Source organism: Sparus aurata, chromosome 10, assembly GCF_900880675.1.
Source record: "Sparus aurata chromosome 10, fSpaAur1.1, whole genome shotgun sequence".
In the NCBI taxonomy this organism is placed as follows: Eukaryota; Metazoa; Chordata; class Actinopteri; order Spariformes; family Sparidae; genus Sparus; species Sparus aurata.
Window position 1 is genome coordinate 5317085 of NC_044196.1, and position 143259 is coordinate 5460343.

At 38.3% G+C, this 143259-nt stretch overlaps 12 protein-coding genes and 2 long non-coding RNA genes across 20 annotated transcripts in view; 10 read left to right on the forward strand and 4 right to left on the reverse strand.

Annotated features, from left to right (window-relative positions):
* Nucleotides 1–467, reverse strand: part of LOC115590211 (low affinity immunoglobulin gamma Fc region receptor II-like) — a 4108-nt gene extending 3641 nt beyond the window's left edge. For 3 of the 5 annotated variants that reach the window (XR_003985709.1, XM_030431489.1, XM_030431488.1), the window contains exons 1-2: nucleotides 361–467; nucleotides 89–148 (exon numbers count right to left, since the gene is read on the reverse strand). Coding sequence is in view for 3 of the 5 variants with exons in the window: in XM_030431489.1 (XP_030287349.1) it covers nucleotides 89–148; nucleotides 361–391 (91 nt within the window). In the remaining 2 variants the exon portion in view is untranslated. The remainder of the gene's footprint in view (nucleotides 1–88; nucleotides 149–360) is intronic. The other 2 variants (XR_003985710.1, XM_030431490.1) reach the window with 1 other exon arrangement.
* Nucleotides 468–15393: 14926 nt separating this feature from the next.
* Nucleotides 15394–23694, forward strand: LOC115590210 (butyrophilin subfamily 1 member A1-like). Of its 2 annotated transcripts, none has more exons than XM_030431486.1 (7): nucleotides 15394–15527; nucleotides 15623–15747; nucleotides 18399–18510; nucleotides 19365–19694; nucleotides 19849–20127; nucleotides 20217–20339; nucleotides 22730–23694. In XM_030431486.1, exons 2-7 carry the CDS (start codon nucleotides 15739–15741, stop codon nucleotides 23338–23340), a joined length of 1464 nt encoding a protein of 487 aa, XP_030287346.1. In that variant the 5' UTR covers nucleotides 15394–15527; nucleotides 15623–15738; the 3' UTR covers nucleotides 23341–23694. The 2 variants fall into 2 exon arrangements, with proteins under 2 accessions (XP_030287346.1, XP_030287347.1); XM_030431487.1 differs by having other exon boundaries at nucleotides 15641–15747.
* A 1447-nt stretch (nucleotides 23695–25141) lies between these two features.
* On the forward strand, nucleotides 25142–26471 carry LOC115590423 (butyrophilin-like protein 2). Its single transcript, XM_030431778.1, has 4 exons — nucleotides 25142–25244; nucleotides 25405–25746; nucleotides 26050–26328; nucleotides 26422–26471. Exons 1-4 carry the CDS (start codon nucleotides 25142–25144, stop codon nucleotides 26457–26459), a joined length of 762 nt encoding a protein of 253 aa, XP_030287638.1. The 3' UTR covers nucleotides 26460–26471.
* Nucleotides 26472–28342: 1871 nt separating this feature from the next.
* LOC115590212 (low affinity immunoglobulin gamma Fc region receptor II-like) lies at nucleotides 28343–32083 on the reverse strand. Of its 2 annotated transcripts, none has more exons than XM_030431492.1 (5): nucleotides 31996–32083; nucleotides 31724–31783; nucleotides 31334–31600; nucleotides 30318–30563; nucleotides 28343–29931 (listed from the first exon to the last, which is right to left on the reverse strand). In XM_030431492.1, the coding sequence occupies exons 1-5, from the start codon at nucleotides 32024–32026 to the stop codon at nucleotides 29708–29710; spliced, it is 828 nt and encodes a 275-aa protein (XP_030287352.1). In that variant the 5' UTR covers nucleotides 32027–32083; the 3' UTR covers nucleotides 28343–29707. The 2 variants fall into 2 exon arrangements, with proteins under 2 accessions (XP_030287352.1, XP_030287351.1); XM_030431491.1 differs by having other exon boundaries at nucleotides 31724–31832; nucleotides 31996–32020.
* A 1943-nt stretch (nucleotides 32084–34026) lies between these two features.
* LOC115590208 (butyrophilin subfamily 2 member A2-like) lies at nucleotides 34027–39566 on the forward strand. The gene is made up of 7 exons (XM_030431483.1): nucleotides 34027–34152; nucleotides 34236–34339; nucleotides 34876–34987; nucleotides 36980–37312; nucleotides 37474–37752; nucleotides 37847–37966; nucleotides 38256–39566. The coding sequence occupies exons 2-7, from the start codon at nucleotides 34319–34321 to the stop codon at nucleotides 38897–38899; spliced, it is 1509 nt and encodes a 502-aa protein (XP_030287343.1). The 5' UTR covers nucleotides 34027–34152; nucleotides 34236–34318; the 3' UTR covers nucleotides 38900–39566.
* Nucleotides 39567–40646: 1080 nt separating this feature from the next.
* LOC115590209 (butyrophilin subfamily 3 member A2-like) lies at nucleotides 40647–44039 on the forward strand. Its single transcript, XM_030431484.1, has 6 exons — nucleotides 40647–40679; nucleotides 40864–40974; nucleotides 41139–41480; nucleotides 41754–42029; nucleotides 42113–42232; nucleotides 42605–44039. The coding sequence occupies exons 2-6, from the start codon at nucleotides 40872–40874 to the stop codon at nucleotides 43246–43248; spliced, it is 1485 nt and encodes a 494-aa protein (XP_030287344.1). The 5' UTR covers nucleotides 40647–40679; nucleotides 40864–40871; the 3' UTR covers nucleotides 43249–44039.
* An 11275-nt stretch (nucleotides 44040–55314) lies between these two features.
* Nucleotides 55315–58554, reverse strand: LOC115589826 (low affinity immunoglobulin gamma Fc region receptor II-a-like). The gene is made up of 5 exons (XM_030430995.1): nucleotides 58433–58554; nucleotides 58197–58253; nucleotides 57737–57994; nucleotides 56848–57093; nucleotides 55315–56444 (listed from the first exon to the last, which is right to left on the reverse strand). Exons 1-5 carry the CDS (start codon nucleotides 58461–58463, stop codon nucleotides 56197–56199), a joined length of 840 nt encoding a protein of 279 aa, XP_030286855.1. The 5' UTR covers nucleotides 58464–58554; the 3' UTR covers nucleotides 55315–56196.
* A 1914-nt stretch (nucleotides 58555–60468) lies between these two features.
* On the forward strand, nucleotides 60469–61561 carry LOC115590424 (butyrophilin subfamily 3 member A2-like; the record flags this gene model as incomplete). Its single annotated transcript, XM_030431779.1, has 3 exons — nucleotides 60469–60556; nucleotides 60824–61165; nucleotides 61278–61561. Coding segments are annotated over exons 1-3 (714 nt in total), but the record flags the coding sequence as incomplete, so codon positions are not given.
* A 9-nt stretch (nucleotides 61562–61570) lies between these two features.
* Nucleotides 61571–63032, reverse strand: LOC115589883 (uncharacterized). Its single transcript, XR_003985621.1, has 2 exons — nucleotides 62833–63032; nucleotides 61571–61750 (listed from the first exon to the last, which is right to left on the reverse strand). It is a non-coding gene; the product is annotated as an uncharacterized LOC115589883 (long non-coding RNA).
* Nucleotides 63033–63899: 867 nt separating this feature from the next.
* LOC115589798 (butyrophilin subfamily 1 member A1-like) lies at nucleotides 63900–70074 on the forward strand. Its single transcript, XM_030430956.1, has 6 exons — nucleotides 63900–64221; nucleotides 65369–65490; nucleotides 67788–68132; nucleotides 68351–68644; nucleotides 68718–68840; nucleotides 69038–70074. The coding sequence occupies exons 2-6, from the start codon at nucleotides 65385–65387 to the stop codon at nucleotides 69616–69618; spliced, it is 1449 nt and encodes a 482-aa protein (XP_030286816.1). The 5' UTR covers nucleotides 63900–64221; nucleotides 65369–65384; the 3' UTR covers nucleotides 69619–70074.
* Nucleotides 70075–72995: 2921 nt separating this feature from the next.
* On the forward strand, nucleotides 72996–74614 carry LOC115589879 (uncharacterized). The gene is made up of 4 exons (XR_003985617.1): nucleotides 72996–73174; nucleotides 73617–73655; nucleotides 73774–73846; nucleotides 74177–74614. It is a non-coding gene; the product is annotated as an uncharacterized LOC115589879 (long non-coding RNA).
* Nucleotides 74615–89637: 15023 nt separating this feature from the next.
* On the forward strand, nucleotides 89638–92821 carry LOC115590425 (uncharacterized). Its single transcript, XM_030431780.1, has 8 exons — nucleotides 89638–89776; nucleotides 90032–90094; nucleotides 90297–90563; nucleotides 91001–91261; nucleotides 91590–91703; nucleotides 92193–92231; nucleotides 92338–92410; nucleotides 92741–92821. The coding sequence occupies exons 1-8, from the start codon at nucleotides 89746–89748 to the stop codon at nucleotides 92757–92759; spliced, it is 867 nt and encodes a 288-aa protein (XP_030287640.1). The 5' UTR covers nucleotides 89638–89745; the 3' UTR covers nucleotides 92760–92821.
* Nucleotides 92822–113135: 20314 nt separating this feature from the next.
* On the forward strand, nucleotides 113136–123064 carry LOC115590426 (trichohyalin-like; the record flags this gene model as incomplete). Its single annotated transcript, XM_030431781.1, has 3 exons — nucleotides 113136–113829; nucleotides 120507–121856; nucleotides 122135–123064. Coding segments are annotated over 3 exons (2415 nt in total), but the record flags the coding sequence as incomplete, so codon positions are not given.
* A 13642-nt stretch (nucleotides 123065–136706) lies between these two features.
* On the forward strand, nucleotides 136707–142481 carry LOC115589793 (butyrophilin subfamily 2 member A1-like). The gene is made up of 6 exons (XM_030430950.1): nucleotides 136707–136725; nucleotides 137854–137974; nucleotides 139117–139461; nucleotides 140986–141282; nucleotides 141368–141484; nucleotides 141673–142481. The coding sequence occupies exons 1-6, from the start codon at nucleotides 136717–136719 to the stop codon at nucleotides 142341–142343; spliced, it is 1560 nt and encodes a 519-aa protein (XP_030286810.1). The 5' UTR covers nucleotides 136707–136716; the 3' UTR covers nucleotides 142344–142481.
* The last annotated feature ends 778 nt before the right edge of the window (nucleotides 142482–143259 follow it).

Genomic DNA, 143259 nt, shown 5'->3' on the forward strand with positions numbered 1-143259 from the left:
TTATGGGACTAAATTGTCAAAAGTTTGAAATTAATTTATTTTCCTTGAACAACATTAATACAGCAATCCAAATCTGACTGCTATTTACCAGCTGTTTGAGAGCAGCTGAAGTCAACTTGTACGATGAGCAGCAACAACACCATCATCACTGGAGAGACAACATCATCATCAAACCTGCTATTTAGCATGTAACCACACTTTAACACAATTAATGTCTGTTGTATTTTCTGCATCGTTGGTAAAGAGTTGTGAGTTTAGCGAGCACATTAACGAGTTTTCCTTCAAATTTGGACGATTCGTAATTGTTTTTGCATTAGAAATCAAGAATCTCTTCAGTTCTACATTAGAGTCAGTACTCACACAGTCTGATGCAGAGAGCTGCGACCTCCATGCTGCCTCACTTCTGACGGTCTGAACCTCAAACTGAAGCAAATATATCATCAAAACAGAATCTGCTCCTCCTCTTCCTGTTTCTGGTGTGACGAGTGAGGAAGCAGAAAGGTTCCTGGTCTCTGACAGACAGAGTTTAAATACAGCACAGTGTCAACAGGTGGTGCCAGAGCACCTGATTTTAATCACTGGATGTCCTTCTCTGAATGGGTGTCGTATCTGGGCAGATTCTTGTTTTAGGGGTTTTCCATCAAGAACAAACACAAAAAACTACAACAAAACATACAAACAAAAGGAAGTAAATATAAAAAGGAAATATGTTTTATAAAGGTAACATCACTGAGGGGTGAGGACATACAGTAAGGGCTCAGTTAACAACAGTTCTTATCGGTCGACAGGAATCAGTTACAGCAGTAGCAACAATGCAACAATCAGCTATAACAAAAGGTTCTTGCCTTAAATATGACAAAATAAAAAACTGAAGGAATAATGTTAACAACAGTGACTTAAGGAAGCAAATTAATCTTGTCTTTGATGTTAAGTTGAGTCTGTCCTCATCAATTTTAGTTTATTTCGTCCAATATTCATGTCCATTGTTAGGTGACAGCCTCCAGCAGCTGTAGTAATTATTGCAGCTATAAAGAAGGAACAGAGGAGTCTGTATAGGGAGGAGGTCGGTGACGGATGGTTGGGTTAAAGAAGCGATGGACGTTCATTCAGGAGAGAGCAGTTCATCAAGTACGTAACATAAGGAAAGTTACTGAAGTTAAATCAGTGTGTTTGTACCAGAAGTTACAGAAGCAATGTAATGAGCACACAACCACACTCAGATATGTCACTGTTACAGTGAAACAATCATGCTGTTTTGGGAATCATGAAATATGTCTTTGTTTTGGGAGACGCTGACTATCGACCCATTCCGTTGTTTGGGTGTGAGGGTGCGTTGTTCCTTTTACAGTCACCCAATATCAAAAATCACCAATGTCAATTTCAACCAATCAAGGATGCAAGAGGACAATCAGAGAAAGGTACAATATCTGGCTACAAAGTTTAAAAAGTGTAGTCTAATTAATACCAACCCAAACCACAAGATGTCCAAGAGAAGCAGCAGCACCATATTATAAGTACTAGTCGAGCTATTCTAGTTTATTTGAGAATGTGCTCAAACGATTATCTAGTGATTATCTAATAACATAAGTCATGCAGGTGTTATGAGCTGTGGCTTACCCAAAGTTTATTACAGTCTTGGGTTCATATGAATAAGAATGTTAGTTACTGCAGCAGGTGCCAATGAAGAGCAAAGTGTTTTAATGTGTTAGTTAGTGTAAATGACACCAGTGAGCATCACTGTCTCACCCCTTTTCCAGGATTACTTCAGTTTTCAATATAACTGTTTGTTGTAAGTGTGTAGTTACAGTTTAAAGGGGAAGGAAACACAAAATGTAATTGGATTTCAGAGGTTTTTAGTGAAGGAGAAACTGTAACTGCACATAGAGTAAATGTTACACATGTTCAATTTGAAATTCTCACTGGATCTCTGTGATCTGCCCTGCCCATTGTTTGCGGGGACGGGGAAGTGGTCAAGACTGGTCCTTCTCTCTGTGTGCTTCTTGTCTCTTCGTGGACACAGCAGAGTGTTACCTTCATAACACCACAGTCTCTACATTCAGGATCCGATAGCACAAATGGTCTAGGAATTACATTAAAGGGAATAACTCATGTAAAATCCTGTTCGTGATGACGACAGTGTTGTCAAAGGGTTAACCAAGTGGAGACTCTGACCTTTGACCTTCTATTGTTATCACTCACATTTCAACTGAAGCAGCTCCCTGGTTACAGCCCCATCTGCTGTTGACTCAGTGCTACTGCAGTGAAGAAGGAGAGTACAACAAGGAGTTAACAAAAAAGACCTTTTTCTCAGCCAATAGTGGCCATGATAGGTGCTGACATAGTTTTGCCATGTCAAATGGAACGTGCTGTGGATGCCAGCGGGCTGACTGTGGAGTGGTCAAGACCTGTCCTGGACCCCAAATTTGTCCATTTGAGGCGAGACAGTGAGGAGCTGGTGCTTGAGGAGAATCCATTGTACAAGGGAAGAACCTCACTGTCCACCAACAGACTGAAGCGTTGAGATGTTTCACTGAAACTCTCCAAAGTGAAAGTGTCTGATGAGGGAACATACAGAGGCTTTGTTCCCAGTGGTACGCCGACAGACTGTGTGGTTCAGCTCACCGTAGGTAAGTTGAACTATAATCATCCTGCAGAGGTATAAATGTATTGCATAGTCCCATGAACTTTACCACTTGAAATGTAAAAAAAAAAAAATCTTAAAGAACAGGTAACTCTTTAAACTCTAAACTCTTTTCTAGGTTCTGTTTCCTTCCCTGACATAAAGATCTCTAAAGTCAGCAATGGAGTGTTGTTAGTATGTAAATCCACCGGCTGGTATCCAGAACCTGAGGTGTTCTGGCTGGACGGTGAGGGAAACCTCCTCCCTGCTGAAGATAGAGAGACAGTCAGAGGTCCTGATGACCTCTATACTGTCAGCAGCAGAGTGACTGTGGAGAAGAGACACAGCAACAGCTTCACCTGTAGAGTCCAACAGAACCACATCAACCAGACCAGAGAAGCACAGATACATGTTCCAGGTAATGAATGGTATTATTAATGTCATCACTTCATTAGTTCCATACAGTCTCATCCTAACAACATATATGGGTTTCTCTTTTTGGTCCAGTCCTGTTCTGCTGTTCGGATCTCCATCTGCCTCGTTGTGTGCATCTTGTCTATTTCTGCAGTTGTGTTCATTGTGTGGAAAGGGCGACAAAACACAATCAGTAAGTCACAACTTGAATGTACGCAATTTTTCCAATCTTGAAGTTACTTTCACATAGAGCTGGGTATTATATTGAGAATATATGGTGATCATAATATATAAATATATATTGTTTGTTCAGATTATGGTATTATATCATGATATGTCATAAGTGGTGTCTTTACATCTGCGTTACAGTTTAGTAATATGATTTCCAAACTGTTCTACTTCTAATCCTTCTGTGTGACTTGTCTGTACCCACTTCATCATCATTACAACATTGTTGCCTTATGTTCAAAAATATCAAATATTTTTTTTTTCCACATAGAAACAACAACCAGCAGCAATGAACTTCAGCCACTGATGGACAGAGAGGAGCTCATGACAGTAAGAGACAAAATACATTATCTGGACAACACAAAGGCTAAACTTGATGAGGACTTACAGAAGACTGACAGAGAACTGGAATATGTAAAAAGTCTGATTACAATCCTGAAAGAGCAGAAGGAGAATCTGAACAAGCAGAAAGAGAAACTCATCGCACTGCAGCAGGAGGAGAAGACACTGATAGAGGAGAAGACAGAAAAAAGATGAAGTGGGAAAAAACCAAACACTATCTGGAGAACACAAAGAAAGAAGATGAGAATCTGTTGCTGCAAACAAACACTCTACTGTAGTGTTTTGTCGGTCGCAAACGTGTTGTTCGAACGAACAAATCTTTTGAGTGAACGAAGTGAACAAATCACTTCATGAACTGATTCGTTCCTTTCTCAGTTCTGTTGAGCTCAGCCGCGAGCATGCCGGTCGCGTCGCTGAGGACGTGATTCTCGTTCACGTACTGTGCTGAAAGTGGCGCTGTGTCACCCACTCAGGGCAGAGGAGTTTATTCACATTCAGTAACCATGCTGCTAAAATTAGCGCTGTGTTGCTAACATCCGTGTAGCATCATGTTAAGTAATTTTACTGCACAGTAAAAGTCACTCACGTTAGCGAACGTGATTCTCAGCAGGACGTGAATCACGTTCGCGCCATCACTCACGTTCGTGAACGTGATTCACACATAACAGAAAACCCTATTAACACATTTAAAGGCCCCCACACACCGCCCAGACGTCCAACTGCCTTATCCGACCACTCTCCGACCACTCCGTTGCCTCTTGTCTGACCCGTTCAGCAGAAAAGTTGCATTGAACACACCGCTTCGACGTGCTGCCTACTCCAAAGTAGCGTGTACATTCTGTCGATTAAAAAGGAAACTTAACTATTTCTGATAAAAACAGCTGCATACTTAACATGGAGCAAGGCATTACCAAACTAACACAAATTAATTTGTCCTGAACGGACATAACAACTAGTCTGGTGCCAGTACTCCATAACATGAAAACAAGAAATGACGGAACGGAGTCAATAGAAAAACAAAGCGCACACAGTATTCCGTCCCTCCCACACACCGCGCTGATTCGCTAGCACACCGCCAATCAGAACTGCCATTCAGCTGGCACACAACCAATCAGAGAATCCAATGGCTCAGACGTCCGACGGCCCTCCTCCTCAGACTTCGCATGCTCAGTCGGATCCGACAACGTCCGCGCGGCTCCGAAAGCTTCCAACAGAGCTGAACGCACCAACCATATTTGTTCCCAACCTCGTCCGAGCCTCTCCAAACGCTTCAGACGTCCAACGGTTGGGCCGGTGTGTGGGGGCCTTAAGATCCCTGCATAGCTTCCAGCTTTTTTATACTCACCAATCCCCATAACTTCACCACTTCCGCAGAGCAAAATGTTAACCTTATAGCACAAACAGTGCGACAATAACGGAGAAATGTTTAGGTGCCTCTCCTGTTGTGAGGCCCAGAATCAAACTACACATGAACACACACCCGTCGCTATGGGCGGGACATAGGGGGCCTGGCCCGCCCCCAAAAATGCTTGTGCCCACCCCACAGATCTCTTAAAAAAAAAATAATAATTATTATTATTTTATATTATCATAGTAGCTAATTTTATGTTGAGAGATACTACTCCCTAAAAAATGCTGGGTTATTTCATCAACCCAACTGCTGGGTCATGAAATGTGTAACCCATTTTGGGTCATTATATGGGTTTTGGGTTATTATTTGGGTTATTTTTGTGCAGCCCATGCACTGGGTTAAATGCAGTTGGGTTATATACAGTCTATGGTTAAAATCCATCAACCCAACAAACATCAGTTGACCCAGCACTTGGGATGTTTATGCTTTGAACGTCAACACGTCATCATGCCGACTTCTCCCGTCATCCACCACGAAGCACCGAGCGCAACCCGACAGATCATCCTCGCCGCTGCGAGCCAAGTTGAAGGTTTGTGCACACTACATAAGTAATTCACATTGTCCGTCTTGCGTTACGTATTAAAGTAGTATCTTTATATTGTCGTTATCATGGAAGCATACACGGATGCAGTTCATCTGTTTAAAGAATGCAACATTATAATGTTGCATTCTTTATCATTATAACATTAAAAATATAAGGAAACAATGGTGTGAGTTTATTTGATGGGAATCTACACTGCAACAGCCTATCATGGCCTTACTGAAAAGAAAGTTACATCGAATGTATGGATGAGTTTTCGTCGGCTTACTATTTAATCTCCAGGCTCCGGGGCTGCCTCGTGCCATTACGCAGCACAGTTTTCTTTTCATTGCGCGCAGTGTTATTTATGTTGTTTGAAACGGTCAAGCCAGCCTACAACTAGAAACACTTGGTCAAGCCAGCCTACACGTTGTTTTGCGGTGCCCGCGTATACTACACATTACGGTAATAGCGAGAAAAGAGCCGTTTCAAATTAAAAGCAGCCTTCCACAATGATCTCAGGGCGTAACAAAAACTCACGTCAATTTGATGTGGCATTTCAAAATAAAAGCCCGTTACAGGTTCACATTTCCTTTACATTAAGGTTAACGTAAAAATAAATGAATAGAAAATACCTGTTATTACTCGACCATTCCACTCCAAACTTATACTACTAGACCTCAGGATAATGCAGAGAAAAAAATCAGGCCAATCTGATGTGGCATTTCAGAATAAAAGCCCTCTGAACTTGGATATTTCACTGCATTATAGGTATATTAGGATTCATATTTCTTAAAAACGACCTGTTATAACTCGACCGTCTACTCCAGACTTTATTAGGATTAATATTCTTACAAACTACCTGTTATTACTCGACCATTCCACTCCAGACTTATAGTACTAGACCTCAGGATGACACCCACAAAGAATCAGTTCCATCTGATGTGGCATTTCAAAATAAAAGCCCTCTGTATTTGGATATTTCTCTGCATTATAAGTATATTAGGATTAATATTTCTTACAAACTACCTGTTATTACTCGACCATTCCACTCCAGACTAATACTACTAGACCTCAGGATGACACCCTGAACAAATCAGGCCAATCTGATGTGGCTTTGCAGAATAAAAGCCCTCTGAAGTTTTCAATTTGACTGTACTGTATGTACAGTAGATAACTTGTGTTTTTTTTAACTACCTGTTATTACTTGACCATTCCACTCCAGACTTATACTACTAGACCTCAGGATAACGCCGAGAAAAGAATCAGTTCCATCTGATGTGGCATTTCAAAATAAAAGCCGTCTGAACTTGGATATCTCACTGCATTATAAGTATATTAGGATTCATATTTCTTAAAAACTACCTGTTATTACTTGACCATTGCACTCCAGACTTATACTACTAGACCTCAGGATGACATCCAGAAAAAAATCAGCCTGATTTTTTTCTGGATGTCATCCTGAGGTGCAATGGTCCCAGTAGTGCAATGGTCAAGTAATAACAGGTCGTTTTTAAGAAATATGAATCCTAATATACTTATAAGGCAGTGAAATATGCAAGTTCAGAGTGCTTTTATTCTGAAAAGCCACATCAGATTGGCCTGATTCTTTGTGGGTGTCATCCTGAGGTCTAGTAGTATAAGTCTGGAGTGGAAGGGTCCAGTAATGACAGGTAGTTTGTAAGAAATATGAATCTTAATAAACATATGCAGTGAAATATGCAAGTTCAGAGGGCTTTTATTCTGAAAAGCCACATCAGATTGGCCTGATTTTTTCTGGGTGTCATCCTGAGGTCTAGTATTCTAAATCTGGAGTGGAATGGTCAAGTAATAACAGGCAGTTTTAAAGAAATATGAATCTTAATTTACACATAATGCAGTGAAATATGCAAGTTCAGAGGGCTTTTATTTTGAAATGCCAGATCAGATTGGCCTGATGTTTTCTGTGTCTCATCCTGAGGTCGAGTACTGTAAGTCTGGAGAGGGAATGGTCGAGTAATTACGGGCAGTTTTCCAAAAAATTGAATTCTAGTGTACATAGAGAAAACTTCAGAGGCCTTTTATTTTGAAATGCCACATCAAATTGACGTGTGTTTTTGTTACACTCCGAGATCGTTTTGGAAGGCTGCTCTTAATTTGAAACGGCTCTTTTCTCGCTATTACCGTAATGAGTAGTATACGCGCGCACCGCAAAACAACGTGTAGGCTGGCTTGACCAAGTGTTTCTAGTTGTAGGCTGGCTTGCAGCTGCCTAATAGTCTACAATCCGAGGATATGGACTTGTTCGCTGCGATGACACTTGTGAACAGCGCTTCTGTGTATCGCACTGTGGGATCTCTGCGCTCCTCCATCCAGCCACCGAGGCTGTGCCAGTGACCGACCCCGATCCAAGCAAGAGAAGACGCACAATTAACATGAACCTCCACGGATTTGCTGTCAAAGAAACAGTTGGTCAGCCACAAAGTGACATAGACGAAAAGACTGAGTTAAAGAGATTCTTTTACAGTGTTATAGATGCTGTGCACGGAGAGATGGATGCGCGTTTTGGTGAGCGCAGTAGCTCATTGGCGCACCGGCTGCTTTGATCCCAGCTTGCTTTTGAAAAGTACCCCACTCACAAGTTTAAGTCCGAGTGGAAGGATGCGTTGATGAGGAAGTTCAGCTCGAAAAAAAGCCGCCTCCTGCTATACTGACAGGAGGGATTGGACTCGAGAGAGGACAAAGTCAAAGTCAAAGTGCGTGTGTGTGTGTGTGTGTGTGTGTGTGTGTGTGTGTGCGTGCATGTGTGCCAAGTGGCATTACATATCCCTCTTTGACTGCTTTAAAATGCAATGTTTGAGAGATGCTTCTGGTGTTACATCTAATATGTTGTATAGTGTTTTATAGATATTCATAACATTGCCTCTATTTAATCTATTGCTTTAAATTATGAGGACTGATGTCTTGGCTATACCTGGTCATGTTGCGGTTGGTTATGTTTAACGTGATGATTACGTGCTGCACCAATAGAGAATAGGATTATTAAAAATATAGGTACTGTAGATTAATAATAATTGTGCCCTCCCATGCATTTCAAATGCCCCCTTTAAGAATGAGGTCTGGCGACAGGTCTGCATGAATATAAGCATAAACGTTGCAGTAAACAGTCACTATGGACACATTCCCCCTGAGGATTTTCTTTTTTTTTTTGAAAAATAAGGAACAGTGCAAGTTTTCCCGTTCAACTCAACCCCTTTTTTTTTAAAAAAAAAAAATATATATATATTAATAATAAAAAAAAGGGATTACAAAAGAAAGACAGGGGGATTTATCCAACGGATAGAAACCAAAGACATAAGTAAAGAGACTGCTTCTCCACACAACATAAAAAGAAAAAGAAGGAACAATTGTCATCACTCTCACTGCGGTGCAGTTTAGCTGAGATTAACTTTACCCCTAATGAAAAATAAGAACTGGTCAGGGGTCAGAGTACCGGGTTCAGGGGTCAAACTGGCACATGTGACACAGTAGAGCAAGATAAACAGACTCCATACACGACATCGGTTCAGCAAGTCCATTCAGAGTTTTACAAAAACTAAGAGAGTCCCAGTGTTCAAAAAGCATCTTATGATACAAATACTGTAAAAAAGTTTACAGCCAGTGTGTGTTAAATGTTATCATGTCCAGACACTCTCACCGGCCAGGCGAGTCATCCTGCAGTCCGCACCGACAACAGCACTAGCCTTAGCCGATAATAGATTAGCCCGTGCACCGACTGCAGAGTCTGGGCACTGAAGTAACATCATGGGGCAAGCAAAGGCCCCACGAAGGCAGCGGCTTCTTTGTCTGAGGAAAAAGGTTTCTTGTTGCCATCTTTCTTGGTGATTTGCAGCTTTGCTGGATAGAGTAGAGCCAGCCGGAGCCCCAGGTTGTACAGCTTAGCCATGACTTCATGGTAGGTTGCACGCTGCTCCAAGATGTCGGGACAATGATCCTTGTAGATGCAGACCGGCGAGTCACGGTATTTCAGGTCGTTCTAAAAATTATTTTTCTGTATGTTTTGCATAAGCATGGATATCATTTAAAATAATTTAATTGTAATGAGCAAACAAAGATACCTTCAGGTTTTATGAAATGTAGCCTAACAGATCAAAATTGTTAGTCACACAAAAGGAAACCCAAAAGCAGACCCAGAGGCAGGAAGATTTGTAAACAACAGTGAGCTTTAATGAAAGATGATCGTTAGAATACAAAAATATGAAATCCAAAATACACGCAAAAAAAGGAAAGCAAAGTAAAATCCGTAAAGGCAAAGGCAGGGGGTCCAAACTCAGGCAACCAAACTGAAATCCATGAGCAAGAACACAGGACTGGTGGACAGGTGAGGAGAAAACAGGCTTAGAAACACAGGGAGTGATTCACTAATGTAGCACAGGTAAAGAGTACATGTGGCAGGAAAAAAAAAAAAAGTAAGTGTTAGGTAAAACGTGACACATGAGGATATAAAAATCCCAAACCATGCCAAAAATAGCTTAAGGTACAACATGTCCATTAAAGGCATTTATTTTAACAGATGTGTGTGGTCATGACCTCTGCCATGTACTCTTTAAAGTGCCTTGAATGGTTTCTGTTCCTGTATTCAGTCAGGTGTCTCTGCTCTCAGTAACCTACAAAGTACCATCACATTGGGTAAAACATTAACACTCTTGTTTGTTAACTCCACTTATAAAAATCTAAACTATGGGACAGGTTACCCCCTCTCTACCACCTCTCTGTATAACAAGACAGAGAGTAAAAAGATACTTGAGACCAGTTTTACACTCAGTTCTGCCTCATCCAATGTAAAACAGACGTGATCCTTTGTGGGGTAGTACCTGCAAAGGGAACTGGCATCACTGAGTAGCTGGATCCTCCTGGTTCTGTTGGGAAGACACATTTCATTATTTTTATTTATTTTTTTCTTCATTTACCCAAAAAACAAAAAAGTGTATGACCCGAAATAAAATTGAAGTAAGATCTGTTGTATTACCTTTTCATGGTGGACTTGTCAATCCATCCCCAGACTTAACGTGTGGTAAACAGGGTAATGGAAGGATTCATCATCTGACAGAAAGACAATTTGCAGAGCCTGAAGTCTAAATCTTGGTTTTAATGCCATATTTATTTAACAAGTTTGCCCCATTACATCTTTTCACAGTTTGTACTGATACACGTCATGTTATTTGGATCTAGGACAAAGTGTATCTGTGAGAAAAATAGGGGTCCAAAACTGCTACACTATACGAGTCTGCTGATTGTTATTTATATAAATACTGACCACCTACTCAGTTGAAGCCTTCGTATGGCTGAAAGTACTTGGTGTCTTGACCAAAATAAATATAGCGTGTGCATTGTCGTGTGGTACTTTCATGGCGGCTACTTGACAGCAAACAGCTTCTATAAATAACAGTGACTATAACAACAACAAGAGCAGCTACTCAGTGCACCGAGGGGCCAATCTACGTTTTGACGGTATGTCAGTTTCTCGCGTGGTTTTTGTCTACGCTCTGAAAGAAGATGCGCTGACTTTTGCTAACATTCCTTAAATAGACACACGCTTACGAAGTGGTTTTCACCATATAACCAAAACAAAAAGTGATACTGCAAACTTTACCCTAAAGGAAGGTTGCCTTTAACACATATTTTCATTAGCTAGCCTTTTACAATAACGGTGTTATATATTGCATTCCTCTGTGTCAACTTGTTACTTTACCCTCTTCCTGGGTTTGGTGACAAGAGCATATGTCGCCTCAGTATAGCTCGGAGCAGATTCACTCGCCTCTTCAGACACTGAAACATAATGAAAACTCAACTACTTACATACAGGGAGCAGATAGTATGAAGGCACACAATGATTTACAAAATTCAACACTGGCACAAAATAAATATAATTTAAAGAATTTGTGTTATTCCTGAGACGTTCTTAGCTATCATTTGCTCTGGCTGATGTGTTGTATAATTTTCATATTGACAATCCCCACATATACATTTATGTTGAGAAGAGACTGGTGTGTGTTGGTGTGTGTTGGTTCACCTGTTTGTGGTGAAGAGGAAGACTGGTGGGAGTAAGAAGCAGTTGTGGTTTCTGTTTGACACAAAGAAAATGTGTTAACATGTGACAGACGATCAGTGCTCACTCGAAAGTTTTAACACGCAGAACAAGCAGCTTTTAGTGTGTTCAGCGTCAGTTATTTTTCATCTCTGTACCTCGGACGTTTGGTTGACGTTTCCGGCACACCAGTGATCCCACCAACAGCAGCAGCAGAGCCAGAACACCTAGGCCAATCCAGTGCAGCAGAGAGAGCTGAGGGGCATGATGGGAGGACGGAGCTGCTGGAGAGATAATGGCCAGTTCTGCTTAACAGACTTGATGCTAATGCTATAAAAGACATGCCTTTTGATTTCATTACTTTACATCAGATACAGCCATTCTCCTGAAGTAACTTTAAACATATCCTCTGAAAAATATACGTTTGTGATCATCCACAGACCTCAGCGTACAGCAGGTAAGGTAAGAACAACTTAACACAGTAAAACAAATGTATGTTGAACCAGTGGTATGACTCACCTCTGACAGTCAGCCAGCTCCCTGGTGATTCAACCCCAGAGATTTTGCAAGTGTAGAGTCCTTCGTTAGACGTAGAAACGCTCTCGATGGTCAGGTTTCCTGTAGATCTGCTCTCCATGACGTGGCCATTTTTGGAGAATTCAGCAGTGATGTTGGAGGAAGTCAGCTTGCTTATACAATACAGAGAGACAGCATCTCCTTGCTTCACGGGATGGACAGGACTCTCCAGGATCACAGAACCAGCTAATAAAACACATCGCATTACATAAAACTTGAAAGATTGTGAGGAAAGTAATACTTGTTCACAAAGAACAAAAAAATAATCTTTCTTTCATGCAGAGTGCAAATTATCACAATTTAAAGAATGCCCAATCATTTATTATCTGTTCCTTTTCACAGATGGTTACTTTTGTTCTGAAGAAAACTTTTTCAAGCAATTTGGGTTCTTAAGTGTTTGTTCCTGATTGTTTCTAAGCAGATTTATGGATGTTTGTTTGCATGATAACGATGACAGTGTGAGTCAAACTGAATCAAATATGTGTTTCATGACTCCGTGTTCACACTTTCTTTTTCACTGAAAATACGTTTTACTGTTTGCATACTAGTCACATGTGATGTTGACAGCGTTGCTTTTCTTTCCTCCCATTTCGCACCAGTATTCTCCACTGTCTGATGTCTGAAAGGCGTTTGTAATTTTGCAGGGTCCAGTTGACTTCGTACCAGTCAGGAGAACATGGTTAGAGCATCTTTTTCTTTGACTTTTCTCATCACTCTCCATCCAGTCAGTCCCCTCCAGTCCCTCACAGCTGACCTCAATGGGATCATATTCAAAGTGCTGCTGCCTGTCTTGAACAACCTGAGGGAAAGCTTCATCTACAACATATACACAGAGAAACAAATATTGATTATTATGGGACTAAATTGTCAAAAGTTTGAAATTAATTTTTTTTTTCTGGAACAACATTAATACAGCAATCCAAATCTGACTGCTACTTACCAGCTGTTTGAGAGCAGCTGAAGTCAACTTGTACGATGAGCAGCAACAACACCATCATCACTGGAGAGACAACATCATCATCAAACCTGCCATTTAGAATATAACCAAACTGTAACACGTAAATGTCTGTAGTATTTTATCCGTCATTCATAAAGAGTTCTGAGTTTAGCGAGCACATTATTTATATAACCTTCAAATTTGGACGATTCATATTTTTTTGCGTTAGAAATCAAGAATCTCTTCAGTTCCACATTAGAGTCAGTACTCACACAGTCTGATGCAGAGAGCTGCGACCTCCATGCTGCCTCACTTCTGACAGTCTGAACCGCAAACTGAAGCAAATATATCATGAAATCAGAAGCTGCTCCTCCTCTTCCTGTTTCTGGTGTGACGACTGAGGAAGCAGAAAGGTTCCTGGTCTCTGACAGACAGAGTTTAAATACAGCACATTGTCACAGGTGGTGCCAGAGCATCTGATTTTAATCACTGGATGTTCCTCTCTGAATGGGTGTTGTATCTGGGCAGATTCTTGTTTAAGGGGTTTTCCATCAAGAACAAACAAACAAACAAAAAAAGAAATAAGTTATATAAAGGTAACACCACCAAGGGGTTGACTTTGTGTTGTTACCTGGTGAGAACATACAGTAAGGGCTCAGTTAACAACAGTTCTTATAGGACTTCAGCAATCAGTTACAGCAGTAGCAACAATGCCAATGTCACATATCAGCTATAAAAAAAACGTTTTTGATTTAAATATGACAAAATAGAAACAACTAAAGGAATAATGTTAACAACAGTGACGTAAGAAGTAAATACATTTTTCTATGATGTTGAGTTGAGTCTGTCCTCGTCAATTTAAGCTAATTTCGACCGATATTCATGGCAACTTCCAGCAGCTATAGTAATTTTTACAGCTATGAAGAAGGAAGAGACGAGTGGACGTTCATTCAGAAGAGAGCAGTTCATCAAGTACATAATGTAAACAATCATGCTGTTTTGGGAATGATGAAATATGTCTTTGTTAGGGGGGAGACACTGACTATTTACCTATTCTGTTGTTTAGGTGTGAGGGTGCGTTGTTCCTTTTACAGTCACCAAATCCAAAATCACCAGTGTCAATTTCCACCAATAAAGGATGCAACAGGACAATCAGAGAAAAGAACAATATTTGGCTACAAAGTTTAAAAAGTGTAGTCTAATTTATACCAACCCAAACTGCAAGACATCTGATAATAGGAAGAGACCTTTGAAACTATACCAAGCAGCACCGTATTATATATATATATATATATATATATATATATATATATATATATGTATATATATATATATATATGTATATCTATACACATACATTATGTTACAGGGTGTGGCTTACCCTGAGTTTATTACAGTCTACACATCGGGTCTTAGATTCACATTACATCAGAATGTTAGTTACTGCAGCAGTTGCCAATGACGAGCAAAGTGTTTTACTGTGTAAGTTAGTTTAAAAGACAACAGCGAGCATCACTCTCTCACCCCTTTTCCAGGATTACTTCAACTTTCAATATCTGGCAGTTATTTGACATTACTGTATGTTATGAGTGTGTAATTACAGTTCAAACCGGAAGAAAACACAAAATGTAGTTGGATTTACAGGTTTACAGTGAAGTAGAAACTGTAACTGCGCATAGACTAAATGTTACACATGTTCAATTCTCACTATAAAACATCTGTCCAAGAGAGTTTGTGAGCCTCTGCCTCATAGTTTTGATTGTTTGGCCTGTTTTCCTGAAGAATGTCAGGGCGTTTCTTGGCCTTTGTGGAACTCTCTGGGGCAGTTCCTCTTCAGCTGCAGAACCAGGCTCACATTACACTCCTCCTCCTTGCTGGCTCTCTGGGATTTGCCCTGTTCACTGTTTGTGGGGAGAGGGAAGTGGTCGTGACTGGTCCTTCTCTCTGTGTGCTTCTTGTCTCTTCGTGCACACAGTAAAGTGTTACTTTAATAAAGCCAGAGTCTCTACTAGTACTTTCAGGAACCATTAGAATTAGAATTCGATAGCACAAACGATCTAGGAATTACATTAAATGGAACAACACATGTAAAATCCTGTCTGCGACGACGACAGTGTTGTTTAAGGGTTAACCAAGTGGAGACTCTGACCTTTGACCTTCTAATGTTATCACTCGCATTTCTACTGAAGCAGCTTCTTGGTTACAGCCCCATCTGCTGTTGACTCAGTGCTACTGCAGTATGTTGTTCACAGCTGTCAGTTGGAGGAAGGTCCACCATTCATTGCAGCTGTAAAAACAGGTTATAAATATTAACAGTGGGAGAAAACGAAAGTAAAGCTGGAGGACAAACAGAACACGTGACCATTTCCAGTAAACTCGACTAACAGTGGTCTGTGATATGAGACAGTCGGGGTAAGTCACTGTGGATTCATGCATTTGATTTTGCTTTGTTTTCTGTGTTTTGACTGATTCATTGAACTCTTTGTTTTAACTTTATCTATTAACAGATCTTATCTGAATTACAGAGGTTGTGGTGAAAGTACTCGTGATTTTATCTGAGGCTGTTAGTCTGGACTTTGACCGTGCAGCCTGCTCTTTGAGTCGAGACGACTTGGTGACACATATGAAACAGGTATGTAGCCTTTTTTACTGAACTCAATATCTTTAAGAAGTTTAAGATTTGTGGCAGATAAACAGCCGACACAGACAGCTGTTATATTATACTATTAACTCTAATTAACAAGCAGTTAGCTTAACAAGCACAAATGGACACTTTTCTGTAATATGACTCATATTAAAGCATGTTGAATAAGTGGAAGGTGACTTGTTGCCCCCACAAGGAAGTTATGTTCATGGTCTATAACTCACAAAGGTTCAAGTCGCTCCACTGTCACATCTCATCTACGTGCATGGTGGAGTTCTCTCTCTCTCTTTGTATTCAAAATAAGAGCTTTACATTGCACCCCATTGGTGTTTAGAACTGGGTTCTTAGCAGGGGGCTTTTAAATTGAAAGTAGCGACCGTTCTTAGAGAGAGAGACAGAGCGGAGCCGCAGCAGACAGAGAACACACACACACACATGACACCATATTATGAGGAAATAGAGATGGGATTTATGGCTCTTTTAGGGGAGCCGGATCTTGGTGAGCCGTTCCTTTCAAAGAGCCGTTCAAAAAACTGGCTCATTTGACTGATTTTTATATTTATTAAGTTTTAAGAAGCCAGTGGTCATTTTGTCTTGGAAATAATCCCTGGGAGGTATGATGGGGTGAGATTTGGAACAAAATAATACAAAATTAGACATCCCACCAATATCTGAGTTTGAATTATTCTGAAATATTGATTATAACCTCATTTGACATGTGTGGATTAGATTTTAAAGTCTGATCTGGATTCATTGTAAATATTCCACAAGGTTGCGCCATATCACTCTGCTTTGACAGTGACATCACTATTTTGGATTTACCCTTTGTACAAATTGTTTGTATGTGTGTAAAGCTGCAATGACTTGTTATTCATGCAACACTGTGACCATCAATTATTCGGAAAATGGGATATGGTAATGGCATAAAATAATGATAATAATGACTATTCAGGATGTATAATGTACATGAACTATTATTTATTATGATTGTTTTTGTTGTTCGTGGCCCTCCTCCTAGTCAGGCCATCCTCCTCCCGTGATTAAGGAGAGAGGACAGCTGGTGTGGCTTTTGGTCTGCCTTTTGTGTTGAAGGAGTGAGGAGCAAAACAGTTTATCAACCGCTAAATTACGTGTTGTATTTGCTTATGGTTTGAAGTCAACCGGAGGATATTTCTGTTTATGTAAATACATTCGAAACCTTTTTTGTTGAAACAAGAAACATCTCCGCGAGTGCTTATTATTTAGTGAGTCGTAGACCTCCTCCTCAGAAACTACTCTGATGATTTTTGAACTTTTTTGTATGCAAGAGTAGCCATAACAACTTACAAATAAACATTAAAAAACAAAGCAGGCTACAATGAATTTCCGTGCAAAACATCTTTTAGTGCAAACATTTCCACACAAGTTTACACTACTGTAATAAAGGCCTATTATAAGATTAAACATTTCACACAAGAATATTTTGATAGAAAAACAAAACACATTTAAAAAAAATAATATTTCAAGTATTAGAAAAATAGATACAATTAGAACAAATAAGACGAAAATATTTACATACAGCCCACTATTACTACTAATATAAAATCTGCATATACTGGTGGACAGTCCTGGGGTGCATTTTACTGCTTTGTAAAAAAAAAAAAGTTAACCCTGAGGAGGACTCCTGAACTGTCCTTGGGTGAGTAGCAGCCTATACCTGAGCATCAGTGCAAATTCTATACAGTTATTATTTCTGTTCGAAAAATGTAGAAAACAACTTGCAACATGGTACTTCAGTTACAAAGAATATTTCAAGTATTAGAAAAATAGATAAAACTAGAATAAATAAAAGGAAAATATATACATGAAGCCCACTATTACTACTAATATAAACTCTGCAATGGACTGGTGGACTGTGCACAACTCAGGTGGCATCATGCTACATTTGCCTATCTTATAAGCACCCATGTAACTTCTCTGTCCCACAGGGGAGGAGCAAAGGAAGAGCACGCAGTGATATATAAAAAAGAAAAAAAAGAAAAAAAAAGAGGAACGGTTCCCATCGTTCATGTTAACGAGCCTTTCAATAGAATCGGTTCGTTCGTGAACGTCACAACACTGCGAGGAAATACGTCTGGTAGATAACCGTGGCATTTTTATACCACCGTTTTTTTGACATCCCTTTGCACAACAGGAATTTATGTATTCGTTTAAAAACACACAAAAAGGGCACTTTATAATACGAGGCAAAAAGGGCCCTTGGCCTTATGTGTGCACATGCCTGCTTATAACACGCAATGGATTATTTTGGAGATATTTGGAGATATACAAGTTGTTGTGATTATTTATAGCCCTGTTCTAGATCTACCTTCATCTGCAAACTTATTTCATAGCTCTCTGTGGATTTTGATCCACCGAACAGCTGCATAAAGAATAACTTATGAATTGAGGCGTGTTGTAACTTTGGATCACATGAAAAATGAAAGTGATTTGCCAAAAATGTAAAGTGTTTAGGTTATAAAAACAGCTCAACCAGCAGTGTGGTCACTGAATGGCTGAAGGTAGTTTACACAGATTCAGTTTTATGACACTGCACAGAGGCGTAGTCTCTTCAACTGATATCACATATTTGATAGTTGACTCATTGTTTTTTTTTTCAGAACTCCAGGATGTTTCACATGAAGGAGAGACTCCTCCTCAGACCTCAGCTCAGTGGTGTCACTGCATTAATGTTGCATCACACTGTTTTTATCCTTCTCCTGACATGTGCAGGTAAATTACACGCAACAAACACATTGTTTTAACATTAAATACTAATATAAAATATAATGAAGTGGAATTCTACAGAAGGGCACACTGTAACAACACAAACATCCGGGTATAAAACTGGTGTTGATTTGCATTGTTGAGAAATGTGAAAACTGTCAACTTTATTTCCTGTTGTGTTTTTCAGTCGTAACTGTAACATCAAAGATGGAGAACAAAACACATTATTCTGAACTATCTGACATTTCTACTGTGATACTTTGATGCGCTTTGTTGGTTTACTAGCATTTTTGTTATCTTAGACCAACCTCTAGTTTTTGGTAAACTGAAGCAGTAAAGGTCATGAGTCTGTGGCCCAACAGGTAAATAAGGTCTCCAACGTAACGTTAGTGACAGTTTTGCTGTACATGAAGTACAAAAATAGTCCTTTTTCAGCTGTAGCTTCCTCATGTTGATGTCAGTTGTTAATTCAATGACTGTAGGATAGTGTCATGCTGAGGAGAGGCTCTTCTATACAAACATATATAGGAGAAAGAGTGAAGAACAGTGTCTGTACAATACCACAAGACACTTCGTAGACATGGGCATTTGTTTCTGAGGTGTTCTGTTTTCTGAATTTTGAGAATCTTGCGAGAGTCAAGAAATGTAATGTGTCATCATCCTGCTATTTTTATTTGTGGCCTCTGTTTATCAGATGTTAGTTACATATTTATATACGATAGTCTCACTTTTACACAGTGGTGTTAATCAGTCAAGCCTTATTTATTCAAATGATACTGAAAATATGTTTGTACTAAATTATACTTTGTGAGGAAGTACAAGAAGGAGTTAATGAAAAATACATGCTTTTATGCCCTCAGGTGAGTCATCTCAGCCAATAGTGGCCATGATGGGTGATGACATAGTTTTGCCATGTCAAATGGAACGTGCTGTGGATGCCAGCGGTCTGACTGTGGAGTGGTCAAGACCCGACCTGGACCCCAGATTTGTCCATTTGAGGCGAGACAGTGTGGAGCTGGAGCTTGAGGAGAATCCATTGTACAAGGGAAGAACCTCACTGTCCACCAACAGACTGAAGCGTGGAGACGTTTCACTGAAACTCTCCAAAGTGAAAGTGTCTGATGAGGGAACATACAGAGGCTTTGTTCCCAGTGGTACGCCGACAGACTGTGTGGTTCAGCTTGCTGTAGGTAAGTCAATATTAATCTGTGTTGCACTTAAAAACTATAATATAAATGTATTACATAGTCCCATGATACTCAGAAATTGTACTTTACCACTTGAAATATAACAAAAAAACTTGTAAAGGACAGTTTAACCTTTAAACTCTAAACTATTTTCTAGGTTCTGTCTCCTCCCCCGACATAAAGATCTCTAAAGTCAGCAATGGAGTGTTGTTAGTATGCAAATCCAAAGGCTGGTATCCAGAACCTGAGGTGTTCTGGCTGGACGGTGAGGGAAACCTCCTCTCTGCTGGACCTACAGAGACAGTCAGAGGTCCTGATGACCTCTATACTGTCAGCAGCAGAGTGACTGTGGAGAAGAGACACAGCAACAGCTTCACCTGTAGAGTCCAACAGAACAGCATCAACCAGACCAGAGAGGCAAAGATAGATGTTCCAGGTAGGAAATGGTATTATTGATGTCATCACTTTAGTAGTTCCATACAGTCTCGTCTTAACATATGAGTTTTATTTCTTTTTGAATTTCAGATGAACTATATTTGGTCCAGTCAAATTCTGCTGTTCGCATCTCCATCTGCCTCGCTGTGTGCGTCGTGTCCATTTGCACAGTTGTGTTCATTGTTCATCGGAAAGGGCAACAAAACACACTCAGTAAGTCACAACTTGAACATTAACTACTTTTTCCAGACTTTAAGTTACTTTCACATAGAGCTGGGCATTAGATTGATATTATGTGGTGATCATAATATATAAATATATTGTTTGTTCAGATTGTGGGAAGTATTATATCATGATAGAACAAAAGATAAGTGATACCAGTGATACAGTTTATTAATGTGATTTCCCGACTGTTCGACTTCTAGTTAGTCCCCCCAGGAATCTGCAGAGAAAAAATTTAAATTCCGCGGAGAGCAATTTTGATTCTGCGGAGAGCAATTATTGATTCCGCGGCTTGAAAGTTAAAATTCCGCAAACATCTCTCTATAAAAGCACGGAATCTCTGTCTGTCTGTGTGTGTGTGTGTGTGTGTGTGTGTGTGTGTGTGTGTGTGTTTCTGTTAGTCAAATATCTCTGCGAATCAGGATCACACTGACCCGAGACTTTCAACATGGCTGCTGCGTGGTTCAGTGGTGTGCATCTAAGCATTTGCTTGGACTGCAATGATAGCGTGAATAAATTATTTCATAAATGCTTTACAAATTCCGCCGAGCATTGTCCACCGGAGCCACCACAGTCACGTGCGCACCAGAGCCAATCACTGCAGAGCTCAGGCCCACGACATACCTGAAGAAACCTGCAGCGGCACGAGCTGGACCGGGATTTTGCCGGCAGTTCGGTTCGGTCCCGTTCTGCTCTGTTCTGTGCATCTAAACTGACTGCTTCGGATTAATGAGATTAAACAAGTCCGGACCGAGTCTGTTCGGGTCTGAGGAGATCCAGAGATGCGCGGACAACAAAGTGGAATCTGAATCTGTGGATGTTCGTGTGTAGCTAGCGGCTAACTGCTAGCCGCTAGCTACACGGCCCACATTCCGAGGCGACGGACCGGACGCATCGGCGCGACCAAAACCGGACTTAGGGTAAATAATGTCTGCCACCGTTTTTTTGCAAACATTACCGTCACGTTTGCTTTGTGTCTGGTGCAGGAAGAAACGGTAAAAACAGGCTTTTGTAACGAAAGTGTCCAAGCAGCAAGTTTGGTTGTTGAGGAACAAGAAGTTGTGGGAGGGACGTAGGCGGATGATTGACAGGCAACGACGGTCGGTGTACAGACAGCGATATAGAGAGTTGAGAGATTTGTTACATTTAGCGTGTTTGGAGTGTATAGTTAGTGTGTTATGTAGTGTTTGGTGTAGTGTGTTTAGTGAGTAGTGGAGTCGTTTTTTTGTTTAATGACTCAGAACACTGAGGAGAAGCTGAATGTGGAGTAGGCAGTGCAGCTCTTCATTCAGATGGAAGGAGCTCAGGCAGACCTGAGCATTGCCTGCATTCAAATATAAATAGCTACATATAACTATGTACATTTTTTAAATGTATGCACAAATTTAGCAAACATCACTTTATATTTGCATTATAAGTAAAAATAAATAAATAAATGGATTGTTAAACAAATTTGTGGTTTTCACAGTAAAAAAATCTAACTTTTTCGACTCAGATTTTATGTTTTTTTTTGTGATTTTAGGTCCATTGTGTTAATACAGTTTGTCATAATAAAAAAGTAAATGTACAGTCACACGTGAGGTTGTGCTGAAAATAATGACACCAAGTAAATCGTTTTTAAGGTGAAATATAATGGCAAAATCAAAAATAGTCAAAAACAGCCAATTATACCCTGGAATATCGGATTTCACAACAAACCTAAATATCCCTGATGTCCCACCTTCAAACACAGCCTCATTTGGCCATCCATGAAAAAGCTCCTTAACCTCCCACTTTTTTATAGGAATACACTCTTCTTACGGGCACTGCACTAGTTGAAAAATAATGAACTAAATATTCTCTTATTAAATGAATTGCAGTACAAGTGTAAAACAGTGTGGAACCTACTATTACGGGTTTTAAAATAATCAACAACATTTTCTTTGTCCCTGTTTGGCAGATTTATTTGCAACATAAAAAATGCAAAACGTTTTACCAAACTATGGGTGAAGGTTTAGGAACAGAAAGTGCCTACTGCATACTGCAGATAGTAAATGTAAACATTCAGTTACAGCAATGAAATGCTTTTTTCTTTTGTAAACATTTACCACGTCCACCGGATGCAGTGGGTAGTGTACTTCTACTGTGAGTCTAGAGCCCAGTCTATCTGACAGTGACATCTAGCAGCCGGGATGAAAACTATATGCAAAATGTGATATTCCGCGGAAGGTCTTTGAATCCACGGTCGGCCGAGAAATCTGCCGTAATTTCCGCGATCGCGGATTCATGGGGGGACTATCTTGTCTTCTAATCTGTGTGTGACTTGTCTGTACCAACTTCATCATCCCTACAATATTGTAGCAATATGTTCAAAAATATCGAATCATTTTTTTTCCACATAGAAACCATGACCAGCAGCAATGAACTTCAGCCACTGATGGACGGAGAGAAGCTCAAGACAGGAAGTGACAAAATACATTATCTGGACAACACAAAGGCTAAACTTGATGAGGACTTACAGAAGACTGAGGGAGAACTGAAACATGTAACACAGGTGATTACAAACCTGAAAGAGCAGAAAGAGAATCTGAACAAGCAGAGAGAGAAACTCATCGCACTGCAGCAGGAGGAGAAGATACTGATAAAGGAGAAGAAGGAGAGGATGGAGAAGAGCCGAAAAACGGGCGACAAAAAAAAAAAGGAGAAGTATAAAAAAATCAAAGAGTATCTGGAGAAAACAGAGACAGAACATGAGAATATGTTGGGGCAAACAAACACTCTACTGAAGACAACAGATGATCTGATTAATAAAATGACTGAAAGGAAGGGAAACCTAGAAAGAGATAAGGAGCAGATATGTAGAAACCTGAAAGAGAACAAGAGACTGAGAGAAGAGACTGAGAGGAAACTTCAGTCAGAGCAGGCAGAGAGACTGAGAGAAGAGACTGAGAGGAAACTTCAGTCAGAGACAGAAAAGGGAACAAATCAACAACCGTCCAGTGATTCTGTGTGATTGTTTGACTTCAAATCTAACTTAAATCACACGATTTGATGTCATGAAAGTTCTATTATAATCTTTAGTATCATTAGTTTAAGCAACCTGCCCATGTTCATCTGAACCAAGGCAGAGTGCTGTCTGTTTCATATTAACTGTATATTGTTCTATAATTAGTGAAGCTGATTCCTCCTTCACCAACATTAATAACACTGTGTACAGTTTGTGTGATTATAATCCCAAATGATTTATAGTACTCTTTATCACTTCTTTTCTTCTGTTTCTAATGGTTAATTTTAAACTTGTGCATATTTAGATTGAAATACTTAAATATATTTGAGGGATTTTGAATATGTTTTACAAAGATTTCATCTTCTGTTGGAGAACATTTTTGCAGTTGTAGTTTCTGATGCTTGAGAATGACTGATTGTTCTGTTTCACTTAAACATGTTGCCTTTTTTTTTTTCATGAACTTTCTGGTTAAAACATTTATATTTTGTGTTTTAGATATAGTTTTTTCTTTTTTAAAAACTTTAGATATGCATGTGAATGAATTAAACTTATATGTGGTGAACTGTAAATAAATGAATTAATAAACCAAACTCATAAACCCTAAAGCTGTATCTCTGTGATATATACATAAAGACAAAACAGGTGAAGTTATCATGCTAAAAGAATCATCTAAATATTTCTAATGTTTCAGAATAAATGTGTTTTCAAATGAAACACCATAAACTAGAGGACCAGTCAAGATGATGTACACACTGAGAGGGACATTAAACATCTTGTTTAACCAGAGTTAATCTGACTTTCTATTTTAATATTGTCTTTACTGTAATGTCTGAAATAAAACATAGAAGAGAAAGTAAAGCTTGTCTTCAGAAACAGAGTCATGTGTCCCTCTGAGGTCTTAAACCTTTTCTGCCTCTGTCTGTTAACAATCACTGCACACAGTAACAAGACAGGCAGATATGATCACATCTGGAGGGATGCCAAACCCAGCAAGGCATGCTGGGATATTAACTGCTTTCTTATATCATCAACCAAAGTATCATCCAATAAACTACCCTCAGTGTCACCTGTCATTTACTCTTCTGTTTCATTCAGTCTGTTTGTTACCTTTGCATGTGAGTGGACGTCTATGATTTTGTTATAACTCCAACATTAACATGTTTATAACAGTCCTGAAGGAGAGGTCAGTATCACATCAGTGATCTGAGGGGGGATGGGCCTCTATGCACTCCTGAAAAGACACACACACACACAGGCACACAAACACACATAAACACACACACACACATAGTGTTATTATACTAAAATACTTAAAATTGGATCTAAAGGTACTATAAGTGCTTATGGTGTATTTCTTTGTGACTGATTTGTCAGCTGGATAAAGTTCAATAAATGATCAGATCTTAACATACGGCACATCAGTCCATCATAAATACTATCAAATCATGTCATAATGTTGTAAAAATGCAGCATTTAATATAAAATGAGGATATATTATTTTACCTGAGAGCTGCAGCAGAACAGCAGAGAAACTAAGTTCATCACACAGGACCACTCCCTGTCGTCTGGGGGAAAACCACTTTCTGTTTAGTCGTCTGTGGTGTGACACTTCACTGCCCACCATAACAGGTTTGTAAGCTTTTATGAATATTATCTCCTGTGCTTTGTTTAACAAAAGTTTACTGACACTTGATCTAAAAGAAATGAAAAATTATCTCTAGAGTGAGAAAAAAACAGATTATGCGTGAGAGCTAAAAATGTCTGACCACTTCCTGAATGTCTGTTTGAACAAACCACAGAAGTCCAGATGTTTCAGCTGAAGGATGGACGATCCCTCGAGCTCTGTAGCTTCAGAGTTCTGCTTTTCCATCACACTGTTGTCCTGCTTCTTCTAACACACTGCTGTACAGGTAACTCACAATCACACCTGTCCCTCTAAAGTTAATACAAAGTCAGTGAAGGTAAAAATGTGTTGGATCTGTTTCATAAAGTCTTTTTTGATTGATTGTTGCATCAGATGTATGTAGCTGAATTCTCTTTTCCTCTTAAACATTTAACTACACTTCCCAGGTCACCCTCAGGTAATTGGTCCACCTCGGCCAGTATTGGCATTCGTTGGTGATGACATCATTCTGCCATGTCATCTGGAACCTGCCACAGATGTTGCTTCCACAGCTGTGGAGTGGACGCGACCTGATCTGAAACCCAGATTTGTCCATCTGTGGCGTTCTGGTCAAGAACTTCTAGGTGATCAGCATCCGTCCTACTCTGGAAGAACATCGCTGTTCACCAACAAACTGAAGCACGGAGACATTTCACTAAAACTGTCCAGAGTCAAGCTGTCTGATAAGGGAACATACAGGTGCTTCATTCCCACAATGAATATAGACTCAACTGTCAAGCTTGTCTTTGGTGAGTGAGCATGTTTATTGTTACATTTATTCATCCACAGTCAGTTAATCCTGAACTGGAGCTGGAACCATGCTGCCATCTTGTGTATGAATAGTGAAGCTGCTTTGAGTATTTATGAATTCTGTGTATTGCCTGAATTATTATATGTTCTATGTTGACATGCAGCCAGCAGTTAAAGCTTGATGAGGCACATGAGGCGTACAAGTGTGTAAACTGCAGAATTAAGATTGTTCCTTACCACTTGAAATGTAAAAAAAAGTCGTGAAGAACAGTTAACTCTTTAAACTCTAAACTCTTTTCTAGGTTTTGTTTCTTTCCCCGACATAAAGATCTCTAAAGTCAGCAATGGAGTGTTGTTGGTATGTAAATCCACCGGCTGGTATCCAGAACCTGGGGTGTTCTGGCTGGACGGTGAGGGAAACCTCCTCTCTGCTGGACCTACAGAGACAGTCAGAGGTCCTGATGACCTCTATACTGTCAGCAGCAGAGTGACTGTGGAGAAGAGACACAGCAACAGCTTCACCTGTAGAGTCCAACAGAACCACATCAACCAGACCAGAGAGACACTCATACATGTTCCAGGTAGAGAATACTATCATCAAAGTCATCACTTCATTAGTTGCATACTTAGTCTCGTCTTAACTACACATATGGGTTTTCTTTCTTAAATTTCAGATGAACTCTTTTTGGTCCAGTCCAGTTCTGCTGTTTAGATCTCTGTCTGCTTCACTGTGTGCATCTTGTCCATTTGTACAGTTCTGTTCATTGTGTGGAATGGGCGACAAAAAACAATCAGTAAGTCAAAAATTTGATGTAAACTATTTTTTCCAATCTTGGAGTTACTTTCACATAGAGCTGGGCATCATATTGAGATTATATGGTGATCATGATATACAAAATACATATTGTTTGTTCAGATTGTGGTGAGTATTATATCATGATATATATATATATACATATATATATATATATATATATATATATATGTCAAGTGATGTCCTGAACTGTTCTATTTCTAATCCTTCTGTGTGAGTTGTCTGTACCCACTTCATCATCCCTACAAAAATATAAAATTATGTTTTTTGGCTTTGATTTAAATATTAAAAGGTAACACTGCATAAACAAAGAAGGTTTGACTTAACTTACTCCTCTCCTGTCCACATAGAAACCACGACCAGCGGCAATGGACTTCAGCCACTGATGGAAATAGAGAAGCTCATGACAGGATGTGACAAAATACATCATCTGGAAAACACAAAGGCTAAACTTGATGAGGACTTACAGAAGACTGAGGGAGAACTGGAACATGTAACACAGGTGATTATAAACCTGAAAGAGAACAAAGAGAATCTGGACAAGCAGAAAGAGAAACTCACCACACTGCAGCAGGAGGAGAAGACATAGAGCAGAAGGAGGAGAGGATGAAGAAGAGCCGAATGCTTTACCAAGTGAAAAAAGTTCAGAAGCAGGAAAAAAACCAAGAAGTATCTGGAGAACACAAAGGAAGAACACGTTGAACTGTTGGTGAACACAAACAATCTATTGAAGCAAACAGGTGATCTGATAACTGAGATGATAGAAAGGAAGGGAAAACTAGAGAGAGATATGGAGCAGATACGTAGAAAGCTGAAAGAGACGGAGAGACTGAGAGAAGAAACAGAGAGACTGAGAGAAGAGACGGAGAGGGAACTTCAGTCAGACAGAGAAAACTTTTAGGTCCTCATTGTCTTAAATTTCTGCAATCTTATTATTCCAAGCCAGATGTGTCCAACTGTGAGTCTATTTTCTTTTCTTTTTTTTCTCTCATCATTGTGTTGCATACTTTTGCCTGATTTTAAATCATTGTGCTGTAATATTATTTTGCCGGTAAAATGTGAGGCTGTCCTTCACTGACAGAAATAATATTTTGTACAGTATGTGTGAGCAACTGATCACAGAATGTTTATGATACATTTTTTCCTTTTATTAATGGAAAGAAGTTTATTATTTTACTCCAACTTTGCTTAGTTTAAAATGACCCATCGTTTTAAATCTAGTTTGACCCATTTGTTCACACCTGATGAGTTGTCGTATTCCTTCAGGTTACAGTAAACATCGCCCTCTGGTGGTGAGATCTACTAAAAGATGATACGCAACATAATCAATACAGTTTCTTCACAAAACAAAAGAAATCACAAGAAAACCGTGGAAATAAGGCTTCATACATTAGTTGTTATGTTACAGTTCAGACATGCTGATTGTTTTGTCACTTTTTTACATTTTTCATTTTAAATGTTTTTAAATATTTTGATAAATGACTTTCGCCTCATTGGTTAGATTTAATATTTAATATTATTTTTTGTTAACCATTAAATGGCATGTTTTTACAGAGACACTGACTGATTGTTTGTAAAAGTGTGTTGTGTGTCTCATTTCAAATGTTTGTGTGTGTGTATAGGCTCACTAAGCAATGGCAACTTTAACTTGTGTTTGCTCAGACCTAAGGAACCTCTGGAAAGGATGGTCCCCCCAAGTGATGATTCAAACTAGGTCCCCACAAATCATAAATACCTGTGGGTGTGTGTGCATAAGTAAACCATACATGGGGCTAAGTGTGTAATAACTAATAAATAGTTTAATAATAACACATTCTTTATTTCTTGAAACAATAAAACAAGAAAAGTACAGTCAATCATAGAAAACAAAAATATCCATGTTTCCCACCGTCAATCCAAGACAACACGGACGTTCTGTTGTCTTCAGCACAACCCTGGTAAATGCCCATAATTATTATGTCTTCATAAAAATGTGAACAAAAATCTTGATAAACAGAAAAATGTAAATTCTTGAAGGAATACATACACAAGTTCTAGATTTTCTTCCATAGATGGACAACGACAAATCTCTGTGATACACAAAGATGCAAATAAAATAAGTCATTTGCTGAAATACACATCTGCACACTTTAACACATTTTGCATTAGCTCTAAGCTGAAGTATAAGACTTCACTTTGAAAAAACACATCAATGCTGGTGTAAACACTGAATCACTGAAGAAAATATTTATATATACAAATAGGCCTTCTATGACATGACATGCACTGTTTTAAGTAATTCTGAACTTTTCGAGGTCAATGCCGACATAGAGTTGACTAAAAGGACTTCTCTATGTCATTCAGTTTAAATGTTAAAAAGAATAGTAACACCCTGGATATCCTTCCTCCCACAGCCCTCGTCTGTGAAACTGTTTATTTTCAAATATATCCTCGTATATAGATCACTCATCGTTCACAGGAGTTTCCTTTTTTTTTTTTGCAAGCCCCTCTAGGTATCCTTAAATTTTGCTGCAACAGAACCAATTTGTGCTTTTGTGACCAATACTGGCCTCTGCTACATTTCCTTAAAGGTGATAAGAGGGTGGGAGTCACCAGAATGTGGTTGTAGATATGGTTTAATACCTGCCTAATAGAAAAGTTGTTGCTTTTTTAAATGATGTGTGAATGAGACTGGGATGTGAAACATCGTGCTTAACCTGAAAATGACCCCCATTTTGTTTCGGTTAAGCTAATATTAACCCTCCAACAAACAGAAAGACCCTGCGAGGAGCGCCTCACCCGTCACTGTCTTTGTTTCCGTGGTTTGTGTCTTAGAAGCTTGAATTATCAGCAGCATCTGTATTATCTAAAATAAAATATAGAAGACGTATAGCAGGCCTTGTTAAAATAGGTTACATGTAGACGTGTGGTTTTTCACCTCTTCTACTTGTGAGAAAGTCTGATAATAACCCCCACACATGGTAGCAAGTCTGACTGTAAATGCACTAGTAATTTATTGAATGAAGGCTGTCCACAAGCAATTGGATCACCAACTTTAAGCTGAAGCCATATAAAATTAAGGTAAAGGTGAATTAAAGCAGGTAGGAATGTAAATGACAGCAGTTTCTGATTTTCTGATACAGGACGGAGAACTTATCAGACTTGCCTTAAGTTAACTCTTCTTTCACGCTATTGTCCGGATCGGTTTGGCATTTACCTTCGCACACTTTACATACACATACATATGTTGGTGTAACTCTGAGTTTCCCACAGTGGAGCAGTCCCACCAGCAGCAGCAGCAGAACCACCATCAAAATGGTGAATATGGTCCTTAAGATAAGGTAAGGATGACAGGACAGTTCTGAGGGCGGAGGCGTCTCTCTGTGAAGTGCTGCGAAGACAAAAATCTACATGAGAGACAGAAGTGTTTCAGTGTGTTTCATGTTGCTTTTTATAGAATTACTTGTTTGATTTTTAAATTGCGGAAAGGGTTGTCTGATAATGAGCCTTGGATCAAGCAACTTCTTGTAATGATGTAATGATTCTTGTTTCTATGTACTTATGAGTCTATTCTATTCTATTTCTTACCCTTTCATTATATTGTTTATTTTTTACTATTATCACTGTTCTTTGTAATATTACTGTCCTTTGGCTGCTGTGGCAAACACATTTCCCCGTTTGTGGGACAGTAAAGGAATGCTAATTCTGATTCTGATTCTGGATTCTGATATTCTACCATCAATCTCACAGAACAATTGATCCCTCGTTTCATCTCACCTCTAACAGCCAGCCAGCTCTCTGCTGAGTCTCCAAAGTCAGTGATGCTGCACTTGTAAAATCCTTCATCAGCTTTAGAAACATGGTGGATGGTCATCTCTCCCGTGGAGCCGGAGCCGATGAGGAAGCCATCTTTATAGAAATCAGCTATGTGGGCTGAAGAGGTCATTTTACTTCTACAGCGCAGAGTCTCAGTCTTCCCCTCCATCACAGGGAGAGCTGGACTCTCCAGGATCACACGTCCAACTAAATTAAAAGAATTCAATAGAAATTGTTCAAAATTCACTTTAATGGAACACGTCACTGTTGTGTTAGTCCATAAACTGGCATTTAGTCATTTAACTGTAGAGAAAAACTTATGAAGTGTAAACATTTAATTACAGTACACGTGAGGAGATTCTAATCAATATGACAAAAGTATGTGATTCAGATGTAAAAATGCAGATTTCAAAGTACACATTATTCAGTTTACATATGGCATGATTGTTTTTTTCTCATTTTGAAAATGCCAATCACTTGTGAAAATGTAGAATTCACATGTGAAGAAGCAAATTTAAATTTCAAGGTGCCGTGTTTCATTTCCATGAACAAATTCTAATCCAAGTGTACAAACAAGCCAGTTGCAAATTAAAATTCTAAATATGAACATTTTGATTCATACGTGAAAAAAGGCATTGACTGTGGTGTGACATTATTTTCTTTTCACTTCATGACATTTTGGTTCATATGAACAAATATTAAATAAAAAAATACTAAATATTGACTTTTTCCAATATGAATAGGATACGTTCACATGTGAATTTTTTTAGGGTAAAAATAAAACCTGGATTTAATGAAGAACAAACAATGTTATTTTGATGAGTTAATGTTCACCTTCATCACTCTTTAGAAAATGCTAAATGAAAAGATAACCTTACACTGTTACATATTTTTCAAGTCATTTATAATCAGCGAATGTTTTAACAGTCAAATATGTGTATAATGTTTCCGTGTTGACAGTTTTACTGTTTGCATACCAGTCACAGTGATGTTGACGGCGTTGCTTCTCTTTTCTCCCATTTCACACCAGTATTCTCCACTGTCTGATGTCTGAAAGGCGTTTGTAATTTTGCAGGGTCCGGTTGACTTCGACCAGTCAGGAGAACATGGTTGAACATCTTTGTCTTGGATCTTTCTCATCACTCTCCATCCAGTCAGTCCCTCCAGTCCCTCACAGCTGATCTCAATGGGATCATATTCAATGTGCTGCTGCCTGTTTGGATCAACCTGAGGGAAAGCTTCATCTACAACATATACACAGAGAAACAAATATTGATTATCATGGGACTAAATTGTCAAAAGTTTGAAATTAATTTATCTCTCTTGAACAACATAAATACAGCAATCCAAATCTGACTGCTACTTACCAGCTGTTTGAGAGCAGCTGAAGTCAACTTGTACGATGAGCAGCAACAACACCGTCACTACTGGAGAGACAAGATCATCAGCAAACCTGCCATTCAGCATCTCACCACACTGTAACGCAAAAAATGTCTGTAGTATTTTCTGCACCGTTGGCAAAGAGTTCTGAGTTTAGCGAGCACATTAACGAGTTTTCCTTCAAATTTGGATGATTCGTAATTGTTTTTGCATTAGAAATCAAGAAACTCTTCAGTTCCACATTAGAGTCAGTACTCACACAGTCTGATGCAGAGAGCTGTCACCTCCATGCTGCCTCACTTCTGACGGACTGAACCTCAAACTGAAGCAAATATATCACCAAAACAGAAGCTGCTCCTCCTCTTCCTGTTTCTGGTGTGACGAGTGAGGAAGCAGAAAGGTTCCTGGTCTCTGACAGACAGAGTTTAAATACAGCACAGTGTCAACAGGTGGTGCCAGAGCACCTGAATTTTATCACTGGATGTCCTTCTCTGAATGGGTGTTGTATCTGGGCAGATTCTTGTTTTAGGGGTTTTCCATCAAGAACAAACAAAAACCTATAAAAAAAAAAAAACGTTAAAAAAAGGAAATAAGTTATATAAAGGTAACACTACCAAAGGGTTCACTTTGTGTTGTTACCTGGTGAGGACATACAGTAAGGGCTCAGTTAACAACAGTTCTTACCGGTCTACAGGAATCAGTTACAGCAGTAGCAACAATGTCAATGTCACATATCAGCTATAACAAAATGTGTTTGCCTTAAATATGACAAGATAGAAACAACTGAAGGAATAATGTTAACAATGTTGATTTAAGGAAGTAAATTAACCTTTTCTATGATGTTAAGTTGAGTCTGTCCTCGTCAATTCAAGCTTATTTCGACTAGTCACATAATGTAACATAATGAGGGCACAACCACGCTCCGATGTGTCACTGTTACGCTAAAACAGTCCTGCTGTTTTTGGAATGATGAAATAAGTCTTTGTTTTGGGAGACGCTGACTATCGACCCATTCCGTTGTTTAGGTGTGAGGGTGCATTGTTCCTTTTACAGCCACCCAATATCCAAAATCGCCAGTTTTAATCTCCACCAATAAAGGATGCAACAGGACAGTCAGAGAAAATAACAATATCTGGCTACACAGTTTCTAAAAGTGTAGTCTAATTTATACCAACCCAAACCACAAGATGTCAAAGAGAAGCAGCAGCACTATATTTTAAGTGATAGTCGAGCTATTCTAGCTTATTTGAGATTGTGCTGAAATGATTATCTAATGAGCAATAACACAAGTCATGCAGGTGTTATAGGCTGTGGCTTACCCAGAGTTTATCACAGTCTACACATCAGGTCTTGGGTTCATATTTTGACAGAATGTTTGTTACTGCAGCATGCACCAATAAAGAGTGTTTAATGTGTTAGTTAGTGTAAATGACACCAGCATCACTCTCTTTGTCTCTGTCTCAGACTCATTCACTGTCTTTGCCCTCTGCAGAATATCAGCCTCATGTCTGACCACATGCACATTTATGTAAACTGTTTAAAACCTAAGCCTCAAACAGGCCGCCCGCTTTAGTTTTTTTGTTTTTTTTTTGCTGTAAAAGTGTCAGAAAATGTTCTATGAGTAAGTGCTTTTGCCCCCTTTCCAGGATTACTTCAGCTTTCAATATCGGGCAGTTGTTTGATATTGTATGTTTGAGTGTGTAATTTACCTTTAAAGGGGAGGAAAACACAAAACACAAGTGGATGTACAGGTTTTTAGTGAAGTAGAAACTGTAACTGCACATAGACTAAATGTTACACATGTTCAATTTGATATTCCAACTATAAAACATCTGTCCAAGAGAGTTTGTGAGCCTTGGCCTCATAGTTTTGATTGTTTGGCCTGTTTTCCTGAAGAATGTCAGGGTGTTTTTTGGCCTTTGTTTTACTCTCTGGGGTAGTTCCTGTCCAGCTGCAGATCCAGACTCACATTACACTCCTCCTCCTTGCTGGCTCTCTGGGATTTGCCTTGCCCGTTGTTTGTTAACCTTAATGAAGCCAGAGTCTCTACTTTCAGGAACCATTACAATTTTTTTTAATAGCAAAAATGGTCTAGAATTTACAGTAATAAGAACAGCACATGTAAAATCCTGTCTGCGACGACGACAGTGTTGTCAAAGGGTTAACCAAGAGACACTCTGACCTTTTCACCCTCTAATGTTATCACTCACATTTCTCCTGAAGCAGCTTCTTGGTTACAGCCCCATCTGCTGTTGACTCAGTGCTACTGCAGTCTGTTGTTCACAGCTCAGTTGGGGGAAGGTCCACCATTCATTCCCAGAGTGAGAAAACGAAAGTACAGCTGGAGGACAAACAGAACACGTGACCATTTCCAGTTAACCGGACTAACGCTGCTCTGTGATATGAGACAGTCGGGGTAAGTCACTGTGGATTCGTGCATTTGATTCTTCATTTAACTCTTAACTCGTTATCTGTTAACAGATCTTATCTGAATTACAGAGGCTGTGGTGAAAGTACACGTGATTTTATCTGAGGCTGTTAGTCTGGACTTTGACAGTGCGGCCTGCTATTTGAGTCGAGACATGGTGACGCAAGTGAAACAGGTGTGTAGCCTGAATCTCGTACTTATAACTTGTAATGGATTATTTTGGAGACATTTCTTACATGCCGTTGTGATTATTTATAGCCCTGTATCTAGATTCATAGTGCAATCTTCATCTGCAAACAAATTTTGTTCTACCGAACCGTTGCATAAAGAATATTTTATGACATGAGGCGTGTTGTAACTTTGGATCAAGTGGAAGATTAAAGTGATTTGCAAAGTATGTAAAATATGAAGGAGTGACTGTCTGTTGTTGTATCAGTGAATGGCTTCTCTAATCTGCGACCAATCACAGCATTTTACCTTCTTTTTAACATATTCATTCCTAGCATTCCTCTGGTTTGAACTACAGTGTTTGGTTTCATTTATACAAGTTTATCACAATGTTTAGGTTACAAAAACAGCTCAACCAGCAGCGTGGTCACTGAATGGCTGAAGGCAGTTTACACAGCTTCAGTTTTATAACACTGCACACAGGCGTAGTCTCTTTAACTGATTACATATTTTAGAGTTGACTAATTTTTTTTTTTTTTTCAGAACTGCAGGATGATTCCCATGAAGGAGAGACTCCTCCTCAGACCTCAGCTCAGTGGTGTCCCTGCATTAATCTTGCATCACACTGTTTTTATCCTTTTCCTGACATGTGCAGGTAAATTACACGCAACAAACACATAACTTTAACATAATGGTTGCATGAACGTTGATAGTAAATGATAATATAAAATATAATGCAGTGGAATTCTACAGAAGGGCACACTGTAGACAGAATCACTGTCATCATGATGTCATAGTAACAACACGAACATCCGGGTATAAAACTGGTGTTGATTTGCATTGTTGAGAACTGTGAAAACTGTCAACTTCGTTTTTTCCTGTTGTCTTTTTCAGTGACTGCAGGCCTAAGTTAGTGTCATGCTGAGGAGAGGCTCTTCTATATATACATACATATAGTAGGGGTGGGTAAAAATATCGATTCACCAATGCATTACATTATATTTTTTTCCAATTCAATATCGATTCATAAAATCCTCTGAATCGATTCGGGCAAGCGACCACCTGCTGTCCCTCACCGGACCTCTCGGCCCCCGCCTCAGGCAGCTAAGAGGGCCTCGCCTGTGACCTTGCTCGAGGGTCGGAGGGTGATGCGCCGTAGAAACACCGTCCGAGCTGTGGAGGCGGGTAGCCGAGATCTGACGTACCGCTCTTTCGGAGACTAGCCCTTTTTAGATAGAAAAGGCAGCACATTTGCTCTAAAACGGAGGCGTAATATTTCTCCTTTTCCAAAAGCCGCCTCTGAGGTAGGCGTAAACATGTGACGTGACGTGAAGCCCGAAGTTGGGCTGTGAACCATGACAACACATTTGTCTACAAAATAAGAGCTTTACATTGCACCCCATTGGAGTTTAGAACTGGGTTCTTAGCGGGGGGCTTTTAATTTGAAAGTAGCGACCGTTCTTAGCTTGCCGACACAACAACAAGCTAACACAACCAAACAGCTACAGAGACCGAGGAGATGCTGCATCTCCTGGATCTCAGCGGCTGTCCAGTTGTTCATCTTAATGTCCGCGGATGACATGATGGACTGACTGCTGTGATCAGCTGTTTCCTGGTTTTAAAACTCCCCGGCTGTGGGTCGAACAACAGTGCAGGTCATCCACACCTCCGCCCACCTCACGCAGAGGCCGGCACATTTCCGCCTCGTTTTTAGATAGCAGGCGAGGCGGAAATAAGTGTACCCTCCGAGGTGGAAAATCGGCGGACCAAAACAGACCCCCAAATGGTTTCTGTAAACTCCCAGCGCAGCCGGTCTCACCCTGGCTGCTGCACCTTGCGCCAGCGAGTAGCGCTCTCCTCCGGGGAGAGGGGGGGGTCAGTGTCAACGTTTACCCCCTCGTGTCTCGCCGGAGGGCAGAGGGACGGCAGTCATGTCAATGTTTATTTCAGACAAAAATTAACCATGCAGTCCCAGAAACAATGGCACTTTCTCAGCTTAACTATGGTTGCACTATTTTATATCTAAACACATTGAGTACCTTTGTTTACATTTCATTTCGAACTAGAACTTACTAGAAGTAAGATTTATAATTTAAGATGACTTTTTTAAATTAAAAAATTATCAACAGGTACTCTGATGAATTACTTGTGTATTACTACTTATTACTGAATTGATATTGAAGCATTTAAGTCAGTATTGAATTGAATCGATATTGAATCGGATTGCAACCGAAAGAATCGAATCAAATTGAATCGTGAGGTTCTTAACAATACCCAGCCCTAACATATAGGAGAAATAGCCAAGAACAGTGTCTGTACAGTACAACAAGACACTTTGAAGAGGTGAGCATTTGTTTCTGAGGTGTTCTGTTTTCTGAGTTTTGAGAATCTTGGGAGATTCAAGATGTTGATAGCGGTTGATAATGAGATGAGATGTTGTGTCATCATCCTGCTATTTTTACTTGTCACCACAGTTCATTAGATGTTAGTTGCATATTTATATATTCTGGTCTCACTTTTACATAGTTGTGTTAATCAGTCAAGCCTAAATTATTCAAATGATACTGAAAATATTTGTGTACTAAACTATACTTTGTGAAGAAATACAAGAGGTATTAACGAAAAATACATGCTTTTTTCCCCTCAGGTGAGTCATCTCAGCCAATAGTGGCCATGATGGGTGATGACATAGTTTTGCCATGTCAAATGGAACATGCTGTGGATGCCAGCGGTCTGACTGTGGAGTGGTCAAGACCCGACCTGGAACCCAGATTTGTCCATTTGAGGCGAGACAGTGTGGAGCTGGTGCTTGAGAAGAATCCATTGTACAAGGGAAGAACGTCACTGTCCACCAACAGACTGAAGCGTGGAGACATTTCACTGAAACTCTCCACAGTGAAAGTGTCTGATGAGGGAACATACAGAGGCTTTGTTCCCACAAGTGGTACGCCGACAGACTGTGTGATTCAGCTCACTGTAGGTAAGTTGAACTATAATCTGTGTTGCACTTATAAAAACTATAATAATCCTGCAGAGGTATACATGCATTACATAGTCCCATGATACTCAGAAATTGTACTTTATCACTTGAAATGTAAAGAAAATCTTATAGAACAGGTAACTCTTTAAACTCTTTTCTAGGTTCTGTTTCCTTCCCTGACATAAAGATCTCGAAAGTCAGCAATGGAGTGCTGTTAGTATGTAAATCCGAAGGTTGGTATCCAGAACCTGAGGTGTTCTGGCTGGACGGTGAGGGAAACCTCCTCTCTGCTGGACCTACAGAGACAGTCAGAGGTCCTGATGACCTCTATACTGTCAGCAGCAGAGTGACTGTGGAGAAGAGACACAGCAACAGCTTCACCTGTAGAGTCCAACAGAACCACATCAACCAGACCAGAGAGGCACTCATACATGTTCCAGGTAGTGAATGGTATTATTGATGTTATCACTTTATTAGTTGGATACAATCTTGTCTTAACAACACATATGGATTTTCTTTCTTTTTAAATTTCAGATGAACTCTTGCTGGTCCAGTCCAGTTCTGCTGTTCGGATCTCCATCTGCCTCGCTGTGTGCGTCGTGTCCATTTGTATAGCTTTGTTCATTGTGTGGAGAGGGCGACAAAACACAATCAGTAAGTCACAACTTGAACATTAACTACTTTTTCCAGACTTGAAGTTACTTTCACATAGAGCTGGGCATTATATTGATAGTATGTGATGATCAATCTGTTCAGATTGTGGTAAGAATTATATCATGATAGAACAAATTATAAGTGATACCAGTGATACAGTTTAGTAATGTGATTTCCTGACCTGTTCTACTTCTAATCTTCTAATCCTGCTCTGAGACTTGTGTGTACACACTTCATCATCCCTACAATATTGTTACAATATAGTCTAATGTTCATGTTTTTTCCACAGAAACCATAGAAACCAAAACCAGCAGCGATGAACTTCAGCCACTGATGGACAGAGAGAAGCTCATGACAGGAAGTGACAAAATACATTATCTGGAGAACACAAAGGCTAAACTTGATGAGGACTTACAGAAGACTGAGGGAGAACTGGAACATGTAACACATGTGATTAAAACATTGATAAACCAGAAGGAGAATCTGGACAAGCAGAAAGAGAAACTCATCGCACTGCAGCAGGAGGAGAAGACACTGATAGAGCAGAAGGAGGAGGGGTTGAAGAAGAAACGAATGATGCAAGAAGACAAAAAAAAACAGAAGCACGAAAAAACCAAGAAGTATCTGGAGAACACAAAGGAAGAACATGTGGAACTGTTGGTGAACACAAACAGTCTATTGAAGACAACAGGTGATCTGATAACTGAGATGGTAGAAAGGAAGGGAAAACTAGAGAGAGATATGGAGCAGATACGTAGAAAGCTGAAAGAGACGGAGAGACTGAGAGAAGAGACGGAGAGACTGAGAGAAGAGACTGAGAGGAAACTTCAGTCAGAGCAGGCAGAGACAGAATATGAAATAAATGATCCATCATCCTGTGGTGGTACTGGCAGTAAAATGCTTACAGACCAGCTCCAACCTACAAAACAATAGAAACAAAGAACATGTAACTCCAGAGGGGATGCATAATGTCAGCTACTTGGACAATTAACAACAAACAAATGCATCTTTAGGGATAATCAAAGTGAAATGTGCTCCTACAAGCTCTGAAGTCCCCAGTGAAATAAAACGTTAGGGTCTTGGGTTTAAGGGGTTCAGTTAAGATAATATGGAAAACAAAAGAAACCTGTAGACGTCCTGCTGTTTGCAAAGTAACCAACACTTACACAAGCAACCCGCCCATGTTCATCTGAACCAAGGCAGAGTGCTGTCTGTTTCATATTCACTGTATAATGTTCTATAATTAGTGAAGCTGATTCCTCCTTCACTAACATTAATAACACTGTGTACAGTTTGTGTGATTATTATCCCAAATGATTAATAGTACTCTGTATCACTTCTTTTTCTTCTGTTTTTAATGGTTAATTTTAAACTTGTGCATATTTAGATTGAAATACTTACATTTGTTCAAGGGATTTTTAACATGTTTACAAAGATTTCATCTTCTGTCTCTCTATGAGCTCAAAGCTAAAATAGGAAAACATTTTTGCAGTTGTAGTTTCTGATGCTTGAGAATGATTGATTGTTCTGTATCACTTAAACATGTTGTCTTTTGTTGTTTTGTTTTTTCACGAGCTTTCTGGTTAAAACATTTGTATTTTGTGATTTAGATAGTTTTTTTTTTTTTTTACTTTTTTGGATATGCATGTGAATGAATTAACTATATAAGTGTTGAACTGTAAATAAATGAATTAATAAACCAAACTCATAAACCCTAAAGCTGTATCTCTGTAATATATACATAAAGACAAAACAGGTGAAGTTATTATGATGAAAGAAACATCTAAATATTTCTAATGTTTCAGAATAAATGTGTTTTCAAATGAAATACCATAAACTAGAGGACCAGTCAAGATGATGTACACACTGAGAGGGACATTGAACATCTTGTTTAACCAGAACTAATCTGACTTTCTATGTTGATATTGTCTTTACTGTAATGTCTAAAACAAAACATAGAAGAGTAAAGCTTGTCTTCAGAAACAGAGTCACGTCCCCCTCTGAGGTCTTAAACCTTTTCTGCCTCTGTATGTTTATAATCACTACACACAGTAACAAGACAGGCAGATATGATCACATCTGGAGGGATGCCAAACCCAGCAAGGCATGCTGGGATATGAACTGCTTTCTTACATCTTTAACCAAAGTGTCATCCAATAAACTACCCTCAGTGTCACCTGTCATTTACTCTTCTGTTTCATTCAGTTTGTTACCTTTGCATTTGAGTGGACGTCTATGATTTTGTTATAACTCCAACATTAACAAGTTTAAAACAGTCCTGAAGGAGAGGTCAGTATCACATCAGTGATCTGAGGGGGGATGGGCCTCTATGCACTCCTGAAAAGACACACACATAAAACCATAGTGTTATGGCTTGATATTTTACGTGAATATCTAAAATTGGATCTAAAGACAGTATAAGTGTTCATGGTGTATTTTGTTAGACTAGTGACTGATTTGTCAACTGGATAAAGCTCAATAAATGATCAGATCTTGACATACAGCACATCAGTGCATCATAAATACTTTTAAATCATGTCACAATGAAGTGAAAATGCAGCAGTTGATATAAAATATGGACATATTATTGTACTGGAGAGCTGCAGCAGAACAGCAGAGAAACTTAAAAGTTTGTCACACAGGACCACTCCCTGTCGTCTGGGGAAACCACTTTCTGTTTAGTCGTCTGTGGTGTGACTATTCACCGTAAGAGGTATGTAAGCTTTTATGAATATCATTATTGTCTTCTGTGCTTTTTTAAACAAAAGTTTACTGACACTTGATCTAAAAGAAATCAAAAATTATCTCTAGAGTGAGGAAAAAACAGATTATAGCGTGAGAGCTAAAAATGTCGGACCACTTCCTGAATGTCTGAAAGCTGTTTGAACAAACCACAGAAGTCCAGATGTTTCAGCTGAAGGATGGACGATCCCTCGAGCTCTGTACCTTCAGAGTTCTGCTTTTCCATCACACTGTTGTCCTGCTTCTTCTAACACACTGCTGTACAGGTAACTCACAATCACACCTGTCCCTCTAAAGTTAATACAAAGTCAGTGAAGGTAAAAACGTGTTGGATCTGTTTCATAAAGTCTTTTTTGATTGATTGTTGCATCAGATGAATGTAGCTCAATTCTCTTTTCCTCTTACTTACACATTTAACTACACCTCCCAGGTCACCCTCAGGTAATTGGTCCACCTCGGCCAGTATTGGCATTCGTTGGTGATGACATCATTCTGCCATGTCATCTGGAACCTGCCACAGATGTTGCTTCCACAGCTGTGGAGTGGACGCGACCTGATCTGAAACCCAGATTTGTCCATCTGTGGCGTTCTGGTCAAGAACTTCTAGGTGATCAGCATCCGTCCTACTCGGGAAGAACATCGCTGTTCACCAACAAACTGAAGCACGGAGACATTTCACTGAAACTGTCCAGAGTCAAGCTGTCTGATAAGGGAACATACAGGTGCTTCATTCCCACAATGAATATAGACTCAACTGTGAAGCTTGTCTTTGGTGAGTGAGCACGTTTATTGTTACATTTATTCATCCACAGTCAGATAATCCTGCACTGGAGCTGGAACCATGCTGCCATCTTGTGTATGAATAGTGAATCTGCTTTGAGTATTTATGAATTATGTGTATTGCCTAAATTATTACATGTTCTATGTTGACATGCAGCCAGCAGTTAAAGCTTGATGAGGTACATGAGGCGTACCAGTGAAAGTGCAGAATTAAGATTGTACCTTACCACTTGAAATGTAAAAAAGAAATCTTAATCTCCTCTAGATTCTGTTTCCTTCCCCGACATGAAGATCGCTAAAGTCAGCAATGGAGTGTTGTTAGTATGTAAATCCAAAGGCTGGTATCCAGAACCTGAGGTGTTCTGGCTGGACGGTGAGGGAAACCTCCTCTCTGCTGGACCTACAGAGACAGTCAGAGGTCCTGATGACCTCTATACTGTCAGCAGCAGAGTGACTGTGGAGAAGAGACACAGCAGGATCACCTGTAGAGTCCAACAGAACCACATCAACCAGACCAGAGAGACACTCATACATGTTCCAGGTAGAAAAAATGATTTACTTATATAAAGATGTAGTCTGACTATTTAAACTCGCTTAAGTCTCTTTTGTGTTTTCTAATTTCAGATGAACTCTTTTTGGTCGAGTCCAGTTTTGCTGTTCGTGTCTCCATCTGCGTCGCTGTGTGTGTCACGTCCATTTCTGCAGCTCTCTTCATTGTGTGGAGAGGGCGACAAAACACAACCAGTAAGTTGGAAAAACTGTTCTTTTCACTTTCTCCCCTGCTGCTTCTCAATATCTTTAAAGAGACTGCAGATTCACCACAGATGTTGATATACGCTACTTTACCTTCATTGTGTAGCCAGTGGTGTAAAGAATTCATCACACAGCTTTTATTTATTTATTGTAGTTAAAAATAAATATATTTATTGTTTCAGATTCGGGTAACTATTATATCATGAAATGTCATAAGTGATGTTTTTACATCTGTGACAGTTTAGTAATGTGATCTCCTGAACTGTTCTACTTCTAATCCTGCTCTGAGACGTGTCTGTACCCACTTCATCATCCCTACAATATTGTTACAATATAGTCTAATGTTCATGTTTTTTTCCACAGAAACCATAGAAACCAAAACCAGCAGCGATGAACTTCAGCCACTGATGGACAGAGAGAAGCTCATGACAGGAAGTGACAAAATACATTATCTGGAGAACACAAAGGCTAAACTTGATGAGGACTTACAGAAGACCGAGGGAGAACTGGAACATGTAACACAGGTGATTAAAACATTGACAAACCAGAAGGAGAATCTGGACAAGCAGAAAGAGAAACTCATCGCACTGCAGCAGGAGGAGAAGATACTGATAGAGGAGAAGGAGGAGAGGATGAAGAGGATACGAAGGCTGCAAGAAGACAAAAAAAATCAGAAGCACGACAAAACCAAGAAGTATCTGGAGAACACAAAGGAAGAACATGTGAAACTGTTGGTGAACACTAACAATCTATTGAAGACAACAGGTGATCTGATAACTGAGATGGTAGAAAGGAAGGGAAAACTAGAGAGAGATATGGAGCAGATACGTAGAAAGCTGAAAGAGACTGAGAGACTGAGAGAAGAGACTGAGAGACTGAGAGAAGAGACTGAGAGGAAACTTCAGTCAGAGCAGGAAGAGACAGAATATGAAATAAATGATCCATCATCCTGTGGTGATACTAGCAGTAAAATGCTTACAGACCAGCTCCAACCTACAAAACAATAGAAACAAAGAACATGTAACTCTAGAGGGGATGCATAATGTCAGCTACTTGGACAATAAACCAACAAACAAATGCATCTTTAGGGATAATCAAAGTGAAATGTGCTCCTACAAGCTCTGAAGTCCCCAGAGTAATAAAACGTTAGGGTCTTGGGTTTAAGGGGTTCAGATAAGATAATATGGAAAACAAAAGAAACCTGTAGACGTCCTGCTGTTTGCAAAGTAACCAACACTTACACAAGCAACCTGCCCATGTTCATCTGAACCAAGGCAGAGTGCTGTCTGTTTCATATTCACTGTATAATGTTCTATAATTAGTGAAGCTGATTCCTCCTTCACTAACATTAATAACACTGTGTACAGTTTGTGTGATTATAATACCAAATGATTAATAGTACTCTGTATCACTTCTTTTTCTTCTGTTTCTAACAGTTCATTTTAAACTTGTTCATATTTAGATTGAAATACTTAAATTTATTTGACAAATTTTGAATACATTTTTCAAAGATTTCATGTTCTATTGGAGAACATTTTTGCAGTTGTAGTTCCTGAAGCTTGAGAATGACTGATTGTTCTGTATTACTTAAACATGTTGCCTTTTGTTGTTTTGTTTTTTAATGAACTTGCTTTCTGGTTAAGAAGTGTGCATTTTGTGTTCATATATTTTGTCATATAAATCTCTCATGTCATGTTTTTATAAAAAAAAAACGTTTTTAACTGTGCATGTGAAGGAATTAACCGTGTATGTGATGAACGTTAAATAGATTAATTAATAAACCCAACTCATTAACCCTAAACTGGTATATCTGCGATGTTTAAATATAAACAAGACAGGTGAAGTTATCATGCTGAAAGAAACATCTTAATATCTCTGTTTCAGAAAAAAGATGTTTTCAAATGAGACACCATAAACTAGAGCAGTGGTTCCCAACCTTTTTTCCTTGAAGCCCCCCTTGCCTGTGTCCAAGACAAGCCAGGCCCCCCCAACCCACATACACTAAAACAGGGGTTCTCAACCTTTTGCAAGCTGCCCCCCCCCCCCCCCCCAAAGCTGGTTCATTGCAGTTGGCCCCCCCCCTCCACACACACACACACACACACACACACACAGGGCCCATGAAGGAAGAAGAAAAATCACAACAAAAACAGCTGTCCAGAATTGCCACAGGCCCTGTTTTCGTGAATGAAACATCTGGGGGCGGGTCGGTAAGGTAACGCTGAGTGGCCTTGATGCCTGTCAGTCATGATGAGTCGCGTCTCGTCACCTCTCTGCTGTGTCTGCAGTTGAGCACTGTGATGCGTCTCCCTCCCCGGCCGGGAGAGTTATTATACCGTAAAATACCAAATAATAGTCGGGGCATTTATTTGTGTCAATCACTGAACAGATCAGGCATTTATTTGGGACAGGCGTTTAATTCCTTCCTCTCACAAATCCGGAATGAAAATGTCACAAACTTCTCCAGCTTCTCGGTGAATTCTCTGGCATCCTTCTGCAAGTGAAGTTGTTGCAGTGGAGGAAACGATTCAGCCAACCAGCACTCGCTGCAAACTCCTCCTCTCTGCTGTCACTCACGGTGGCGTACATTTGTTTCTCCATCACCCTGATCATTTTGCGGGACACTCTCTCGTGGCGTGCCCGTTTGCTGATAACTCATCCCCGCATGTTTATCTCAGGCTCCTCGCTAGCCTTCTTCCTCCCTCCAGCAGGCAGTCTGGCAATGTTGCTGTCCTCCTCGGACAGAAGCTGAAGCTCCGTTTGATTTTTTCGCCCATCTCTCACTCTCTTGGGGCCGACAGAGAAACGTCTAGCGGCACTCTCGAGTTTTCCTCTGCATATTTTACGAGAGAAAGTTTGAATTTCAAGTCGTACTTTTTATTTTTTGCTGCACCGGAGCCATGGCGATCATCAATGTGATGCTGACTGACAGGAAGCAAGCACAATATGTGAAGAAGGCGAAGAAGAAAAACGTGCAGTGTCAGTGGTCACGTCTTCTTCCTTGATAAAAAAAATAAATGAATTACACCCAGCATTTATTTGGTTATTTATCAAAATATACACCTGCACTCTGCGTTTAAAGGGACTGTGGTTAATTGAAGGCCGGCTATTATTTGGTAATATAAGGTACATTTACACCCCGCTCTGTAAGCCTGGGCTGGGACGGCGGCGGCCATGCGCATCCTGGACGCGGAGTGGTGTGTGTCTCCTCTCTGCTCTGACTGCAGGCTGGACTGCTGCGCGAGGTACTGAGAGACTGACCGCCTGTGAGCGCTTTTGGACGGGGAAGAGACTCACGGCAGCACCCGCTGCTCGTCGAGCACAGTAACTGCAGAGTGATACGTGCTTTTAAGTCAGAGTCTCCAAACACCACAAAAGTTTCCAGTAACACCAGTAAAAGATAGATTTGTCGGTAGACGCTTTTGACATAAAAATCGCCATACGGATGATTTGTTTGTGTGTTTAATAGTCCAACCACTTGCATGTCGACATGGGGGGAATTTTCGTGATTTTTTTTTCTTCTCCCATCCTGTAACCTACTCGCGCCCCCCCTGGAGAGTGTCCGCGCCCCCCCAGGGGGGCGGGCCCCACCGGTTAAGAACCACTGAACTAGAGGACCAGTCAAGATGGTTAACACACTGAGAGGGACATGAAACATCTTGTTTTACCAAAACTAATCTGACTATTCTATGTTAATATTTTCTTTACTGTGATGTCTGAAACAAAGCCTAGAAGAGAAAGTAAAGCTTGTCTTTGGAAACAGAGTCATGTGGCCCTCTGAGGTCTTAAACCTTTTCTGCCTCTGTCTGTTTATAATCACTGCACACAGTAACAAGACAGGCAGATATGATCACATCTGGAGGGATGCCAAACCCAGCAAGGCATGCTGGGATATGAACTGCTTTCTTACATCATTAACCAAAGTATCATCCAATAAACTACCCTCAGTGTCACCTGTCATTTACTCTTCTGTTTCATTCAGTGTGTTTGTTACCTTTGCATTTGAGTGGACGTCTATGATTTTGTTATAACTCCAACATTAACAAGTTTAAAACAGTCCTGAAGGAGAGGTCAGTGCAACAGCAGTGATCTGAGGGGGGATGGGCCTCTATGCACTCCTGAAAAGACACACACACATAAAACCATAGTGTTGTGGCTTGATATTTTACTTGAATATCTAAAATTAGATATTTGTTAGACTAGTGACTAATTTGTCAGCTGGATAAAGTTCAATAAATGATCAGATCTTGACATACAGCACATCAGTGCATCAAAATACTATTAAATCATGTCATAATGTAGTAAAAATGCAGCATTTAATATGAAATGAGGATACATTATTGTACTACAGAGCTGCAGCAGAACAGCAGAGAAACTTAAAAGTTAATCACACAGTGTAACACTCCTTATCATCTGGGGGAATGTCCACTTTCTGTTTAGTCGTCTGGATTGTGACACTTCACTGCTCGCCGTAACAGGTTTGTAAGCTTTTATGAATATGATTATTATCTTCTTTGCTTTTCTTAAACAACGGTTTACTTAATCCAAATGAAATGAAAAATCATTTCTAGAGTAAGAAAAACAGATCAAACCGTGAGAGCAAAATACTTCCTGAAAGTCTGAAAGCTGTTGGAAGAAACCAGATACGTGTGTGAGAGTCACAAATCACTGAAAGAATCTAATATATTTTAGTCACTGGAGTAGAAGTGCAAAGTTTGCTGTAAAATCAAAGTCAACTAAATGTGACTAATTTTCAGTGAAACAACACTTTACCAAAGAATAAAATCAAAAGATGTATGATGTTCAAATTGATTTAATTGTACAGTCAGGCCTGAGGTTGCAAATGCAAAACTATTTTCTATTTTCCTTCGTTATTTATTAGCATGTTTTACGTTCACGTGATCATCTTTGAATGCCAACCTGATGAGTTTGTAAACTTGTAGGATTTTCAGAGTCCAGATGTTTCAGCTGAAGGATGGACGATCCCTTGAGCTCTGTACCTTTAGAGTTCTGCTTTTCCATCACACTGTTGTCCTGCTTCTTCTAACACACTGCTGTACAGGTAACTCACAATCACACCTGTTCCTCTAAAGTTAATACAAAGTCAGTGAAGGTAAACATTTGTTGGATCTGTTTCATGAAGTCTTTTTTGATTGATTGTTGCATCAGATGGATGTAGCTCAATTCTCTTTTCCTCTTACTTACACATTTAACTACACTTCCCAGATCACCGTCAGGTAATTGGTCCACCTCGGCCAGTATTGGCATTCGTTGGTGATGACATCATTCTGCCATGTCATCTGGAACCTGCCACAGATGTTGCTTCCACAGCTGTGGAGTGGACTCGACCTGATCTGAAACCCAGATTTGTCCATCTGTGGCGTTCTGGTCAAGAACTTCTAGGTGATCAGCATCCGTCCTACTCGGGAAGAACATCGCTGTTCACCAACAAACTGAAGCACCGAGACATTTCACTGAAACTGTCAAGCTGTCTGATAAGGGAACATACAGGTGCTTCATTACCACAATGAATATAGACTCAACTATGAAGCTTGTCTTTAGTGAGTGAGCATGTTTATTGTTACATTTATTCATCCACAGTCAGGTTAATCCTGCACTGGAGCTGGAACCATGCTGCCATCTTGTGTATGAATGGTGAAGATGCTTTGAGTATTTTATGAATTCCTTGTAATGCCTGAATTATTATATGTTGACCCGCAGTTCAAGCTTCATGAGCAGCATGAGGTGTGCGAGTGTATAAAGTGCACATAGAGCTGAACATGAATCGTCAGGCTCTTTGAAGACATATCGATATGAACTCATTTTTCTCCTGCTTTAGGTTCGGTCTCCTCACCTGATCTCTAAAGTCAGTAATGGAGTCCTGTTAGTATGTAAATCCAAAGGTTGGTATCCAGAACCTGAGGTGTTCTGGCTGGACGGTGAGGGAAACCTCCTCTCTGCTGGACCTACAGAGACAGTCAGAGGTCCTGATGACCTCTATACTGTCAGCAGCAGAGTGACTGTGGAGAAGAGACACAGCAACAGCTTCACCTGTAGAGTCCAACAGAACCACATCAACCAGACCAGAGAGGCGCAGATACATGTTCCAGGTAGTGATTGGTATTATTGATGTTATCATGTCATTAGTTGCATACAGTCTTGTCTAATCAAAACATGGGTTTTCTTTATTTTAATATTTCAGATGAACTCTTTATTGTCCAGTCAAGTTCTGCTGTTTGCATCTCCATCTGCTTTGCTGTGTGCATCTTGTGTATTTCTGCAATTCTGTTCATTGCATGGAAAGAGTGACAAAACACAACTTAAACGGAAACTATTTTTCCAATGTTGAAGTAACTTTCACATTGAGCTGGGCATTTTATTGAGATTTTAGGCTGATCATAATATACAAGTATATATTGTTTTAGATTTTGGTAAATATTATATCATGAAATGTCACAAGTGGTGTCTTTAACCCTGAACTGTTCTACTTCTAATCCTTCTGTGTGACTTGTCTGTACCCACTTCATCATCCCTATACTATTGTTGCAATATGTTCAAAAATATCAGATACATTTTTTTGGCTATAATTTAAATGTTAAAAGGTAACAGAGCATAAACAAAGAAGGTTTAACTTAACTCATCACACTCCTCTCCTGTCCACATAGAAACCAAAACCAGCAGCAATGAACTTCAGCTGCTGATGGACAGAGAGAAGCTTGTGCCAGGAAGAGACAAAATACATTATCTGGAAAGCACAAAGGCTAAACTTGATGAGGACTTACAGAAGACTGAGGGAGAACTGGAACATGTAACACAGGTGATTATGAACATGAAAGAGCTGAAGGAGAATCTGGAAAAGCAGAAAGAGAAAGTCATCGCACTACAGCAGGAGGAGAAGACACTGATAGAGGAGAAGGAGGAGAAGATGGACAGGAGCCGACAAGGGAGCGAAAAAAGAAAAATGGAGGAGTATAAGGAGTATCTGGGGAACACAAAGTACAAACATGAGAATATGTTGCAGCAAGCAAACACTCTATTGTAGACAACAGATGATCTGATTAATAAAATGACTGAAAGGAAGGGAAACCTAGACAGAGAGAGAAAAAGCAAAAACCTGAGAGAGAACAAGAGACTGAGAGGAAACTTCTGTCAGAGACAAACAAAATATCATCCAGTGATTCTGTGTGATTGTCTGTCTTCATATCAAGCCAAAATCACAAAATGTAATGCAATGAATGTGATTATGATCTTTAGTGTCATCAGTTTAAGCATCCTGCCTATGTTAGTCCAAACCAAGGCAGAGTGTTGTCTGTTTCATATTCACTCTATAATGTTCTATTATTAGTGAAGCTGATTCCTCCTTCACTAAAATTAATAACATTGTGTACAGTTTGTGTGATTATAATCTCATGAGTACTCTGTATCACTTCTTTTTCATTTTTCTTAATGGTTAATTTTAAAGTTGTGCATATTCAGATTGAAATACTAACATTTATTTGAGGGATTTTGAATACGTTTCATCTTCTGTCTGTCAGCCCTCATGAGCTAAGTGCTAAATTAGGAGAACATTTTTTGCAATTGTAGTTTCTGATGCTTGAGAATGACTGATTTTTTTACTTAAACATGTTGCCTTTTGGATGTTTTTTTCATGAACTTGCTTTCTGGTTAAAAAGTGTGTATTTTATGTTTCCATAACTTTTTTCATATAAATCTGTAAATACTTTTTCATGTAAAAGGCCTTGTGTCTTGAGCTGTTTTACATGTAAGGAAGTTGTGTATCAGTCATCAGAGGTGTTTTGTATTTATACTGTTTACTAGTAATGATGACAGTGGTATAACTGTTTGTAACATTTTAAAATCTTTTTTATGGTCAGCTTTGTCAGATTGTTTACTTTGTTGTCATGTAGAACTGTAGTATTCTAAATGTGAGGTGGAACCTTTTCTAAAGTATTAACTTTCATACTTTACAGAATATACTACACAATCTTTGATGACATGGCTGCATTTATGCCCTGTTTTACGTCTTATACCTTCATCAACAGATGAAACTGTATTTTAGATAAGGTGATGTGATGACGATAATGCTGGTGGTTTATGACACCAACGTTCCAATCGACCTAGAGGTCAATGTTACATCAGCATTTGTGACAGAGTGCAACCACAGAGGCCACAGTGAGTGTATTTATAGGCAGCAGCAGCCTTCTTTTTCGAAACTGTTTTCAGATATGTGAACAGAGAAGAGAAAACAATGCGGTTAAACTATAATGAACTGACCCCTCTAAAAATATGAACACTAATGTCATGAGTTTGCTGAAACTCTCACTTCCAGATAATGAAACTGATGAAGAATCAATTCTGGACACATTAGCATAGACACGTAATACATTCACTCTGCTTCCAAAATGTACATGACCTGCAAAAACTATTTTTCAGTATGTTTTGCATAAGCATGGACATCTGTTACAGCCCCAGTGCTGTGGGTGTGTTTTGTGTTCTGTTTTCTTTCACCACTTCAGGTTACACCCTCATCCTCCCCCTCCTCCTTGTGAGTGTGTGGATCACACCTGAGTCTACTCGCGGGCGGCCGTGATATGCAGGAGCCAGAGAGCCCGAGCCTCAGTGTGCAGCGTTTTTCTTATGACAATAGCCTTCTTGGCTAATAAGTGTTTTTCATTGGTGCAATAAAGCCTTTTTGGGCTTACTGTTCGCTACTGTTTCCTTTTGCCTCCTTTACACCTGGTTTATTATTTAACTAAGTTACTCCCTCCATCCTCTAGCCATACGGGGACGTAACAATATAATTTAAAATAATTTCAATGTCATGAACAAACAAAACTACCCTCAGGTTTTATTTGATGTAATGTTTGTAACAGATCAAACTTATAAAAAAAAAAATAAAATACAAAACACAAGCAAAAAAAAATAACGCAGAGTAAAATCCATAAAGGCAAACAGAAGGGGGGTCAAAACTCAGCCAACAAAACTGAAATCCACCAGCAGAACATGAGACAGGTGAGACACAAATGAACCAACCAAGAGTGAGGAGAAAACAAGCTGAAAAACACAGGGAGTGATTAACTAATGAAGCGCAGGTGAGGAGCACATGGGGCAGGAAAACAGACAAAGGAAGAGTAAAGTGAGCGGTGACACATGAGGATATAACAATCCCAAACCATGCCAAAAACAGCTCAAGGTGCAAAATGTCCATTAAAGGCATTTATTTTAACATATGTGTGTGGTCATATGACCCCTGTCTTGTACTCTTTAAAGAGCCTAGAATGGTTCCTGTTCTCGTATTCAGTCAGGTGTCTCTGCTCTCAGTAACCTACAAGACACTACAAAGTACCATTGCATTGGGTAAAATGTTAACACTCTTGTTTGTTAACTCCACTTATAAAACTAAATCTAAACTATAAACTATAGGACAGGTTACCCCCTCTCTACCACCACTCTTGACAAGACAGAGAATAAAAAGATACTTGAGACCAGTATTACACTCAGTTCTGCCTCAATCAATGTAAAACAGAAGTGATCCTTTGTGGGGTAGTACCTGCAAAGGGAACTGGCATCACTGAGTAGCTGGATCCTCCTGGTTCTGTGCTGAAGAAAAATTTCATTTCAGTTTTCTTTTTTTTTTTTCTTTTTCATTTACCCAAAAATGTAAAACTGCATGACTCTAAATAACATTGACATAAGATCTGTTGTATTACCTTTTCATGGTGGACTAGTCATTATTATGCAGATGATACACAATTTACAATCTGGGCTAAAAAGCCATTAGATGACTGCACTGGCAGCAATTCCTATTTCTTTTTTTTTTTTTTTTTTTAGAATACCTGTTGCTTTAGTTATTTCCTCTTGACAAGTCAACATCTACAACATGTCAGCATTACTTGCACATCAGAGTCGAAATCTTGGTTTTAATGCATTATTTAATGAACATGTTTGCCCCATTACATATTTTCACAGTTAGTAAGGATACACGTCATAGTATTTGGATCTCGGAAACAGTGTATCTGTGAGAAAAATAGGGGTCCAAAACTGCTACACTACACAAGTCTGCTGATTGTTATTTATATAAATACTGACCACCTACTCAGTTGAAGTCTTCGTATGGCTGAAAGTACTTGGTGTCCTGACCAAAATAAATATAGTGAGTGCACTGTCGTGTGGTACTTTCAGGGCGGCTACTTGACAGCAAACAGTTTCTGTAACTGTGACTACAACCACAACAAAAGCAGCTACTCAGTGAAACGAGGGGCCCATCAACGCTTTATGGTCTGTGAGTTTCTCGTGTGGTTTTTGTCTACGCTGTGAAAGAAGATGCTCTGACTTTTGCTAACATTCCTTAAATAGACACACACACTTGCAAAGTGGTTTTCACCATATAACCGAAACAACGAGTCGAGCTGCAAAAAAGAAAGTTACCTTTAACACTCAGTGACGTATTTTCATTAACTAGCCTTTTACAATAAAGGTGTTATATATTGCATTCCTCTGTGTCAATTTGTTACCTTTCTTCTTCCTGGGTTTGGTGACAAGAGCATATGTCGGCTCAGTATAGATCGGAGCAGATTCACTCGCCTCGTCAGACACTGAAACATAATAAAAACAAAACAACTTACACATAAGGAGCAGATAGTATGAAGGCACACAATAATTTACAAAATCAAACACTGGCACAAAATAAAGAAAAATAACTTCTAAATGAAATTAGCCAGTTTAAAGAATCTGTGTTACTCTTGAGACATACTTAGCTAACATCTGCTCTGGCTGATGTGTTGGAAAATTTCCATACTGACAATGCCTACATATACATTTATGTTGAGAAGAGGCTGGTGTGTGTTTGTGTGTGTTGATTCACCTGTTTGTGGGGAAGAGGAAGACTGGCAGGAGTAAGTAGTGGTTGTGGTATCTGTTTGAAACAAAGAAAATGTGTTAACATTGACGGACCATCAGTGCTCACGCTAAAGTTTTAACACACAGAACAACCAGCTCAGTGTCAGTCATTGAGGTTTACTTTCTTTATTTTTCATCTCGGATGTTTGGTTGACGTTTCCCACACTTCAGTGATACCACCAACAGCAGCAGCAGAGTGAGAGCAGAGAGAGCTGAGGGGCACGATGGGATGAATGAGACTCTTCATCATCTACTGGAGAGATAATTATAAGTGCTGCTTAACAGACTTGATCCTAATGCTGTAAAAGACATGCCTTTTGATTTCATTACTTTACATCACATAAAACATCCTCTCTCCATTCTCCTAAAGTAACTTTAAATTGTACATTTGTGAACATCCACAGACCTAAGCGCACAGTAGGTATGGTAAGTACAACTTAACACAGTAAAACAAATGTATGCTGAACCAGTGGTATGACTCACCTCTGACAGTCAGCCAGCCCCCTGGTGATTCAACCCCAGAGATTTTGCAACTGTAAAGTCCTTCACTAGACGTAGAAACGCTCTCTATGGTCAGGTTTCCTGTAGATCTGTCCTCCATGATGTGGCTATTTTCTTGAATAATTCAGCTGTGATATTGGAGGAGGTCACTATGCTTTTACAATACAGAGTGACAGCATCTCCTTGTTTCACAGGATGGACAGGACTCTCCAGGATCACAGAACCAGCTGATAAAACACATCTTAATTCCATAAAACTTGAAAGATTGTGAAAAAATAGGACTTGCTATACATAAAGAACAACTGGGTCTTTCTGTCATGTAGAATGATAATTTAAAGAACCATTTAAAGAATGCCCAATAATTTATTAGCTGTTCCTGTTCTACTAACAATAACTGGATTAATTTTGATTCTGATGAAAACTTTTCAAGCAAGTTTGGTTCTTAGGTGTTTGTTCCCGATGGTTTCTCAGCAGATTTATGGACGTTGGCATGACAACGATGAAAGTGCCAGTCAAACTGAATCTAATATGTGTGTCTTGTGAATGACTGATTTTTTACTTAAATATGTTGCCTTTTGGTGTTTTGTTTTTTCATGATTTTCATGATCTTCATATAAATCTCTCGTCATGCTTTTTTCTTAACTTTTTTGATGTGCATGTGAATGAATACACCATATATGTGGTGAACTGTAAAGAGATTGATTAATAGACCCTTACCATAAACCCTAAAGCTGTATCTATGTGATATATACATATAGAAAAAACAGGTGAAGTCATTATGCCAAAAAAACAAAACAAATGAATGTCTTGGTAATATTTCAGAAATAATGTTTTCGAAAGAGACAACACAAAGTAAAGTACCAATGAAGATGGTCTTTGCACTGGGAGGGACATGAAACATCTTGTTTAACCATCACTGACCTGATTATTTGGTTTAGGCTAATATTGACTCTGAAAAAACAGAAATGTCTTGTTGTTACAGATCCTTCTACTGTTCTATTTACTATAGTGTCTTAAACCAAACATAGAAGGGAATTTAAAGCGTGTCTTTGGAAACCGAGTCATGTGTCCCCCTGTGGTCTTAAATATGTTCTGCCTCTGTCTGATAATTATCACTGCACACAGTAACGAGACAGGCAGAGGACACGTGATATTATTTGGAGGGATGCCGAACCCAGCAAGGCATGCTGGGATATGAACTGCTTTATTATCTTAATAAGCAAAGTATCATCCAAGTGTGTTGGTTAAATTGAATATTCATTTTCTGTTGACTATTAAATGTCAAGTTTTTACTGAGATACTGACTGAATATTGTTTGTAATGGTGTGTATGTGTGGAAACCAGCAGTTTCACATTTCACAGGTTTGAAGGTGTGTGTAGGCTGACTAAAGAATGGCTTAACTTTTTTAAACATTTTTTTAAGCCCAGAGGAACCTCTCGAAAGTATGGTCCCCACAATTGATGATTAAATATTCAGTCCCCACACCTCATATATACATGTGTGTGTGTGTGTGTGAGTGTGTGTGTGTTTGTGAATAATTAAACCGCAAATGGGGCTAATAAAATTTTATCATTTTATTATTATTATTATTATTATTATATATTATCGTCCTGAACAGCAAATGGACTCTTTATATGTATATTTTACAGTAGATTATGGTCACATGAAACAGTTGAATGATAATATAGTCTTTATTTCTTGAAACAATAAAAAACATATAGTACAATCAATCATAGACCCTTCAAAAATGTGTTACAAAACAAATTAATTTATTCCAGGAAGGTCATTGTCCATGTCCCACTGGACGCGTTTTCGTCTTAAAGGGATATTCCAGCGTAAATTTAATCCATGGTCTAACACACCGTGACACCGAGTAAGACCCCCCTCGAGAGATCAAGTTCGCACGATAACAATACAATGCAGTATATGCCTCCACCGAGAAACTGTTTTTTTTTTGCTAGCCCCTCTAGGTATTCTTCAGTTTTGTTGCAACAGTTCCAACCTCTACTGTTGTGACCTGTATGGGCCTCTGCTACATTTCTTTAAAGGTGATAAGAGGGAGGGAGTCACTAGAATTTGGTTGTAGATATGGTGTAATACCTGTCAAATGGAAAAGTTGAAAAGGTTTGAATGAGACTGGGACGTGAAACATCTTGCTTAACCTGAAAATGACCTGCATTTTGTTTCGGTTAAGCTAATATTAACCCTCCAACAAACAGAAAGACCCTGCGAGAAGCGCCCCTCCCTTCACTGTCTTTGTTTCCGTGGTTTGTGTCAAAAAAGCTTGAATTATCAGCAACATCTGTAGTGTCTAAAGTAAATATAGAAGACGTATAACAGGCCTTGTTAAAATAGGTCACATGTAGACGTGTGGTTTTTCACGTCTTCTACTTGTGAGAAAGTCTGATAAAAACCCCTCGAATGAAGGCTGTCAACAAGCAATTGGTTCGACAACTTTAGGCTGAAGCTATACAACATTTAGGTAAAGGTGAGTTAAAGCTGGTAGGCACATAAGTGAAAGCAGTTTCTAATCTTCTGATACAGGACGGAGAACTTAAGTATCAGACTTGCCACCAGTCAACTCTTCTTTATCGTTTACACTATTGTCTGGTTTGGTCTGGCATTTACCTTTGCACACTTTACATACACATACATATGTTTGTGTAACTCTGAGTTTCCCACAGTGGAGCAGTCCCACCAGCAGCAGCAGCAGAACCACCATCAAAATGGTGAATATGGTCCTTAAGATGAGGTAAGGATGACAGGAGTGTTCTGAGGGCAGGTGCATCTCTCTCTGAAGTGCTGCAAAGACAAAAAGACAAAAATGTACATGAGAGACAGAAGTGTTTCAGTGTGTTTCATGTTGCTTTTCATAGAGTTATTCGTTTGCTAAGGAAATTACGGAAATGATTGTTTGATAACGATCATTTTGGCACACTTTGCTGCATCATTCAAAACCATGAACCCAAACAAAGTCAAATGTTCCACTCGATCAATACGATCTGAAATCTTTAAAATCTAACAATTTACATTTTTTTTAAGCCCAGAGCTTTTACAAAATACTTTTTTAGTAGGTGTCAACATCTGTAACAATTAAGCACAGTGGTCTTATTACAGTGTTTAATTTTGCTGACTTCTTAAATAAAATTTACATTCTTATATTATTACAATCACACACAAAAATTGATCCCTCGTCACATCTCACCTCTAACAGCCAGCCAGCTTTCTGCTGAGTCTCCAAAGTCAGAGATGCTGCACTTGTAAAATCCTTCATCAGCTTTAGAAACATGGTGGATGGTCATCTCTCCTGTGGAGCCGGAGCCGATGAGGAAGCCATCTTTATAGAAATCGGCTATGTGGGCTGAAGAGGTCATTTTACTTCTACAGCGCAGAGTCTCAGTCTTCCCCTCCATCACAGGGAGAGCTGGACTCTCCAGGATCACATGACCGACTAAATTAAAATAATTCAATAAAAAAATTGTTAAAAATTAACTTTTATAGAACACGTTGCTGTTGTATTAATACATAAACTGTCAATTAGTCATTTAACCACTGAAAAAACTTGTGATGAAGTGGAAACATATGATTACAGGAATACACATGGGGAGATTCTGATCAATATGAAAAGTATGTAATTTAGATGTGAAAATGTAGACTTCAAAGTAAAGATGTCATAAAGATTACATATTCAATGTTTTTTTTTTCTCATGTTTAAAGTTATGTTAACATTTTGAAAAAGCCAGTCTCTTGTACAAATGTCGAATTTGGATGTGAATAAGCAAATTTAATGTCATTTCAAGGCGCTGTGTTTCATTTCCATGAACAAATTCTAATCCATGTGTGCAAAAAAGCCGGTTGAATAGTATAATTTCACATGTGAATACCCTTATACAATGAGAAATGTTTGACAGAGGCAACAACATATACTGTTATATTGTATACATTCTAAAACGTGGATTTAATGAAGAAGAAACAATGTTTTGATTATTGTAATGTTCACCTTCATCACACCTTAGAGAATGCACAAAATGAAAAGATACACTTAACACTGTTTCATATTTTTTGAACTCATTAGTAATCAGTAAATCTTTTACCAGTGATGGTGATGTTGACCACGTTGCTCCTCTCTTCTCCGGTTTCACACCAGTATTCTCCGCTGTCCGTCGAGTACGCAGGTTTGATGGCGCAGGGGAATTCCGTTGCTCCGACCCAGGTACTGACACACTCGCTGACATTTCCCTTCACCTTCCTCATAACGGTCCATCCAGCTGTGGCTTTAAAACCCTTACATGAGAAAGCGATGGAGCTGTACTCGAAGATCTGCAGCCGGGTGGGAACGATCACAGGAAAAGCTGCATTTGAGACAAAGATACGGATATAAAGAGAGGTTATATGAGGAGATTCAGCACTATTAGCTTGTACTTGTATTTGCAGTAAGACAATAAAGATTTAGATATTAGATTACAAAAATAATAAAAAAAAAAACATTATGGCATTGTGTAAAATATACATATTTCTTGTGTCACAATCAAAAATTGTCCAACTGCTACGTACCATTTTCCTGGGTATAACTAAGGTGAACTGCAACCAGCAGTGTCAATACGTTCATCACTGCAGAGATAAAAGATATTTTATTTGTAGTTTCATGTGTTTAGGTGTATCTTTAAGCATCTCAACATCACATCTATCATCAATGTGATGTGAACTCTGATTCTTTTTAGCAATAAATAAATACCTTTTTAGGGTCATTAAAACATATTTTTGTTGCTAAATTTCAAACTAGTACTCACACAGTCTGATGCAGAGAGATGTGACCGCCATGTTGTCCTGCTGCCGACTATCTGAACATCAGACTGAAGCACAGCCGAAGTGTAACGCAGGGGAGAACCTCCTCTTCCTGTGTGGTTAACGCATGATGTTGACGCAAGAGCGAGCTTTGGCTGTAACACAGAGGAACCGTAAATTATATCTGTTTTTTAATGTTACACATAATATCCACTTTACTTTTCATGATCTCAGCCTGCAAGAACATTTGTGTGAAGTTATTTGTGGATCATAAGTAATGACATTCTAATGAAAGATGCTATTGAGTTGCATCATGGGAAATGTAAGATTCCGAATTTTTAAGTTTTAATGTCAGTTTCTGTTGTGTCAGTTTTGATCCTTGTCTGTTAATCTGTCTCTGAAGCAGGCTGGCACATTTAAGAGGAACTATATATGTTTTTATTTTATTTTATTTTATTGAAAACATGATTAGAAGATAAAACTGATATAGTGTGATTGTTGTAAGGTACTTTTTTGCATCTTTAAATATTCAATTGAAGTCTGACATATTTTTTGTCAGTGACTTGTGTTTTTCTCATTACATTAACGTCTGAGTAGATGAAGTTATTATGAGCTGTCACACAACAGTTCAGCTCTAACCAGTCGACACGCTGTCAGTTGACCACAGAGTTATTTTAAAAGCAGCAGCAGTATCTCAGTTCTTATAAACAACATCGTCAGACGTGCGAACAGACAGAGCTGCAGGAACAGTGGGGTTTAACTGGCTTTTAAAATATACACTGCTGCTGAGAGACAGCGAAGACCTCAGAAGGAGGGGATGTTCGTAATGATGATTAAACATTAGTCCATTCAAAGAAAAAAAATAAAGCTTTAGTTTTACAATTGGTTCAGTTCATTTCAACATTATTCATTTGATATAATGTCAGAATGAATCCATATATCTTATACTCCAACTTTTTTTATCAAACTGATGACCTTATATTGTATTTAACATATAAAACACATGCATATATGCTGTTTAAAATGTTTAAGTCAAAATATTGCAGACTTCTAAATGTGAATGTTAAAGGAACATTCATTAAAAAATTGCATTTTGTGTGATTTGGCGCCCCCTGGACATTTTTTTTGTGCACCACCACTGATGACTGACTTATGAATACAAATGGGACCTGGAGGGCACATGAGATTGACATAAAGACAAAAAAAAAAAAAAAAAAAAAAAAAGGATCCACTCAAAAGACTTTCCATCAGCTGTCAATCAAAAGCAACTTCAGCGAGAGATTTTTTTAAAAGACTAGTGCTGCCAAGTGAATAAGCAATAAGCTCATAGTTTTGACTGAAAAAACTCACCTCAGATTAAATATTAACCCAGTCACTGTGTTGGGTGAAAAAAACAAGCACACTGTAAAATCCCACTTGTTTTTATTTAACTTTGTATTTGAGTTATGCTTTTTGTAAATTGATTCAAATAGAAATGTGTAATAAATCTTTAAAAATACAGTACTTGCGTTTATGTGTGAGAGTGTGTGAATAATTAAACTGTACATGGGGCTGAGTGTGTAACTGATAAGAAACAGGATGTGTTTATTTAATCTCCCTCTCTTAGATTAAGCGACGCTCTGAGCCATGAAACAGGTACGTGGTGGTTATGTTGGCTTGTAAATTAAAATCTCCAGCAGTGATTTCATATATTTAATACTATGGAATTATATATAGAAATACTTAGAGTGTTTAAAAAAAAGTGTTGGTGACTATGACATGTTAAAGGGAACATAGTAGGCGGATATGTTTTTTTCACTGTAAACATAGAAGAAGGAATAAGATGCACACTAAATTTGTTCATAACAAAATCATTTAATGTTAGAGTTTTCTGTAGCACACGCAATCTGATCTTACATATTCTACCTTTACGAGTGTTCATGCATATACTTATAAATAATATCGAAAAGTTTAATTTAAGATTAATATGAGTTATAATTAACTCACCTGCCTTTACTTGAAGGTTTCACAACTGATTAATTCCAGTTTTCATGACCCCACAATGCTTCACCTGAAAGATGGATTCCTCTTTACATCTGTGGTTTTCCATCACGTTGTTGTCTTGCTTCTACTAACACAAGGCTGTGCAGGTAACCTACACACAAACACAATCTGCATAGCATAGCAGTCTCTTATGTTCATTTAACTGTTGTTGTGTACTTCTGTTGCAACTTGTTCTTCTGAAAATGGAACCATACAGTTTTTGTTTTTTTTTGCTGCTCCATGTGTGATTTGTCCAGGTGCACGTTGTCATTCCTAACTGTCCAAGATTTCTTTAGATTGGGTTGTGAGAGTGCCCCTATAGAAAGTTGTGTGCATGTGTGGTGTGGTAGATGGTCTGTCTGTTTCACCCTCAGGTCAGTCTGCAGTCATTGGTCAACTTCAGCCAATCGTAGCAACCGTTGGTGATGACATCACATTGCCGTGCCACCTTGAACCTGCCGTTGATGCTGCTGTCATTACATTTGAATGGACCAGACCTGACCTGAACCCCAGATTTGTCCATGTGTGGCGTTCTGGTGAGAACCTGATGGATCTGCAGAATCCTTCCTTCAAAGGAAGAACATCACTCTTTAGTGAAAAACTGAAGTCTGGAGACATTTCACTGAAACTGTCTAAAGTCAAACCCTCTGATGAGGGAAAGTACAGATGCTTCCTTCCATTGTTGGAGAAAGACACTTTTGTGGAGATTGTTGTCGGTAAGTCAATGTTAATTGTCCCCATACATTTGCTTACACACATTTAATTCAAAACTCAAATTTCTAATAACTTTAGGGGTTTTGACGATAATTAAACTTTTTCCACAATCAGGTGCTGTGTCCACATCTTCCACAGTGGGCATTGGAAAAGTGGGTCATGGACTGGTTCTACAGTGTGAGTCTCGAGGCTGGTATCCAGAACCTGAGGTGTTCTGGCTGGACGGTGAGGGAAACCTCCTCTCTGCTGGACCTACAGAGACAGTCAGAGGTCCTGATGACCTCTATACTGTCAGCAGCAGAGTGACTGTGGAGAAGAGACACAGCAACAGCTTCACCTGTAGAGTCCAACAGAACAGCACCAACCAGACCAGAGAGACACTCATACATGTTCCAGGTAGTGAATGGTTGCTTGTAAATTTCTCACTTTTTTTATTTGTGTCAACTGAAAAATGTGATGATATAATTTTGTTTCACATTTCAGAGGATGCATTCATGGAGCCATCTTCTTCTGCTGTTCCTATCATCGTGGTCTTCTCTTTTGTCTGCGTCCTGCTTCTTTCTGCACTTGTCTTTGCTGTCTGGAAACTGGGACAAAACAAAAGCCGTGAGTTATGGACCATCAAGGGACAGAAGAAAATGGAGCACCCTAACCTAACTGAGGGAAAGTTAAAGGAACTGCAACTGGGCCAAAAAAAAAAGACTGAATGTGAGAAATCTTTACAACAAGACAACAGAAGTAGAGGAATAAAGCAGGAAACCAGATTAGAGAAATGATCAAACAACTTGGGGAAACAAAGAGGTGAGATTGAACTTGAGAGTACATTATTTCATGTCAGTCCACAGTGCTTTTATTTTGAAACACAATCTGACACTCAGAACAGAATCAGTGTATTTCTCTGACAGTCCAGCAGGAGACACTCAGTCCACGCACACAAGTCCTTTTTATCCACAGCTATGTCACCAAAAGCTTCCTCCCTGGTAAAAAACTGACCAACAACGATGTGCAGAGACACAGTGTATTAAATGCAACACTTTGTGATATTATAACACTGAATTCTGACTTTTCTTTACTGAATACGATCTGTGAAATGTTAAATATCTGCTTTCTGTGTGTGTAAATAAATGATTATGTTGTGCTTTACCAATATACTGAAATTATTATTTACTTTGTATTGTTATAGAAAGATTAGGAGGTTTCTGTTGTTGTTTTGTCAGTCATTTGTAAAGCACTTTGAATTGCACTTGATTTTGCTGCTCTATAGTTAAGTTAAAAAGAAAAAGATAAACAACATTTTTCCACTTAGATATTTCTGATTACTGGTTTTATTTCAGAGTTTCATTGTGGTGCAAATGTTCTTAAAATACTGTAAAATAATCATGGTGTGTTTTTTGCTTTTCTATTCTGAGAATTCTGATGGTTGATAGTTATTAAGACACTATTCATGACCAGAATGTGTTACAGATATGACTATTTATTAAACAAATTAGCAATATTTCAAATATTTTACAGTCTCAGTCATTTAAAACATAAACCCATCCCTTTGTCTCAAACTGCTCTTCACTTTTGAAGGTGACACAATACAGAACTTAAGATAAAGACACTTTCTTCCCTCAGCACAGAACATGTGACCGTCATTGTTCTTGTTTTAACTGCTGCTTACACACACCTTTAAAATACACACTGACTCTTTACTGTGTGTCTCTGGTGGACGAGTGTCTCTGTTCCTTGTGAACTTGGTGGTGGCAATTCTCACACTCAGTTCCTAAACAATATATGTCTTCATCGTCCTGTGGTTGTTTGTCCCGGTGTGCTGCAGTCATCTGATTAAAGAGGAGAGTGTGATGAGCCAACAAGCACCAGCTGTGACATCAGCTCACCTGATCCTGCTGTCATCAGCCACCTCCACACCTCCTCCTGCAGCTCTATGCTCATCTTCACCCAACTCAAAGACATACATACATATATTACATTCTTTAAACAACAATAATCAAAGAATGGTTTTATGTCTACATACCATGTCGAAATTCGCCTCCATCACAGATAACATAAAATACACATTTTGTGTCAGTTTTGATATATCTGATAAGGAACTCTGTAAATTAGCACCAGTCTGGTTCACTGTGGGAACCCTAACCCTGATGAATTGTGGATTATTGCAGAAAATTAGTAAAAGTCAACAAACACCATGGTCACATGACTTCACTGCCTCCTACCTCACTACGCTGTACACACTTTACTATAAATCAATAAATCTACAAGTTAGACTGTAAGATTTTGCACAGTTACAAATCACAAGTGGGGTATTCACTGATGTGTTAATGCTTTAATCCAAACCTTATTTCAGGCATTTCACCAAAACGCACACTGACTTTGAGACCAGAACATTTGAGCTGCAAAGGTACAAACTTAATTCCAGGTTTTCTGGTTCCTGCAGCACTCTTCATTGTCACTGTTTGTGTTTCTTTTGGGTTTTGGCTCTTGTTTCTGTCAATTTGTGGACGTGCAGTGTCTGGCTCATTTGTGTTGAGTAGCATATAAGTTTGTATTGTAGATCATTTCGTCCTTCCCCCTTTTGTTCATTCTCTCTGTACTCAGACACCTCCTGCTTTATACACACAACACACACTGTAATTACTGCAGCAGGGCTGGCACACAGGGCACAGCTGTTAACCACATCCTGCACAACAGGACGTGTAATGTTTTATTAACGACAGGACAAATATTTGTTCTGACAGTTGTATGATGGCTCATCCACTATCCTTTATCCTAACAAGGTAAACCATTCAAATTAAGCTTTGAGACTTTGTTGTAGAGTAAAGGGTTGATACTGTATACAGGTTGATACAAAGTCCTCTTAGGGCTCAAAAACTGAAAACAAAATTTAATTATGTACATGTAATATTAGCAATGAAGGATCATGACAGGCATCAGAGAGTAACACGCAACACGCAACAGGCTGCATGTGGGTCACCTGATAAGGAACAGGAGGTGTGATAACTTTGTTCAGTTTGCTTTCGCTCCCTGAGATGACGTGATGCTTCGAGCTATGAGACAGGTACGTGCCTATGTTGGCTTTTTAATGACATTTTCCAGGAATAATTAAATAGATTAAATCCAGAGGGAATCTTTGTGACATTGTTCCACAAAAAAGTGTGAAACTTAAGAGCAGCTGGTGGCTATAGTACATATGGAAAAGGAATGTATGGTTTATGTGTTTTAACAATTACAGTGCGTTCTTAAATCTATTCCAAACTAACTTTTGACGTAAGATTATGATCAGGTTCTTTATTTTTCTTTCGGAATATATATGGTGTTAATCCAAACAAAATATGGTTATGTCAGTCTAATTAAATGAGACACATACACAGCTAAAAGTCACTCTTTATTTGGTTTTGGTTGTTTTGTGGTCTCTAAAGTTCATGCATTATGCTCTTAATTAATCTACCTTTGAGACAATTCATCGGTATTATATTAAATGAGAAGAAAATTAATAGTGACAATTTCATTAAATTTGATGTATATGGGTACAGTAACCTGCAACGATCCTCCAGAGGCAGAAACCATAAGTACTTCCCCTGTGGACATTTAGGCACAGCAGCTTTACTCCTGTCAACAGGCTGACACGACTCTTCAGAATCGGATTTTAAATAATGTTCTGTGTTTTTCTACACATCCAAAAAGCACACACTTGTTCATATCTGAACTAAACTTCAGAAATATTTATTTCAAGACTTGAAGTTTATTTCTGTTTTCTCTGGAGAGTTTCCTCTTTTCTGTCAAGTTGAGAGCTACAACTTTTTGTTTTGTTTCTTACATGTGCCACTCTATTTATATCATTCATAGAGAACACTACATAGACAAAACAAACAGACAAGCAGACTAATGAACAAAATGATAAAAATAAATCAAAGAAAACAAAGAAAACAAAGAACTTGGGATTGGCAGCTGTCTTGCTTATAAATATATGAATGTAATATGACCTGTATCATCAACATCTATGATTGACATGAACAAATTTGAACATGAGTCATTTGCAGAATTGTAAAAAGCAACCATCCTCTAGCGACTGTCCTAAACATAAACAACTGAACATGATCGAGGTACATTTTTGGTTGATACGGCACATTTAGAGATGTCGGTATCTGCTATGATTTTCCTTGACAACAACCCTTCACTTAACTTTTACCTTTGATTTACTTCAGTTTTCAGTTCTCCACAATGCCTCGCCTGAAGGAAGAACTCTCCTTTAAACCTCTGCTCAGTTCCTTCAACACCGTGGTTTTCCACACTGTTGTCTTCCTTCATCTAACCCAGCCCTGTGCAGGTAACCTACACCTGAACACAACATATTCATTAAAGGACTATTACGTGAATATGGTCTTTTCGCAGTTTTATTGATGAGACCATTTGTTATCATGAAGCTGAAGTTGTAAATGGTTGTTAGTGAATGTTCAGTGGCAACACGTTCATTTGTTTTCCACTTTACAACTGAAGTGTGATTAATGGTGTTATTGTTTTATTGTTAGCTTTATTAATAATTCATCAAAACCACAAACCAAGCTTGTAGCACCCACATTTACCATGACCCTCTTCCAATGATTCTGTGGACCAAAATCAAAAACGCTGAACAGGAACAGGTTTTCAGTGCATCTGCCATCTTGGACACCAACACAGAGACCAGAAAAAAAACACCTGGAGTGAATAATTCTGATAATGTTTGGGATTAATAATTTCTTATGATGGACTGTAGTTGCTTGTCATTTTGCTAACGTTGCGTATTTGCTTAGGCACTATTGTTTTTCGGGCCCATTTGAATTGAAAAAATGCAAGGCTAGGACAGTTCAATATAATTATTAGCAAATGAAAACATAATCATAAACTAACTAAACAGATTGCTAAGTGGTGTTGTCATACCTAACTGCCCAAGACGGCTGACGTGCTCGCCTGTACTCAGTGTTGGGAAGATTACTTTGGAAATGTAGTTGGTTACAATTACAAGTTACCCTGTTGAAAATGTAATAGTAGTGTAACTATTTCAATTACTTTCTCAAAGTAATGTAACTAATTACATTTGATTACATTTTGATTACTTTTCTTAATTTTGAATGAAATCTCTCAACTGCTAACCATTTTCACATTTTAAGACCTATAGTGTGATAAGCCTTTCAGTTCAAAGGTTTAACCATATATTATGAGTCTGACCTTAGGCCTGTACCAGCGAAGGAGGCTCACTTCCTCACTAAATGGAGCGACAACGGGCTGATTTCAGCCAAGAGGAGCAGGTTGTTTTAATGGAGAGAGTATGAGCGATACAAAAAAGCCTGATCACAGCCTGAAGCAACAGTGGTGCTCCAAATATGACAAGAGGAGGCTGATTTTAATTTCTGACAGCTCTACATTGAGCTGCTTTTAAATATGAAGCTTTAGAGCAACAACTGTTGTTTTGAACTGTGTTTTATATTGTTTTCATATATTTCACTGATCGCAATTATAAAATGCCAGTGTGTGTTTTATTGAAAGCGAGGCTGGGTGTGCGTATTAAAATAGGTTACAGTGGGTTTTTTAGGTGCTGTAGCTACAAGCAAATCTCATGTTGTCTCTGTACAAAGACCTTCTTAAATGTGAGAAAACAGAGAAGACCTACTCAAGATTTGCGTTTGGGCAACACATAACAGGCGAAACTATTCATTTATTCATGGCCACATTAAGTTAAATTATCTGTCCTGCTGCGAGCGCACAACTTCTTTCAGTGGTGACTGACTGTATAATAAAAGTAAATAGGCTATAGCCTAATAAATGACCTCCTGACGTGAGTCGGATCAACAGCTGAGCAGTGTATCCCCTCAGCTGAACATCTGTAGGCGGAGACCTCAGAGAGAAAGTAACCAGCAGCGGATCAGCGCGATCTCTCCCTCCGTACAAATGCTCCATTCTGATCCAGCTCCACTGGACTTTCAAAGTAAAGGTGACGCCAGCTGTAAATGAGTTGAGTAGTGAAATAGCGGCGCTTTTATAACCGATTTTATGATTAAACTCTGAACAGAACCTGGTCGGGACCAGGTTATGAGCTAAGCATAAGTTACCATGGTGATCTAGCCGGGTAAAAAGAGAGCCACCTTTGTAATACAGGGAAGCCTGGCTTCTGTCTGTATGAAGTGCTTTTTGTATTTCCAGCCCAGGAACATCTTGTGCGCCGCCGACACTGTTGGTACTGAGTCTGACTGCCGCTGTACGGTTTGTCGGTTGAGTCGAATGGCACATGACCAGAGAGAGCCAATCATAAGCGTCAGTTTTAGAAGGAGGATGTTGATATGAAAAAAACTAAAAACAAACATGAATCCAGGGGGGCGAAAAACTATTTAATAAATCCGAGCTTTGGCGGCGATTTTTCAAATGTAACTTAAGTCGTAATCATTGAAATTTCCAAAAGCAACTGTAATTTAATTACATATTTTCTCCCAGTAATGTAACGGATTACAATTACGTACATTTTGTAATTAAATTACGTAACGTCGTTACATGTAATTCGTTACTCCCCAACACTGCCTGTACTCTACTCAGACAGGGTTGTGACATTGCTTCCTACAACAAGATGTAAAACCTAAACTGTTGTTTCCTCAGGTCAGTCCCAGGTGGTGGTTGGTCCATCTCAGCCAATAGTCGTAACAGCTGGTGATGACATCATTTTACCATGTCAGATTGAACCTGCTGTGGATGCCTCAGTCATGACTGTAGAGTGGACGAGGCCCGATCTCAACCCCAGATTTGTGCATGTGTGGCGTGACGGAGTGGAACTGGAGAATAAAAAACATCCATCCTACAACGGAAGAACATCAGTGTTCGTCAACAAGCTGAGGTGTGGAGACATTTCACTGAATCTGTCCAAAGTGAGACTCTCTGATAGTGGCAAATACAGATGCTTTATTCCCACACTGGGCAGAGAATCTACAGTTGAGCTTGTTGTAGGTGAGTAAATATGCTGTATTTTGATTCAGACTGCACAGTTTATTTAGGCTGTAAACTTTTTAAATGCAAATAATCTGAATTTTTGTGTGCATTTCAACGGGAGAGCTAGTTTTGTACGTTCATTATGACAAGGACAAACAAAGAAAGGCTTCATATTGTAGGTCATATGGTAAGTTTTATTGAAGCCACTGTTTTATCTTCCTCTACTTTCTCATTAGGTGTAGTCTCATCCATTGTCATCAGCTCAGAGAGGACTGGAAAAGATGAAGTCAGTAGTAGAGTGGTTCTACAGTGTGAGTCTGCAGGCTGGTATCCAGAACCTGAGGTGTTCTGGCTGGACGGTGAGGGAAACCTCCTCTCTGCTGGACCTACAGAGACAGTCAGAGGTCCTGATGACCTCTATACTGTCAGCAGCAGAGTGACTGTGGAGAAGAGACACAGCAACAGCTTCACCTGTAGAGTCCAACAGAACAGCACCAACCAGATCAGAGAGGCACTCATACATGTTCCAGGTAGGAAATAGTTTGCTTTGTGAATTTCTCACTTTTTCTATTTGTATCTGCTGAAAAATGTTTCTCATTTCAGAGGATGTACTCATGGAGCCATCTTCTTCTGTTGTTCCTATCATCGTGGTCTTCTCTTTTGTCTGTGTCCTGCTTCTCTCTGCACTTGTCTTTGTTGTTTGGAAACTGAGACAGAACAGAAGTCGTAAGTTACAAATTGGATGTAACTGATTATTAATGTCAAACGCTGTCATTCTTTATTGACCGCTGTAGCAGAGGTGTGTTTGAGTCCTACCATCACCTGTCTGTTGTGTTTCTGTATCTTGTTCAAGTCAAAGTCTTGTGGTTAAAAGCAGGTTTAAAGTGTCAGTTCAACAGTGTCTTTCCTCTGTTTGTGCACAGAAAACAAGAAGCATCAGGACAAAGGACCTGAAGAAGGAACAGAAGAAACAGAGCTGCTCGTCAATGAACAGAAGAAAATGGAAGATCTAAATGATGGAAAGACGGACATGACTTGTGTTTTTTCTGTGTTGACACAAAAGAAAAATACACTTGAGCACGACAGAGACGAACTGATGCCACAGATAGAGGAGGTGGAAACAGAGAGGACAGAGAATGAGAAAAAACTTCATGCAGTTTTTAGGCACATGAATAAAAAGAGCCTATCAGAGAGGAAACTGCAACTGGATGACAAAAAGAAGAAAATTGAGAAATCTTTACATAAAACCCAGGGAGGAATAGAGACAATAGAGGATATTATTACAAAAATAATAGAACGGAAGCAGAAAGTCAAGGAAATGGGCGAACAACCCGAAGACACATCGGGCAAACAAATTGAGACTCATCAGCAGTCAGATCAGTCAGAGAGCAAAGAGGAGACAGATAGAAATACTGATTTGTCACCAACAACTGAGACACAGCACAACCTGCATGTCTTTGACAGTCCAGCAGGAGGCAGCAGCTCACATGGAGAGTCAAAATAAACTTTCTGACTGTCCGTCCTCAAATATATGCCAGAACTGGATCGTCATACCTAAAGCCCCCCTTCATGGATCTTACTCGCTTCTTATGTCTGTACTTTTTTAAAAACAGATCCTCTTTAATATTTTGCTGATTATCTTGTGTGCCCTGCCTAGGTCATCACGGCAGACCTTGTGTGGCTTTTTATAAGATTTGCTTGCATCTGATATTCTTGTCAATGAAATATGGGAACTGTGATTGTGTTGGTCTGTTCTTTACATGCAACATCTATTGCATGTCTGTCCGTGCTGGAAAATGGATCCCTCCTCTGTGGCTCTGCCTGAGGCTTCTACTGTTTTTTTTTCCAGTTAAAAGTTGTTGTTTTTTTTCTTTTCAACATGGCATGTTTTTCCTCACTCGGATGGGATCTAAGAACCAAGGATGTCGTTCACTGTACAGATTGTAAAGACAGTTGAGGTAGTGAGATTATAAAAGTGTTTATATAAATAAAATCACTTCAAATCAGTCATTAGCTGCATTTACATGGACAATATTTCTTCATTCTGATTAGCGTTTCAAACTTAAATATTTACATGGCTGCTAGATGCATCAATGTAGCATCAGGTGTCAAGACCGAACCTACCAGTAGTGCTGCTGTCCTCTTCAAAGAAGAGCTTCTATTTTCTACGTATATAAAATCACAGTAAAATGGAAAAGAAAATCTTCATTTCATGACACAATAATGTGATCCATAATTCTATTATGAGCTCATCTTTTTTAATCTAAATACAAACACATCTTATATATATTGAACATGGTACTACATGGTATTAGATGTAAATGGGGGAAACACTGATTCTTACTTTTAAACTATACTGAATAACTGAAAGGTAAACATCTTTAGGCTTGTACCAGCATGTTAAACATTTTAAAATAACTATATCAATGGTAATGATAGTTATTAACGTTCCCCCTCAGAGGATTTTGTATGTTCCAACCAGACATACCACAAATAGCCAGTGGGTGGCACTGGTGCATGTGGTAGTTTTCCTGATGTGATCTCATCCAACAGAATCTCTATGAGAGACAGAGTTTCAGCCGGAATTTGCTTTGTAATCATATTTTTGGATACAGTGTAACACAATTCAGACACAAGCAACTCAAAGTGCTTTACAGGTCCATAGAATGACATTAAAATTCATTAAAGGTTGAATATGTAATATGCTTATTAAAAGCTATATTTTTTCAAAAATAATACATCCACAGGGTGTTTAGAGGGGTCCAGATTAAAAGTAATGTGTTTCCTTGAAAAATTACATTTAGTCTGAAATAAATAATTTAAGAAATTTTGACGGGTTAGACAGTGACTTCCTGTTTACATTGTACCAGCCAAATAGCGGCCGGCATTGTGGGTTGCCAATTTTGCAACCTCTGCAATGCTCGGAGAAGCTCTGCACAGCGAGGCTGACACTGGGTAAAATGGTGGAGTCTGCAAGCTCTTCAGAGCCCCAAGGAACGGTGCGTTATCTGTCCCAGCAGCTGAGTGACCGGAGAAGAGCAAAAACCAGAGTGAATATTGGTGAAGCATACGCTCGATGGACTCAGGTAAAGGATTTCCATGGCATCAAAACACATGCGGAAATGGCGAACTTTCTCCTGGATCGGTAAGCTAACTCGCTTGCTAACTTAGCTAATGTTACCTGTCGGTCAAATTTCTCTGCTATACTTATTTTCATTATATCACGTTGATCCTAGATATGAGAATACTGATCGTGACCCATCGACCTCCACACCAAGTAAACGGAGGAAACGGAGGCGGCTCAATCCTCCTGCCCTGTCCAAACCTGGCAACCCGACCGCTGGAATTACCTTTTTGTTGTCGCGACTACGATCTTGAGACACTAGATGGCGGCATTCAGCTCATATTTCATATTCCACCTTTAAAAACAGGTAGAGAGACACCAAGTAACAAAACATTAAAACACGTTAAAAATGGGTAAATAAGTTAAAATAGAAGAAGTTTCTGCGACTAAAAGACTAAAGGCAGCAGCAAACAGAGAGGGCTTAAGTCTTGATGTTAAAAAGGAGAGAATTGGAGCAGACCTGCAGTTTTCTGGGAGTTATTTCCATAATATCTTCACGCTGCTCCTCGATGTTCAGTTTTGACTCTAGGGACTTATAACTCCCTAATATCTGTGGCTCACTGCAGTTGTGCCTCTCGTAGATATTTCTTAACAAGCAGTTCAAACCATCTTTTGCGTCAACACCAGAAATAATGCAGACAGGAAGAGGAGGGTCCGACCTGCATTTAGTCTTAGTTGTGTGTCAGTCTGACGCTGTGACAGTCAGCAGCAGAACATCATGGACGTTCCAGCTCTCTGCATCAGGCTTTGTGAGTACTTTTGTCAGTCAATAGTTGTTAATGTCTGCACACACTTCATTTATTATTAGTTTTATTTGGTTTTATTAGTCTACCTGCGACACAAACACACACACACACAAAAATAACAGTCAAAACAAAAAGGTGACTCACTTGATGTGTAATGCATCCCAAGACAAAAACAACTATCTTCTAGTTTTTCACCAGAGAATATTAACACAAAACGCTCTCTTCATGTGTTGCTCAGTGACGGATGTGGCGGTCCTGCTTGTTGTACTGCTGTACCACAGCTGCTTTGCTCTGAGAGCTGGTAAGTTGGAAGTTGGATTCCTGATAAGTGTCTTAGCGTTGGTATGTGCGTTTGTTTTATACTATAATGTGTTTTGATACTTTTAACACATTGTGATTCGTCTTTTGAGAATACGACAACATATCTTCACGTGATTGTTGTGTTTCTGTGTTTTTGTCTCAGATGCAGCTTTTCCCAGTGTTTCTCCAAACAGACTGCAATATTTTGCACGAATCTGGCCTGTTTTAGCAAGCCCTTGTGTCTAACCTCAAAAATATTGAAATAGCTTAACATATTGATTATATTGATTTACTGGGATACAGGCCAAGAAGGATCAGACAATTGATCGAAGAGTATTTTCTTTTCTTTTGGGACTGTTGTGTTATTGGTGTGGCAGCTGTAGCAAAATGGTACCAGCTGCTCCTGATGCGTCACATAATATACGACAATGATGATTATCATTCTAAAAAATGAAATTAGTCACACTGACTACAAATATGCAACTTAATGATCAAAATCTGGACACTTGCTTGATTTATCTTTCAACAAAAATCTCACATTTTAATCGCTCAAGATTGTTTCAATTTTTGTCTGCACTGTCAATATTTTTAAAGTTCAGCTTATGAACATTAAAAGTTTCAACGTAGACGTATGATGTTACGCTAGCGTATACATTTAACATATCAATCTGGCAAAATGTATTCTGGCGAGTGGTTTGTTAAATTCTTTTCATGTGTCAGCATGTGTGATGTTTTTCCAGGTTCAGGATGATAAAAACATGTTTAATGTCTCATTTCCTACGCAGACACTCATCCTCCTCATCTCCTCATCCTCTCTCTGCTGTGGACTGTTGTACTCGTGGTTCCGTTGCTGTGGGTGATGGGATTTCTACTCTGTTGGAAAGACACAGGTAAATTCACCTTAACTTTTAGATATTACATTTACATTGTACTGATTTGTTTTCTCAGTGAACCTTGAATGCTGACTTTGGTTATCCCCAGACTTTGAAAATATCAGGTAAAATTCTATCAACATTAGCGAAAGCAAGTCTTTGGAGCAACAAGTTTTGTCTTCAGTAATATCCAGTAAAATACTCCTTGTAAATAGTACCTCTACACATTTTTGCAATGTGTTACATTTTATAGCCATCCGACCTGATTAGTCACAGTCTGACTTAACTCACAGTTTAGTCATCAGTATGAGGACTGTGCATAGCTGTCAGTCGCTCCCCTAACTGAAGTTGATGGACCAGAAGAATTTACTTTATTCACAACATTGATTTTTTGCTAAATGAAAAAAAAAAAAAACCTCCTCCTCAGTTTTTTTTTCATCACCTCTATTCTCTTCCACAGGTTTGACCAAACAGTCCGAAGTTATCTACAGATGTTATGGTATGACATTTCAGCAGCGTTTATTTTTCTCTCCCACATTTCATCTTTTGCACCTCTCAACCTGAGCAAACACCATTTAATACTATGTGTGGAATTAATTTAAATTTTTCCCAAACAGAGCCAGACGTATCCAGAGATGGAACCAAGCCACGTGTACCAGACAAGAGAGTCTATTCTTCAGTCTACTATCGGTAAGACTGAGTCTCTTTCCTCTGATAGTACAGTTTATGTACCTGCACTGAGTTACAACCACAATATTCGTACTTACCACACAGATGATGAAAAAGCTCTCCACTAGAAAAAGCTTTGCAATGACTATAATGGAGTTAGTGAAATGTACTTAATATGTTCTTTAGAGGTTTAAACCAAAATGAACATCAACAGCTGAATATAATGATACAATTGTCTTTGACATTCCAGTTTTACGTTACTCTAGATTGACCTGATGATTTAAATTCTGAAGCTCTTTTCATTTTCTATTTGAGATAAAATCTTACTTTTGTATTTCCTGTGTGTTACAGGCCTCTGACACCTGACTGAAATACAGAGGAGATCGTCTGTGTAAAGTTATCTCCCTTTCTAACTTTTAGTTGATGATTTCATGGTAGCTCAATATTTTTGTATTTTTTCTATATATGATTAAATCTGTAAAAATATTAAAACAACATAAATATAAATGTCAAAACATGTTATTTGGTCAATTTTAAATTCACTACATAGCAAGTTGGATTTTCTTGTCATTGTATTTTCAATCATAAAATGACTCGTGAATTTAAGGTCACTTTGTGTCGATCAAGGGAAGTCAGAGTGATGACACGAGAAAGAGAACATCAAACTTTGTGCTTACTTTGTTGCAGTTTGAGAAAATGTCACTGCAGCACATTGTACAAAAAGCTCAAACAGAGTTCATTACAGGCTTCACAGCAAGAGAGTCACTTAAGACAAGCCTTTAAATAATTTACCAGTCTGGGATCATTAAAGTAATTCTATTCTATTCTATTCTATTCTATTCTATTTAAGAGATAGGATCATTCCACATCTAAGTTGGTTTCATTAGTCACTACTAATATATTTAAAGTCTACCTTGTTGTGTACCTAAGACACAACAAAGTGACATAAACAGTGCCAGTCAAACCTTAAACATTAGACAAATATGTGGAAAAAAATATGAATTGTATTATTTTGGGGACAGTCTCCTATTTGCTCTACGTCAGTCAAGTGTACAATCATTTTGTGACTTCTTTGACATTCTGGTGATGTGAAAATCGAAAATAAAAACAGCTGGATGAAAACAGACTTAATGGCAGTTGACCTGCATTAACAACATACAGCATTCAAGCTGTTTACAGCCTCTGAGAAGGTCGTGTGGTTCATCTCAGTTCAGTCTTTATCTGTGGGTCTTTGGCTTGGTCACATCAACATGTGCACTTTTGAGTACCAGTGGTTTATTGGAGCGTGACAGTTAAACCACATCATTCTTTCTGTTTATATGTCTGAAGATGCTGTTTATGAGAACTGAGCTGCTGCAGCTCTTAAATACACTCAGTGTGGTCAGCGACCAACATGATGTGGTTGCAGCAGTTTGAAGTGAAACAGACACACCGAGCTCAGAGACGCATTTATATCAAGTTTCCAACCGTCACAGCTCGCTGATTCTCCCCTTGATGTCCGGTCACAGGAGCATCGATAACAGCAAGAACTCACACCACATTCATTTCAGTTTTAAAACCACACACAGCTGTTTACTGTACTGTGGGTCCTCATTCTGTTTGCATTGTGCATCTTCACAAGTACACGAGGAACAGTAAATACAGTTCTGATGGCTTCAAACTATACCACACACACACTGTTTTGAGGTTCTGGGGGTAAAAAAAAAAAAAAAAAAAGATGGTACTGCAGTGGGTAAGAAGCTTTTGCAGAACCTGGATCCTCTGCTGCATATGGACTGACACCCTCTACCTCGGGGCTGAAGGTTGAACAATATGTGGTTGCTCTGCTGAGCTGTGTCTGCTACATCACCTACCATGCAGCTGGTTAGACACATGAAAGCCAAGCTGAACTCCAATAACTTTGGAATATGACTGACTGTTGTATCACACACTGAGCTGAGAGGACCATGAGATTTACTGCCCCTGATGGGGAAAAGCACAAAAAGCAACCATTCAATCAGAATCATTATTGATTGTAATGTTTAAAAATGTGATTACATGGTAAAAGGTAAAGAACTGCACATAGTATTGTTCATGCAATGAAACTCTACCACACAGGAAAACATGAACATGCCTTCCTAGATTACAGGTGATTCGAGGACTTTGCTCCTGAAGTTTACTGCCTCCTGATACGCTTTCTCTCAAGGTGACTTGTTGTCGTGCATTAAAGGTAAGCTTTCAATTCTTTATTAGTGTGACGTTTTAAATACCAACCGTCAAACTTTGCCTACTTGTGAAATAAAATCATGTCCATTAGTGTGTTTATAAATGTTTTCAGCGGCTTCACTTCATGAAATAATACTCAAATATATGATTGTGATTAGTTTGAATACTGTATATCACCTCAGATTGCTTTTTCTGCAAATATCTTCTTAAAGATTAACATTTTCTTGCTGGTTTAAAACATATTACTTTTCATGATTGCAGCATGTCTCTATTGAGAGAGAGATTTTTACATTTTCTCTTTTGTGATTTGTTGTATTAAAATATAAAAATGGTAGAAAAATCATGCTTTAATAGATTAATGGTATGTGTGTAAGTGATACAAAAGCAGACAGATCTGTGAGATAACAAGGCACCATTAGGTTATCACTTATTGCAAAGTCTTAGAATTTGCCACTGGCAGTTTTGATTCACATACACTCATCTGCTCTGCATGCACACATAAACTGTATAGTCAGGTCCATGGTGACAATTAGATGATTGGTGAATCGCTTTTGCTGTTTTTTTTTAAACTTCAACCAGGAGTCAACAAAGCAAAAGCTGGATATCAGTTGTTGTTTGAGGAGTTAAATAAGTTTAATATAATCAGCTTTTTCAACAGTTTAATTCTTGGTGGTTTGACATCTGGGATTGCTGCACGGACATTTAGACGTAAGCTTAAACGTGTTGATGATAACATTAATAGCATGTTTCAATGTAAAGCACCAATGCAGTGTTGAGCTTGATGATATTAAATCACATTTCACTTTCATAGTTCATTCAAAACATATCATATCTGAAATGTCTTACTTTAATGAACATATTTTATTGGAGAAGGGAAGGTAGATTTTACTGACATTCTGTTTACTGTTTAATAACACTGTTTTGGCGTGTTTCTGTGTTTGTCGATGTCAGATCTTTTCTTCACAAAAGGTGAAAAAACACAAAAGATGAACACAGCAAGGGGCAACGCTGTTACAGCACTGGAGGCACAGAGGGAAGAACTGGAGAAACAGAGATGAAGACTTGTAGAACAATTTGAGGAGAATGAGAGAGAGAGGGAAGAGAATAAACAGAAGCTTCAGTCAGTGGAGAGGGAAATAACAGAGAGACAAAAGATGTTTAACTTACCGGATGAATTATTAAGAGGAAAGGAAAACCTCTTATAGGATCAGTGGAAACTGGATGAGACTAAGAAAATGTTGGAGAAACAGATACTTGACAGGGAGAAATTGCTGAAGCCCACTGAGGATCTGTTGAGAAGTAACAGACAGAGAGATGTTATAGTCTTTGTAGATTAGCCAAACAGATACAAATGTCAACACAATCAGAGCAAATAGTCACCAAAAGACCAACATGTGAAAAAATATAGCATCACAAACATTTAGTTGGTGTCTGGAATAAATATCAAACTACAGATGAATTAATTAATTCTTGCTGAGACTGTTTACAAAACAAACTAAAACAATGTGTGTCTAGGTGCAGCTGTATGACAGCAAGAACAACATTTATGATGGTGTAATAAGAACCACTAGATTTAATTAATTGTGTGCAGACAGTATTTCAAAACATGTACAAGATTTATGAATGAATCTTGTCAATATCTTTCAATATATCTATATAAGGTGTCACATATATAGGTGCACTGCTCTGTGATGTGATTATCATGTGTTCATAATGTCAAGGTTTTTTTTTCCAAATGATCTGATTTATGTAGACATGTTACAAACCAAAATACAATTTTATAAGGTTTTGTGGGAGTTTCTTTCAGAACAGTGTATTACTGTTGGATTGTATAAACATTAAACCATATTTACCACAACTTCTTTCTTTGTTCTACATCAAGGATCACTGCAATGCTTAAGAAAACCTTTTTTTTTCATTTTTTTTTTTACTAAAAAAACTGAAGAATGGAGGAGTACAAGTAAAAGCTAATTACATTGTTTATACTGTAAAGTCAAATAGAAAGAAAAGACAACACAAAATGAAACAAAATTGTTTTAAGATGAATTTGATTTTTTTTTTTTTTTTGTGATGCCTGCCAAGATTCCAACAGGAACAACCTTGAGCTCGAGGCAACACAGATCCCTGAGAACGAGGAACATTTTTAAATCAGTCCTTAAAGTGACAGGGGGCTAATGGAGAGCAGATAAAACTAAAGTAATGTGGGATCAACAGTTTGTTTTGTTAAAAGTCTTTACATACATTATGTTAAAGCTACAGCAGGCAGGCGGGAAAATCAGACAGTGAACACACCTTAGTGATCACATATGAACAGGATCAGAGTACGACTTCTCTTATTGGAGGACTTTGATCAGCAGGTTACTGCATGCTTCTCTGACAGGAGGCCATTTTGACACAAACTGCAGGTACGTACGCTTTTCAGTAATTCAGTTATATTAAACTGTTTATTCCACTTAAGCTGTACAACATACAGCACTGTTGTATATAAAACAGTCATGCCTAGATTTTAGCGTAACTGTTCTGTTCATATGAAGTGACTCTGAAAGCCGTGTTGTTTGCTGACTGTGTTATCCAGTCCTACCTCCTGTGTCATCATCATGCATTTCATCTTACTGGCGGCTTTTGTCCTCATTCCGATGTGGAAATGTAAGTAGCAGCTCTTGATGATCATACTAATATGACAATTTTTATTACAGAAATGTAGGCTTACAGAACTGTTTGTAGAAAGAAATCTGGTTGTATTGTTCTGTTCTTATTGGAATTAAAGTCTTACTTGCTACTGTCTTTTTATTCTTGGCCATATAATGATTCACTGCTTTTAGTTTTATTAATGATGCTGCTGTTTTTTTTGTGATTCCAAAAAGATGAGAAAATCGAACAGGGCACGATCGAGTCACAGGACAAAGAGAAAGAATCAGAAAAAGCACTGACTGCTTTGACAGAACAGATGAAGGACACTGAGAACTTGACAGTGCAACTCCAGCCACAATTTCAAAAGGTAAGACTGAATGTTGCACAAACTAGGCAGAAAGTTAAACAAGGAAAGATAATATAACTTTGCAATTTACATTTTGTAGATTTTCAATATAAAAACGTTTATTATATGATGAAAACCAACAGTAGTTCATTTCAGGATGAGAGACGGTTGCATATGAATGTAACTCTTCTTGGATAAAACGCTGCATAAATAAAGAAAACTAGTCAAGCAGCTCGATCTTTGAATAAACATGAAGGCTTGAATCTCACTGAGGATCTGTGCTGCAAAATGTGATGTTGATATGTGGAAACTGGACCAGACAGAGAAAGATAATAGGCAGCGACTAAACACTAAGACATTGATAAAGCCAATAGAGTTATTAGTTTCATCAGACATTTTTTCTGCATTTTATTCTCTATAAACAATTTGTTTTGTATTTTTTCTTCATTTTTACAGAATTGCAAAACCCAGAACCAGAAGGACAGACTGTCCTTTGAACCTGCTTTCACAGCCCTCGACCTTGACACAGTATACTTCCTTCTATTAACACACACTTGTGGAGGTAACTCAAACACTTTGGTTTTACGGTAATGTTTTCTGTTGTTTCTTAGAAACCTCCTGTATTAATACATCTTACCTGTGATTTTTAGGTAGACTTCTTAGATTTATAGGTAACAATGATGACTTTTGCAGTTGTGAAGCTCCGTCCATAGCATCATTTTGGCATCATCATTTTGTATTGTGGTTTCCAGAAAGTGTAATTTTATGACAACTGCCTAAAAATTAAAGCATATTTCCCTGTAACAGATGAGACTGTTTATCATTGAAAAGGTGTTACTACTGAATTTTTATTTGTCTTTTCATTTCAGCTGATTTGGTTCAATCCATTTCCACACTGTCCCAACACATGTGATCGATTGTCGTCTTGGCTGAATTGGCTTTCAGTTTTATTCTTGCTGTTTATGCCACGTATAAATGGAAACGTGAGTCCCACTACTGTCATTTTCAGTGATATGCAGCATGATTCACTTATAGTTAAAAACAATAAATAGTAACCCAGGTTTCATCATTTCAAATACCATGGAAACATTGTTGAAACTGATGTTTCAATAATAAATAGCTTTTGTCTTATTTTGAAATGTATACATAAGCTACAGCTTGTTTATGGTTACATTAAAAGCATGTGTCAGTATAAAGCACCAACCCAGTGTTAAGCTTGATAATATTAATAACATTTTATCTAGTTTTATGTTGTGTGTTGTGGAAAAAAAACTTAACACTATATCATGGTTTTTACTTCCATAGTTCATTCAAAGCATACAGTATCAGAAATGTTTTACTTTGATAAAAAAGGACAGACGGACAAGTTTCATTTACTGAAATTTTGTTTGCTGTCTTTTTGGTGTCATGTCATGTCTTTTCTTCACAAAAGGTGACAAAGCTGATTTGCTGAGGAAAAATACATTTCTTCAAAATCAATCACAAAAGATGGATAAAGAAAGGGACGACACAGTTGCTGCACTGAAGGAACAGAAGAACGAACTGGAGAAACTGAAGGACATTCAGGAGAAACAGAAGGAAGAACTGGAGAAACGACTTGTAGAACAACTTGAGGAAAATGAGAGAGAGAGGGAAGAGAATAAGCAGAGGCTTCAGTCAGTGGAGAGGAAAATAACAGAGAGACAAAAGATGTTTAACTTACCGGAGGAATTATTAAGAGAAAAGGAAAACCTCTTACAGGCTCAGTAGAAACTGGATGAGACTAAGAAAATGTTGGAGAAACAGAAACTTGACAGGGAGAAATAGCTGGAGCCCATTGAGAATCTGTTGAGAAGTAACAGACAGAGTGATGTTTGAATCTCTTTGCATCAGACAAACAGATGCAAAAGTCAACGCAATCGGAGCCAAAAGACCAACATGTGAAAAAATATAGCATCAAACATATTTCATTGTTGTCAGGATTAAATGTCAAACTACAGATGAATTACTGAATGCTTGCTGGGACTGTTGACAAAAAAAATCACACAAGAAGTATAATTTGACATCATATAAAACAGGGTGCAGTGTGAAATGAAGATTCATTATTACTAGGTGCAGCTAACTGACATCAAGGACAACATTTATGACGGTGTAATAAGAACCTCTAGATTAATTAATTGTGTGCAGACAGTATTTCAAAACATGTACGAGATTTATGAGATTTGGAATATCTTTAAACATATCTGTGTCAAATATATGGATGAACTGCTCTGTGATGTGTTTATCATGTGTTTGTCATGTCAGTTTTTTATGTGACTGTTGTAGACATGTTAAAAATCTAAATAAAATCTAATTCAATGAAGTTTTGTGGGAAGTTTTTTCCAGAAGAATACTTGGGTTCTGTAAACATAAATCTCAATTTATCACAACTTTTTTTATTGTTCTCCATCAAGGAGGCAACTGCAACGCTTAAGACAACCTTTTTTATTTCTTTTTTTTTTCTAAATATTTAAGTTAAAAAAAAAACCTACAGTGCATTACATGAAGAAAGAAACTGAGGAGAGAAATTTGAAAGGAAAGTACAAGTGTAGATGTCACAATGAATTTATATATACACTGTAAAAGTAAAATCTTGAGTTATAAAATCAAGAAAATACAAAATATGTTTTTTTTTAAAGGTGCATTTTGGAGTTGCTTTGTTTTGCTTGTTTTTTCCATTATTATCATCTTAAACTCCTGACATCAAATCAAATTATCTTTGAATTGTATTTTGTGTAGTATTCATTGTTGTAAAGGCACAACTTAATTAATTCCCTACATCTATGGCCATGGTTCAGTAAAGTATAAGATAAAGTATCTGGTACAGAAGCATAGACATACACATATGTGTAAGTGCTACAACATGAACACACCTCATTCAATATACATGGTATCATTCAAAGTATAACACGTTAGAGCTGAAACATTACTCGAATAATTTGATTACAAAAAATGGTCAAAGCAAAATCTCTTCCCTGGAGGCTTCGTTTAATTCCTATCACCTATCACGTTATGTGGCCTGCTTAGCTCAGGGATCATTTTTCCACACAGACTGTTACTGTGGACACACACCGCTATGTTCAGAATTGAGTAAGCGCGATGGTGGAGAGCCAAGAAACCGTCCGTAAAAGACAGAGAATGTAGAAAGTTTGGGATCATTTCACACTTAAAAAAGAAGATATCAAAGTGCAACGTGTCTACTGCAAAGCAGAAAGAAGATTTTTGAGCAACTCAGGTTAACAGCTTTGTATCTGGCGTGCCACTGTCATGGCAGACAAAAAGTGTAGATCCCCGAGTGCGAGGTAGGAGGTCCACCATCTCCTTCCTGTTAGGTCGCACTCAGGGATCTAATATACAGCTGCTAACGTGAGTAGTTCAAAAAGCTTCTTTTTAGTAAACTCTGTGTACACAAACAATGTTCTCAATGCTCGTGTTCATGTGTAGAGACCCTGGTGATACTACGAGCAAAGTTTCATGTTGTGTCGAGACTTCTTACTGTTTTAAAAATAGAGATTTTGATGCTATCGTAAAAGTGCCCGTAGCACTCCCATTGAAAATGAGTTTGACTGAAAACAAAAACTATGGTGAATCTTAAACGAGCCTCTTTCGCTGTAATTATGCATTTACACAAAGGTTTGACTCGGGTTCATTTACAAATAAAGCCTAGGTTGCTGTTTGGCAAGAGTTTCACTTTAAATAAGAGGCCAAAGCAAGGTTGAAGCATGACTATTTTTAATATATTGACAAATGTTTTTGCTATCAACAGGAGTTAAAGCAAGAAAATGTATCTATCAATTGTTCTATGTCTGAAATTAGGCTCCTGACAATGTTAAGCCCTAAACAGAACTTTGGATGCTTAATTATTTAATATACATCCTCCTCATAGAGTCATTTTAACCCTGTAAGACCCAAATATAGAAAAACCTAAAAATCCCTTCAGATGTTGTTGTAGGAGGCCTCTGATGCAGAAATGAAAGAGTTTTTGAAAAAAAAATGTTTATGTACGTTTTTAGAGAAATGTTGTAATATTGCAATTGGGCTTAGGTGGGAGCACAATTTCTGGATGTGTACTCATGTTCTCTGAACAACAATTCAGAACAACTAAGGATTCATTTGCAGAGTTGATTGCTTACTTAGCCCCATAAAGGTATATAACATTAATAATAATCAAACATTCATATTTTTATGAAGAATTTTTTTTTTTTTATTATTAAATAGCTTTTTCTAGTGACTTCTTCATTCCTTTTTTTCCTTTTCATGACTTTCATTCATAGTGAAAGTCCCACAAACAGTTCCTGTCCTCTGAAAAGCAAAGGTGAACATCACACTTGCTGCATTGCATGCGAGAGATCTTGAGAGAGGATGATGGTGTGCCAGAAGATGTACATGTACCAGCGACGGGATTTGATGGGGGACCTCTATTTGGCTGTAAATGAGTCCAACAAATCCACAACTTGTTGTTGGCACCAACAATGTAAGGCCTCTCAACTTCAGTGTAGGTTCGGCTGGCTTTGTCCCAGCATTGAATCTTCTGTACAGGTTCAGGTCCAGCAAAGGATGACACAAGTGTGATGGCCCTGTTGTCAGACCATTTGACAGCACAGATGTTGTGATTCCCCTCCACTCTGATGTCATCGCTTCCTCTCCCCTTTTTCTTCAAACTCTTCTCATCTTCAAGGTCACAGTTGGGCAGGCGCACCTGCCTGGCTGTTCCCACCTAGTGAATTCCCCAATGTTTTCCAGGCAGACAATACTGTGTGTTTATTGTAAGTCACTTTGGACAAAAGCATCTGCTAAATGCCCTAAATGTAAATGCTAATGGCTTAGCCCATGTTCTCTACTTATCATGCTAAAAGAAATGTGCATCCCAATCACCAGCCATTAAGTCACACAATACTGCCTTGACATGACAATACTGCTTGTAATGCTTTCTAATTATCATACTAAAAGGAAAACATGCATACCCCCACTTACATCCACACATCCACATTCAGGAAAATGTTCAACTTTCTCAGAACTGAATGTCTGTTGATATCCTCTTTGTGGACAAAGTTGTGGAATTTTAGGTCAGTCTGATCAAATTAACTACATTTTTTTAGAGATAAACTTTTAAATCAGTCAAATTTGAACCCAAGGGTAGTATGTATAATTTCCATATATAAAAAAACACTCTAGGCAGTGGTGTAGTGGAGGGAATACAACCTGTTTGTTCCCACTGCAACAAGCCTGCTATTTTGACTACCACACTCACCCAACGTTGTAATATTACAACAATTATATAACAAGCTCTAAATGAAACTTGATGAACCTATTCTACAAAAACTACATATGTACATTGTAGGAACACATGCCTTTGTCTCTGCATCTTAAAGTGGTCTCATTACCTTTAACCCAAATCAACTCCTTTTTCCAGCATTTGGGACTGAAAGCCCCCATATCCTGGCCTGGCAAATTCCTCTCCTCTCCACAGAGTCGGAAGATGTTGTTTTTCTTGCAATAAACAGATCACCAGAGATCTTCTTTGTAATTTACAACGACAAAGCACATCTGGTCTGTTCCTCTTCCTCCAAAGAAGATGAACCACTTTTCCCTAGGTCAAACAAGGTCAAGCCCGATGGAGTTTTCTTTGGTCACACCAAAAGGAAGAAGGACTGGTTTCTAACATAGATGTGGTGATTTAAGATGTTTTACGAATCTACGTTTCTCTCCCTCTGGAACATTCTCCAGTGGGGGAAGGCTTAATGGGAAACCTAATCTGTGTGTTCTTCTCCTCACATGTCCAACTGTTATTTACGACCGTTGTTGTTCCTGGGTCTGACATACCAGTCCCCCCTTTCAGTCTTCTGTTCTCACCCAAAAGTCCTAAATAACAAATAAACTACATCTCAATTTCTTAAATTTAACGGATCCCGAAATAGAGTAAGAACGTCATTCAACAGATCTTTCTTATGTTCTTGTGAAGCCCAAATGAAGTTTATTACTCAATAAGTTTGAGGTCAACAGAAACCCCCTCCCCTTTGAAGATGGAGGAGACTTGAAGATCATCATTCCTTGTGTAATACTTGTATTATTTACCAGTTAAATGTCTGATATGTTTTGTTAAAGATAGAACTACAAGGAATATGTATAAGTCCTTGGTTCTACTGTGTATTGTATACTTTATTGTCATATGTTGTATACTTAAGTGCTTCATGTCTTAATCAGGTTATAATTTTCTTGAATGACAAATGATCATTATCATGTTGCATCTTTTCACAAAGACAAACATTTGACTTTTAAGATGGTGAAGTTTTGGGAAGGTTAATACATGATTTCAAAACATTAAATCCAATAGTATAGTTAGATTAAGTTTTTGGGAGCCTCAACTCAGATCACAGGAGGGGTGACACTGTCAGCCAGCCCCTGCTGCAGGTCATAAAAACAGACACTCTCCCCTTCTCTTCCTCTTCTTCTCCGGACACGCTTCTCTCTCTGTCCTCTTCTCCCCCTGCTTCTTTTTCTTCTCTTCTCTTCTCTCCTTTGTTTTTCATTTTTATTTTATTTTTATTTTTAAAGTAATCTTTACTTTTATTTTTGCAACCAGCTAAGACAAGCGAATTGAATCCCTACTTTAAGTATTCACTTTCATTCAAGTTTTTAATAGAACGAATTCTTTTCTTTTTGATTTTATACTGTTAAAGTATCACCGCCTGATCCAGAAGAAGTTGAATTAGTTTCAGAATCAGAACTTGAGTACCACTATTTGAAACCATCAAGAAAAGTCTTTTTCAAGACTGTGATCATCTGATGAAGAATGTTGCAAGCCTTGCAAAGAGTCTCCAACAAAAAGAAACTTTGTGTGCTCCCAGCCGAGACCGACTCTGCCCCCAGCGCTCCCAAGGCGGAAAACCCGCTGGGCCTTCGGACCAAGAGTTCCTCAACAGAGTACCGGCTTTCCCTCTGGCTACTGGACAGACGTGCCGTGCCGCAGTCCAACCCAGAACTCTCAAGAATACCAAACTTGAGTGCCTCCTGACTCCCAGACAAAACCGGCTGAACGTCTTCATGCAGCTGGATCCACACACGTGAGAATGAGTGGTGTCTAAAGTTCTGACTTCTGTCTAAAGCTCTGACTTCTGTCTCAGGTTCTGACTTCTGTCTAAAGTTCTAACCTCTATCCTATGAACTTAAGAAAGTTGAGGTAGGGTCTCGTTAGTATTAAAAGATTACTCCCGTAATATTTAATATATAAAAACCCGACCCTTTAACTTTACCGTCTGCCAACGGTCACACGACTTTATTACTTTCCTAATTACAGTCTTTACATTTTCTGTTATCTGTTGTTCGTCTAAAATTGTCATGTCTTTTATTTTACCCAAATTATTTAGTCAATAAACATATAATCGTTTGTCTTTGTCTGGAACTTAATTTTAATGTGGAGAACCGATGGATACGTGCAAAGAATTCACTACTTCAGAATATTGAGACTGAATAAATTGATTTTGAATGGACTCTAACTGTCCAAGCCAACTTGTACAGTTAGGTGTTTGGAATAATGTCCTCCGGATTATTCCAATAACTAAACACGGTGGTGGTGCCCCTTTAACGAGTGTAATATTAATTGCCAGTGATTAATAATCATATATATATCAAAGTAGTGTGTGAGCAGTGTCTCCTACATTATACATTTATGGTGCTGCCCATGTCAGGACCGCATACCATAGTATCTTACAACATGTTCTAGACAATGTAATAACAACCAAAAACAATATAAAAGACATTTTACTTACTTAAATCTGTTGCCTTAAATCGTATTACAACAGTGGGTCTTAGAGGATTAATTCCTTTTTGATGGTGTTGATTTTATTTAGGTTTCAGGGATCCTTCCCTTCAACATGTTCCCTCTCCAACATTTTGAGATTTTCTTGTAAATCAGACAGCTTTTTATCTCTTTCCTTTTTCTTATGTGATGTGTCGGCAATAAGCTTCCCTCTGATCTCTGATTTAGCAGCGTCCCACAAAACACTTGGCGATACTTCCCCATTACTATTGTTATCCATGTAGTCTTTAAATTCCTCTTGTACATAGTTCTTACATTTGTTATCGTTTAAGATACTTGTATTCAGTAGCATGAAGGGGGGTGCTGCCAGGGCTGCAGCCCCCCCTGGTGGTGGCTGCAGGGTGTAACATCACTGTAAACCTAAATGTTTGAAATACATATATAAAAACTTAATCGGGAACACACCAGAACGCAAGGCCACGTTTGGTGCCATGTAAATCAAGGTAAGACCTGATTTTATTCATAACACTCTCACTGTGCATTTACGGCTTGTTCATTAATTCCAGTCACGTTTTATATGTGTGAAATCCTGCTTGTGTGTACGCACACCTTGAAAATCATGTGAGGTTACTAAAGTTTCATAACTTAAATGATCGTGAAAATATTTACCTTAACTAGATGGCATTTCTCTGAACCATTCGTTAAGAGGAAATAATGTATTTGCTGTGGAAAGAAGGCAACATAATGCCTAATCATAGGTTAAACAATCTTTGCTTCCTTTTGGATAACAGTAATAGCTGCAGCAGCAACAACATTAGTTGCTAACTGCTTTGATTTTATTTCTTTATTGAAGATATGCGAAGTTGCTTGGCCATGGCGATCGCCGCTTGCTGTTTTTTTTTTTTTAAATGTTTTATCTGCTGGCCGCTTCCTTTTTCTGTTGATGTTTTTTTAAGGGCCTGACTGTAATGTCAGAGAGGTAATGAATAGACGTTTGATGCTCAACCTCAGCACCAAGGACAGCGCTTCAACGTAGCCGCTAATTTTGTTCAGGCCTTTTGTCAGGTTCAGCACCGAGGACCGTCACAGTGTCAGTGCGTAAAAACGAATTTTGTGTCTGTCATGTCATGTGTTGATTACTGTACTTATGGACAAAAAATGTAATGAAATTTGCATTTCATCTTAGAACTTATTTATGTTTTATTTGCGTGTAGCTTTTGGGAGCCAGTAAGCAGCCTAGTAGTGTGCGATGCGCTTTGGTACAGTAGCAGAAAAAAATACGGTGACGTCACTTATTCATTCATTCAGTTGGCAGCCCCCCCTACTTAAAACATCTTCCCGCGTGCCTGCTTGTATTAAGTCACCGTAACGTGTTTTTCTTTTTATTGTCTATATATTCTTCACTACACTCGCTGCTGAAGAAAATGTGTGTTTGTACTCAACAAAAAAAAAAAATGTTGACTACATTTAACTTTCTGTATGTGCCATTTGTGGTTTGAAAAGCTCAAATTATAGATCAAATTGACGTTAATATTTTTAAAGATGCTCTGTTCCAGAACACTGTTTTAAGCTAGAAAGGTGACAGGGTCCGCCACATATAAACAAAGTAAAACAGTATAAATTGTGTTGTTGACAAGAGTCAATTTGTTTATTCAAGTTATTCATTACTTATTATTTGGTTTGCATCAATTAAGATCGTTCTGTTCTGATGAACATTTCTTCACCTAAACTACAGAATGCTCCTTTAATGCAATGAGACTGAATGTGTTTTAACTAGATGAATCAGTGATTTGTAATTAAAACAAGTTGTTCACTTATTCTCTCTCTCTGCCTCCCTTCATCTGTCCTCCATCTCATTCACATAGTGTTCATGTGGTAAACGTTCATGTAAAGTCCAACTCTGCCCCCTGCTGCACATTAACTGTCATGTCAGGATGGAGAAACTGTGAGGAACTGATTGAAAGAATAAAGAAGAGATTCTATTTTCTATGTAAAATCACAGTGAGAGGGAAAATCTTCATTCCATGACACAATAATGTGATCCATAATTGTATTATCAGCTCATCTTTTTTAATCTAAATGTAAACACGTCTTACATTAATAGAACATGGTACTACATGTTCCAGATGTAAATAGAGGAAACACTGATTCTGACTTTTAAACTATACTGAATAACTGAAAGGTAAATATCTAGGCTTGTATCAGCATGTTAAATATTTTAAAATAACTATATTAATAGTAATAATAGTTATTAACTTGCACCTCAGAAGATTTTGTAGGTTCAACCAGACATACCACAAATGTCCAGTGGGTGGCACTGGTGCATGTGGTAGTTTTCCTGATGTGATCTCATCCAACAGAATCTCTACGAGAGACGTAGTTTCAGCAGGAATTTGCTTTGTAATCATATTTCTGGATACAGTGTAACACAATTCAGACACAAGCAACTTAAAGTGCTTTACAGGTCCATAGTATGACATCAAAATACATTAAAAACAGGTGGAGAAACACCAAGAAACAAATCATTAAAACAAGTTAAAAATGGGAAAATAAGTTAAAATAGAAGAAGTTTCTGCGACTAAAAGACTAAAGGCAGCAGCAAGCAGAGAGGGCTTCAGTCTTGATGTTGAAGAGGAGAGAGTTGGAGCAGACCTGCAGTTTTCTGGGAGTTTGTTTCAGACATGTGCTGCATAATATCTTTACACTGCTTCTCAATGTTCAGATTTGACTCTAGGGACTTATAACTCCCTGATAACGGCTGACAGGAAGTGACATCACGCCTCCAGACTGTCTCTGTGGCTCACTGCAGTTGTGCCTCTTGTAGATATTTCTAAACAAGCAGTTCAAACCATCTTTTGCGTCAACACCAGAAATAATGCAGACAGGAAGAGGAGGGTCCGACCTGCATTTAGTCTTAGTTGTGTGTCAGTCTGACGCTGTGACAGTCAGCAGCAGAACATCATGGACGTTCCAGCTCTCTGCATCAGGCTTTGTGAGTACTTTTGTCAGTCAATAGTTGTTAATGTCTGCACACACTTCATTTATTGTTAGTTTTATTTGGTTTTATTAGTCTACCTGCGACACACACACACACACACACACACACACACACACACACACACAAATAACAGTCAAAACAAAAAGGTGACTCACTTGATTTGTGATGCATCCCAAGACAAAAACAACTGTCTTCTAGTTTTTCACCAGAGAATATTAACACAAAACGCTCTCTTCATGTGTTGCTCAGTGACGGATGTGTCGGTCCTGCTCGTTGTACAGCTGTACCACAGCTGCTTTGCTCTGAGAGCTGGTAAGTTGGACTTTATTAATTAGCTGCCAGTCCAAAAATTGTGAACAGTTTGTGTGATATTCCTGATAAGTGTCTTAGCTCCTGGTATGTGCGTTTGTTTTATACCATAATGTGTTTTGATACTTTTAACTCTTTGTAACTCTTTTGAGAATACGACCACATGCCTTCATCTGATTGTTGTGTTTCTGTGTTTTTGTCTCAGATGCAGCTTTTCCCAGTGTTTCTCCAAACAGACTGCAGTATTTTGAATATGAGAATTTCACTGTAAATTGTGAAGAGTTCACTGGTTTGACTGAATGGAGAGTGATGAGGAATCTCCAAACTCCAATAACTCCAGCAGTTTCTGACACCTGGAACACATCAGCCCCGTCCTGCAGCATTAATTATTCCTTTAAACATCATAGTGGAGAGTACTGGTGTGAAGATGCAGAGGGAAGAACGAGTCGTGCTGTCAACATCACTGTCACTGGTATGTTTAGCTAATAGCAAATCGAGAGAGTCTGATTTATTTGAGGCAGTGACACAGTTAGCTCAACTTAGCATTTTGGAAAAGAGTTTCAGCTAAACAATCGAACATTTTGATGTATGGAAGACAAACTTAATTTTACTACATTTAATTCTCCCCTGCAAATGTTCTTAGGTAAGCAATTTTAAGTGTCTACGTTGTGTGATGGAACATAGTTTCAGAGTGTGATGTCTTTTATATTTGACTCCAGTAGAAGGCAGCCATGAAATTACACAGCCTACCAAAATGTATTCATTGTACAGAAATAGATCATTTTATTCCTAATCCGGCGATGTTCTTAAACTCTCTTATTAAGGCTTTTAATTAGAATAGTACCTGGATGATGTTTCATATATACAAATAATGTTTAACACAAAATATCTTCTTATCACCTTGTTCAGATGGTTCTGTGATCCTGGACATTCCAGCCCGTCCAGTGGTGCAGGGACATGATGTGGTTCTTCACTGTTTGAAGGAGAAATCTGAGTCAGAACACAGTGCAGATTTCTACAAAGACGGTTTCCATCTTGGTACCTGGTATAAAGGTGCAGCAATGACCATCCAAAATGTTTCCACGTCTGATGAAGGACTCTACTGGTGCAAAATCTCTGGAGCTAGAGAATCACCAGAGAGCCGGCTGACTGTTCTCCAAAGGACTGAAGGTGATTAGTTTTGTTTCAGCCACATTGACGTTTCAAAAGTGTCACAATATTATTCCAATAATATTCAATTCAGATTACATCTGTGTGAGCCGAGTGTCAGCTCATATTCGTTGAAGTAGATCATCATCAGAACGTAATCCATATGATGTTATGCTAATGTTTATTTTAATATTAATTATATTAACATATCAATGCTTTGTAGATACATACAATGTCCAAATGTATTCTTGCGAGTGGGTTGTTATATTCTTTTTATGTATGAGCATGTGTGATGTTTTTCCAGGTTCAGGATGATGAAAACATGTTTAATGTCTCATTTCCTACGCAGACACTCATCCTCCTGTCAGTCAGCCCGTTAATTTCCTCTCTCTGCTGTGGACTGTTGTACTCGTGGCTCCGTTGCTGTTGGTGATGGGATTTTTTCTCAGTTGGAAAGACACAGGTAAATTCACCTTGACTTCTAGATATTACATTAACATTGTACTGATTTGTTTTCTCAATGCACCTTGAATACTGACGTTGGTTATCCTCAGACTTTGACCAAAAGTTTGAGCTACAATAATTAATTTTGAAAACCTTTAGAAATATTGGGTAAAATTCCATCAACGTCAGCGAAAGCAAGTCTTTGGAGCAACAAGTTTTATCTTTAATAATATCCAGTAAAATCCTTGTAAATAGTTCCTCTACACATTCTTGCAATGTGTTACATTTTATAGCCATCCGACCTGATTAAATATTTTCAGATGTCCGACTAAGATCACAGTTTAGCCATCAGTATGAGGACTGTGCATAGCTGTCAGTCGCTCCCCTAACTGAAGTTGATGGACCAGAAGAATTTACTTTATTCACAACATTGATTTTTTTGTAAAATGAAAAAAAAAAAAAACCCTCCTCCTCAATTTTTTTTAATCACCTCTATTCTCTTCCACAGGTTTGACCAAACAGTCCGAAGTTTTCTACAGATGTTATGGTATGACATTTGAGCAGCGTTTATTTTTCTCTCCCACATTTGTACCTCTTAACCTGAGCAAACACCATTTAATAGTGTGGAATTAATTTTAATTGTTCCCAAACAGAGCCAGATGTATCCAGAGATGGAACCGAGACACGTGTACCAGACAAGAGAGTCTATTCTTCAGTCTACTATCGGTAAGACTGAGGCTGTTTCCTCTGATATTACAGTTTATATACCTGCACTGAGTTACAACCATAATGTTCATACTTACCACACAGATGATGAAAAGGCTCTCCACTAGAAAAAGCTTTGCAATGACTTTAATGGAGTTAGTGAAATGTACTTAATATGTTCTTTGGAGGTTTAAACCAAAATGAACATCAACAGCTGAAAATAATGATACAATTGTCTTTGGCATTCCAGTTTTACGTTACTCTAGATTGACCTGATGATTTAAACTCTGAAGCTCTTTTCATTTTCTATTTGAGATAAAATCTTAGTTTTGTATTTCCTGTGTGTTACAGGCCTCTGACACCTGACTGAAGTACAGAGGAGACCGTCTGTGTAAAGTTATCTCCCTTTCTAACTTTTAGTTGATGATTTCATGGTAGCTCAATATTTTTGTATTTTTTATATATATGATTAAATCTGTAAAAATATTAAAACAACATAAATATAAATGTCAAAACATGTTATTTGGTCAATTTTAAATTCACTACATAGCAATTTGGATTTTCTTGCCATCGTATTTTCAATCATAAAGTGACTCCTGAATTTAAGGTCACTTTGTGTCGATCAAGGGAAGTCAGAGTGATGACGCAAGAAAGAGAACATCAAACTGTTTGCGTACTTTGTTGCAGTTTGAGAATATGTCACTGCAGCACATAGTTCAAAAAGCTCAAACAGAGTTCATTAAAGGCTTCACAGCAAGAGAGTCACTTAAGACAAGCCTTTGAATAATTTCCCAGTCTGGGATCAATAAAGTAATTCTATTCTATTCCATTCTGTTCTATTCTTTTCTATTTAAGGGATAGGATCATTCCACATCTAAGTTGGTTTCATTAGTCAATACTGATATCTTTAAAAATCAAAAATTAGGTGAAGAACACACAACAAGGTGACATAAACAGTGCCAGTCAAACCTTAAGCATTAGACAATTATGTGGAAAAAAAATATGAATTGTATTATTTTGGGGATCTCCTCGCAAGTCTCCTATTTGCTCTACATCAGTCAGGTGTACAATCATTTTGTGACTTCTTTGAAATTCTGGTGATGTGAAAATCGAAAATAAAAACAGCTGGATGAAAACAGACTTAATGGCAGTTGACCTGCATTAACAACATACAGCATTCAAGCTGTTTACAGCCTCTGAGAAGGTTGTGTGGTTTATCATCAGTTCAGTCTTTATCTGTGGGTCTTCGGCCTGGTCACGTCAACATGTGCATTTTTAAGTACCAGTGGTTTATTGGAGGGTGACAGTTAAACCACATCATTCTATCTGTTCATGTATCTGAAGATGCTGTTTATGAGAACTGAGCTGCTGCAGTTCTTAAATACACTCAGTGTGGTCAGCAACCAACATGATGTGGTTGCAGCAGTTTGAACTGAAGCAGACACACCGAGCTCAGAGACGCATTTATATTAAGTTTCCAACCGTCACAGCTCGCTGATTCTCCCCTTGATGTCCGGTCACAGGAGCATCGATAATAGCAAGAACACACCACATTCATTTCAGTTTTAAAACCACACACAGCTGTTTACTGCACTGTGGGTCCTCATTCTGTTTGCATTGTGCATCTTCACAAGTACACAAGGAACGGTAAATACAGTTCTGATGGCTTCAGACTATACCACACACACACTGTTTTGAAGTTCTGGGGGTAAAAAAAAAAAAAAAAAGATTGTACTGCAGTTGGTAAGAAGCTTTTGCAGAACCTGGATCCTCTGCTGCATATGGACTGACTCCCTCTACCTCGGGGCTGAAGGTTGAACAATATGTGGTTGTTCTGCTGAGCTGTGTCTGCTACATCACCTACCATGCAGCTGGTTAGACACATGAAAGCCAAGCTGAACTCCAATAACTTTGAAATATGACTGACTGTTGTATCACACACTGAGCTGAGAGGACCATGAGATTTACTGCCCCTGATGGGGAAAAGCACAAAAAGCAACCATTCAATTGGAACCAGTATTGATTGTAATGTTTAAAAATGTGATTACATGGTAAAAGGTAAAGAACTGCACATAGTATTGCTCATGCAATGAAACTCAACCAGACAGGAAAACATGAACATGCCTTCTTAGATTACAGGTGATTCGAGGACTTTGCTCCTGAAGTTTACTGCCTCCTGATAAGCTTTCTCTCAAGGTGACTTGTTGTCGTGCATTAAAGGTAAGCTTTCAATTATTTATTAGTGTAACGTTTTAAATACCAAGCATTAAACTTTGCCTACTTGTGAAATAAAACGATGTCCAGTATGTGTGTTTATAAATGTTTTCAGTGGCTTCACTTCATGAAATGATACTCAAATATATGATTGTGATTAGTTTGAATACTGTCTATCACCTCAGATTGCTTTTTCTGCAAATATCTTCTTTAAGATTAACATTTTCTTGCTGGTTTAAAACACATTACTTTTCATGATTGCAGTATGTCTCTATTGAGAGATTTATTTATTTTTTTTACATTTTCTCTTTTGTGATTTGTTGTATTGAAATATAAAAATGGTAGAAAAATCATGCTTTAATAGATTAATGGTATGTGTGTAAGTGATACAAAAGCAGACAGATCTGTGAGATAACAAGGCACCATTAGGTTATCACTTATTGCAAAGTCTTACAATTTGCCACTGGCAGTTTTGATTCACATACACTCATCTGCTCTGCATGCTTACATAAACTGTACAGTCAGATCCATGGTGACAATTAGATGATTGGTGAATCGCTTTTGCTGGTTCAACCAGAAGTCACCAAAGCAAAATCTGGATGTCAGTTTTTGTTTGATGAGTTAAATAAGTTTAATATAATCAGCTTTTTCAACAGTTTGACATTTCTGCTCATATCTCTCCTCACCAGGTGAAAGGTCAATCGAAAAGGATAAATCCAGTTATTCTCCTGTCACTTCTGTTCCCAAGGCCATTGGGCTTTGCCAGCCTAATTCTTGGTGGTTTGACATCTGGGATTGCTGCACGGAAATTTAGACGTAAGCTTAAACTTGTTGATGATTACATAAATAGCATGTTTCAATGTAAAGCACCAATGCAGTGTTGAGCTTGATGATATTAAATCACATTTTACTTTCATAGTTCATTCAAAGCATATCATATCTGAAATGTCTTACTTTACAGTTTTTATTGATTGCTTTGACCTGCTTAAACAAACTGGGATCCACTTGGTTTTCATCATCACTGTCTCAGCAGAGCACAAGACACCTCTTGCAAATGTGTTCACCCTTTCTCATTGGATTGACACATTTTCCCCACCCTTTTGCAGAACAGTTAACACGGATGTCATTCAAGCAGTCCAAACTCCATTGTTTTAGCTATGGTAACCAAACAGAAACCATCTGTTCCTAACTATTAGAAACTACCTACATCAGTATGAAATCACTAAAGCACCTGTTTGACACTCCTAAACACAAATCTTCAATGAGCAATCAGTCTGCAGGCCTTAAAAAGTGCAGCGGCTGTGTTGTTCTTTGCCAACATGGATGGAAGAGGTCTAAGGCAGATGAGAGTGAGAAATAGGTGCAGAGGAATGTCAAGGTTGGATGGCATGCAAGAAGATTTTTCCCTTGGTTCATTGCAAGAGAGGATAATGAATGTGATGTAGTGAGGCCAAGTGGCCCCATCGTCAAGACAGAAGAGACTGAGTATCAATAGTGGCTATTTCTTCTCTACAGTAATAGATTTGTATACTTTACTGTAATATTGTATATCTTTAACTTCTTTTCTATGTTTTAAAACAGGTCAGTTGTTCAGGAAAATGCTTGCTGTGAAGCTGCAGAAATGTTTTGTGAACTATGAGACTACCAGCTTTCTTATTTTCTTATACTCTAATAGATTTTATTTTGTATTTTGTGTAATATTTACAGTATTTCAGTTTTCAGCCACAGTTCGAAAAAAAGAATCACTGGAATCAAAAAATGCATCAAAGCATTTCTGATTCTGGATTCAATTCTTTGCAAGAAGGCAAATTTGACAACAAATGGCACTGGCATGAAAGCTACGTAGAGTAATAGGTCACAATGACAAGCAATGGTGCACCGATTCACACTGAGTGCTGTATTTTGTATTTTGTTGTCCACTGTGTAATGGTTGATTGGAAGAGCTCATACACTTGTTTGCAAGTTGTGTTGTTTGAAGGCAAAATAAGCTTTTGTTGCATATTTTAAATGTTTTGGCACGGTTAGTGCCTTTTGCAAACAAAATGAGTCATTTTGACCATGAGTGCCACTGTTTCGGCCTGTGTGTTAACTGTTTTGAAAATGTGGAGTTTGAGTTGACTGCTGCATCAAAGCAATCAATAAAAACTGTAATGAACATATTTTATTGGAGAAGGGAATGTAGAATTTACTGACATTCTGTTTGCTGTTTGATAACACTTTTTTGGCATCTTTCTGTGTTTGTCAATGTCAGATCTTTTCTTCACAAAAGGTGAAAAAACACAAAAGATGAACACAGAAAGGGACAACGCTGTTACAGCACTGGAGGAACAGAGGGAAGAACTGGAGAAAAAGATACGCTGACTTGGGGAACAACTTGAGGAGAATGAGAGAGAGAGGGAAGAGAATAAGCAGAAGCTTCAGTCAGTGGAGAGGGAAATAACAGAGAGAGAAAAGATGTTTGACAAACCGGAGAAATTATTAAGAGAAAAGGAAAACCTCTTACAGGCTCAGTGGAAACTGGATGAGACTAAGAAAATGTTGGAGAAACAGATACTTGACAGGGAGAAATTGCTGGAGCCCACTGAGAATCTGTTGAGAAGTAACGGACAGACTGATGTTTGAATCTCTTTACATTAGACAAACAGATGCAAAAGTCAATGCAATCGGAGCCAAAAGACCAACATGTGAAAAAATATAGCATCAAACATATTTCATTGTTGTCAGGATTAAATGTCAAACTACAGATGAAATACTGAATGCTTGCTGGGACTGTTGACAAAAAAATCACACAAGAAGTATAATTTGACATTTTATAAAACAGGGTGCAGTGTGAAATGAAAATTCATAATCACTAGGTGCAGCTAACTGACAGCAAGGACAACATTTATGATGGTGTAATAAGAACCTCTAGATTAATTAATTGTGTGCAGACAGTATTTCAAAACATGTACTAGATTTATGATGAGATTTGGAATATCTTTGAACATATCTGTGTCAAATATATGGATGAACTGCTCTGTGATGTGTTTATCATGTGTTTGTCATGTCAGTTTTTTATGTGACTGTTGTAGACATGTTAAAAATCTAAATAAAATCTAATTCAATTAAGTTTTGTGGGAAGTTTTTTCCAGAAGAATACTTGGATTCTGTAAACATAAATCTCAATTTATCACAACTTTTTTTATTGTTCTCCGTCAAGGAGGCAACTGCAACGCTTAAGACAACCTTTTTTTTTTCTTTTTTTTTTCTAAATATCTAAGTTTAAAAAAAAAACCTACAGTGCATTACATGAAGAAAGAAACTGAGGAGAGAAATTTGAAAGGAAAGTACAAGTGTAGATGTCACAATGAATTTATATATACACTGTAAAAGTAAAATCTTGAGTTATAAAATCACGAAAATACAAATATTTTTTTTTTTCAAAGATGCATTTTTTTTGCTTGTTTTTTCCATTATTATTATCTTAAACTCCTGACATCAAATCAAATTATCTTTGAATTGTATTTTGTGAATTATTCATTGTTGTAAAGGCACAACTTAATTAATTCCCTACATCTATGGCCATGGTTCAGTAAAGTATAAGATAAAGTATCTGGTACAGAAGCATAGACATACACATATGTGTAAGTGCTACAGCATGAACACACCTCATTCAATATACATGGCATCATTCAAAGTACAACACGTTAGAGCTGAAACATTACTCGAATAATTTGATTACAAAAAATGGACAAAGCAAAATCTCTTCCCTGGAGGCTTTGTTTAATTCCTATCACCTATCACGTTATGTGGCCTGCTTAGCTCAGGGATCATTTTTCCACACGGACTGTTACTGTGGACACACACCGCTATGTTCAGAATTGAGTAAGCGCGATGGTGGAGAGCCAAGAAACCGTCCGTAAAAGACAGAGAATGTAGAAAGTTTGGGATCATTTCACACTTAAAAAAGAAGATATCAAAGTGTAACGTGTCTACTGCAAAGCAGAAAGAAGATTTTTGAGCAACTCACGTTAGCAGCTGTGTATCTGGCGTGCCACTGTCATGGCAGACAAAAAGTGTAGATCCCCGAGTGCGAGGTAGGAGGTCCACCGTTAGTCTCCTTCCTGTTAGGTCGCACTCAGGGATCGAATATACAGCTGCTAACGTGAGCAGTTCAAAAACCTTTTTTTAGTAAACTCTGTGTACACAAACAATGTTCTCAATGCTCGTGTTCATGTGTAGAGACCCTGGTGATACTACGAGCAAAGTTTCATGTTGTGTCGAGCCTTCTTAGTGTTTTAAAAATAGAGATTTTGATGCTATCGTAAAAGTGCCCGTAGCACTCCCATTGAAAATGAGTTTGACTGAAAACAAAAACTACGGTAAATCTTAAACGAGCCTCTTTCGCTGTAATTATGCATTTACACAAAGGTTTGACTTGGGTTCATTCACAAATAAAGCCTAGGTTGCTTTTTGGCGAGAGTTTCACTTTAAATAAGAGGCCAAAGCAAGGTTGAAGCATGATTATTTTTAATATGTTGACAAATGTTTTTGCTATCAACAGGAGTTAAAGCAAGAAAATGTATCTATCAATTGTTCTGTGTCTGAAATAAGGCATGGCTCCTGACAACGTTAAGCCCTTAACAGAACTTTGGATGCTTAATTATTTAATATACATCCTCCTCATAGAGTCATTTTAATTCCTTTTTTATGGTGTTGATTTTATTTAGGTTTCAGGGATCCTTCCCTTCAACATGTTCCCTCTCCAACATTTTGAGGTTTTCTTGTAAATCAGACAGCTTTTTATCTCTTTCCTTTTTCTTATGTGATGTGTCGGCAACAAGCTTCCCTCTGATCTCTGATTTAGCAGCGTCCCACAAAACACTTGGCGATACTTCCCCATTACTATTGTTATCCATGTCGTCTTTAAATTCCTCTTGTACATAGTTCTTACATTTGTTATCGTTTAAGATACTTGTATTCAGTAGCGCGGGAAGGGGGGTGCTGCCAGGGCTGCAGCCCCCCCTGGTGGTGGCTGCAGGGTGTAACATCACTGTAAACCTAAATGTTTGAAATAAATATATAAAAACTTCATCGGGAACACACCAGAACGCAAGGCCACGTTTGGTGCCATGTAAATCAAGGTAAGACCTGATTTTATTCACAACACTCTCACTGTGCATTTACGGCTTTTTTATTAATTTTAGTCACGTTTTATATGTGTGAAATCCTGCTTGTGTGTACGCACACCTTGAAAATCATGTGAGGTTACTAAAGTTTCATAACTTAAATGATCGTGAAAATATTTACCTTAACTAGATGGCATTTCTCTGAACCATTCGTTAAGAGGAAATAATGTATTTGCTGTGGAAAGAAGGCAACATAATGCGTAATCATAGGTTAAACAATCTTTGCTTCCTTTTGGATAACAGTAATAGCTGCAGCAGCAACAACATTAGTTGCTAACAGCCTTGATTTTATTTCTTAATTTAAGATATGCAAAGTTGCTTGGCCATGGTGATCCCCGCTTGCTGTTTTTTTTTTAATTTTTTTTTTAATGTTTTATCTGCTGGCCGCTTCCTTTTTCTGTTGATGTTTTTTTAGGGCCTGACTGTCATGTCAGAGAGGTAATGAATAGACGTTTGATGCTCAACCTCAGCACCAAGGACAGCGCTTCAACGTAGCCGCTAATTTTGTTCAGGCCTTTTGTCAGGTTCAGCACCGAGGACCGTCACAGTGTCAGTGCGTAAAAACGAATTTTGTGTCTGTCATGTCATGTGTTGATTACTGTACTTATGGACAAAAAATGTAATAACATTTGCATTTCATCTTAGAACTTATTTATGTTTTATTTGTGTGTAGCTTTTGGGAGCCAGTAAGCAGCCTAGTGGTGTGCGATGCGCTTTGGTACAGTAGCAGAAAAAAATACGGTGACGTCACTTATTCATTCATTCAGTTGGCAGCCCCCCCTACTTAAAACATCTTCCCGCGTGTCTGCTTGTATTAAGTCACCATAACGTGTTTTTCTTTTTATTGTCTATATATTCTTCAGTGCACTCTGTGACTTGCTGAAGAAAATGTGTGTTTGTACTCAACAAAAAAAAAAAAAAAAGGTTGACTACATTTAACTTTCTGTATGTGCCATTTGTGGTTTGAAAAGCTCAAATTATAGATCAGATTGACGTTAATATTTTTAAAGATGCTCTGTTCCAGAACACTGATTTAAGCTAGAAAGGTGACAGGGTCCGCCACATATAAACAAAGTAAAACAGTATATTGTGTTGTTGACAAAAGTCAATTTGTTTATTCAAGTTATTCATTATTTATTATTTGGTTTGCATCAATTAAGATCGTTCTGTTCTGATGAACATTTCTTCACCCAAACTACAGAATGCTCCTTTAATGCAATGAGACTGAATGTGTTTTAACTAGATGAATCAGTGATTTGCAATTAAAACAAGTCGTTCACTTATTCTCTCTCTCTGCCTCCCTTCATCTGTCTGCCATCTCATTCACATACTGCAGATGTAGTGAACGTTCATGTAAGTCCAACTCTGCCCCCTGCTGCACATTAACTGTCATGTCAGGAAGGAGAAACTGTGAGGAACTGATTGAAAGAATAAAGAAGAGATTCTATTTTCTATGTAAAATCACAGTGAGAGGGAAAATCTTCATTCCATGACACAATAATGTGATCCATAATTGTATTATCAGCTCATCTTTTTTAATCTAAATGCAAACACGTCTTACATTAATAGAACATGGTACTACATGATATTAGATGTAAATAGAGGAAACACTGATTCTTACTTTTAAACTATACTGAATAACTGAAAGGTAAATATCTTTAGGCTTGTACCAGCATGTTAAATATTTTAAAATAACTATATTAATAGTAATAATAGTTATTAACTTGCACCTCAGAAGATTTTGTAGGTTCAACCAGACATACCACAAATGTCCAGTGGGTGGCACTGGTGCATGTGGTAGTTTTCCTGATGTGATCTCATCCAACAGAATCTCTACGAGAGACAGAGTTTCAGTAGGAATTTGCTTTGTAATCATATTTCTGGATACAGTGTAACACAACTCAGACGCAAGCAACTTAAAGTGCTTTACAGGTCCATAGTATGACATCAAAATACATTAAAAACAGGTGGAGAAACACCAAGAAACAAATCATTAAAACAAGTTAAAAATGAGGGAATAAGTTAAAATAGAAGAAGTTTCTGCGACTAAAAGACTAAAGGCAGCAGCAAGCAGAGAGGGCTTCAGTCTTGATGTTGAAGAGGAGAGAGTTGGAGCAGACCTGCAGTTTTCTGGGAGTTTGTTTCAGACATGTGCTGCATAATATCTTTACACTGCTTCTCAATGTTCAGATTTGACTCTAGGGACTTATAACTCCCTGATAACGGCTGACAGGAAGTGACATCACGCCTCCAGACTGTCTCTGTGGCTCACTGCAGTTGTGCCTCTTGTAGATATTTCTAAACAAGCAGTTCAAACCATCTTTTGCGTCAACACCAGAAATAATGCAGACAGGAAGAGGAGGGTCCGACCTGCATTTAGTCTTAGTTGTGTGTCAGTCTGACGCTGCGACAGTCAGCAGCAGAACATCATGGACGTTCCAGCTCTCTGCATCAGGCTTTGTGAGTACTTTTGTCAGTCAATAGTTGTTAATGTCTGCACACACTTCATTTATTGTTAGTTTTATTTGGCTCCTCGTTAGCTTCCACTAATTGGCCACTAGTCTACCTACGACACACACACACACACACACACACACATACACACACAAAAAATAACAGCAAAAACAGAAAGTTGACTCTCTTGTAATTCAACCACGTGTTCTAGTTTTTTCACCAGAGAATATTAACACAAAACGCTCTCTTCATGTGTTGCTCAGTGACGGATGTGTCGGTCCTGCTCGTTGTACTGCTGTACCACAGCTGCTTTGCTCTGAGAGCTGGTAAGTTGGACTTTATTTATTAGCTGCCAGTCTAAAAACTGTGAACAGTTGGTGTGATATTCCTGATAAGTGTCTTAGCTCCTGGTATGTGCATTTGTTTTATACCATAATGTGTTTTGATACTTTTAACTCATTGTGACACGTCTTTTGAAAATATGACAACATTTCTTAATCTGATTGTTGTCTTTCTGTGTTTTTGTCTCAGATGCAGCTTTTCCCCATATTTCTCCAAACAGACTGCAATTTTTTGAATATGAGACTTTCACTGTAAATTGTGAAGAGTTCACTGGTTTGACTGAATGGAGAGTGATGAGGAATCTCCAAACTCCAATAACTCCATCAGTTTCTCACACCTGGAACTCATCAGCCCCGTCATGCAGCATTTATCCTTCCTTTAAACGTCATAGTGGAGAGTACTGGTGTGAAGATGCAGACGGAAGAACGAGTCGTGCTGTCAACATCACTGTCACTGGTATGTTTAGCTTATACCAAATTGAGAGAGTCTGATTTATTTGAGGCAGAGACGCAGTTAGCTCAATCTAGCGTTTTGGAAAAGAGTTTCTGCTAATCAATCATTTTTAAGTATGGAAGACATACTTCATTTTACTACATTTAGTCCTTCCCTGAAAACTTTCTTAGGCTTCCATGTGGAGGATACGACCATGAAATTACTGACATGAAATCCATTAATATGCTATCCTTCCTTAAACTGCATGTCAAAGAACAGCATTGGCCAATTCTATGATTCAGGGCAGGTATATGAAGAAAGATACACATTAGTAACTCAAATATCATTTTCAATCTTAATCCTATGAATTTCCTGTTGACTACCTAAAAAGGCCACTTCTGCATTACAATATTGAGTATAATTATAGTCATTAACAGGCTACTGGTATTCGAGAAAGGTCTGCAACATTATTCTGCCATGATGGACAAATAGAAAAGTTATTAATTCAAAATTAATAATAATTGAAATAGCACCACTGAGACATTACACAGGAATGGATCTTTTTATTCCTAATCCGGCAATGTTCTTAAACTCTCTTATTAGGCTTTTAATTAGAATAGTACCTGGGTGATGTTTCATATACAGAAATAATGTTTAACACAAAATATCTTCTCATCACATTGTTCAGCTGGTTCTGTGATCCTGGACGTACCAGCCCGTCCAGTGGTGCAGGGACATGATGTGGTTCTTCACTGTTTGAAGGAGAAATCTGAGTCAGAACACAGTGCAGATTTCTACAAAGACGGTTTCCATCTTGGTACCTGGTATAAAGGTGAAGCAATGACCATCCAAAATGTTTCTACGTCTGATGAAGGACTCTACAGGTGTGAAATCTCTGGAGCTGGAGAATCACCAGAGAGCCGGCTGACTGTTCTCCAAAGGACTGAAGGTGATTTGTTTTGTTTCAGCCACACTGACACTTCAAAAGTGTCACAATATTATTCCAATAATATTCAATTCAGATTACATCTGTGTGAGCCGAGTGTCAGCTCATATTCGTTGAGGTAGATCATCATCAGAACATTTTCAAAACCAAACATTTCAACGTAATCCATATGATGTTACGCTAATGTTTATATTTAACATATCAATGCTTTGTAGATACATACAATGTCCAAATGTATTCCTGCAAGTGGGTTGTTGTATTCTTTTTGTGTGTGAGCATGTGTGGTGTGTTTCAAGGTTTGAGATGATGAAAACATGTTTAATGTCTCATTTCCTACGCAGACACTCATCCTCCTGTCAGTCAGCCCCTTAATTTCCTCTCTCTGCTGTGGACTGTTGTACTTGTGGCTCCGTTGCTGTTGGTGATGGGATTTTTTCTCAGTTGGAAAGACACAGGTAAATTCACCTTGACTTCTAGATATTACATTTACATTGTACTGATTTGTTTTCTCAATGCACCTTGAATACTGACGTTGGTTATCCTCAGACTTTGACCAAAAGTTTGAGCTATAATAATTATTTTGAAAACCTTTAAAAATATTGGGTAAAATTCCATCAACGTCAGCGAAAGCAAGTCTTTGGAGCAACAAGTTTTATCTTCAATAATATCCAGTAAAATCCTTGTAAATAGTACCTCTACACATTCTTGCAATGTGTTACATTTTATAGCCATCTGACCTGATTAAATATTTTCAGATGTCTGACTAAACTCACAGTTTAGCCATCAGTATGAGGACTGTGCATAGCTGTCAGTCGCTCCCCTAACTGAAGTTGATGGACCAGAAGAATTTACTTTATTCACAACATTGATTTTTTGCAAAATGAAAAAAAAAACCCTCCTCCTCAATTTTTTTTAATCACCTCTATTCTCTTCCACAGGTTTGACCAAACAGTCCGAAGTTTTCTACAGATGTTATGGTATGACATTTCAGCAGCGTTTATTTTTCTCTCCCACATTTGTACCTCTTAACCTGAGCAAACACCATTGAATAGTATGGAATTAATTTGACTTTTTCCCAAACAGAGACAGATGTGTCCAGAGATGGAACCGAGCCACGTGTACCAGACAAGAGAGTCTATTCTTCAGTCTACTATCGGTAAGACTGAGCTTCTTTCCTCTGATATTACAGTTTATATACCTGCACTGAGTTACAACCACAATGTTCGTACTTACCACACAGATGATGAAAAAGCTCTCCACTAGAAAAAGCTTTGCAATGAGGTCAATGGAGATAGTGAAATGCACTTCGGAGGTTTAAACCAAAGTGAACTTCAACAGCTGAAAATATTGATACAATTGTCTTTGGCATTACAGTTTTACGTTACTCTAGATTGACCTGATGATTTAAACTCTGAAGCTCTTTTCATTTTCCATTTGAGATAAAATCTTAGTTTTGTATTTCCTGTGTGTTACAGGCCTCTGACACCTGACTGAAGTACAGAGGAGACCGTCTGTGTAAAGTTATCTCCCTTTCTAACTTTTAGCTGATGATTTCATGGTAGCTCAATATTTTTGTATTTTTTATATATATGATTAAATCTGTAAAAATATTAAAACAACATAAATATAAATGTCAAAACATGTTATTTGGTCAATTTTAAATTCACTGCCTAGCAATTTGGATTTTCTTGCCATCGTATTTTCAATCATAAAGTGACTCCTGAATTTAAGGTCACTTTGTGTCGATCAAGGGAAGTCAGAGTGATGACGCAAGAAAGAGAACATCAAACTTTTTGCGTACTTTGTTGCAGTTTGAGAATATGTCACTGCAGCACATAGTTCAAAAAGCTCAAACAGAGTTCATTACAGGCTTCACAGCAGGAGAATAACTTAGGACAAGCCTTTAAATAATTTCCCAGTCTGGGATCAATAAAGTAATTCTATTCTATTCTATTCTATTCTATTCTATTTAAGAGATAGGATCATTTCACATCTAAGTTGGTTTCATTAGTCAATACTAATATCTTTAAAGTCTACCTTGTTGTGTACCTAAGACACAGCAAGGTGACTTAAACAGTGCCAGTCAAACCTTAAACATTAGACAATTATGTGGGAAAAAAATATGAATTGTATTAATTTAGGGATAGTCTCCTATTTTCTCTACGTCAGTCAAGTGTACAATCATTTTGTGACTTCTTTGAAATTCTGGTGATGCGAAAATCAAAAATAAAAACAGCTGGATGAAAACAGACTTAATGGCAGTTGACCTGCATTAACAACATACAGCATTCAAGCTGTTTACAGCCTCTGAGAAGGTTGTGTGGTTCATCTTCAGTTCAGTCTTTATCTGTGGGTCTTCAGCTTGGTCAACTCAACATGTGCACTTTTGAGTACCAGTGGTTTATTGTAGTGTGACAGTTAAACCACATCATTCTGTCTGTTCATATATCTGAAGATGCTGTTTATGAGAACGGAGCTGCTGCAGCTCTTAAATACACTCAGTGTGGTCAGCAACCAGCATGATGTGGTTGCAGCAGTTTGAACTGAAGCAGACACACCGAGCTCAGAGACGCATTTATATCAAGTTTCCAACCGTCACAGCTCGCTGATTCTCCCCTTGGTGTCCGGTCACAGGAGCATCGATGGCAGCAAGAACTCACACTGCATTTATTTCAGTTTTAAAACCACACACAGCTGTTTACTGTACTGTGGGTCCTCATTCTGTTTGCATTGTGCATCTTCACAAGTACACGAGGAACAGTAAATACAGTTCTGATGGCTTCAGACTATACCACACACACTGTGTTTTGAGGTTCTGGGGGTAAAAAAAAAGATGGTACTGCAGTGGGTAAGAAGCTTTTGCAGAACATGGATCCTCTGCTGCATATGGACTGGCACCCTCTACCTCGGGGCTGAAGGTTGAACAATATGTGGTTGCTCTGCTGAGCTGTGTCTGCTACATCACCTACCATGCAGCTGGTTAGACACATGAAAGCCAAGCTGAACTCCAATAACTTTGGAATATGACTGACTGTTGTATCACACACTGAGCTGGGAGGACCATGAGATTTACTGCACAAAAGCAACCATTCAATCACAATCATTATTGATAGTAATGTGATTACATGGATATGGTAAAGAATTGCACATAGTATTGCTCATGCAATGAAACTCAAGCAGACAGGAAAACAAGAACAAGCCCCGTTAGATTGCAGTTGATTTGAGGACTTTGCTTGCTTACAGCTTCCTGATTGTCGTGCATGACAGGTAAGCTTTTAATTCTTTATTAGTGTAAAGTTTTAAATGCAAAACAAAAAAAAGCATGCCATCACAGGTATGTGTGTTTGCAAATAAGTTTTTTTTTGGTTGTTGTTTTCAGCGGCTTTACTTCATGAAAAAATACTCCTAACTATAAAAATGTGTGATTATTATTGTATATAACTATAACCTCAGATTCCCTTTTTCTGCAACTGGTATCCTAATGAAAATTAACATTTTGTTGCTGGTTTGCAAAATATTACTTTTCAGGATTACGTTTTGATAAATTAATGTATGTGTGTAAGTGATACAAAAACAGACATAACTGTAACACAACAAGGCACCATTAGGTTATCACTGATATCTGTTGCTTGTAGTTTGACGGTGCATTGCCACATCAGCAAAATCTTACAATTTGCCAGTTGCAGCTTTTGCTTCACAAACACTCAATCTGCACTGCATGCATTAATAAACTGTATAGTCAGATCCATGGTGACAACAAGATGATTGGTGAATGTCTTTTGCTGTTTCTTGGAAACTTAAACCAGGAGTCACTAAAGTTTATCTGATAAACAGTTGTTGTGTTGCAGTTAACTGATGAATTAAATAATTTTAATATGATCAGCTTTTTCAACAGTCTGACATTTCTGCTCTTATCTCTCCTCATCAGGTGAAATGTCAAACAAACTGGATAAAACCAGTTATACTCCTATCACTTCTTTTCCCAAGGCTGTTGGTTGTGGCTTCTTGGTGGTCTGGCATTGCTGCATTGAAATGCATATATAAGCTACAGCTTGTTGATGGTTACATTAATAGCATGTTTTAGTTTAAAGCACCAACCCAATGGTTCTCTTCATAATATTAAATCACATTTTAGTTTATGTTGTGTGTAGTGGAAACATAACCTTAACAATACATCAGGGGTGTCATTAGGTTTTAAGGACAGAGGAGGCTGAGCCCCCAAGAGATGCATAAGATGTACGCGAACGTAGCGCGCGAGCACAACATTTCACAAACAGCTAACAAAGACTGAAAGATTATGTTTTCCTTCCTTCCTCCTTCTCTCTCTGTGATAACTTGATCTTCCTCCGCCTCTTGATCCATCTCTGGATCCTTTTGCTCTCTCTGACTTGACCTTTCCTGTTGACCTTTTCCTCCCTCAGCATCTCCCTCTGCCTGACCCTTCAAGATACATTAAAACACACTGAGTTGAATTAATAACTGATCAACATAGAGGCTAATGCCATGAGTTTCGCTCACAACACAATAACTGTTTGCTCCCAAATATTTTGAAGTCGCACAGATTACATATATATATATATATATATATAAATATATATATATATATATATATATATATATATATATATATATATATATATATATATATATATATATATATATATATATTCACGGTGTGCATGCGTAAAGTGAGAAACACAGCTAAAGCTCCGGAAGGAAGTCAGCCAAAGATAGTATATGGTAAAAAGAGTGCACACTTAACTCTATAAACAACCAGGGCCTTCACAATGCAGTTCAGACTAACTAGCTAGCTAAGTAGCAGCGTTCTTTTAGAGCTGGAATGTCACTTTTGACCATGAAACTACAAAGGTGAGACGTGCGAAGACATTGCCTATAGTGTGCAAGCTAGGTTTGTATTTGTCAAACAGGGAGCACTTGGTTCATTAACTACATGGGACTTTCTGCTGTTAGCTGGGGGCGGAGCTAACTAACTGTTACTATCAGCAGTGATGAAAACTTACTTTCCTGAAAAACTTTCTTATATCCATTCTTCTTCATCACGTTCTTCTCCTCATGCTGTTCTAGTCGCTCTGAATGCTTCAAGGTACAACCGCTGCAGGTACCGAGTGCAAGCAAGGTCGAAAACATTGACTGGATTTTCAGTGATGTGGGCGTTCTCTATATGACGCATAGACACTCTCTCTACTTGACACTATGAAGTGAAGGAAAATGACAGATTTATGATCATATTTAGGTGAATAATGACAGGTTACATGATTATTTATTCAAACTCATATTCTAGCCACTTTATATTAAATTTGTGTGTACTTTTTTGTAAAAAATAAATGCAAACATATATTATTATTATTATTATTATTATCATTATTATATCAAATTATTTAGGGGGGCTTCAACACCCTAAAATAGGCCTTATGATGCCACTGCAATGCATCATGCCTTTTACTTTCACAGTCAATTAAAAGCATACAGTATCTGAAATGTCTTACTTGAACACAATTTATTGGAGAAGGGAATGTAGAATGTAATCACATTCTGTTTGCTGTTTACAGTTTTTCTCGATTGTTCACACACATTTTCTGAAAGCATGCCTCATGCTCTCAGAACTCTACACACAAATCAAAAATCACACACACAATGGGCAAAACCCCTCAATTCTCCTGCAAAATTAAACTTTACATTCAAAACAATGTTATTTCTTCTCAAAATGGTATTTTGTTTTCAAATGACACACACAAACCATCAAATGAATAGACATTTATAAGAACCAGTTGAACACTGATGTGCTCAATGTAAAACACTATGATGAATGGAAAACACTTCTTCTTCATTCATCATAATGACTTAGGCCTTTTTTGTTCAGTTACACTTACTACAGTCAGTACATACATACGTGTGATGTAAAATATTTGAGAATATTGTTTTTATACTCAGAACACACAAATACACGGTAACAGATATATTTTATTTTTCCCACAAAAACAATGTACACAGTGTACATCCCAACCAACACAAAGTTGCATATACAACAATATACGGTCTACCTATAAAACAACAGAAGAATTTACTGTACACAGTTACAGTAAAAAAAAAAAAAGGAAAAAAAAACTGTGCAGCATGCTCTCCTCTGTTTCGGTCTGGCCACAGCACCTCATCCACATCACAAGTCATGTTTTCCCTGACCAAGCAGCAAGAGAAACATCGCCTAGCATGGTGAATCCAGCCATGAAAAGCACCAACTGCTATATATCTACATGCGTCTTCCATAGCTTGGAGAAGGGGTATACACATTTGTGGATTTGTGGATTTCGGTCATACACTTTACACAAAATTCTCAATAGGATTGAGGAATGGAGAATATGGAGGGAGATAAAGCGTGGTTAGGCAGTGAACCAGTTACGAACCAGAGCAGCCCAGTGGAAACTTAAGTTGTCCCAAATGACAACGTACCTGATCTGCTCTGGTGGAATGAGTGTGTTGTGTAGGGTGTCCAGGTGTTTGCCCATTTGATGAGTCAGTGAGCATAGTAGGGCAGTTCACTTTAGAATTTTGAATGACAGAGTGTTCTTTGTGAAAGCAAGAGATTTTCTTCATGAAAATTGTGCCAAATGCAGAGAATTGTGTGTAGTGTTTTGAAAAAAGTGTGTTTTAGAACTGCAATTTGAGTGTAAAGCAGGAATTGTGCTTCTAGTTTAGCAGAATTGGTTCAGGGGGTTGGTGCATAAGTTACATGTTGTGGTCATTGTGTCTCAAGTACCAGTTTTTGTGTGTAAACAATTGAGAAAACTGTATACTGCTTATGCTACTGAAGTCGTACAACATACAGAACTGCTAAAAAAAGACCTTGTCATGACTGGATTTCAGCATAAAAGTGCCATATTGAGTGACTTGTGAAAGCCGTCTTGTTGCTGATTTTGTGTCATCCAGTCCTACCTCCATTATCATCATCATGCGTTATTTCTTCCTGCTGGCTCTCGTCTTCGTCTTTCTCGAGTTGACATGTAAGTAGCTGCTCTTGATGATCACTAATATGACAATATTCATTACAGAAATGTAGGCTTACAGAACTGTTTGTAGAAAGAAATCTTGTATTGTTCTGTTTTTTTTATTGGAAATAAAGGTGAAAGACTTACTTGCTACCACCTTTTTATTCTTGGCCATATAATGATTCACTGTTTTTAGTTTTACTAATATCGCTGCTGTGCTTTTGTGATTCTGAAAAGATGAGAACATGGACCAGGACATGATCAAGTCACAGGACAAAGAGAAAGAATCAGAAAAAACACTGACTGCTTTGACAGAACAGATGACGGATACTGAGAACTTGACAGAGCCACAATTTCAAAAGGTAAGACTGAATGTTTGGCAAACTAGGCAGAAACTGAAACAGGGAAAAATGATATAACTTTGCAAATAAACTTTTTGTAGATTTTCAATATGAATGTGCCTTATTATATGTTAAACCAAACAGCAGTTCATTTCAGGATGACAGACAGTTGCATATGGATTTAAGTCTTCTTGGATAAAAAACTGCATAAAGAAAGAAAACTGGTCAAGCAGCTTTATCTTTGAATAAACATGAAGGCTTGAATCTCAGTGAGGACCTGTGCTGCAAAACGTAATGTTCAACTGTGGAAACTGGACCAGACAGAGAAAGTTAATAGACAGCGACTAAACACTAAGACATTGATAAAGCCAATAGAGATATTAGTTTCATCAAACATTTTTTTCTGCCTCTTTGTCTCTATAAACAGCTTATTTTGTTTTTTTTCTTCATTTTACAGAATAACACAAAGCAGAACCAAAAGGACAGACTGTTCTTTAAACCTGCTTTCACAGCCCTCGACCTTGACACAATATTCTTCATTTTATTAACGCACACTTGTGGAGGTAACTCAAACACTTTGGTTTTACGCTAATGTTTTCTGTTGTTTCTTAGAAACCTCCTGTATCAATACATCTTACCTGTGATTTTTAGGTAGATTTATAGTTAACAATGATGATTTTTGCAGTTGTGAAGCTCCGTCCAGTGCATCATTTTGCATCATGATTTTGTATTGTGGTTTCCAGAAAGTGTAATTCAATGACAACTGCTTAAAAATCAAAGCATATTTTTCTGTAACAGATGAGACTGTTTATCATTGAAAAGGTGTTACTACTGAATTTTTATTTGTCTTTTCATTTCAGCTGATTTGGTTCAATCCATTTCCACACTGTCCCAACACATGTGGTCGATTGTCGTCTTGGCTGAATTGGCTTTTAGTTTTATTCTTGCTCTTTATGCCTGGTATTGGAAACGTAAGTCCCACCACTGTCATTTTCAGTGATATGCAGTATGATTCATTTATAGCAAAAAACAATGAATACTAACACAGGTTTCATCATTTCAAATAGCATGGAAACGTTGTTGAAACTGATGTTTCAATGATAAATAGCTTTTGTCTTATCTTGAAATGTGTTGATGGTTACATTAAAAACATGTTTCAGTATAAAGCACCAACCCAGTGTTAAGCTTGATTATATTAATAACATTCTATTTAGTTTTATGTTGTGTGTAGTGGAAAAACTTACACTACATCATGCTTTTTACTTTCATAGTTCATTCAAAGCATACAGTATCTGAAATATCTTACTTTCATGAACACAATTTATTGGAGAAGGGAATATAAAATGTAATGACATTTTGTTTGCTGTCTAATCACAACTTTTGGTGTGTTTCTGCTTTTCAATGTCATGTCTTTTCTTCACAAAAGGTGATGAGGCACAAAAGATGAAGACAGAAAGGGACAACGCCAATACTGCACTGCAGCAACAGAGGGAAGAACTGGAGAAACAGAAGGAAGAACTGGAGAAACAGAGGGAAGAACAGAGGGAAGAACTGGAGAAACAGATGGAAGAACTGGAGAAACAGATGGAAGAACAGAGGGAAGAACTGGAGAAACAGATGGAAGAACAGAGGGAAGAACTGGAGAAACAGATGGAAGAACAGAGGAAAGAACTGGAGAAACAGATGGAAGAACAGAGGGAAGAACTGGAGAAACAGAGGGAAGAACAGAGGGAAGAACTGGAGAAACAGAGGGAAGAACTGGAGAAACAGAGGGAAGAACAGAGGGAAGAACTGGAGAAACAGAGGGAAGAACTGGAGAAACAGAGGGAAGAACAGAGGGAAGAACTGGAGAAACAGAGGGAAGAACAGAGGGAAGAACAGGAGAAACAGAGGGAAGAACTGGAGAAACAGAGGGAAGAACTGGAGAAACAGAGGGAAGAACTGGAGAAACAGAGGGAAGAACTGGAGAAACAGAGGGAAGAACAGGAGAAACAGAGGGAAGAACAGAGGGAAGAACTGGAGAAACAGAGGGAAGAACTGGAGAAACAGAGGGAAGAACTGGAGAAAAAGAGGGAGCAGCAGGAGAAACAGAAGGAAGAACTAGAGAAAAAGAGGGAGGAGCAGGAGATACAGAAGGAAGAACTAGAGAAAAAGAGGCAAGAACTGGAGAAACAGAAGGAAGAACAGAGGAAAGAACTGGACAAACAGAGGAAAGAACTGGACAAACAGAGGGAAGAACTGGAGAAACAGAGGGAAGAACTGGAGAAACAGAGGGAAGAACTGGAGAAACAGAGACGCAGACTCGGGGAACAACTTGAGGAGAATGAGAGAGAGAGGGAAGAGAATAAGCAGAAGCTTCAGTCAGTGGAGAGGGAAATAACAGAGAGAGAAAAGATGTTTGACAAACCAGAGGAATTATTAAGAGAAAAGGAAAACCTCTTACAGGCTCAGTGGAAACTGGATGAGACTAAGAAAATGTTGGAGAAACAGAAACTTGACAGGGAGAAATTGCTGGAGGCCATTGAGAATCTGTTGAGAAGTAACTGACAAAGTGATGTTTAAATCTCTTTATATTAGACAAACAGATGCAAATGTCAACATAATCAGAGCAAACAGTCACCAAAAGACCAACATGTGAAAAAATACAGCATCAAACATTTCATGGTGTCTGGATTAATATCAAACTACAGTTAAATTAATTCATGCTTGCTGAGACTGTTGACAAAACAAACCATAAAGAACACATGCAAAAAAAAAACATGAAGTGTGATTTGTCATTTTATAAAACAGGGTACAGTGTGAAACAATTCATAATCACTAGGTGCAGCAAGGACTGACAGCAAGGACAACATTTATGATGGTGTAATAACAACCACTACATTTATTTGTGTGCAGACAGTATTTCAATAACGTAACATGTACAAGATTTATTATGAGATTTAGAATATCTTTCAACATATCTTTAACAGGTGTCAAAGATATAGATGCACTGCTCTGTCATGTGATTATCATGTGTTTGTCAAGTCAGTTTTTTATATGACTGTTGTAGACATGCTAAAAATCTGAATAAAATCTAAGTTTTTAATTTATTACTGTTGGATTCTATGATCATAAATCTCAATTTACCACAACTTTCTTTATTGTTGTCTGCCAAGGAGGCAACTGCAATAATGTATAAGACCTATACTATAATAATATGTATATGTGATGGTTGCAGAATTCTCACATTGATTTGATTACATCCTTCTCCAACACTCCAGCAGCTGAATGAAAAATGTAAAGTGTTTTCTCCTGGAGACAGATAACAGACCATCCAGGACTGAAGCACCCAATTCATGAAAAAAACAACAGTCATTACAAAAACAATAGCATGTTTCCATTTCCTTCATGATTATATTGTAATCTGCAATGTATTTTTTAATTTTAGCTAATGCTAATGCTAATGCTATTATTAAACAGAAAAATACAATGAAAGTTAAACAGGGAAAACCAGTGGAATGTCTGTGGTTATACTGGTAATTCAGTTAAGTTACGTTTGTATCTGTGGACGTTTTATTTTGTGCTGTTCTACTAATTTCTAATTTCATTTTGTTTTCTTTTGATTTATTATGTTGTTGTCTGTTTTGATGGATATGTTCACCTGCCTTTTATCTCGTGTTATTATTGGTTAAATTACTGTGTGTGTGTTTGTGCATTTAAACAGTTATAGCCATGTATGCAGTACATATATACAGAACTGTACAAATAAATGTTCTATTGTTTAATCAAATTCTTGTCATAATTTCACTATGAGAAATGTATTTATATAATGAACTGACTAAAACATTCAGAGAAACAACAGCAGCATGTCATGTTTGCTTAACTTCCTCATTTTCTATCAGCAAATAAGCAAACAGCAGATTGTTTTCCAACATTCACTTCGTACTCAAGTAAAAAAATGTTGACTTGGACATTTAACTTGCTGTAAGTGTCATTTGTTGTTTTGAAAAGCTCAAATTGTAGATCACACTGACGTCAATATGTTTAAAGATGCTCTAGCAACAGTGCCACTTGGGGAGAAATTAAGTAAAGTGTCTTCATCACAGCAGTTGGTTGATCCAAAAAAAAAAATCTCCGTCACGAAACAGTATAAAAGCTCATAATGTCTCTCAAAATGACTGGTTATAGTATTTAAAATGTACTTTTAAAGTGTACTTAAAATTAAATACTGCTCCATCAGAATTCCTTTATTGCAGTAATATTACAAAAAAACAATAATAATATTAAAAAATAAAGAACATAATAAAAAGGTAAGAAATAGAATAGACTGATATATACATATATACATAAAACCTGTGATGTAACTCATTGAAATGTTTCTAGATTTAACATATTTCTGTGTCTAACACACTTTCACAACTGCTTCTGATTCTACATAGAGAAAAAAAGGGCCACTCACCGTCCAAAAGCTGAAGGTGGAGAAGCTGTGTCCAGCTGCTGATCAAATTAATCATTCAAAAATGTTATTCTTTGATCTGACGCTGAGCCCTTCTTCTGTCTGTCACTACTCGGTGGTACCACTCAAGGTTATACGTCACAAATGACTGCTTTCTAACTATGAGTCTGATTCTGTAAAGTTACTAGTTACTACACTTACCAAATAACTGAAGAGAAGTCTAAGTATGAAGTAGCAGTAACAGTAATTATGTACATGTTGTACCTGTGAATACGTACCAAATATTGGTTGCCAGTCTTTCTGATTATTAATATTCCATTTCCGTATTATTAGCTCATTAATAACAAAAAAAAAAAAGCATATAAGCAACTCAGGACAGAGTGGCAAGTTCTCCAACATATAAACACAGTAAAACAGTATCAGTTGTGCTGTCCTTTAAGGTCAATTTGTTTATTCAGTCATGAAGATCTTTCTCTTCTGTTTCAAATGTCTCCTTCAAAACTGCAGAGTGCACCTTTAAAACATGATCTCCATAAGTAAATGCAAAGGTAAATTAAGTAACAGAAGGAAATATTGATCGCAAATCAGGCGGATCACACTATTAAATTCTCGTAATAATAACTAAGAGCAATAATTGCTTTTTGACTACGAGATTTATTGATTTTTTTTAACCATAGGCTTTTATTTAGAGCATTTAAATCCACAAGAAGTATTTTATCAGTACTCACGGTTCCTTGGAAACTCAGAAAGTTGCTGTAATGATGCTTGTTTACAGCGATGTGGACAAGAAGGCGTGGCCTGACTCTTCTGGCAACCAGCAGCTCTTTAGCTCTTCTTCATCAGCAGTGAGTTCAAGTAAGTTAACTTGTACGGACATAAGCTTTGATTCCCATCTCAAATCTGTGTTGGTGATCTCTAAAATCTGATTTGTGCTGAGATCTAGTGATGTCGCGTTTATGGGAATGTCACAAAACTGATAATTTGCACTTTCAGGAAAGACCATCATGCAGTTTTTCAGAGAGAAAGCCAGTGAAGGATGAAGATGAAGCAGGCAAGAGAAAAGAAGCACAAGGAGCAGAGAACAACTTCCTGTAGCTCCCATGTTGAAGTTTGGCTGTTTTGTTTACTTTCTTCTGTCACTTGGAGGTGAAGATTCATTTTGTTTCACAATGCACATCTGAAGATTAAAGAAGACAGTAATGAAGAAAGCATTACTCATACAGTACGGTTTTGACCATGTTAAGGACTTTTCACAATGCATATTAACCCAGGACAATCCTTTAAAAACAACCAATAAAAGGTTTTTTTAACTACTCAACCATTTAATTACTTTTTGAAAATAGCTTTTTTTTTTTTTTTACTTTTCACCAGCTGTAATGTTAAATTCAGTGTTTTTTCTTCACAGGTACATTTCTGTACTGTGTCCACTTCAAGGTTTTCCATTCCTGTGATACCCACTGAGCCTGTTTTTAATGGGGTTCAGGAATTTGCAAGTCTGTAACATGATTTTAAACATTTCTGAACCAGATTTTCAACAATAAAGCATTCGACCTGTGTAGGTAGACCTCCAACAACAAGCTACTAACTGACAGTGCCATCCTAAAGAGTAAGAAATATATAGAAAAACAAGTTATCAATTCCAACATTGCCCTGATTTTGCTAGCTCTTACAACAGTGACAACCATTGTTGTTCAAGGCCAACAACTAAAGTACTCTAGATTAAAGTTGTAAGTTAAAATAACTCAGACACAGCGCCCTGTGCGAATAGGCTGATATATCAAAATTGGTAAAATTGGAGGAGACAAACTCAGTCATGTTTTATGGAATAATGGTATGTATCTGCTGTGTCTGCTACATCATGCAGCTGGTGAAAAACACACACAAGCAAAGTAAAACTATTTATTGTTCATGAACTTGAATGATTTGGAACATCCTGCTGTTTGGTTATTGACTGTTGTATCACACACTGAGCTGAGAGGACCATGAGATTTACCGCCCCTGATGGGGAAAAGCGTAAAAGCAACCATTCAATCACAATCATTATTGATAGTAACGTATACAAAAATGATCACATGGTAAAGGTAAAGAATTGCACATAGTATTCGTCATGAAATGAAACTCTACCAGACAAGAAAACAAGCTTTGTTAGGTAACAGTTGAGTCGAGGATACTTGTTCAAGACGGCCGCAGCGTGAGTGAACGTGTCTCAAGCTCACGTCTGCATGTTGCTCTTATAGTAGCTTTGTAAGTTCTCCTTTATCCTGATCCATATGTGTTTGACCTGAATTGACTCTCAATATGTTAAGTCACTCTATACAGCTACGAGATTTGTGTATTTCTTTTGCGTCCTTGTCAAACTTTGTGGGACGCCATTCAACAAATCAAGACGTTGTAAACAGGAAAAGGGAGAGTTGCTCTTCTGTGAATGTGTATCTCTGATAAACCTTTATTAAAACACTTACTCGTCTCTTCTCCCTGTTTGAGTAAACATGCATCACATAAAGGAACTGTGGAACCCTTTTAAACAACAAAGAAAAAGGAAAAGAGAATTACGGGACTTGAACTCACATTCACTGAGGGAAAAAAATATTAGCGTGGTAATCGACCCACTACACCGATCAGATCATCCAGGTGAGTTGCGGTACACACAGCCACCTCTCAGACGTAGAAGGAGGCCGGATCGTAACACAGGTGCTCTTAGTTTAACATTTAGCCACACTGTCTCTAATGATTGATCACAGTCTGGAGCACTCTGCTACAATAAAACAACCAGCCACCTGATCATCGTAACATCAAACCTGATGTTTGCAGTGTATTATATTTGGTTTCAACATTATTGTAAATGCCTTTCATAAATGATTTCCTGCAACTGTGGGTAAGAAATTATAGAGACACAAAGTTGTATAGAGGACTTTGTTGGTTTCAGAGGAGAGTTTCAGTATCCACTGATGATTCAAAGCATGAAAGCAAATATGAATCCTCAAAATGTTTGATATCTATATTCTTTAATCTGACTGGTGTAACACTATAATAAGTCTGTTTGATTGTTATACAGACGTGCATGTTTGTGCTATCAAGTGAACACACCTCGTCTAATTATAAACGTTCAAAGTACAAATTCTTTTATTTGAGGACTTTGACTGCAGTTTACTCAGAAGTGAGAAGTGAAACACCTTCGAGCACACAACAGGTTTGTTTGATTTTCTCAACTGAATTCAGTCTTGTTTAGATTGTTGCTATCATGTGTTGAGTTAAGTTCACTATATGTATATAATCCAGTCTGTGGGTCATTTGTCACCTGATTGTCAGCAAAGTCGCTCGTCCTCCGGAAATTTGAATAGAGTTTGTAGTAATGTAAACAGCAAAGGTTTTATTTATTTATTTATTTATTTTTGCATGAGCAGGTGATTTCCCTTGTACTTTTATTAATCAGCTCAGTGTTAAAGTTGACCAGTGTGTAAAAAAACAGGAAGTTAGGACATTACAAAGTTTTACCAATCTGCTAGACAAAGACATGCTAACACCTTATGATGTCATCAGAAAAGTTGTTTGCTGATTCTGTCTCATCCTTATGGTTTATTGATAAGACATGTGTATGATGTCAGTATAATCTCATCAAATGGACTGTTTTTCTGTCAGACACAGGTTGATGTATTCCACCATGACAAATAGGCTTTTGGCAGTTTTGTTTAAATGTACCCATGAATGTAAGGACACTATCACTAAATTACTTTGACAGTGAAAAAGCTATAAAAGCGTGTTTCATCCTTTACCTCCAGATTAATCCTGTCTGAATGTGGCTTTGAATTAAAAGTGTGAAGTTATTTGGAATTATGTTACTGCTACAGATTCTGCACATTTAATTATTTATTCACATGTAACGTAATGGGATTACATTTTCTACACTTAGAACAGTTTGTACACTGATTTAGATGTTTGAGATGGAAACATTGCTTGTAATAGCTGTATTTCTAATAATTACTATTTCATAACTTTGTATTTGAATCTTTATCACTCCAGGATGGTTTGTGCTGTTATCTTCCTTCTAACACTCATTTGTGGAATTTGCCAGCTGCAGCTTTCAATTCATAAACACTCAATCTGCACTGCATGCATCAATTTACTGTACAGTCAGATCAATTGTGACAATTAGATGATTGATGAATGTCTGTCTTTGTTTTTTTTAAACTTTAACCAGGAGTCACCAAAGTAAATCTGGATAACAGTTGTTGTTTTACATTTTAATGAGTTTAAAACAAGTTTGATATAATCAGCTTTTTCAACAGTTTGACATTTCTGCTCATGTCTCTCCTCAGCAGGTGAAAGGTAAACCAAGTTGGATAAAATCAGATGTCTATCCACTGTGTTTCCATGGCTAAGCGTCATGGGTTGGCTGTCTGGGCTGTCTTGGCTGTCTTGACTGTCTTGGCTGTCCTAATTCTTGGTGGTTTCTTGGGGAAATGTAAAAGTAAGCTGCAGCTTGTTGATGGTGACATTAATAACATGTTTCAGTGTAGAGCAACAACCCAGTGTTACTTTTGATTATGTTAAATCATTATTAGTTTTATGATGTGTGTAGTGGAAAACAACTTAAAATTGCATCACGTGTTTTAACTTTACAGTTCATTCAAAGCTGACAGTATCTGAAATGTCTTACAAAATGTAATTTCTATCCATTAGAGAAGGACATGTTGAATTTACTGTACTTCAGTTTGCTGTCTCATGCCACCTTTTTGGTGTGTTTCTATGTTCCTCATTGTCATGTCTTTTCTTCACAAAAGGTGACACAGCTGATTTGCAGAGGAAAAATATATTTCTTCAAAATCAGTTACAAAAGACAGAGAAAGAAAGGGACGACACCTTTTCCACACTGCAGCAGCAGAGGAAAGAACAGAGGGAAGAACAGAGGGAACAACTGAAGGAACAGAGGGAAGAACTGAAGAAAATGAGGGAAGAACTGGAGAAACAGATGGAAAAACTGGAGGAACAGAGGAAACAACTGGAGAAACACATAGAACAACTGGAGAAACAGATAGAACAACTGGAGGAACAGAGGGAACAACTGGAGGAACAGAGGGAACAACTGGAGAAACAGATAGAACAACTGGAGGAACAGAGGGAACAACTGGAGAAACAGATAGAACAACTGGAGGAACAGAGGGAACAACTGGTGAAACAGATAGAACAACTGGAGGAACAGAGGGAACAACTGGAGAAACAGATGGAACAACTGGAGGAACAGAGGAAACAACTGGAGAAACAGATGGAACAACTGGAGGAACAGAGGGAAGAAATGAGGGAAGAACAGAGGGAACAACTGGAGAAACAGAGGGAACAACTGAAGGAACAGAGGGAACAACTGGAGAAACAGAGGGAAGAAATGAGGGAAGAACAGAGGGAACAACTGGAGAAACAGAGGGAACAACTGAAGGAACAGAGGGAAAAACTGGAGAAACAGAGTGAAGAACAGGAGAAACAGAGGGAAGAACTGGAGAAACAGAGGGAACAACTGAAGGAACAGAGGGAACAACTGGAGAAACAGAGGGAACAACTGAAGGAACAGAGGGAACAACTGGAGAAACAGAGGGAAGAACAGGAGAAACAGAGGGAAGAACAGAGGGAAGAACTGGAGAAACAGAGGGAAGAACAGGAGAAACAGAGGGGAGAACTGGAGAAACAGAGGGAACAACTGAAGGAACAGAGGGAACAACTGGAGAAACAGAGGGAAGAACAGAGGGAAGAACAGGAGAAACAGAGGGAAGAACAAGAGAAACAGAGGGGAGACCTGGAGAAACAGAGGGAACAACTGAAGGAACAGAGGGAACAACTGGAGAAACAGAGGGAAGAACAGAAGGAACAACTGAAGAGACAGAGGGAAGGACAGGAGAAACAGAGGGAACAACTGAAGGAACAGAGGGAACAACTGGAGAAACAGAGGGAACAACTGAAGAAACAGAAGGAAGAACAGAGGGAAGAACAAGAGAAACAGAGGGGAGAACAGGAGAAACAGAGGGAAGAACTGGAGAAGCAGAGACGCAGACTTCCATATGTTTCCATGGCTGTGTGTCTTGGCTTGGCTGTCCTTATTCTTGGTGGTTTTGTATGCTGCATCGTTGCGTTGAAACGTAAAAGTAAGCTGCAGCTTGTTGATGGTTACATTAAAAGCATGTTTGAGTGTAAAGCACCAACCCAGTGTAAACATTGATAACATTTAATAACATTTGATCTAGTTTCATGTTGTGTGTAGAGGAAAAGAAAGTGAACACTACATCACACGTTTTACTTTCACAGTTCGTTGAAAGCATACAGCATCTGAAATGTCACACACATTTTATTGGAGAAGGGAATGTAGAATTTGTTTTGGCTGTGTTTCTATGTTCTTCATTGTCATGTCTTTTCTTCACAAAAGGTGGTAAGGCAAAAAAGCTGAAGACAGAAAGGGACAACGCCATTACTGCACTGCAGCAACAGAGGGAAGAACAGAGGGAAGAACTGGACAAACAGAGGGAAGAACTGGAGAAACAGAGACGCAGACTTGTGGAACAACTTGATGAAAATGAGAGAGAGAGGGAAGAGAATAAGCAGAAGCTTCAGTCAGTGGAGAGAGAAATAACAGAGAGAGAAAAGATCTTTGACAAACCAGAGGAATTATTAAGAGAAAAGGAAAACCTCTTACAGGCTCAGTGGAAACTGGATGAGACTAAGAAAATGTTGGAGAAACAGAAACTTGACAGGGAGAAATTGCTGGAGCCCATTGAGAATCTGTTGAGAAGTAACTGACAAAGTGATGTTTAAATCTCTTTATATTAGACAAACAGATGCAAATGTCAACATAATCAGAGCAAACAGTCACCAAAAGACCAACATGTGAAAAAATATAGCATCACATTTCATTGGTGTCTGGATTAAATATCAAACTACACATGAATTTATTCCTGCTTGCTGGGACTGTTGGCAAAAAAACAATTAAAAAAAAGAAACACATGAAATTTGATATTTTAGGAAACATGGTACAGTGCTATATTGGGATTGATTATAACTAAGTGCAACTAAATGACAGCAAGAACAACATTTATGATGGTGTAATAAGAACCACTATATTTAATTAATTGTGTGCAGACAGTATTTTAAAACATGTACGAGATGTATGATGAGATGTTTAAAATCTTTCAACATATCTATAAAAGGTGTCAAATATATTGGTGTACTGCTCTGTGATGTGTTTATTTTTCTGAACAATATATTGATGCTGGCCTGTTTCTGATCATGCACCATCAGGAGGGAAATTTTAAAATCACTCCTTAAAGTGACAATAAACCTGACTGCATTTTAAATAACACGTATGAGGTGGAATTCATTCATCATGGAAAAGCAAATGTCGGCCTACACCCAACAATAACTGGCAATTGTCCTGCCGTACCTTGATTATCATATTTTAGTGATACCCTGGCGATTTGTTTATAGTTAAAATGAAGTTCGGCTGCTGCTGAGTAGAAAAATGGGGCCAAAAAGGTAAATCTAGCTCACTAATCCAGCCCCATGTATATTACATTAGCAGGGGGCAAAAAACCCCACATTTTTTCCCAAGACTGTTTAATGTCTTTCAAGGTCATTCTTCTTCCTCTGATGTCTGTTCAAGTGTTACTTTTTCAAAACATCACACCATTCATCTCAAGTACAATCTTTGACTCATTTTAATTTTTAATCTCTCCCAGTGAAAAATACTGTAATATAACACTCAAATACTAGTTTGTTAAATGGGCACATTGATCTGTTTGCATGAGCTGAGTCATACAAACAGCAGAGGAGATGTGTTCTCTCACTGAAGGAATTGCAAGTCACATATAAAAGGGGGAGGGCCCATAACTTGTTTCTCTGGATGAATTCATAAATCCAGGGGAACATGACTAGTTTGTGTATTAAATGATTACAAATTGTCAATTAGAGTATTCCAGGGCTTATATAGAAAAAAAAGATGTTTAAAACTTCTCATTTGTCAAACATTGACAAAGCGGGTGCATAATAAATTACATTCGTTGTGCTTATCATTTGAGTTAATGAATGTATGGGTCATTGAAGTGATCGTTGCACTGTTGGATGACAGCGAGGCTCAAGCCGAGAGGGTGGAGCTGAGGAGGACATATCCTGTTCGGACGTGACAGAGGATGTACCGGGATGTCAACTTGTCATTCACAAGGTGGCCATGCCTGAAAGCATTCCCCTGTTTCAACATCGATTCTACTATAAATGAGCACATTATTTACAAAAATCAAAATCATGCTTTACAGGAGGAGGAGCACCAACTTCCTCCTTTCTGATTTCTGTCCAGTTGAACTGCTGTCAGCTGTCAGTAGTTTGTGGGTCCACCACATTCCATGAAGTATTCTGCACATCAACACTGTCGTTACAAGCTTTACTTTTATGAATCAGGATGTACTCATCAGCCAGCACCGCTGCTTCCTGGGGTGTTTTAACTTTTTGTTCATTTAAGTAAATAGCAACATTCTCTGGCACACAGTTTTTAAATTGTTCTAGTGCTACTAAATCACAAAGCTGTTCAAAAGTACCAACTTCTGACGCCGAACACCAACGATTAAACTGGAGGACCATATCCCTTACAAATTCCACATAAGTCTGGTGCTCCCTCTTTCTGAAACTCCTGAAACGTTGCCGATAGGCTTCGGGTACCAGCTCATAGGCTTTTAGCACAGCAGCTTTCACTTTAACATACACTTTACTATCTGCCCGACTTAATGCAGAAAATGCTTCCTGTGCTTTTCCTGTAAACACACATTGAAGCAACAAGGTATGTTCAGTGTCTGGCCACTCACATGTTTCTGCAACCCGCTCGAACAAGGAAAAGAAGGTATCTGGATCTTTTTCACTAAATTTTGGCACCAACTTTAACTTTGTACTTATGTCATATCTAGGAAAGGTTTCACTAGACACCACACTGTCCCTGCCGGAACCATCATTAAGCTTGCCCTCCTTAATCAGATTTAGCTTGTACTGTTCCAACTCTAATTTAGTCTGTTCTGTTTTGAATTTAATTTTTTCAAGTTCCAATTGTATTTCAAATTCCTTTTGTTGTTCAAGTTTCTCATGTTCCAACTGCATTGTTAACAACTCTTTCTGTTGTTCAAAACTCAGTGTTGCATTGGTCACCTTGGGCTGGAACTCCTCCCTCATAAGGACTCCAGCCTCCACCAAGTTTGCTTTTAAAATGGCTCTAATATTTTCCTTCAACCGTTTGTCACTAACCTCAATCTCATAATGCTCAGCTACTTTCAAAAGCTGATCTTTAGTGTATTGATTGAGAAGAAGATCTGAAGGGGAATGAAAAAACTCATCCAGCAAAGCCATTATAAGGTAGAAATTAAGCAAACACAGAATCCACAATATATTTCCCCACTTACTTTAGGCAGACCAGCATTTAAAGACGCCAAACATTATAAGGAGAGTTCCCCCCTACCCTTACCTAACATAAAAAAAAACTTGTCTAACCAACTCAACCCTGGTCTTCTGGCAGTCACATGTGGGGGGTACTTATGCACTCTAAACCAGCGGAGTGAAGAAAACAACCAGCAACTGGCCACTTTCCCACAGCCACGGAGATGCTCCCGAGCTTTGCTCTACCCACGTTCACCACCCGCCTAAAAATGAGAAAGGTGAACCCCCTAAACAGGACTCACCCCTTTTCCTACCCGGGGAAAATCTCCTATAACAATGGCTCTCCCTTGCCAATTCACACCAAAGAAAATCTGGAAAATATATACATTAGTGGATCAAAACAATCAAAAGGACCAAAAGCTCCCTTAACCAGTCACCAAAACCTCAAACCAATAATACATGTGTGAATCTCCCAACAATTGCACCAGTAACAAAACAGAGCAGCAACTTAGAAGTCTACCACCCTGAACAACAATCCCAGCGAAACAAACTGGCACAAACTGACAGAAACCTACTAAACAGTAAGTCTAATTCTACTCCAAAATAGATTGACGAGCCCCCATTTTGTCATAGATCTGGCTCAGAGAGCAAGACAAAGTGAGAGACCACACACTTGTAAAGCAACTTTAAATTAAATCTTTATTTTAAAATGTAACCCAAAACAACATAATAAAGAAGTCTGTAATCTGTAAGGTCAGTAGTGTATGCAGTGTTGTTTGTAAGTGAGGTGTGGCGATGATAAACCAAAGAAACACACAAACCAAACAAGCAGCAAGTGGTTAGAGAGAGAGAGAGAGAGAGAGAATGAGAAGCCAGCTAAATAACCTGGGCCCAGGCTGCCCAGGTGAACATCCACCCATCTACCTGAAATGAGCCTGCAAGAAAAACAAACAAAGGACGACCAGGAGAGGGCGAGGTTGTCACAACTTTAAAGCAATCATTTGTATGATCATCCAACAGATGACAAGCTTTGAACCGAGTGCCTCCAACCTTTTTATTTTAGTATTTTATTGCTCCACCAACTTCTACCAAATATGGTTTTGTAATGTGCCTGTGTGGCTTTCAAGGGGCAAAGGTGAGTCCAGAATTAGTGACATATTCATTTTGATAAACCTTTTAAAGATTGATTTAAACCAACACTAAATTAGTAAACAGGTTAGAACACGTTTTCTCAGTCCAGGAAGTGCTACATTGTTGCAATATAGGTGAAGGTGCTACATTGTAATACCTGAACAACAAAACATATTTTGGTTAAATACCGAATGAGTTTTGTGTTTAACGTCACTCTTTTTTTAAGAACATGAACGAGCCAAAATGTTGCTTCCAGTGCCCAACCATGACCATAAATTGTTAGAATCAGAATCAGAAATTCCTTTATTAGTCCTTCAAACAGGGATATTTGTGTGTCACAGCAGCCGAAGGACTGTTCAGTATGACAATAAATAATAATTGTTTAAAATCGTTTGAAAATAAACAATATGATAAAAAGATGCCGAGAGCAGATACTGTCAGAGAATCAATGGGATAGGTTTATTGGCAACATTGTCCAGATGTAATCAGATGTAATCAGAATGAACAGTTTCATCTTTGCTTCGTTCGTTCGTTTTCTTTTTCCGCTTTTATCCCCCCGTGGGAGGTTGCGGGGCTTACTGGGGCCAAATCCAGTTTGACTTATGGGCGAAGGCCAGGGTACACCCTGGCCAGCTCATTGCAGGACCCTTACTGATGGCAGTGGCTGCCCTACAGGGTGCTAACTGCACATCAGGAGCAATTCTGGGGTTCAGTATCTTGCTCAAGGATACTTCGGCATGTAGCTCAGTCCCACCCCAGGGGAGCAGGGGATTCGAACCAGTGACCTTCCGATCACTGGTCCACCAGCTCAACCCACTGAGCTACAGCCGCCCCACATCTTTGATTCTATTGTCAAAATGTAAATGTAATATATAATCAAGCAGTGTGTTAAGTAATACCTTGCGCTCCAATAAAGATGTGTATGTGTGTATATAAAGGGATGTATGATATTGATTTTTTCAGCCAATAATTACCTGCTTCTCACAGCTGATACCGGTCACAAATAATTACTTCATGTTTTATGTATTTTAAACCTGTAGTTTATGCACCCCTGAGGGTAAAAAGGCTTCGATATTGCGGGCGAAGATGGGTGATTTACTATTCAAAGCTCTAATAAGACATGTATTGCGAGTTACAGTCGTGTTGTCTTCTTCTGCACTTGAAAAACAACGGTGACTCCAGCGATGTGGCTATTTACAGGTGCAGCAGCTCGACGTGATGAATGTGTTTACTGGCAGCCGGCAAACCAACTTTAAAGGCGCATTCCGCCACATAATTTGTGTAAATGCAGCACTTGTTAAGTCAACTAAAGCATTTTGGCTTTGTGTAATCTATTTATCGGCTATGATTTCATTGTCTGCCGATAACCAATAATATAAATTCTCATTCATTTTAGCTGATAATTTATCGTGCATCCCTAATATAGATATTAGTGTGAAGTTTTATAGGAATTTAGACGGATTCCACTGTGTCCAATGAGCCTGTTTGTTTGACTTTCATTCACAGGAGAAAATGTGTCCGTGCAACTTCTTTGGAGTCTGCCTGATTATCCTCCTCTGCCTTCCAACTATCACAGGTAAATGAAGGGTGACCCAAAAAGTATTTAAGTGTAAAGGAAAAATGTGTTTTTTTTTGTGAATACCTTTAAAATAACAACCACTATGAATGTTTTTGACATTCCACCTTTCTAATAAAAATTCTAAACACTGAAGCAAAAATATGTCTATACAAACCTGTTGATTAAGCTATAAGCCTATTATTTTACTAGCAACTGAACTATGCTTAAGACTTAACAAAGGTTCCCACTTCTTAAAATGTGTCTCAGAGCACATTATGGCAATATGAGAATGTAGCTGCTCCAGGAGTTACCAAGACTGATAATGCCAGACCAGAATTTGAAGCTAAAGCCCACACCGGCATGCATGTCATTCAAAACATTTAAGTTTTTATAGGCTATGGGCTTTATACTAAGTCTCAACTGCAGAATAAAACCTTGAAAACATATTGTTAGGCCAATATTACAGAAGGAAATAACTGCCTAACTTTTGACCGCAGTACTGGCATAGTAAATTCGCAGACTGAACATACTGTATATGGTCATTTGTCACTGAGCAGTTTTTTTTTTTTCAACTCCCTAAAGGGCAGTCCAACTTGATTTGTTCATCTCAACCAATCATTGCCTTGGCTGGCAATGATGTCATTCTACCCTGTCGCCTTGATCCTCCCATCAGTGCCAGTTCCAGGGCAGTGGAGTGGACCAAACCTGGTTTAGACCCCGAGTACATCCATGTTCACCAAGATGGACGGCTGGTGTATCAGAGTCAGAATCCACTGTATAATTACCGCACAGCTCTGTTTGTGGATCAGCTGATTAATGGAAACGTCTCCATGAAAATCTTCGAAGTGAAAATCTCTGATGCAGGAAAATACAAATGTTTTCTTCCTTCATTATGGAAGGATTCTTTCATCCAACTCACTGTCGGTAAGTCAGACAATTCGGAGATGAGCATCAACATCACAGATATTAAAATGTATTGGCCTGCCAAAGACATATTTTAAGTTAAGTTGCTGTTTTTAATTAATCACTTCCTCGCTGTTTCAACATGCCACACTGCATATTTGTCTCAGAATGTGATCACATCCTCTCACAAACAGGTGCTGTCTCCCAGCCTATTGTTAGTTTATCAGGGATTGATAAAATTAATAAGGCTACCAGTGGAGTGATTCTCCAGTGTGGCTCTACAGGCTGGTATCCAGAACCTGAGGTGTTTTGGCTGGACGGTGAGGGAAACCTCCTCTCTGCTGGACCTACAGAGACAGTCAGAGGTCCTGATGACCTCTATACTGTCAGCAGCAGAGTGACTGTGGAGAAGAGACACAGCAACAGCTTCACCTGCAGAGTCCAACAGAACAGCACCAACCAGATCAGAGAGACACACATACATGTTCCAGGTAGAAGATGATTAATACATTGATAAGATGACCACTAACGGCTTACATCTAATCAAATATAACTGTGTTTTATCATTTCAGAGGATTTCTTCATGGCTCCGTCTAGTTGTACTGGTTGGACCATTTTTAGTGGGATTGTTTCCTTTGTACTCTATCTGGAGTTGTCCTTGTGTGGAAATTGAAACCATGCAGAAACAGTGAGTCACAAACTAAAAGCACTTGTCAGGTTACTTTTAGATGTTTAAAGAAAAAATGTAGTGTTGTATGTTAGGTAGAGTTGTCTTATAGATTATTTTATTTTCAGTGACAGGGAATGAGTGAGTAGGACACTGACGCAGACAAGAATAACGGAGCTAAAAGTAAGACTGACGTTCTGTCTGATGCTGCCAGAGAGGGAGAAAATAAACCTCTTTTGAAACCTCTAATGGAGCAAAAAAAATGAGACAAATGTAAGTAATAAAACATTATTTATACTCTGCTGAGATGGTCACAACCGCTGTCACTCTGCTTCGCGATATTTAATCCAATTGCTCTGCTATTGCTTAAATTTTGCTCTATACTTATTTTATACACATCAAAATATTCTTTTCAAGTTTATCTATTTATCCATAGGTTGTTGTGTCAATTACAAATAGTTACTTTTTATGATGCTTAGTTGAAAACATAATACCTGAGCTGTGGAGAAGGAGAGAGACTTAGTATCATGTTTCTAGTAACAACAAACAGATTTTTATTTTGTGATATGACGATACAACAATCCAGGGTCGTATCCCAACATGTTCACATGTCAGATCCTCAGATGATGATGCTGCTTCATCAAGCTCATCAGTGTTTTGTTAAGATGCACCGGGTGCTTACGACACGTAACCATTCAGCGTTTCAGTTTGATTAGGTTAAAGAAAACCTTGTACATGTTTTGTATCACACAAATGCAAATAAGAGTTTTACCCCAACCTTCTTACGGTAAGCGCCCTAAATGTAAATGTATTGGATGGGTTGACTGTGGAGCTATATACAACCCCTGGCTCACAATACTTACTACATCCTCCATTATGAGGTCATTTGGCTTTCTCTCTCTCAGAGCAGTTATATTCCCTGGTATCTATTCATCTTTATAGCCCTGATCACAAAACTACTGTCATTGATAACATCCATGGTAATTGGGAATATTACATACTGTAGGTGGGCTGCAGTCTTTTAGAATCTCTTTCAAAGAGAATTTTAACTGAATTCTCTTATTGCACCTGTCTGCTTGAGATCATTGTTTCCACTATCAACACTATAACTTTATAAGTATAATATGTAAGAATCCTGCCATTAGATGTAAAACAACTACGATACTTTTGTTGAGTTTCATATTTACATCATGCCAAGTGTTTCCAACATTGCTCAAACCAGAGATATCAGGTTATCAGGTTACTTAAGGTGATGGTGCATTTCACCGGCACACACTGAGGGTTGGTGTGTGTCTGTGTGGTTAGATTCAGGACAGCTCTCTGTGAAATCAGTTGCCCACTCACCACAGACTCTGGTTCTCTCTCTTCTTTCCCCCCTCTCATCTCTGTCACGTTACGTTCATGAAGTAAAGTACATTTCCTCTCCAGTTCCAGTCAGAAGGCAACATTACAGAACATAAACACCTCATAACCTGCTGAAGTTACATATTGTATGTTCAAATGTCTCTGATTATGCTTGGTATTATTGAAAATAAGAGTTAAGATAGTCTTTAATAAAGGTTTGAATGAATGAATGAAGACATGCTAACGGAGGTGAAAAAATGTTGATATTTGAAGACCTGGGAATGAGACCAGCTTTGAACCTTAATTCATTGTAAAACATTTTCAACCAAATCTGTGTGTTGATGTTGTTTCCATCTTTAGATTATTCATATTCTTTTCCTCTTGATACTCTGGCTTGCTAACTGTGTATGTTGTCCATACCTTCCTCCTTTCAGACATCCAACCAGGAGAACCAGGAAATTTCAGCCAGCGAAGAGGTCATTCTGGAAGAGGCTGACCCAGATGGCAAATTTCTTCGTCTCAGAAACAATTCTAGCAAGGTAATGTTGTGATAAAAGACAACTGTATTTGTGCTATATCAAATGTAATTGGTATGAATTAATATGTGAGTCTTATAAAGAATTGGTTGGTGTCAGTCTGAATTTACACCAGAAATTCATGATCTCGCTTTAGGCAGCAATGATTAATGATAAAAACACAGTGTAGATTGAAGTTGTTTAATATCAGGAATGAGCCACTCTGAAAGATGTTTCATGATTATGCTCATCTGTGTTTAATTTGCATGTTGTAACTCATGTCATTCATAATTGTTTTGTTCAAACAGAACCAATTGCTGGCCAACTGCAAGATAGAGGTCAACAGAAAAGACATGTTCTACAGTTTTCCTAAAGGGTTTATCCTTGAAGCTGGAAGCACTGTCATTATAAGTTTCAAGTGTTTGTTAATTGTCAATGTCACCTTTCTGTTTTGAATTATTCTGTCTAATCTTCAGTGTCATTCATTACTCTGAATGTATTGAAATACACTGTTGACTTATCATTTTTAAACACTGGAAAACTCCAGAGCCACAACTGTAAAACTTCAGGGGTAACATCGGTGGACTGCCCTTGTGAAGTTAATCAGTGGAGATTTTGATAATGGCCCTATGAAGCAATGTTTTGTTAACAAGATCCCACAAATGTTGTCAGTGATTTGGTGAGAAACACAAAACCACACGTTATGTTTTTTTCATGTTGCAACTGCTTAGGTTTTAGTGAAAAGAACGATTGGTTAGGTTGAGAAAAAAATCATTTTGAGCATTAAGTACTTAAACACTGAATACCAGCCGGAAAATGTCCTAACGATTTGCACAAATGTTCGGTGGCTTCACACTTGTCATGTCTCAGAGCGTTTTCTGGCTTCTTGGCCAGCTGTAACAACACGACCAACCCTTCTGTTGCCTGATCATAGTGATGTGATTGGGATATGACAGAACTTGTAGTCTTATTTGGTTTGTGTGGCATATACGACTTTGACCGTATGCGTGATTTGCAGAAGCCTACAATGCTAATATTTCATTTTCGCGACTTGGCTTGTGACACTCTATGAATAAACATACATCTTGACTGGGTAGCTTTAACATAAGCTTTTTGTTGTGGGCTTTTTCAGATCTTGGCTTCAGATGGTGGAGGAAACCAAAATCCTTCACCGAAGTAGTTTGGAAAGATCAGAAGTCCTGGGGTGCTACAGACAAAGTCCTGCTAATATTACCTACAGGAGAGGTCTGACGTCATGTCATATGTCTCATCAAAAACGCATTATTTCATTATGCCCATGCCTTTGCTTATGTTATAACGCTGTCTTTTTTCTGTCCTATCACCAACAGAAAAAGAGCCTGAAGCTGTAAAGTGACAAAGAGGCATGCTGAACTGTTAAGGTGCACTGTGGTCAGCTGAAGATAACACACACAAAAAACCTAAATGTGTCAGTAGAACAGTCAAATCTTTGCCCATATACATAATTATATATATAAGAAAAACAAATATAATAAACAAATAACAAAAGAAATTAAACCATTTGTTCAAATGCATTAAAATAAACGAAGTTGATGTGATTCTGGCAGGAGTATATGTAGTACTACCTTATCATTGTAAGATTTGAATTATTTACTTCCCTCATTCCCTCCTTGCACTGTATTTTGTTTCAGTGCTATTATCTTTGTTGTCAAGCTGAAATGAAAACCTAAGTGTTCTGCATTCAAACTACATTGTATTTTAGGGTTGTCAGTAATAATTAGACAGTAGAGTGACTGTGGAAAGTCATTACATTTCATAATAAAACATTACATTTTGCATATAATTACTGTTTCTGTGCATTTCTTTCATATTTGACTCATTTTATGCAGATCGTATGTAAGCTTAAACAAATCTGATGATGCAATTTCTAACTTTATTCATGACCTCATTAAACAGTTTCCTTTATGAGTTTCTAGTCTAAATCACTAGTTTCCATTCTTCTTAAATGCAGAATGATGTTCATGGTGTAAATTCTGGTCCCATACAGAGTAAAATAGACATAAAGCAGAGTATGCCCTTTTGAAAAGTGTGCCACATTTGGACACAAATCCATAAGAATGAAATCCATATTGGACAGTTTCACATCTCATAATTCACGTCTTGTACCGACATGCACCACTAGTAAAGACAATGGTGTGACTTGGAGTGGAGATTCATTCCTATGACATGGCTGAGACTCAGACTTTGTAGTTTTCATGGTCCATGGTTTTATGTTTTTATTGCCTGTGTTAGTCACCTACGTCTGTCTCTCTCCATCCAACACAACGATCAGGATGGCCCAACCCCGTTGAGATTGATCAACAAAACATTTTAACATACCTTGTACAACACTGACAGTATGAACAAATTATAAAATCAATATGTCTATTTTTGACTATGGCTATAACACGGAAAAACCAACTCTATTAGCAGAGGCGGAGCTCTTTCAAAGACTCTAAAAGCTCTCCTTCAATCACATTCGTGCATTCTCCCACTGAAAATGTATAAGTCCATAGCTGGCCAATCAGGGCTGACTTCACATTGTTTTCTACTCAATCTGCTCAACCACACTGAGCAACTACAACAACTTAAAAGGGTTAAAAGTCAAACTCACAGTTATCAAATCCAGGCAGTGCTCTGCTGGAAACATGGTCGGCCAGGAGAGGGCAGCACGTACACAGTATAGAGGCCTATATCTGTACGTTCTATTCAATTTATTAGTCTCATAGTAAAAGCTTGATGAACAGGAAAAAATTCATGTAGCACTTAATAATAAAAAGAAATTCATGTACCACTTGTTTATGAAACCAAGTTCAGAGTTTTGAGAAGTTGTTTTGAATGATTCCAATTAATTTAAAGAAAAAATATTTTCAGGACTTAGCTGTGAAAGAAATCACATTAGACACATTAGACAGTGCAACTGTATTACATTTAGCAAAACATTTCATGCACAACAATTTATAAAAAAGGTCTTTATGTACATATATCACTGAATATTATTTTGTTAACACAAAACTGTCTATAATTATCATGAATAGAATAGAAACTTAATTGTCATTGCACATCAAGTATACAATTAAATTGCAGTGCTTCTCTGGTCAATGCAGTCTTAAATATCATTCCGGAATAAATAAAGATAGCATAAAAGAATAAAAAGATTAAAAGGGAATATACACTATACACATCATTTACACCCAGGCATACTCTTTATGAGTTCAGGGTCCTGATGGCCCAGGGAAAGAGACTGTTTTTGAGCTTTTGCTTTTGAAGCACCGGTACCTCCTTCCAGAGGGCGTGAGGGTGAACAGGTGCTGTCCTGGGCGTGAGGGGTCAGCAGTGATTGCCCTCGCCCTCCTAAGACACCGCTTGCTGGCGATGTCCTCTAGCGAGGGTAGGGGGCTGCCAGTGATGTGTTGAGTGGTTTTAATGACCCTCTGCAGGTTTATCCTGTCTGCCACAGAGCAGTTGGCATACCAGGCTGTAATGCAGTACGTCAGGATGCTCTCTACGGTGCTGTGGTAAAAGGCCACTAACAGATTCTCCTCCAGATGGTTCCTTCTAAGTATCCTAAGAAAATGCAGTCGCTGTCGGGACATTTTTTACCACCGCGGATGTGTTAGCGGTCCAGGAGAGGTCCTCAGTTAAATGTGTCTCCAGGAATTTAAAGGAGGACACTCGCTGAATGCAGTCCCTGTTGATGTTCAGTGGGGCTGGTTCCCCCTTGTGTCTCCTGAAGTCTATCACCAACTCCTTTGTTTTGCTGGTATTGAGCAGTAGGTTGTGGTCAGAACACCATCCTGCCAGCTTGTTGACCTCATCCCTGTACAGCTGCCAGCTTCTGAATGGGAGGGAGGAGACGATGAGGGACAACATGAGTCACACTTTTTTTTTACCATTAAGGCATATTTAACTGAATTACAATGTGATAACACTGAAAGAGACACAGTCAAACCTGTGTAATGGTTTTTTTTTATCAACTTCTTATTGAAGCTTCTGCTGAACGACCAACATGTCTGAAGTTAGTAACTGTTTCATTGACACAACTATGACCAGTGCAAAGCTTGTGCATTGCTCAAGGGCACCTCAGTGGTGGTGATGAGTAGAGCAACACTGCCTTTCACTTTCCCCACCCAGACTGATCCTGCTGGACCGGGGATTTGATCAGACACCCTGCTTCTCTCACCTTTAGACCACCACTGCATAGACTGGAAAATAGTGTTTGTCACAGAAAAAAAAAACTACTTTTTAACATTAATTTGACAATTGACACTGTATTCATTTATGTATAGACAAACCTGATGGATGAAACCACCTGCTTGTGTCTCGACAGTCATTCTGTTCAAACTGGAAATAGCTGCAACAATGGTTGTTGAGACTTTGACCCTCTTCAGTCTGTTCTTTACATGAGGAAAAAAGATAAAAATAGAAACCTGTTTGGTTTTGTGTCTAATGTGTCTATTTCTGGCTCTTCAGTCTCTTTCTGTTTCCTCAGTGTCTGCACTTCACTTTCAGCTTCCTTCTTCTGCTGGTCCTCCTTTTGTCAGAACTCTTGATCATATAAAGACATGTGACTGAACATAATACAGAGATACACATGGTTAAAAAATTAAGCAAGAGTGAGAAAGCTCAACTCTGCATGTAGCATAAAGTGCTGCTTTGATAAATGAGTTATTTCTGGGTTGTTCTGATGTCATGAGTTGTGTTTGTAGTCAGCATCTACATTACATTTGACAAACTGTTACACACCTGAGATTTGTGTTTAGGACAGCGGCACTGCACTAAGAAACTGTGACGGGCCCAAATCGCACCAAATATAAATGAATACATAATGTTGTTTTAATCCAAACCTTATTTCAGGCATTTCACCAAAACCCCACTGACTTTGATACCAGAATATTTGAGTTGCAAAAATACAAACTTAATTCCAGGTTTTCAGCCTCGTTCCTGCAGCACTCTTCAGGGTCACTGTTTGTGGTTCTTTTGGGTTTTGATTCTTGTTTCTGTCAATTTCTGGTCGTGCAGTGACTGGATCATTTGTGTTGAGTAACATATAAGTTTATGTTGTAGATCGTTTCGTCCTTCCTCTTTTTGATCTGTCTCTCTGTACTCAGACACCTCCTGCTTTATACACACAACACACACTGTAACTACTGCAGCAGGGCTGGTACACAGGGCAAAGCTGTTAACCACATCCTGCACAACAGGACAGTCTCAAGTGAATATATACAGTATGATTCAATACAAAGGCCTCCTAAGGCTCAAAAACTGAAAACAACATTTTTTTTGTTGTTTTTTATAATTAAATCATGTATATCGAAATGCTAGCAATGATTAACATAATATCAGAGTGCAAGCACATGACTACTTCATGTGGGTCAGCTGCTAGGGGAAATGACCTGTTAATGATAGACCAGAACTTTGTTCAGTCTAAGTTTTCCCCCTGAGATGACGTGACGCTTGGAGCTATGAGACAGGTACGTGCCTATGTTGGCTTTAAAATGACATTTTCCAAGAATGATTAAATAGATTAAATCCAGAGGGAATCTTTGTGACATTAACATGTTCCACAAAAAAGCGTGAAACGTAAGAACAGCTGCATGGTGGCTATGGTACAAACGGAAAGGGAACGTATATGGTTTATGTGTTTTAACAGAATACAGTGCGGTCTTAAATCTTCAGTTGCGCACTCCCTAATGAAGAATTATAGCATCAAAGGATTTTTCTTTTCTTGGAAATGAGTCTGCCAAACTAATTAACTAAGACACATACACAGCTAAAAGTCACTCTTTATTTGGTGAATTGTTTTGTGGTTTATAAAGTACATGCATTATGCTCTTGAGACAATTAATCAGTTTTGTATTAAATAAGATAATAAATAGTGACAATGTCATTAAATTTGATGTATGTGGGTACGGTAACCTGCAACGATCCTCCAGCAGCAGAAACCTAGTACTTCCCCTGTGGACATTTAGGCATAAGACACAGCAACTTCACTCCTGCCAACAGGCTGACAGGACTCATCAGACTCTGATTTTAAATAATGTTCTGTGTTTTTCTACACATCCAAAAAGTCATACACACACTCTAGGTTCATATCTGAACTCAACTTCAGAAATAGTTATTTAAAAACTTCAAGTTTAGTTCTGTTTTTTTTTTCTGGAGAGTTTCCTGTTTTCTGTCAAGTTGAGAGCTACAGCTTTTTGTTTTGCTGCGTACATGTGCCACTCTATTTATATCATTCATAGAGAACACAATACAGACAAAACAAACAGACTGATAGACAAAATGATAAAAAGAAAACCAAGAAAAGAAAGAAATTGTGCTTGGCAGCTGTCTTGCTTGTAAACCATAAACATGTAATATGAATGTGATATGACCTGTGTCATCAACATCTACGATTGACATGAACCTATTTGAACATATGAGTCATTTGCAGAATAGTAAAAAACAACCATCTTCTGGTGACTGTGCTAAACATAAAGTACATGAACATGATTGAGATACATTTTTGGTTGATATGCCACATTTAGAGATGTCAGTATATGCTATGATTTCCCTTGACAATAACCCCTCACTTAACTTGAACCTTTGATTTACTTCAGTTTTCAGTCTCCACGATGCCTCACCTGAAGGAAGGACTCGCCTTTAAACCTCTGCTCAGTTACTTCAGTGCAGTGGTTTTCCATACTGTTGTCTTCCTTCATCTAACGCAGCCCTGTGCAGGTAACCAACACCCGAACACGATATATTTATGGAAGGACTATCATGTGAATTTGCTCTCTTCGCAGTTTGATTGATGAGACAATTTGTCATCATGAAGCTGAAGTTGTAAAAAGTTCTTACTGAATGTGTCAGAAAAATGTTTAGTGGCAACACTTTCATATCTTTTTTCTAAAATATCTACTTCGCAACTGAAGTGTGATTAATGTTTTCATTTTTTCATTGTTAAAGGAGAACTTCGGTCGATTTAAACATGCAGCTTCATTGCTCAAGCTACCCTTGACTTGACTTGACTTGTCTTCCGGTAGCTAGACTAAACTAGCTGATCCGTCGAGCGTGCACTTACTCCCTCACTGGCGGAGACGGAAATGTAATCCAGCATTTTCGTGTTTATGTTCATAATGTACATGTCCATGTTACAGCCTGTCATGAGCCATGAGCCTTACAATAGCCTGTTAAGCCTGTTAAGTGCACACTCGATGGATATGCTAGTTTGGTCTAGCTACCGGAACAGACGGATGTCAACAAACAGGTAAGTAGCTGCTTGCACAAACACACTATTTTAACTACTTTTTTATTCAGTTTGAGTCATACACACTACAGTGCTGTGTGCTAAGGTGTATGCTGATGTTGCATAACTTTTGGTGTGAGATGTGGAGCATGTTAAGACGCTTAAAACACAGTGTAAAGTTCTGACCCCATGCTGTTAGCGTTCAATGCTACGTCTCCGTTCACGGAGCTCTGTAATGGCTGGACCAAATTTGTTCGCTTCTTCGGTACTGGCAAGTCAAGGGTAGCTTGAGCAATGAAGCTGCATGTTTAAATCGAACGAAGTTCTCCTTTAACTATTGATAATTCATCGAAAAACTACAAACCCAGATTGTAGCACCCACATTCACCGTGACCCTCTTCCAACAACTCTGTGGTACAAAATCCTAACTGTTGAAAAGAGGCCCACACTGGAATAGGTTTTCAGTGCATCTGCCATCTTGGACAGCGACACCAAGAACAGAACAAACCACTGCAGAATGACAGCAAATGATTATGATTATTATTATAATGTATATTATACACTAACTACTCAGATCAGGTTGTGACAGTGCTTCCTACAACAAGATGTAAAACCCAAACTGTTGTTTCCTCAGGTCAGTCCCAGGTGGTGGTTGGTCCATCTCAGCCAATAGTCGTAACAGCTGGTGATGACATCATTTTACCTTGTCAGATCGAACCTGCTGTGGATGCCTCAGACATGACTGTAGAGTGGACAAGGCCCGATCTCAACCCCAGATTTGTGCATGTGTGGCGTGATGGAGTGGAACTGGATAATAAAAAACATCCGTCCTACAACGGAAGGACATCAGTGTTCGTCAACAAGCTGAGGTGTGGAGACATTTCACTGAATCTGTCCAAAGTGAGACTCTCTGATAGTGGCAAATACAGATGCTTCATCCCCACACTGGGCAGAGAATCTACAGTTGAGCTTGTTGTCAGTGAGTAAATATGCTGTATTTTGATTCAGACATAATATACATAATTTAGTCAGGCTGTCAACTTTTTAAATGCAAACAAATCTGAATTTTTGTGTGCATTTCAACTGAAGAGCTAGATTTTGAAATTCATTCTGACAAGGACAAACAAAGAAAAACCTCCATGTAGGGTTTCATATTGTAGCAGGGGCGAAAATCCCATTTCATAGTTGGGGGGGACAATAAACAGTAACATTTCAGAGAATAATTCCAGGGAGGGAACAAGGAATAAAAGTTGTAGCCTGTCTTTTATGCAGCATCTTTTACCGCAATTTGACGCTTTAGTCTCTCTATCTCTCCAACAGGCAGGCAGAAGACCTTTCTTAGCACTGGCTGAGTCCACCTGCACATGTCTAGATTTAAAACAAAATGATTGAAATCAAATTAACATGTACACATGCTATGAATAAATTAATTATCTGGCAAACATCTAAGTTTGTTTATCAGATTTCTCATAATCAGATAACTGCCTTTTATCATAACTACAAAAAACATAATACAACAAGAGTATTGCCTTTAGAATACTATAAAGAAGATCTAATTTCGTGACATTAATAAACAAATGCTAAAAAAATTGACCTGAGACTCTATGGCTCTGTCTGACTGGCTCTGGCTCTCTGTGCTCTGCTGTATTTTCTGACTTGGCTTTGCCTAATGAATCCATTATGAAACATTTTCATAAGTACTTCATTCCTTTCTTATTGATATATGAAATTGTCATGTTGTAACTGAGGTCTTCACACTTACTTGGCGTTTTGGTGCACTGAAAAATGAGCGGATGTCTTTATTTTTTCTTTTCTCTGCCATTTCAAAAAACCTTCCTGTAAATAAATCTAAAATGTCAGTAATATCTGATTCTGACATTTATATCCAGACAGTCTTTTAGAATGACAAAAATAATCATTACTGCTCTTGTCCTGTCATGTCCTCTCCCTCTCCTCTCCTCTCTGTCTGTGACTATCTGTAGCTTTTAACTTAGCTTAACAGCACTCATAACTAGGCTTTTGAACAATGCAGGATTGAAGACAGCCTGGACCTGGCGCTTTTAGTAAATGGGATGTGTGTTGTTGTAACTTATGTAACTATGTCTGTGTGGTATACACACCTCTTACCCCGCGAAGCAGGTGTGCGTAGCAGGCTCCGTCCATACGCTGCTGCAGCTGCTAGCTCCGCCCATTGGAAAGAGTCTGGGGTGCACTCAACCATTTCTAAGAATGGGAGGGGGGTGGGGAACTAAATCTTTACAGATGTAAATAGCACATTATTGCGCGATTATAATGAGCACAGCTTACATTGTGATTTCAATAAATGCTACTGCATTGTTCAAAAATTATTAACTGTGTCTCAAATTATTCTGGGGGGGGTGGCTTTACTGGAGGGGGGACATGCCCCCCCTGTCCCCCCCGGGATTTCCGCCTATGTATTGTAGGTAAAATGTGTTATTATTTATTGGAGCCACTGTATTCTGTTTCTGCTCTTTCTTATTAGGTGCCGTCTCATCCATTGTCATCAGCTTAGAGAGGGCTGGAAAAGATGAAGACAGCAGTGGACATGTAGTTCTACAGTGTGAGTCTACAGGCTGGTATCCAGAACCTGAGGTGTTCTGGCTGGACGGTGAGGGAAACCTCCTCTCTGCTGGACCTACAGAGACAGTCAGAGGTCCTGATGACCTCTATACTGTCAGCAGCAGAGTGACTGTGGAGAAGAGACACAGCAACAGCTTCACCTGTAGAGTCCAACAGAACCACACCAACCAGACCAGAGAGGCACAGATACATGTTCCAGGTAGTGAATTATTTTGTAAATTTCTCACATTTTCAATTTTTATCAACTGAAAAATGTCATGTTGTTCTTTTGTTTCTCATTTCAGAGGATGTATTCATGGAGCCATCTTCTTCTGCTGTTCCTATCATCGTGGTCTTGTGTTTTGTCTGCGTCCTGCTGTTTTCTGCACTTGTTGTTTGGAAAAGGAGACGAAACAAAAGCAGTAAGTTATCATCTGAATTATTTCTAATTTCAAACACTGTCGTACATTACTGACTGCCGTATCAGAGGTCAGTTTGAGTTCTACCATCACTTTGTTGTGTTTCTGTGTCTTGTTCAAGCCTCAGTCTCATGGTTAAAAGCAGGTTTGAAGTTTCAGTTCAACAGTGTCTTTCCTCCCTTTGTGTGCAGAAGACAAGAAGCACCAGGACAAAGGACCTGAAGAAGGAACAGAAGAAACAGAACTGCTCGACAGTGGACGGAGGAAAATGGAAGATCCGGATAATGAAAAGTTAAAGGAGAAAGTGGAAGAAAAGCTGGACACGACTGATGTCATGTCAGTGTTGACAGAAAAGAGGAAAGAACTCGAGCACAACAGAGATAAACTGATGTCTCAGATAGAGGAGGTGGAAAGCGAGAGGACAGAGAACAAGAAGAAACTTCAGTCATTCTGGCATATAAATAAAAATAACCTATTAGATATGAGACAGCAACTGGACAACAAAAAGACTGAATATGAGAAATCTTTAAAGAAAATCGAGGGAGGAATACAGACAACAGAGGATGTTATGACAAAATTAATAAAAAGTAAGAACAAAGCAGAAGAGCAGGTTCAAGAAATGAGCGAACAACCTGAAGACACAAACAGAAGAAGTGACAAGATTCAGTTAGACCAGTCAGAGAGTAAAGAGGAGACAGTCAGAAATACTGATGTGTTAACAACAGCTGAGACACAACCCAACCTGCATGTCTCTGACAGTCCAGCAGGAGGCAGCAGCTCACATGGAGAGTCAGGCACAGCAGAGCAGACTGAGATCAAAACAGGAGAGATGATAGACGTCAAAGAGGAACACTATAAATGAATCACATTCAACAGGGACACTTTTTTTTACTGAAAACTCATGATAAAACCTTTTTCATATTGTGTTTTGTACACTTGTCTACAATGAGTACAATGTGACACCAACTGAAATATATTTGTCTAATAATTCTCCAAGTAATTTGGTTGCACATATGTTTTTTACTTTTATTTACTTTTTATTTTTCACAAATTTTACAATTGGCCTGAACTTTATTGCAGCAGTGGTTCAATCAATCTGCAGGGACTCAGCCTGGGAACTGGAGTCTGGTCGGTTCAAATCCTGCACAGACTGTAGACTGGTAGCTGGAAATGAACCAGTTAACTAATTTGGACAAATCTTATACACAAAAAAAGGGATTTCGAAGGCACTTCTTATTAATGTGAGTGCTCTGGAGTTATGTCATGTTTTTTAGTCATTTAGTCATTTAATCATAAAACAGCCCTGGTCCCTGACTGATCAGTCATTCTGCAGGTTGGTGTGGTTATGAACCTGCTCTTCACAGTCACAATGTTTCTGAAATATACACAATTCTCAGAAAATAAAAACTGACAGCTTCTGAAATTTTAAATAACACAACTGACTTCCTTTCCAAGCCACTGTAAATTCAAAGTAAACAAAATTGTGCTGATAGATGAAAAATAGATAAGAAAACAATGATAAATGAGAAGCAATGAGAAACTCATGTTTATTTATTACCAAAAAAACGTAAGTCTATATAGAGAACACAGTTACATTTTGAATATAATGTATATTTTGTATAATTTCATATTCTTGTTGTCGTCATGACAATGTTACCTGTTTTCTAAATACCCGTTTTTAAAATAATTTGTTGGGATTTTAGTGTGAGAAGGGGGGATACGTGTAAACAAATACATTTATACATATATTAAACATTGCATACGTGGTCTTTATGTTT

Bases quoted from the DNA above. Each gene is read 5' to 3' on its own strand.
- LOC115590210 (XM_030431486.1), top strand. The intron at 20,128-20,216 runs GTAGGAAATGGT...TTTGAATTTCAG, and splicing joins GGCAAAGATAGATGTTCCAG to ATGAACTATATTTGGTCCAG. The intron at 20,340-22,729 runs GTAAGTCACAAC...TTTTCCACATAG, and splicing joins AGGGCAACAAAACACACTCA to AAACCATGACCAGCAGCAAT.
- LOC115590423 (XM_030431778.1), top strand. From the start codon at position 25,142: ATGTTTCAGCTGAAGGATGGACGATCCCTCGAGCTCTGTAGCTTCAGA. The intron at 25,747-26,049 runs GTGAGTGAGCAT...ACTCTTTTCTAG, and splicing joins AACTGTCAAGCTTGTCTTTG to GTTTTGTTTCTTTCCCCGAC. The intron at 26,329-26,421 runs GTAGAGAATACT...CTTAAATTTCAG, and splicing joins GACACTCATACATGTTCCAG to ATGAACTCTTTTTGGTCCAG.
- LOC115590212 (XM_030431491.1), bottom strand. From the start codon at position 31,823: ATGCTGAATGGCAGGTTTGCTGATGATCTTGTCTCTCCAGTAGTGACG. The intron at 30,564-31,333 runs GTATGCAAACAG...CTTTTAATTTAG, and splicing joins CGTCAACATCACTGTGACTG to TTGGACGTGTGATCCTGGAG. The intron at 29,932-30,317 runs GTGAGATGAAAC...TTGTCTTCGCAG, and splicing joins GAGCTGGCTGGCTGTTAGAG to CACTTCACAGAGAGACGCCT.
- LOC115590208 (XM_030431483.1), top strand. From the start codon at position 34,319: ATGGTGACGCAAGTGAAACAG. The intron at 34,340-34,875 runs GTGTGTAGCCTG...TTTTTTTTTCAG, and splicing joins TGGTGACGCAAGTGAAACAG to AACTGCAGGATGATTCCCAT. The intron at 37,753-37,846 runs GTAGTGAATGGT...TTTAAATTTCAG, and splicing joins GGCACTCATACATGTTCCAG to ATGAACTCTTGCTGGTCCAG.
- LOC115590209 (XM_030431484.1), top strand. From the start codon at position 40,872: ATGTTTCAGCTGAAGGATGGACGATCCCTCGAGCTCTGTACCTTCAGA. The intron at 40,975-41,138 runs GTAACTCACAAT...TACACCTCCCAG, and splicing joins TCTAACACACTGCTGTACAG to GTCACCCTCAGGTAATTGGT. The intron at 41,481-41,753 runs GTGAGTGAGCAC...AATCTCCTCTAG, and splicing joins AACTGTGAAGCTTGTCTTTG to ATTCTGTTTCCTTCCCCGAC.
- LOC115589826 (XM_030430995.1), bottom strand. From the start codon at position 58,463: ATGGCGGTCACATCTCTCTGCATCAGACTGT. The intron at 58,254-58,432 runs GTGAGTACTAGT...TTATCTCTGCAG, and splicing joins ATCTCTCTGCATCAGACTGT to TGATGAACGTATTGACACTG. The intron at 56,445-56,847 runs GTGAGATGTGAC...TTGTCTTTGCAG, and splicing joins AAGCTGGCTGGCTGTTAGAG to CACTTCAGAGAGAGATGCAC.
- LOC115589798 (XM_030430956.1), top strand. From the start codon at position 65,385: ATGCCTCGCCTGAAGGAAGAACTCTCCTTTAAACCTCTGCTCAGTTCC. The intron at 65,491-67,787 runs GTAACCTACACC...TTGTTTCCTCAG, and splicing joins TCTAACCCAGCCCTGTGCAG to GTCAGTCCCAGGTGGTGGTT. The intron at 68,133-68,350 runs GTGAGTAAATAT...CTTTCTCATTAG, and splicing joins TACAGTTGAGCTTGTTGTAG to GTGTAGTCTCATCCATTGTC.
- LOC115590425 (XM_030431780.1), top strand. From the start codon at position 89,746: ATGGACGTTCCAGCTCTCTGCATCAGGCTTT. The intron at 89,777-90,031 runs GTGAGTACTTTT...TGTGTTGCTCAG, and splicing joins AGCTCTCTGCATCAGGCTTT to TGACGGATGTGTCGGTCCTG. The intron at 90,564-91,000 runs GTATGTTTAGCT...CACCTTGTTCAG, and splicing joins TGTCAACATCACTGTCACTG to ATGGTTCTGTGATCCTGGAC.
- LOC115589793 (XM_030430950.1), top strand. The intron at 141,283-141,367 runs GTAGTGAATTAT...TTCTCATTTCAG, and splicing joins GGCACAGATACATGTTCCAG to AGGATGTATTCATGGAGCCA. The intron at 141,485-141,672 runs GTAAGTTATCAT...CTTTGTGTGCAG, and splicing joins AAGGAGACGAAACAAAAGCA to AAGACAAGAAGCACCAGGAC.